The sequence below is a fragment of the Oryx dammah genome, unplaced genomic scaffold, assembly GCF_014754425.2.
Source record: "Oryx dammah isolate SB20612 unplaced genomic scaffold, SCBI_Odam_1.1 HiC_scaffold_4, whole genome shotgun sequence".
In the NCBI taxonomy this organism is placed as follows: Eukaryota; Metazoa; Chordata; class Mammalia; order Artiodactyla; family Bovidae; genus Oryx; species Oryx dammah.
In genome coordinates this window covers 68495458-68639636 of record NW_024070188.1, presented here as the reverse complement: position 1 = coordinate 68639636, position 144179 = coordinate 68495458, and the positions used below count along the sequence as shown (strand labels likewise).

General features: G+C 40.8%; 2 protein-coding genes, 1 long non-coding RNA gene and 1 other non-coding gene across 8 annotated transcripts; 2 read left to right on the top strand and 2 right to left on the bottom strand.

Annotated features, from left to right (window-relative positions):
- Positions 1–26565: 26565 nt before the first annotated feature.
- Positions 26566–26648, bottom strand: TRNAL-UAA. The gene has a single exon. It is a non-coding gene; the product is annotated as a tRNA-Leu (tRNA).
- A 9606-nt stretch (positions 26649–36254) lies between these two features.
- LOC120862573 lies at positions 36255–74592 on the top strand. 4 transcript variants are annotated; one of them, XR_005720803.1, is made up of 5 exons: positions 36255–36461; positions 37076–37155; positions 48993–49048; positions 49980–50057; positions 67617–68922. It is a non-coding gene; the product is annotated as an uncharacterized LOC120862573 (long non-coding RNA). The 4 variants fall into 4 exon arrangements; XR_005720805.1 differs by lacking the exon at positions 36255–36461 and adding an exon at positions 74027–74592 and having other exon boundaries at positions 36942–37155; positions 67617–67793; XR_005720802.1 differs by lacking the exon at positions 36255–36461 and having other exon boundaries at positions 36942–37155.
- STX11 (syntaxin 11) lies at positions 44027–81870 on the bottom strand. Its single transcript, XM_040238617.1, has 2 exons — positions 81704–81870; positions 44027–45958 (listed from the first exon to the last, which is right to left on the bottom strand). The coding sequence occupies exons 1-2, from the start codon at positions 81858–81860 to the stop codon at positions 45090–45092; spliced, it is 1026 nt and encodes a 341-aa protein (XP_040094551.1). The 5' UTR covers positions 81861–81870; the 3' UTR covers positions 44027–45089.
- A 53760-nt stretch (positions 81871–135630) lies between these two features.
- Positions 135631–136486, top strand: SF3B5 (splicing factor 3b subunit 5). 2 transcript variants are annotated; one of them, XM_040238615.1, is made up of 2 exons: positions 135631–136163; positions 136270–136486. In XM_040238615.1, the coding sequence occupies exon 1, from the start codon at positions 135883–135885 to the stop codon at positions 136141–136143; it is 261 nt and encodes an 86-aa protein (XP_040094549.1). In that variant the 5' UTR covers positions 135631–135882; the 3' UTR covers positions 136144–136163; positions 136270–136486. The 2 variants fall into 2 exon arrangements, with proteins under 2 accessions (XP_040094549.1, XP_040094550.1); XM_040238616.1 differs by having other exon boundaries at positions 135747–136167.
- The last annotated feature ends 7693 nt before the right edge of the window (positions 136487–144179 follow it).

Here is a 144179-nt window from a genome sequence, read left to right as displayed (position 1 = left end):
ATTTAGATTCTTACCTCACATTATACTCCAGAAAAATTGAAAACAGATCATAGAGCAAGGTGCAAATCATGCTGTTAGACTTTGTCAAAATTAAAACATTTTGTGCTTCAAAGGATATCATCAAGAAAATGAAAAGATAAGTTGTATAAAATGAAAAAAAAATTGCAAATTGTATATCTGATAAATTACTAGTATCTAGAACATATATGGGTTTTCCTTGTGGCTCAGACAGCAAAGAATCTGCCTACAATGCAGGAGACCCAGGTTCAATCCCCGAGTCGGGACGATCCTCTGGAGAAGAGAATGGTAACTCACTCCAGTATTCCTGCCTGGAAAATCTCATGGAAGACTTCTTTCAAATCAATAGTAAAGACATCATATTAGGAAAATGCAAGTTGAAACCATAATGAGATACTGCTTCACACCTATTGGAATACAATAAAAAAAATCAGGCAATACCAAGTGCAGGCAATAATATGAAAAAATTGGAAATGTTGTACATGGCTGGTGGGAATTTTAAATGGTGCAACCACTTTAAAAAGAGTTTGACAGTTTCTTAAAATGTTAAACATAAATTTACCACGTGGTGCAGCAGTTTCACTTCTAGGTATCTACTCAAGAGGAAGGGAAACATATGTCCACACAAAGATATGCACATACATGTTCACAGGATCATTATTGATTAACAGTCAAAAAGTGGAAACCATCCAAACTTCTCTCAAGTAGTGAATGGTTAAGTTAGGTGTGGTATATCCATAATGGAAGACTATTCTACAATAAAAAGGAACAATACATGGTACAACATAGATGAGCCTCAAAAACTTTACACTAAGTGAAAGAAGACAGTAACAAAAACTTGAATATTACATGATCCATTTCTAGGAAATGTCCAGAAAGGCAAATCTCTGGACACAGGTGGATTAGTGGTTGACAGAGGTGGAGGTAGGAATGGGCTCCAGCCAATGGGCGTGAGGGATTGATTTGAACTGATGTAAATGTTCTAAAATTGGATTGTGATGATGGTTACACAGTTCCATATTTTTACTAACAATCATTGAAATGGGTGAATTTTACATGTAAATTTTACATCAATAGAATTGTTTTTAAAAAGCAGTTCTATTGATAGAACATTCACAGTAATGCAGAAACAAACTCTGTAATTAAAAAATATGTTTCAACCAGATGGTAAAATTACGAATTATCTTGATATTTTTCTGAATTTTCCAATAGAAAGTGCATTTTTAGAGGAGATCAGGTGCATTCAGGGTGCTATGACTAGACACTGAAAAGTGTACTTTTAAATCAAAAGAAAACAATAATTTTAAAGGCTATTGTATGAAAATCAAATATAAACTCACCATATGACAGACCAGAGGAGAGTTATGTAAAGTCACCTTGATAAACAGACAGAATGGCTTTCAGACCTGAAAGATTTGATAGTAACCTGATTAAAGTTAACAACACATTTGAAAAAAGAAGAAGTGATCAACAGAGAACACTGATCAATAAAGAAAGCAAAGCAAAGGGGCAGAGGGCAAGGCAAGTGTGGCAGGCCTTACTTGTGCCAGGCAGAGAGTCTGAAGGCTGAGGAAAGCAGATGTGCGCAGTCCCAAGGTAGAGACGGAGGCCGTACTTCTCACAGAGCTTCAGGCCATTAGGCATTCTAAATATACCACATGCTCACCACCAAGTATTTTCTAACATTTTTTTCCCCCAAGTAGTCTTCTGTAATAGAGAAACCCTAGTCATATTGATATATTGTGAATTAACACATATTTGGGTTTACATATGGTCAGGCTCCTGATGTTTACGCAGCGTGAGTTGGTTTGTCCAAATTGAATTGACTCTAGAGTGATGGCAAGCTGGAAATTATGCGTCTGGAAAACTGTGATAGTCATTAAGATAAATGCCACCTTGTGAGACCTCTTGGAAGCCAGCCCATCAGTCCAGCTTTCTCAGTGACAACCCAACCTTGACGAGAGTTTCTCATTCAGACTTCAATATCAAGAAATCCAAGACACCAAGACATACTGAAATAATCATATGTTCAGCCTATGTTTTTAAGAAGCCACTTATGGGAAGGATTTAAATTATATAAATTTTGTACTTGCCGACTCCAGATCCATCCAGTCCCAACAATGAGAACTCTAACACCCACTGGTTCAATTGTACCCTAGTCATAAAATGAGTCCTGGTTAAATAGAGAGCTTCCTTTCAATACAGGATCTTGGTTTCCTAACCAGGGATCAAACCTGTGCCCTCTGCACTGGGAGTGTGGAGTCTTAACCCCTGGATGATCAGGGAAGTCCCTATCAGCTTTCACTTTTAATTTTGAATGTAAAACTGTCTAAAATAAATCAGAAATTATCTAAAACAATCTTATATATTAAGAAAAAAGTAAGAGCTGAAAGATTTCACATGAAATGCTAACATTTTGTTAAATCAAACATTTTGCAAAAGAAAATAATGAATTTTGTAAATTCATAAAAATATGACATATTAGCCTACAGATTAGCTTTCCAAAAAACTGGCCTTCAATGAATTGGAACCTGCATGTTATTTTCTTGGCTTTTGCTTATTACTAGCTTCCATCATCTAAAATGAAGGGGCAAAGAGGTTGGATGGCATCACCAACTCAATGGACATGAGTTTGAGCAAACTCCGGAAGATGGGGAAGGACAGGAAAGCCTGACGTGCTGCAGTCTATGGGGTCACAGAGAGTTGGACACGACTTAGCAACTGAACAACAAATCATATTAAAATTTTTGCTTATGTTAAAATGATTGATAAAGAAGATGGGTTAAACCCCAATATTTTCCACTAATATTTCTTAAGAGATAACATTTTTAAAGTGTTTAAAATTAAAAGGCAGGAGTAGGGAGAAGGAAAATATGAGCCACTTCTGATCCGCCCAGGTTTTTCCCACAGGCCTGGGAGGTACTCTTCAACAATGAACCAAGATATTTTTGCCGTAGAAAATAAACATTTTTAAAGCAGAACTTGGCAACTGTGTTGGGGTAAGAGCTCATATTTGACATTAAGGCCCTGACACTGGTATATTTCCTGAAGAAAACAGTGATTGTTTTTGTGCACATTATCCTTGCAAAGCCAGTTCAAGGTACGTATGTGGGCCATTTTTTGGTCTATCCATCTAAAGAAAAAAATCTCCAGAAAATTTCTCTTTCTACCTCAGACTGGAATAGGAAATATATTTTTAAAAAAATTATTTACTTATGACTGCATCGGGTCTTAGCTGTGGTGTGCAGGCTTAGTTGCCCCATGGCATGTAGGATCTTAGTTCCCCAACCAGAGATCAAACCCAAGTTCCCTGCATTGCAAGACAGATTCTTAACCACTGGACCGTCAGGGAAGTCCAGGAAATAATTTTTTTAAAAACTTCTTTTTCTGCCACTGTGAAGGGAAGGGAATTTGTGAATAGGATCGCATTTTAAGTTATCTAAGAAAAATGTTGATGCTGAAGCTGAAGCTCCAATACTTTGGCCACCTGATGGGAATACTTGGGCCACTGACTCATTGGAAAAGACCCTGATGCTGGGAAAGATTGGGGGCAGGAGGAGAAGGGGGTGACAGAGGATGAAATGGTTGGACGGCATTACCAACTTGATGGACAAGAGTTTCAGCAAGCTCTGGGAGATAGTGAAGGACAGGGAAGCCTGGCAGGCTGCAGTCCAAGGGGTCACAAAGAGTCGGACATGACTTAGCGACTAAACAGCAACAAAGAAGAATGTTACTGAGAAAAAAAATTGCCTTCTAGAAAGAAACCATAGCAACTGAATTAAAACTTCGCTAGTCCTAGCACTGAAAGCTCATCCTGAATTCCAAACCTCTAGTTGTCAGTTTATCTTTGAGTTTTTGATGAATTTACCAGCCCTGAGAGCCGACATTGTAGGGCTCATAAAAATCCTAATAAATAGGGACAGGCTTGGTAGTCCAGCAGGTAAGACTCCAGACTCTCACTGCAGGGGCTGGTTCCATCCCAGGGACACTAAGACCCCACGTGCTGCTTGGTGTGGCCCAAAAAAATAAATCCTAATAAATAGGTAGCTATGGTTGGTAGTCTTCGAAAGATAAGTAAAATTTCCCAACTTGTTTTATGAACCTCAATTATCTCAGACTATTAGAGGATCTGGAAATAGGGAGCCAAAAGTTAAGAGTTCAGAGCGATCAGAGCAGTCAGCTTCCAAAGTGTCATTTGGGTGGGCTAAAAGGTGCATATTAGTTTGGCTTTTACACCTCCCGCTCCTTTTCAGGAGAATGAATAATTACAGTGATTTATCTTTGAAATGTGCGGCTTCGAGTTGGATGTGGAAAAGCCACATAATGGTGTCAGCGCTTCAGCCCGAAGTAAATAAAATGGCGAAGTATATTTAGCACACGATAAGGCGAGGCACTGAGAAACAGAGATAAAAAGAAGAAACTGTCTCTACATGATTAGAGAACTTTACCAAATACTCAGCATTTGCAGAAAGAACATGATTTTTAAAAATACAATCACTGGGAAAAAACAGTTCAAGTTCCAGATTTCCATCCTAATTCTAGCTCCCAAAAGGCAGGGCAGTTTCTCAGGCACTTCTCCTGGTTCCTTCTCTCCCAGTTTTCAGCCTACCTCCCCATAGTAAGTGCCTGATTTTGGATACAGGGGAGCAGTTGTTTAGATAGCTAATGCTTTTCAAGGCTGATGTGAAGATTCAACCTAGCAGCGGCCGTTAGGGTTTCCCTGCCTTTTCCACATGCTCCAACCAGGCACTTTGGCAGCACTGTGGTGCCTGCCACTAGCTTCCCTGGTGGCTCAGACAGTAAAGAATCTGCCTGCATTGCAGGGGATACAGGTTCTATCTCTGGATCAGGAAGATCCTGTGGAGAAGGGAATGGCTACCCACTCCGGTATTCTTGCCTGGAGAAATTCTATGGACAGAGAAGCCTGCCAGGCTATAGTCCATGGGGTCACAAAGGGTAGGACAGGACTGAGCGATTAACACATGTAACCATAGGGTGCCTGCCAACCATAAAGATTTTACCCTCCAACAAAAGCTGCTTTCCAGTTGTTCTCCTTCCTCTAACAGAGGTTGGGTTTGCACACAAATGCTAAGATGCATCAGAGGACTTGAAAAGTCCAGTCAACTGACTTTTAAACTGATTTTGCCATTGAATGCAACAAAGGAAAAAAAAGCAGTCCAGTAGTTTGGGTGTTGGATGTAGCCTTGGATATATCTATACACAAAATCTCACCCTTCTCCCGCCTGAACCTCTCCCCATCCCCAATCCTGCCACCTGAAACTGCTCGTTGCATCAGTCCTCACTGATGACCTCCTAGTTGCAAGATCCAAAGAACCATCCATCAATTCGTATCTTATTTCCCAGGTCACAAGAAGTTGATACTGTTCACCAATTAATCAACAAAAGACACAGTAATGTCCTTTTCTTTTGCCAGCCAGGGATCTTAGCTTCCCAGCCAGGGATGGAACACACACACCCTGCGTGGAAGCAGGGGGTTCTAACCACTGGACCTCCAGGGAAGTACCAGATAATGTCTTTTTTTGTTTTTCTACCTCTGACCACTTCTTCATGTCTTCATTGTGCTACTGATGCCCTTTCTGTATCATTACTTAGATGTGAACTTTCTGCAGAACTTCATCTGACACTGATCTCTTTATTCTTGAACAATTGGATTCAGCCCTTTGCTTTCATTGTCATCTATAGCTTGGCAACTCTCATCTAATATCTCTAACCTGCCTCTCCTGAGTTTTTATATCATATATCTGAAGGTCCTTGGGCAAGCAGAGAACGGGAGGATCCAGAGGGGAGGGACACAATCAGGAGGCCAGAAGCAAAAAAAAATTTAAGTATGTGAGTATTTCTCTAAGTCAATATTCAGGTACAAAAATTGAAATTTTTACAATTTTTTTTTAGATTCTATAGCATTATTTCAGAGATGGATTGAGAGGACATGTGATAAAAAAAAGAAAAAGCTAGAGTATTCTGGGGAGATGGTTAGTGACTTCTTTCTTGTATTTCTTATACTAATAGTTACACTTATTTGTGCTATTATCAGGTAGGTCTAGCATTGGCTGCCGATGAAAGAAATATTCTCCAAATAACAGCTTATTTTAGTCTTCATAAAAGTCTGAAGATTGGTAGTCCAGAATTGGGATAAAGACTGGACTAAGGCATCAGAAAAAAACAACTCACTTCTCTCCCAATTCTGGGCTGTGACCTCCATCTTTATGGTCCAATACAATGGCTTGAAGTATCAGTCATCAAATTGGTGTTCCCAGGAGCAAAGGGCACACTGACACAATCTTTTAAGTATGTTTTCCTGGAAGCTTTCCAGTACCACTTATAAGTCACTGGCCAATTATTCACATTGCAGCTTGCAGTTAAAAGAAAACTGGACAATGTGGTCTTTATTCAAGGCAGCTCTGTGTGCCCTGGAACACAGCTTCAATTACTACCAATGACGTGAAGACTACATGTGGTGAAGAGCACAACATACAGTCTAGCGATACTGTTTTCTGAACAATGGATAAAACCTTGAGAAAATACCTAGATATTTGATCGTGAAAGTGAATGCTACTTTTTTTTTTTTTTTGGCCACGTGGCATGTGGGATCTTGGTTTCCCAATCAGGGATCAGAGCCATGATGCCCGCACTGGAAGTTCAGAGTGGACCACCAGGGAACATGCCAGAAATGTTACTTTTGTATTTGTAGAGAAAAATAAAGATATTCCTATGGATAAAGTCAATGAGCTCATAAGATGTTTTTCAAGGAGCCTCCTGCTTGTTCAGTTCCAGGTGCAATCCAGCATGGTGGGAATCACTTTAGCCAGGACTTAAAGGCCTGCAAGCCATTTTCCTGAGAGGCTGTAGGCAAGGAATTCTTCCACAGAAACTGAGAGAGCCCTAGAGCCATCATCGACTCTGGTCCTAGTGGGTGGACTTGTCTGAGCAACTGCCAGCTTGGGCTGCTTTCCCACAGAAGGGCCTCTAGTATTTTATGCAGTTCATCTCCGAGTATTCCAGCGGGAACTCCCACCACTGCTTTTGAATTTACAGACTCCTCTGTGGGGATCTTTCTCCCTGCCAGTCAACTTAAATCTTCCTTTGTTCAGACTCTTTCCTTGTCCTCTGTTCTTACCCCTTCAGCACGACCACAACCTCAAGAATGTGATCTTTGCACAAAACATTCTAACAAATCCAGCAAAAAGCCTCAGTCGACCACTTCTAGTACTTGAGGAGATTTTTGTTTGTTCCTCTGTTTTTTTTTTTTTGGCTAGCAATGCCACCTTCATCAGGTTCTTGGATATGGGTATGTCTCCCGTGGCTTCTGTGTCATTTCTAAGTTGTAGATTTAGATTTAAAGGTGTTATAAAAGATTTGTAACTTTCTTGAACTAAAAAGCTGCATAGAAATCCATATTTGAAATATTGATGTTCTGAGAGATAAAACAATGTTGACTAAATATTTCACATGTATAAATAATTCAATTTCATATTTGTGTTTTAGAAATGCTTGGCTTTTGAAGAAACACACATGTTTTTCTATGTTAGGTTTCTATCTGTATATGTCCATGGAATTCTCCAAGCAAGAATACTGGAGTGGGTTTCCATGTCCTCCTCCAGGGGATCTTCCAGACCCAGAGATCAAACCCATGTCTCTTATGTCTTCTAAACGGGCAGAAGGGTTCTTTTCCAGTAGCACCACCTGGGAAGCCCCAGGGTACCCAATGGCAAAACAAAGGTTAATCTGGTAAGACTCAGGAGTTACCACTATCTCAGGTCCCTGAGGGTGGGGGTCGGGGGAGGAGAGGTGGGGAGGGGAGCGGTGGTATACAGGAAACTGTTATTTACAGATTTTGAGCCCTTTCCCAAGATATCCTTGGCTGCAGATGGGGAAAGAGGAGATCCTTTCCCCATCTCCATGTAAACTGATGGAGGTGTTGTAAAAAGAGCAAGGCTTTGGAGACACACCAGCCTGAATTCAAATTCCAGGACTTCATTTAGTAGCAATACTTTGAGCAAGTTACTTAACCTCTCTGATAAGAAAGCCATGAGCAGTAGAAGCCAGTGTAGATTCATTAATAACATCTTAGGTCAAACTAACATAATTCTAATCTTTTACAAGGTCACTACCATGCATAGACAGAGTGCATTTTAACTTTGGCACACCAGAGGGAAAAATACCTTAAGTTATTCTTGTGGTCACAATAAATAAAAGTAAACTAGATAACTATTAAAAGTAAGTCTGGAAATAGTTGAACAATGACATACACAGATGTGTATTAATGTATCAATTCTCCTAGAAAGAATATCTCTAATCGCAGGAAAGTCTCGCTCTGTTATGTTCAAGATTTTATCAGCAACTTGAATATAAAATGTATTAAATGCTTGGGTGGTTCAACAGTAGGAGAGACAGTGGATGACAGAATCAAAATTCAAAATGATCTCAATAACCTAAAAAAAAAATAGCTTAAAAAAAAAAAGGCTATTAAAAGGCCTCTGTCAGGTTCAGGATTTAGATTCATAACTGCCTGGGATATGGGTATGGCCCAGAATTGGGAAGGGTGTCAGGTCAACATGACCACAGCAAGTGAACTGGGTCCACTGGTTGGCAAGTGTGGAGAGAGTCAGGCAGAGGACCAACTTGAAGGGGCTCCCACAGACCAAATCTTAAAGAAATCTGAGCAGTGAAATTTTATTTGTTGATTGTATAGATTATAATTTAACTGAATAAAATAGGAATCCATGAGCCTACATTGATAATAAATAAGTAAACAAATTAATATGTAAGGGAGAAAAGTCTGTCTTTATAGAAAAAGGCCAACTAAGAAATACAGAAAGAATGATGGACGTAGAAAAAAAAATCATAGTAATTTTTTTAAACAAAATCAAGAGGCTAGTACTAGAGGATGAAAGTATAAAACAGTAATTTTATAGTGGAGAACCTGTCCAATACCATCTTATTGAAATTATAAGACCAGAGAGGCCTTTTTTATTTTTTAAATTTTTATTATTTTATTAATTGTTATATATTTTTAATTCTTATTTTAAAATGTATTTATCTTTAATTGGAAGATGATTGCTTTACCATGTTGCATTAGTTTCTGCCATACATCAACATGAATCAGCCATAGGTATATATATGTCCCCTCCCTCTTGAACGTCCCTCCCACTTCCCACTCTATCCCGCCCCTCTAGGTTGTCACAGAGCACCAATCTGAGTTCCCTGAATCGTAACAGCAAATCCCCACTGGCTATCATTTTACATATGGTAATGTATATGTTTCAAGCTACCCCCTCCATTCGTCCCACCCTCTTCTTCCCCCACTGTGTCCACAAGTCTGTTCTGTATGTCTGTGTCTCTATTGCGCACTATGTTGCTTCAGTCATGTCTGACCCTTTGCAACCCATGGACTGTAGCCTGCCAGACTCCTCTGTCCTTGGGATTCTCCAGGCAAGAATACTGGAGTGAGTTACCATGCCCTCTTCCAGGAGATCTTCCCGCCCCAGGGATTGAACCCATGTCTCTTACATCTCCTGCACTGGCAGGCATGTTCTTTACCACTAGCACCACCTGGGAAGCCCCCCCCCCCACCAACCCCGTGTCTCTATTGCTTCCCTGCAAATAGGTTCATCGGTATCATTTTTCTAGATTCCATATATACACATTAGTATACAGTATTTGTTTTTCTATTTCTGACTTATGTCACTCTGTATAACAGGCTCTAGGTTCATCCATCTCACTAGAATGGATTCAAATCCATTCCTTTTTATGGCAGAGTAATATTCCATCACATATATGTACCATAGCTTCTTTTATCCATTCATCTGTTGATGTTCATTGCAGCACTATTTACAATAGCTGGGACACAGAAAGGCCTATCTTGATGAGTGAGAAGGTTGAAGACTTCTGGCTCTAAATTATATCTCAATATGTAAGCGTTAGAGCATGACTATAGAAGACAGCCAGTTGAACCAGGAGGAATACAACAGCTATGAACACATGCTGAAGCAGGTGTGTTGAATCAATGACTCAAATGCCACCAGTGCTTTTGCTGTGAGTGAAGTGAGTTTTCCAACATGGAAACAAACTCTTGATGAAATTCTATATAAAACAAAATACAGTGTTCCCTTGATTTACATGGTAGAGGTGTACTTTGAAAATCCACTGCATATTGAAAGCTTGCAAACACTTTTTATGTTTAATATGAAAAGTCAATTTAGTTTGTAGTTTCAGGCAAATGGGCTTTTAACCTACAGGGATACCCTGCTGGACATTCCAAAATCTTGCAGGATGAAGGGTGATTCTTTAATGTGTGGGATACCCATACATTGCAGTATGCTCAACATCCCTGCTCTCTCCCTAATGGCAGTAGACTCCAAAAATTATGAGGACAAGCCCAAAGTGCCCTACTTTCTTCTAGAATGTCTCCCAGGACCAGGGTTAAGGACCACTGATTTAGAAACAAGTTTACATCTGGCAGGAGTCGTTGGTGGATTATTTCTGCCTTATTGGAAGCTTTGTCTAAGTAAATCCCTTCAAACTCTAATCTTCAGTAAGCCCACAATTACATCTCATAAAGCCATTACTTGTTTGCCTTCTGAAATACTATATTTTTTTACTTCTTTGATATTCAAAAAGATACTCAATTTATATGAATATTAGTTATTTTAGTCAGAACTCCTAGCTTCAAATAACAAGAAACCAACACAAACTTGTGTCCATCCACATACAAAAGAAGACTTTACTGTCTTAACGGCTCAGTGGGTCAAGAATCTGCCTGTAATGCAGGAGATGCAGGCAACACGGGGTCCATCTCTTGGTTGGGAAGATCCCCTGGAGGAGGAAATGGCGACCCACTCCAGTATTCTTGCCTGAAAAAGTCCACAGACAGAGGAGACTGGCGGACAATAGTCCAGGGGATTGCAAAGAGTCAGACACAACTGAGTGTGTGTACGTACACCCACATACACACACACAAACTTAGAACCAAGAGTGTGCAACTGGTTCTGAAATAACTGGATTCAGGAAGTCAAATGAGGAACTTCCCTGGTGGCAGTGGATAAGAATTCACATGCCAGAGCAGGGGACGTGGGTTCGATCCCTGGTTCCGGAAGATTCCACATGTGGCAGATCAACTAAGTCCACTCGCCACAATTACTTAGCCCATGCACCTTAACTACTGAAAGCCCAGGGCCCCTAAAGCCCACGCTCTGCACAAGAGGAGCCACCACAATGAGAAGCTCACACACCTCAACGAAGAGCAGCCCCTGCTCACCACAGATGAAGAAAGCTGGCACAAAGCAGTGAAGACCCAGTCCACCCAAAAGCAAATACAATTACTTAAAAAAAAATTTTTTTTAAAGAAGTCAAGTGAAGTCATGCGCTTATCTTCCTTCCTCCTTTCCTTCCTCTCTCTCTCTCTGTTTCTCTCTCCCTTTCTATCCTTCCTCCCCTCCTCTGTCCCTCTTTCTTTCCCCCCCGCCTCTCTCTTTTCCTCTTTCTTTCTGCAGGCTGAATCCAGGCTGTCTCCCGGTGACGATGCACAGATGGTTGTGGGCATCACTCACATTCTATCTGCTCTCTGAAAGGTCTCTGCTTCTCTTCTCCTACTCTGAACTGTGTCCCGTGGTTCAAGAAAGACATTGTGACGATGAAAAAGTTAATGCTGCAGATAGTTGCTTAACACTTGCGTTCCCTAATAAAATGTAAGCTCTATTGATAGGACTTTATCTTTCTTATTCATTGCTGTATCTCAGCAGCCAGCATAGCATCGCTCATTCCAATCATTTAAAAAAACACTCACAGAGGACCTCCTTGGTGGCACAATGGTAAAGAATCCACCTGCCAATGCAGGAGACACGGGTTCGATCCCTGATTCGGGAAGATCCCACAGGGAGCAACTAAGCCTGTGCACCACAGCTACTGAGCTTGTGTTCTAGAGCCTTCGAGAGCTGAATCCTAGAGCATGTGATCCACCACAAGAGAAGCCACCATAGTGAGGAGCTTGGGCACCACAACAAGAGAGTAGCCCCCACTCACCCCAACTAGAGAAAAACCTGTGCAGCAACAAAGACCCAGCACAGCCAAAAATAAACAGATAAAATTATTTTAAAAATACTTACTGAACGAATGACTTACCCTGTTGAAACTAAAGGTTGCCCACTTCTGATATTTTGCCACAAGAGTTTCCTAATTTGAAAATATGGGCAAAAGGCAGCAGTACCTGTGTGTTCTATAAGCAGGCAGTGGGCTACTCATGGTACTGAGATGTAGAAACCAAATAGAGAAATCCAATGGGAGGGATTCTCTTCATCCCAGATTCACCTAGGGGGCTTCTCCATCCAGAATTATCCAAATTCACCCCCATTTCACTTTAGTCTGAGAATTACTCATGCTGCTGCTGCTGCTGCTAAATCGCTTCAGTCGTGGCCGACTCTGTGCGACCCCATAGACGGCAGCTCACCAGGCTCCCCCGTCCCTGGGATTCTCCAGGCAAGAACACTGGAGTGGGTTGCCATTTCCTTCTCCAATGCGTGAAAGTGAAGTCACTCAGTCATGTCTGACTCGTAGTGACCCCATGGACTGCAGCCCACAAGGCTCCTCCATCCATGAGATTTTTCAGGCAAGAGGACTGGAGTGGGGTGCCATTGCCTTCTCCAAGAATTACTCATAGGAGACCAAAATCAGCATGAAAGAAATTGACTAACTGATTCAATTAGTATATTGCTGTGGTAATTTCAGTTTTTTAGGCCACTGTAAAATTTCATTCTATGTATACTTATCCAAATTGGGAAAGGAGTATGTCAAGGCTGTATATTGTCACCCTGCTTATTTAACTTACCTGCAGAGTACATCATGTGAAATGCCGGGCTGGAAGAAGCACAAGCTGGAATCAAGATTGCAGGGAGAAATATCAATAACCTCAGACATGCAGATGAAACCACCCTTATGGCAGAAAGAGAAGAACTAAAGAGCTTCTTGATGAGACTGAAAAAGTTGGCTTAAAACTCAAAATTCAAAAAACTAAGATCATGGCATCCAGTCCCACCTCTTCATGGCAAACAGATGGGGAAACAATAGAAACAGGGACAGACTTTATTTGGGGGGGGTCCAAAATCACTGCAGAGGTTGACTGCAGCCATGAAATTAAAAGACACTTACTCCTTGGAAGAAAAGCTATGACCAACTTAGACAGCATATTGAAAAGCAGAGATATTACTTTGCCCAAAAAAAGTCTATCTAGTCAAGGCTATGGTTTTTCCAGTGGTCATGTATGGATGTGACAGTTGGACTATAAAGAAAGCTGAGAGCCAAAGAATTGATGCTTTTGAACTGTGGTGTTGGAGAAGACTCTTGAAAGTTCCTTGGACTACAAGGAAATCAAACCAGTCACTCCTAAGGGAAATCAATCCTGAATATTCATTGAAAGGACTGATACTGAAGCGCCAATACTTTGGACACCTGATGCTAAAAACTGACTCATTGGAAAAGACCCTGATGCTGGGAAAGACTGAAGGCAAGAGGAGAAGGGGACGATAGAGGATGAGGTGGTTGGATGGCATCACCAACTCGATGGACATGAGTTTGAGCAAGCTCCAGGAGCTGGTGATGGACAGGGAAGCCTGGTGTGCTGCAGTCCATGGGGTCGCAAAGAAACGGACACGACTGAGCGACTGAACTGAACGGTATACTTAACCAGGGCTTCCCAGTGGCTCAGCAGTAAAGAATCTGCTTGCACCGCAGGAGACTTGGGAGACAGAGGTTCAATCCCTAGGTGGAGAAGATGCCCTGGAGGAAGGCATGGCAACCCGTTCTTGCCTGGAGAATACCCATGAGGAGCCTGACGGGCTACAGTCCACAGGGTCACAAAGAGTCAGATCCAAAGGATTGAAGGGACTTAGCGCATACATGCACATACTTTTCCCCGTTCTTTGTAATGCACTAATAAAATCAGGCATTCCCCTGAGTCGCTATAAAAGAGTTCTCCTGCATAATAATAGACTTCAGTGCCAGTTTATAGTGTAAGAAGCCCTTTTCCATACTTAAAAGCATTACATTATGATTTTGCATATGTTCCAGTGACAGGCGTTTCTTATTTTTCTTACGTGAAATTAAAAAACAATTGTCAGGTTGCTCTTAAAATTGAAGCTAAACTGGGTGGGTCAGAATTGCTAGTGTTTAAAAAAATGTGAACAACATCCTTAATATAGCTATTTGTGACTAACCCAGTGGGTGTAACACCCAAAGGAAAACAATAAGTTCACTTATAAAGAATCTGAAAACTTAGAGTTTAGAATTCTGTGCTATTTTTTAAGATACAAATTATTAAAGGACTTATAGAAGTTTTTTTTATAAAGAGAATGTTGATTATGGAATATTAACATTTAAAGACTTTTAAATGGAAAAATAAAGTTTAATGAACAAATCAGAAGAATGAAATCTAAGTCCTTCTTCTGAATATTCATGTCTTTAAAAACTGCGTCTTTTGTTGCAGTTTCTATGGCAAATATAATGTATCTCCTACAGCAGAATCAATTCCATGAACAACTTTTACCATTTTAACAAATCTGGTCTCATACTGGATTTTGTAAATGTACCTTACAAAATAGGTACATTTTATAAGAATCACAAAGTATCAGTCAGTTCAGTCATTCAGTCATGTCTGACTCTTTGTCACCCCATGGACTGCAGTATGCCAGGCTTCCCTGTCCATCACCAGCTCCTGGAGCTTACTCAAACTCTCCATTGAGTCAGTGATGCCATTCAACCATCTTATCCTCTGTTGTCCCCTTCTCATCCTGCCTTCAATCTTTCCCAGCATCAGGGTTTTTTCCAGTGAGTCAGTTCTTCACATCAGATGGCCAAGGTATTGGAGCTTCAGCTTCAGCATCAGTCCTTCCAATGAATATTCAGGACTGGTCTCCTCTAGGAGTGACTGGTTTGATCTCCTTGCACTCCAAGGGACCCTCAAGAGTCTTCTCCAACACCACAGTTCAAAAGCATCAATTCTTCATTGCTCAGCTTTCTTTATAGTCCAACTCTCACATCCATACATGACTACTGGGAAAACCATAGCTTCGACTATACAGACCTTTGTCACAAAGTATAACAATGGATTAATCTCTTGGTCATTCTACATGCCACTACTTTCTAAGCACTTTATCAACATTGACTTAATTCTCACAAGAAGCTGTTTGATAGGTACCTTTGTTATCACCCATTTTACTTGTGAGAAATCAAAGTCTTGGAAATGTTAAATAATTAGTCTAAAGTCACACGTGCTAAGTTGCTTTAGTTATCTGATTCTTTGTGACACCATGGACTACAGCCCACCAGGCTCCTCTGTCTGTGGGATTCTCCAGGCAAGAATACTGGAGTGGGTTGCCATGTCCTCCTCCAGGGGATCTTCTTGACCCAGAAATCGAGCTTGCATCTCCTAAAGTCACACAGCTATTAATAATAAAATGTGGAGATGGGATTAAAACTTGGAATGGCCACGGCCAGGCCCTGCAGCCAGTCCACGTCCAGTCCAGCCCACCAGTAGCCACAACCTTGACACAACAAGAAAGTGTATGTAAGCCCATATTAAGGACACCCCTTGAGCTCCTGCTTTTGTGGCTAGGCAGAATTTTGACTCTGAGCCCCACAGAACATCTCCTTCAAGACCAGGAGAGCTGATTTGCTTAATATAGAAAAACAAATACAAAAAATTAGGCAAAATAAGGAGACAAAAGAATATATTCCAATCAAAAGAACAAGACAAAAAACTCAGAAAAAAGAACTAAATGAAACAGGGATAAGCAAACTAACTGATTTTTCTTGCAATGGCGATGGCCAGGGATGACAGAGAATGAGATGGTTGGAGGGCATCACTGACTTCATGGACATGATTTTGAGCAAGCTCTGGGAGTTGGTGATGGCCAGGGAAGCCTGGCGCGCTGCAGTCTATGGGGTCGCAAACAGCTGGACACGACTGAACGACTAAACTGAAACTAACTAATAAAGAGTTCAAAGTAGTGGTCATAAAAATGATCATTGAACTCAGGATGGATGAACACAGTGAGAACTACAACAAAGAGATAAAAACATAAGCAAGTTCAAAACAAAAGTTATAATTGAATTGAAAAATACATTAAAGAGGTTCAATAGCAGACCGGATAAGGCAGAAGAACAAATCATTGAGATGGAAGACAAAGCAAAAGAACTCACTCAAACAGAGCAGCAAAATTTAAAAAGAATTAAGAAAAGCAAATGTACTTTAACAGACCTTTGGGACAACAAGAAGAGCAACATTCACATTACAGAGGGTGAAAAGATAAAGCTTTGGAAAGTATTCAAATTAAAGTTGTTACCAACTTAAACAGGCCACTGTTGATATAGTATGTTACGTGTGAACCTCATAGTAACCACAAGTAAAAAACCTATATAGCAAATAACCGAAAGAAAATGAGAAAGGAATCAAAACATAACACTAAAGGAAAGCATCAAAACACAAGGGAAGAGAGAAGGAGAAGAAAGGACAGAGAGGAAATACAAAAACAGTCAGAAAACAACAAAATTAACAAATGTATCAATAAGACCTTTATGAAAATGGACCATATTTGACAATCAAAATATATAATGGCTGAATGGACTGAAAGACCAAGACCCATTCATGTGCTGTGTATAACAGACTCACTTCAGAAGTGAGTGAGAGATGACTGAAAGTGAAGGAATGGAAAAATATACTCAAGTGTATGAAGATACAAAGAAAGCTGAAGTAGCTATAACTCATATCAGACAAAATAAATTTTAAAATAGAGACTGTAATAAAAGATGAATAAGGGCATTACATCATAATAAACAGGTCAATCTAGCAAAGAGATATAATATTTATAACTGTACATGAACCCAACAGAGGAGCCCAACATACATAAAGTAAATATTAATGGGCTTAAAGGGGAAAAAAATGAAAGCAATACAACAGTAGCATGGAACCTTAACACCCCACTTACATCAACAGAAAGTTCAACTAGACAGAAAATCAATACGGAAAGCTCAGAAATAAATTAAGTAGAGACTAAGAAAGCAAAAGAAAAGATCAATGAAACTAAGAGGTGATTCTTTGAAAAGATAAACAAAATCAACAAATCTTAAGCTAGACTCACCAAGAAAATGAGAGAGGACTCAAATAAATAAAATCAGAAATGAAAAAGAAGTTACAAACTGAAACGGAAGAAACACAAAGGATCATAAGAGACCATTATGAACAATTCTATGTCATCAAATTGAACAATCTAGAAGACATGGATAAATTCCTAGAAATATACAATCTAATACTGAATTGTAAAGAAATAGAAAATCTGAACAGACCAATTACAAGTAAGCAGAATGAAACAGTAATAAAAAACTTGGATCTGATTACCCAGGCAAGGGAAACAAAAGCAAAAATAAATAAATGGGACTACATCAAATTAAAATGTTTCTGCATAGCAAAGGAAACCATTATCAAAATGAAAAGGCAAACGACTGAATGGGAGAAAATATTTGCAAATCATATATCTAATAAGGGTTTAATATCCAAATTATACAAAGACCTTGCATAACTCAACAGCAACAACAAACCCCAAACAACTTGATTTTAAAAGGGGAGAGGATCTGAATAAACATTTTTCTAAAGAAGACATAGACAAGAAAAGATGCTCAACATCACTAATTGTTAGGGAAGTTAAAATCAAAATCAAATGAGAAATCACCTCACACCTGTTAGAATGGCTATTATAGAAAAGACCAGAAACAGCAAATCCTGGAGAGGATGTGGAGAAAAGGGAGCCCTCGAACACTATTGGTGGAACTGTAAACTGCTGTGGACATGATAGAAAATAGCATGGAGATACATCAAAAAATTAAAAATAGAATTGTTGTTGTTGTTGTTCAGTCACCAAGTCTGACTCTTCACAACCCCATGGACTGCAGCACAGCAGGCTTCCCTGTCCCTCACCGTCTCCTGGAGTTTGCCCTAACTTCATGTCCATTGAATCAGTGATGCCATCCAACCATCTCATCCTCTGTTACCCTTTTCTCCTCTGCCTTCAATCTTTCCCAGCATCAGGGCTTTTTCCAATGAGTCAGCTATTCACATCAGGTGGCCAAAGTTTTGGAGCTTCAGCCTCAGTACTTTCCAGGAGTATTCAGCATTGATTTGCTTTAAGATTGACTGGTTTGATCTCCTTGCTTTTCAAGGGACTCTCAAGAGTCTTCTCCAGCACCACAGTTCGAAAGCATCAGTTCTTCAGTGCTCTGCCTTTACTGTCTAGCTCTCACATCTGTACATGACTACTGGAAAGACCATAGTCTTGACTATATGGATCTTTGTCAGCAAAGTGATCTCTTTGCCTTTTAACACACTGTCTAGGTTTGTCATAGTTTTCCTGCCAAGAAGCAATTATCTTCTTATTTCATGGCTGAGTTATCATCCACAGATATTTGAGAGCCCAAGAAGAGGAAATTTGTCACTGCTTTCATCTTTTCCCCTTCTGTGTGCTATGAAGTGATGGAGCCGGATGCCATGATCTTAGTTCTTTAAATGTTTAAGCCGTCTCTTTCACTCTCTTCCTTCACCCTCATCAAGAGGCTCTTTAGTTTCTCTTCGCTTTCTGCCATTAGAGCGGTATCATCTGCATATCTAAGGTTCTTGATATTTCTCCCTGCAATTTTGATTCTAGCTTGTAACTCAGTTCAGTCCGGCATTTCACATGATGTGCTCTGCTTATAAGTTAAAGAAACAGGGTGACAATAAACAGCCTTGTCATACTCCTTTCTCAATCCTGAACCAGTCAGTTGTTCCATACAGAGTTCTAACTGTTGCTTCTTGACCCACATACAGGTTTCACGATTCCATACTGGGTATTTATCCAAAGAACACAAAAACACTAATTAAAAATGATGTATGCAACTGTATATTCATTGCAGCAATTTTTACAACAGCCAAAATATGGAAACAACTTAATTTTCCATGACGGATGGATAAAGAAGCTTTGGTATCCATATCTATATATACAATGGACTATTTTCAGCCATTTAAAAAAAAGAACAAAATTCTACCCTTTGCAACAAGATGGATGAACTTTGGAGATATTATGCTAAGTGAAATGTCAGAAGAAAGACAAATACTGTATGATTTCACATATATGTTGAGTCAAAGAACAAACAAACAGGCAAATTCAGATGCAGAGATCAGCTTAGGGTTATCAGCGTGGAGGCGGGAAGGGGGATGGGTGAAACGAATAAGGAGGTCAACTGTATGTCAATCAATGGTAACTACACTTGTGATGGAGATAACTTCCTAGTGAATACATATGTCTAAGTTTAATGGTATACACACCTGAAACTAAACGGGCCATCTTCCTCCTAATCACAGTTCTATGTAGCCACTTAGGACCTATGTTGCATATTTCACAAATATATATATTCCTACATTTATATATAAAGACGACTGTGGAATTGAGACAAATATGCAACACTCCTTTTAGTAATCCATCTTTCCAATGCTATTTTAAAAGTTAACTTATTCAGTAACTGCTAGGCTCATTATTCTATAGTAATGAAGAAAATGACTGAAAACACACTCTAAACCCAACAATACATCTGAGACTTGAATTGCACAGATGTTCAAGCTGGTTTTAGAAAAGGCAGAGGAACCAGAGATCAAATTGCCAACATCCGCTGGATCACTGAAAAAGCAAGAGAGTTCCAGAAAAACATCTATTTCTGCTTTATTGACTATGCCAAAGCCGTTGACTGTGTGGATCACAATAAACTGTGGAAAATTCTGAGAGAGATGGGAATACCACACCACCTGACCTGCCTCTTGAGAAACCTATATGCAGGTCAGGAAGCAACAGTTAGAACTGGACATGGAACAACAGACTGGTTCTAAGTAGGAAAAGGAGTATGTCAAGGCTGTATACTATCACTCTGATTATTTAACTTATATGCAGAGTACATCATGAGAAACGCTGGGCTGGAAGAAGTACAAGCTGGAATCAAGATTCCTGGGAGAAATATCAATAACCTCAGAAATGCAGATGATACCACCCTTATGGCAGAAAGTGAGGAGGAACTAAAAAGCCTCTTGAAAGTGAAAGAGGAGAGTGAAAAGTTGGCTTAAAGCTCAACAGTCAGAAAACTAAGATCATGGCATCTGGTCCCATCACTTCATGGGAAATAGATGGGGAAACAGTGGGAACAGTGTCAGACTTTATTTTTTTGGGCTCCAAAATCACTGCAGATGGTGACTGCAGCCATGAAATTAAAAGACGCTTACTCCTTGGAAGGAAAGTTATGACCAACCTAGATAGCATATTAAAAAGCAGAGACATTACTTTGGCAACAAAGGTCCATCTAGTCAAGGCTATGGTTTTTCCTGTGGTCATGTATGGATGTGAGAGTTGGACTGTGAAGAAAGCTGAGCACTGAAGAATTAATGCTTTTGAAATGTGGTGTTGGAGAAGACTCTTGAGAGTCCCTTGGCCTTGGACTGCAAAGAGATCCAACCAGTCCATTCTAAAGGAGATCAGCCCTGGGATTTCTTTGGAAGGAATGATGCTAACGCTGAAACTCCAGTACTTTGGCCACCTCATGCAAAGAGTTGATTCATTGGAAAAGACTGATGCTGGGAGGGATTGGGGTCAGGAGGAGAAGGGCACGACAGAGGATGAGATGGCTGGATGGCATCACTGACTCAATGGACGTGAGTCTGAGTGAACTCCGGGAGTTGGTGATGGACAGGGAGGCCTGGCGTGCTGCGATTCATGGGGCCACAAAGAGTCGGACACAACTGAGCGACTGAACTGAACTGAACTGAACTGACTGTATAGCTGATCCAGATAGAAATGATTTTTAAAACTCCCAATATTTAAGTACTTGTCTGTTTGGGCTTCTGAATCTTGATTCTCCTAATAAGTAGGGTCTACCCTAGATGAAGATGGAGAAGGAAGAAGGGGAAAAAAGTGTGAGAATGTCTGACCTTTTATACTAACTCTACTTTCTTACTTTTGTATTCTTGATGTGCTGGCGTCTGGGGCCTTGCTGACCAGGGAGGGACTGCTCCTCCAGGGGTTAGGTAATTCCTAGAACTATCAGAAAACTCAGGGCAACTCCAACACTCCAGAGCCTGCTGAAATTATTCAAACTAGCCAATCCTCAGCCTGTTTACTCTGCCTTGCTCATTCCTTCCTGTAAAAACTGAAATGAAAGTTTTCCCAGGTGACTCAGTGGTAAAGAATCTACCTGCCAAGGAGACACGGGTTTAATTCCTGGGTTGGGAAGATCCCCTGGAGAAGGAAATGGCAACTCACTCCAGTATTCTTGCCTGGAGAATCCCATGGACAAAGGGCTTGGCTGGCTATAGTCCATGGGGTGGCAAAGAGTAGGACTCTTAGTGACTAAACAACAACAACAAAACCACAATATAAGTTCTTGCCCTTGCTTTCCCCTTGTTCCCTCTGCCTCCTGATCCTGATTCTTTCCTAGGTGGCCCTGTGTGGTGTGCCGTGGCTCTTGCTTCTAGGGATCTGTGAATGTAAAAAATTCTTCTTCATGACAGTCATTTCCGTGTCTTAACATGCCTGACTGAAGAAAATCCTGGGGACATTTTAAAACACATATCCTAAATGAAAATTAGTGTGTGTACAATAAATAGAATAAACTGTGAAATATACTCAGCAGACTTCAAGGTTGTTCATTTATTCAACAAGCTTTTATACAGTGCATACCACGTATAGAAGAGATACTCTGCTAAGCAGTTTCCATCTCACTTTACTAAGGACCCAATGCAATCACTGCTTCTTTGCCAAGCACTGATAAGTGGTTCAGAAACATCAAAACCTATATGAATAAAAATGAAACCAAGTGGTTCACAAATGAACCAGGTGGTTCACGATGGCCCTCTCTTCAATAGTAGGGTGGATGCAAAGGACCTAGGATTATGTTTCTGATTCCTACATGGCATCTTCATAATTAGACACATTCCTTAAAACTTGGAGCATTACCATTTACATCATTTGAACAATTAGCAAACAAAAGTTAGTCAGTCCGTCATGTCTGACTCTTTGTGACCCCATGGACTATGGCCCACCAGGCTCCTTTGTCCATGGGATTTTCCAGGCAAGAATAGCAGAGTGTTTCCTCCTCTTGGGGATCTTCTTGACATAGTGATTGAATCCATGTCTTCAGCATTGGCAGGTGGATTCTTTACCGCTGAGCCCACCAGGGAAGCCCAATGTGTTCATGAAATAGCTGCAATTGTATTTAAAAGCAAAATGTAAAAGAAAGGGCATAATTAAGCTCTCCAGGGAAAACTTCTTGTTCAGGATTTCTCAAATTGGATATGATTTCTGTAAAGCACAGGACTAATCCAAATCTCTATTTTCCTTCAACTTCATAGTGAGTTTTGGAAGAAAAATATTGTATTGGAAGAAACAAAGATGATGAATATGATGAGATAAAAGCCCTATTCATACAATTAAAATAATAGCTTATGTGAGTGGTGTCAGTGATTTGAGATTCTCTTCAATGGCAGCTTTATCTTTAATAATAGCAAGAGAGAGAGAAAAAGTTCAATTTACTGGTTGGATTACACATAGCCTTAATGTACTCCTAAACACAGTAACTGTGGAGTAACTATAAGGATTTTACAGTCAGAGTAAAGCAGACAGAATTTAGCAAACATTTTTACCTCAAATGAACCAGTAGATGTCACTATTTAAATACATTGGCAACACTTCTCCTGGGCTCTATGTAAAGTCCCATAGAAAAAGATCAATTTTTTAATAACTTAAAGTATGGCATCACCGACTCAATGGACATGAGTTTGAGCAAGCTCTAGGAGCTGGTGATGGACCAGAAAGCCTGGTGTGCTGCAGTCCATGGGGTCACAGTCGGACACAATTGAGCAACTGAACTGAACTGAACTGAACTAAAAATATGCTCATAAATCTACACTCATATTTATAGTTCAATTTAATGACTTAATTTCTTATTGTTAAAATAATCATTGGAAAATCATCCTAAATTTAGGTGTAGTATACCTACAAATGATTCAAACTTAAGTTCAAAATATTTTAAGAATTTTTAAAAATAGTCAAATATAACAGGTCTGCTTCTCAAGGAAAAGTAAAAATTCTGCTACGTTTTAGGAAAGAGTTTCCATTTTTTAAAAACTAATGCTACCCCCTAGCTCTATCTATGTCATTTTGAGTGAAAGAAAACATTATTCTTTACATTTATTAAGGGAAATTGTGTCTAATCGTATCCACCACCTAAGTATAATTAGTCTACGTATATGATATTGTCTATCAAAGGAGGATATGAATGCAAAAGTGTTTGGGAAAACTGCAAAGTGGTCTATACAGGCAAGGAAAGCTTCCTTCCTACTTGCACAGTATGGGTTCTACTGTACTTTCCACGAAAGATTGCTCCAGAAAAGGGAAGTGAACTCAGTTACAAGACACCCACTTTTATGAGAAGAATATTACAGCCTCACAACCACTTTATGTGAGTAAAATATTATTTTCCTATTTGCAAATGAAGAAAGAAGTCTGATAACCTGGGAAAGTTGGTACGTTCTGTCTGTCCCCAAAGCCTGGATTCTTCCTACTGAGTCACTTTGTGATATGTACTTCCTAAACTGAATCATAGTCTTAGAGTTTGCCACACTAAATTGAAATTCACTTAGAGAATTCGTCTAATCAGAGGAAATCAATGATAGAACATTTCATAGAGAAGGATATAGTAAAGCAGAAAATTCCATGTGAAGATTGCGGTTAAATGGGCCAACTATATTGATCAGTCACACTGCCCTAGGATTCATCTAATAAATTCTCTTGTTTCCAGACCAGCAGCTTTCAGACATCATTTCACTCCTTTTTGTGGCATCTCAGGGATCTGTCAGAGTTTTAACAAGCACAAGAAAGAATACTAGCTGTCTTTTACCATCTTTGCTATAGCACAGTAGCTGGTTACTACTGACTAGAAGCTTGATACACAACATACTTTTAAAGGAACAAAGTACAATTCTACACTACTCTGCCTGTTCTTGGAAGTTTTGTTCCATTTTTGCACGTGAACATATTAATAAAAACAAATCAGCAAGAACCCCTGGGTTCAGACTGGGAAGGCTTCAAGTTAATATTGTTTCTCTCCTTGCTCAGTTTTTAAGGAGAAAGAGAGGCATAGAGCTCAGTCTAACTGGCTACTGACTGCATTAAACAATCTTTCCCTAAGAAATATTTTCTGCCAATTCAACAAGCTCCCTGTCCTGAGCATAAAGAGACCCATTGAGTTTGTACATCAAGAGTTTGCACATCGATAGACAAGAGATACTTTCAAATGCAACACTGATCAGGTTGCTTCTTGTTTTGGATCCTTCAGTGGACTTCAGGCACCATATTTAGTATGGTTTCAAGATGTTTTCCCGGACGTGTACCCCTCTTCCTCCCTGCCCTTCTCTACTTCTACCCTCCTCCTCTTCCTTCAGTTCTCATCTAAAGCTGACTCTCTGGGAAAGAGGGCTTTCAGCACTGCTCCTTTAGCATCTTGGGTATAATTTGTATTTTCTCATCATAAATGTGGTTTATTAAAATCTGTCTCTCACTATCTAAGCTCACTGAAGGAAAGGCTGGCTTATTTATCGGTAAATCTGAAAGGTCCAAGGGTGACTGGTTCATAGCCAGTTCTAGCTGCTGGCAGAATGCTTATTTCTAACCTGTTTAGACCCTCTTTCTTTTCTTCCTCCCTTCTTCTTGAACAATTCAATTCTAAATCCATTAGATGGGCCCCAAAAAGGTAGATGGTACACTGGGGCAGGGGACCAAGGGGCAATTTTGGGAATTACAAATAAGGATAGAAAAACTAGAACAAAATTTATTGTGTTGTATCAGAATTAGAGTATTGGTATGAACCCCTAAATATAAATAGATATATAGGTGTGTACACACACATATCTATTTCTGTCCACTGAGAGGGACTGGGAACAGTAACACGTCAAAACCAAGGAGCACATCTACTATTGAGATCTTGGTTTCTGATTACCATTCTCCGCTGAAGGAAACCGAGCTTCTTTTCAAAATGTCTGACCCTGCATTGTCTCCATCAAGAACAATACAAGGTAAGCATGGACCATCTTGGACTAGGAAGTAAGAATGTGCTAAAAAATGAAGGCATGTCAAAAGTCAGTTTGAATTAGACTCCCACTGGGGCCAAATCTGGCACACTTTCAGCATCAAAAGGAACAAAATAGATTGTAACCATTAATTAAAAATAGGACACCATGAATGCATACTTGCCCAACTTGTGATTCTATAATAATTGAATAAAACAGAAAGTTTAATGAGTAATGGGATATTTACATAGCTTCAATGCACTTCACATCAAAATACGCGTCAATCACAAAGGGTTAAGTATAGTCGGGGAAACTGGCAGAAAAGCCTAATCAGGTGAATTCAGATCAGTAACAGGACACACCAAAATCATGCCACCTGAGAGGCCACAAAGCAAACACAACGTCAATTCTGGGATAGCCCTGGGCTTTATAAGCATAACCTGAATCGAATCACGAGAAAACATCAGACAAACAAAGAGAGATATTCTGCAAAATGACGAGCTTGTCATCTTCAGAAGTTTCAAGATCATGAAAGTCAGGAAACAGTGAGGAATTATTTCAGATTGCAGAAGCCTAAGGCAATGTGACCAGTAAATGCAACGCATTATTCAGAACAGGAGCCCTTTTACTTTAAAGGACGACTGGTGATTAAATGGGGCCTGGGGATTAGATGGTAGTCAATTATCAGTTAATTTACTGATTTTAACGGTTGTACTGAAGCATCTATTTGGTATCTTACTCTCAAATGATTTTGTGGTGGGGGGGAAGTAATTTTCACTGTACTTGCAACTCCGCCCCTCTAGATTTTAGATTACTTCCACTTTTTAAAAGTATTTTAAAAACAACAAAGACAAAAAATAAAAAACCTAGACTGTGTATTTTATTTTAAAATTCTTAGCCGATTACCGATTAGAGTCCATTTTGTAGCTGTGATGTATACTGTATCCGCCTTCATGGATTTAACGAAAGAATTCTGGGCACACAATTAATTTTGGCGAAAAATGAGGAAACGGCAGGGAGGCATTCTTGACTTTTCTGCACTTTTCTAACGACGCTGCCTGCCGTATCACAGGCGGCCTTCCTGCCCAGCTAGCGAGGGAAGTGAGCCCCGCGGCGCGGCTGCCTCCCGAGTCCCGACCCCGCCTGGACCCCCGAAGCAGTTGAGCGGGTGCGACGCCCACCCCACCCGACCCCGCCGCCCCGACCCGGGGTCAGCGCCCGCGCCCGAGCCCCGCGCCCGGCCCACTCGCTGGGTTGCCTCTGGCCTGTGGGAAGCGGAGCCGCGTGTTGTGGGACTTAACTAGGAGACAGAATTCCTGCGTCTAAGTCGTAGTGTGCTTAGTGAAAATGTATATATATTTTTAAAAAAAAATTTTTTTTTTTTAGTGTGAGAAAAACGTAACTACCAGGAGTGGGGTTCGAACCCACGCGGACATACGTCCATTGGATCTTAAGTCCAACGCCTTAACCACTCGGCCATCCTGGTGTCTCACTCGCTCACCCTACAAGCAGTACTACACCGTCGCCAACTTCGCCGCCGCTCCTTTTTTTTTTTTTTTTTTTTTCCTCCCAGCCGGAGCCGCAGTTGCCCGCCAGCCGGAGCCTGCTTTTTCTGCCGCCGCAACTCACTGTTGCTGTCGGCCGGCCGCGGCCGCCAAGGCAACTGCAGCCGGGCGCCCGGCGGCGGCGGGCCAGGCCGCTCGCTCGGGCGGGCTTCGGGCCCAGGCACTCTGCTTTCGGTTTCGAGGTGCGCGGGCGCGGGAAACAAACACCCCAGGGGACCTCTGGATTCCGCCGACCGCGTCGCTGCGACGCCGCCCAGAGAGTGGTGGTTGGTTTGTTTTATACCAGGTGGGATAAACTTGAAGGATTGAGTTGCACGGGCAACAGCAGAGTTCGGGGACCCCACCTCCCCCCGCCCTGTCCCTGTAGGCCGCTTTTCTCCTCGACAGGTCACACGGGCAGGGAATGTTGTAGCAACGTGGGTCGACACAGAGCCGACAAGTGCAGGGAGCGCGGCACGATTCACCCGCCCGGCTGGCTGCGGACACGGCCTCCGTGCAGTGCGGGGACCTCCTCTCTCTTCCTGACCCGCCCGTGCACCTAGATGTTTACGTTCTTATCTTAACTGTTCTGCAATGCTTTCCTTCCTTCCTGTGCCCCAGAGATTGCAGATGGTCCTTTCACTTCGCTTCCTTTTCCAGGGCTTTCGCCCCATTCTCCACCACCCAGGACCTGGAATCCAGCACAGAGCCGAGGCTTCTGCGTTCTGGAGCGTCAGGGAGCCACCATCTGGCAGCCAGGCACTTGTCCAGACTGTGCAGGCTGGCTGTCTTTGACCGAGAGCTTCCATTGTCCTGGAGACTGCACACACTCACATCACCAACTGGCTCCTCACCCAGTGGGTCACACGGAGAAGCCCATTGCCTTGCCACCTCCTGGATGCCAGTGATCCCCGGGAACATTGCCATGATCCCGGGAGGCCTTGGCCCAGCCCGTTGCCCTGGTTCTCTGAGTACCAGTCAATAATACGAACCACCCCTGAGAGAGCTCCCTGGGAGAGGAATGGATGGAATTGCCCCCTACCCACTTGGCCACGGAACATCGTGGGGGATCCGTGGCCTGCATGTACATTCCAGCCTGAACACTGTCCCACCCGCTGGCCATCAGGCCTGGCCCTCCCAGAGCCTGCAGAGGAGAACAGAGCCAGAACATCCCTCAGGCCCGCCCTGCCCTGCTGAGAGGAGATGGACTTGGACTCTTGCCAGGGTCTCCAGGCACCTATGTGGTGCCGACACACCACCCACAGCTCACCACCTCCATCTTGGAGGCCGAGTGCTGGCTTGTAGGAAGCCGGCCTCAAAATGGAGGAGAGTCCTCAAATGTCAGAAGGTGTTCAAAACTGCTGGCAACTGCAGGACATGACAGATACCCACCTGAAAGCTAGAACAAAATATGAAAAGCACCATGCAATAACATTTGTTATAACTGACACTACTAGAGCGCAAAAGACAGTATTAAAATGGATTTTTTAAGGTTGAAATGACCTCATGTTCAGGAAATTGCATTTGACATAATTCCCGTGGGGAAATGTTTTACTCTATTTAAACTGCTTTTCACTGTGTATGTGTTTATTTAAGACGTGACATTCTTTATGCACTCTATAGTGGTTTAAAAAATATGTTCATAACTGCTTTGATACTCCTCCCTTTAAGACTGTGCTCAATAGCTTCAGTCACGTTTGACTCTTTGCCACCGCATGGATCATAGCCCACCAGCCTCCGCTGTCCATGGGATTCTCCAGGCAAGAGTTCTGGAGTGGGTTGCCATGCTGTCCTCCAAGGAATCTTCACCTGCACTGGCAGGTGGGTTCTTTAGCATTAGGACTGTCTGGGAAGTCCCCCTCCCTTTAAGATATGGAGGCTAATTACCTTCTCCTTCAGTGTAAGCTAGATCCTGTTTCTTTAGTTTTTAAAGTCTTATTTATTTATTTATTTGGCTGCTTGGGGTCCTAGCTATGGTGTATGGGATCCAATTCCCTGGCCAGGGATCAAACCCTGGGTACCCAGCATTGGGAGTGTGGATGGAGCTTGTTTCTAACGAGAAGAATAAAACAGAAGAGACAGTATGCAGCCTGGGAAACTAGGTGATCAAAGGCACTGCTGTAGCAGCTTGGTTTCTCTCTGTTGGATGATTCCCTCTGGAGGAAACCAGCTGCCACCTCCTGAGAAGCTTTTTGGAGGCCCATGTGGTAAAGCGCAGCCCGCAAGGAACTGAGGCCTCAGTCTAGTCAAGCCTTTGAATGACTGTAGCCTTGGCCAGTATCTCGACTACAACCTCTTGAGAGATCCTGAATCAGAACCACCCAGAGAAACCCTGATATCCTGACCCTCAGAAAGAATGTAAGATAATAAATATTTCTGTGATTATTTTTATGCAGCTATAGATAACTAATAGACACACTTAGTGAAAGTGAAGTCACTCAGTCGTGTCTGACTCTTTGCGACCCCATGGATTGTAGCCTACCAGGCTTCTTCGTCCATGGGATTTTCCTGGCAAGGGTACTGGAATGGGTTGCCATCTCTAGCTTTGACAGTGTATTCACAGGCATATATTTTGTTTCTATACATAATCTTTTAAAAAAATTTTTATTGGAGTATAGTTGCTGTACAATGTTGTGTTAGTTTCTACTGTACGCCGAAGTGAATCAGCTACATGTACACATATATCCCCTCTTTGTTGTGTTTCCTTCCCATTTAGGTCACCACAGAGCGTTGAGTAGAGGTCCCTGTGCTATGCAGTAGATTTTCATTAGTTATCTATTCTATACATAGTATTGATAGTGTGTATATGTTAACACCAACCTCCCATTCATCCCACACCCCGTTTCCCCCCTGGGTATCTGTATGTTTGTTCTCCACATCTGTCCATACATACATCTTAAAAGAATAGTCCAGCTGACTCTTTTGCTAAAATTGAGCTTTCCCCTCTTCCATTTCTTTTCAAACTCTTATATGGAGTTGCCCACACTTCCCAAGTCCTCTCATGTACTTTCACTTTTCTCCAGAATCCTCTACTGTGGGGCTTCTACCCTTGCTTTTCTCTCTATCTTTTCAGAATGAAAACATCTTTACTAAAACAGATTCAAACTGAAAAAGTTGTATGTATGACGTTCAAACAATGTAGAAATGAATGAAGTAGAGTGCATAACCTTTTCCGTAAGCCCTGTCATTCCAGTCATACTGAATCGGGACCCTTGTCCCTTAGAAATGCTGAGCCATTTTCTGTCTCTCTCCTCCTGCTTCTTTCTGCCCAACTCTCCTCCAAGGCTCAGCATAAACCCTACCTCCCCACTACACATTGAATTGTAAAGTGAAATGAGTAAGTGTCAGTTACATTTACCTGCAAATATTAGTGTACAAAACTTAGGAAGTTCCAAATTAGACTTTAGAAGCATCCATATCACTCTGCTTGATCTTGTTTATTATAGTAATTAAGGTCTGTGGTAACATTAGTGTGTCTGTGATAACAATGTGTGATAACATATTATTGTTAGTAACATAATTTTCTGAGGTATAGAGTTTGTCTCAAAACTCATAAAATGTAAAATACACATTTCCTATATATTAAGCAGCATATAAATTACCCTTTTTGTCTAAGGGTTGTTGTTATGACAGCAGTGATTTTTCTACAGATGAAACACGAGGAAGCAGGACGTCATAATATAAAGACATTATTTAGTCTGAGGAGTCAATAGATCTAGTTCAAATTCTGATTTTCCCCAAGCAGTGTGGACAATATACTTAATGTCTTCAAATCTCAATTTCCTCATCTATAAAGTGGGACTGATAATACCTGTCTCGAGAAATGTTGTGAGAATTGAGTGAAAAACCACATGGAGAGCATCTAGCAGGCTGCTTGGCTGGAAGGGGACTCCTGGATAGTCACTGTTTGTTGCTTTTCAAACGGTCACACCCAGTTTGATTTCAAGGAAGGAAGATTCCCCTCCCCCCACCATGAGGTAAATTATTGTTGGTCTCTTGCCAATAATTGGCCTGGGGCAAGGGAATCAGGGGGTGAGTGGACCAGTGATCCAGTTCTGGCTAGTAGGAGATAAGGAAAGTTGGCTAGAGCTTGTGAGAAAGGTATTCTTTCCCAGTGATCCAGTTCTGGCTAGTAGGAGATAAGGAAAGTTGGCTAGAGCTTCTGAGAAAGGTATTCTTTCAGAATTTTTTTTTTTTTTTTTTAAAGGAGTCTTGGGAAAGTGAAAGCTTGTGCTATTGTGCTATGCCTTCCCCTATTCTTCCTGCCTTCAGTGACATGGTGTGAGATGAAATTCTTGGAACTGTGTTAACATCCTGTGGCCACAAGATGACGAGCCTGTGGCTGAGGAGCTAACGCCCAATGATGTCAGAAAGGTGTCTGAAAGAAACTTTGCCCTTAAAGACCTTTCAGAGCCACTGCTAGCCAGAAACTACCTACCTCCAATCTGTCTGCGATAGGGATAATTAGCATGTCTTGAAATACATGCCAGTGAGTCTCAGAACACCAGGATCATCAGGGAGCTTGTTGGAAACACCAATTCTCAGGCCCCAGCCCAACTTCCTGAATCTGTGTCTCAGAACTGGGGCATGCTCAGGGTTTTTTTAATTTTATTTATTTAATTTTTAAAATTTAATTTAAAATATTTTTAATTTAAAATGTATAAAATTTTTTAATTTATTCAATTTTTTAAAATTTATTTATTTTTAATTGGAGGATAATTGCTTTATAATGTTGTGTTGGTTTCTGCCATACATCAACATGAATCACACATAGGTATAGATATGTTCCCTCCCTCTTGAATCCCCTCCCACCTTCCACCCCATCCCACCCCTCTAGGTTGTCACAGAGCCCAGGTTTGAGCTCCCTGGGTCTCACAGCAAATTCCTACTGGCTATCTATTTTACATATGGTAATGTATGAGTTTGCATGCTACTCTCTCAGTTCTCCCCATCTGCCCTATCCCCCACTGTGTCCATAAGTTTGTTCTCTATGTCTCCACTGCTGCCCTGTAGAGAGGTTAATCAGTACCATCTTCCTAGATTCCACGTATATGCATTCATATAGTAGCACTGTTTTCACCATAGAGTTTCTGCCAAAACGTTCCTAAGGGCTCAGACAGTACATGTAGAGGACATGAAGGGTTCTGCAGTGTTCCCCCAAGGTCAAGAATCCATCCTTGACTGATTCCCCATTACTGAGATGACGTCTTATCATTTATCTTTTTTCCCCTAAGTCTCCTGAGAATGCACTTGCTATCTTTCTGTTATTTAAATAAATGTATAAATTACTGTGTAGAGCCCCGAAGCTGCCTTCTCTCTAGCTGTGTCTTGCCTTTGATAGAATCTTCACTTTCACCTTCCCCGAAATCTCTCATTTCCTGACTTCATTCTAACACCCTTTTATTTCAACATCAGTTAAACACTTCAACTTCCAGCTTCCTTTAAACCCCTTCTTTATCTCTATAATGAAGAAATATGACCATATCATAGATTTTTAGAATATTATCGTGACAGGCTGGCACCTGGGACCTGGGACCCTTTGCTGCAGTGCTTGTGCCTGGACAGACATCTCCTCGAGTAACAGGATACAAAGAAACTGTAAGGGACTAAAAATAACTGTGTATACAGACAGTTGGTTTGATAAGATCAAAAACCCAACTGCCACTTCTGAGGTGTCAGGAGCTAAAGCAGGTTACTTCCCATGATCCCTGCACACAGCACCACAAGGGGGTGGGTAGACCACCTAAGCCACCCCTCTCCCAATGCCTAAACCTGGCCCTACCCTTACCCCATTTAAGGGACAACCTCACACTGCCAAGGGAGCAAGCAACAGAATCTATTATTTGCTTTCACTCCCTTGAGCTGCAGCCCAAGTCCCAATAAAACTTTGCATGAATTTCTTGTCTGGCCTGTTACCTAATTTCTATTGATCAAAGAGACCAAGAACCAGACTGAATAACATTATCACTAAACAGCATTAACACCAGGACATATTTTTTCATCTGAAGGTGAGAAAGAGAAACATTCTGTTTGCTTACGGTGGGGATTACCAAATACTTCCCAGGCACTTTCAGCTACCTCGGTGTGCTTTTCTTCTGGGTTCCAAAGAACACTGTTGGTGACTGAGCAAGTGTGAGGTCAACCAGCTCTGACTCTGATGAAATTGTGATGAGGTTCTTTCAGAAAGCTAAGGGCTAGAGGTATCACCAAGGGATGCAAGGTTGCTGGGACATGAGACAAGGGATGGAGAGGGGAGGGAGGTTTGTGTTGCCTGGTGCCCTCTGCCTCCCAGCAATTCAAGACTCAACTACAGAGAAGGCCACTGGGAATTTTGCAAAGGACTTTTAGCTTGCTTTCAACAGGGCTGTTTATTCCCTTCTCTCCTTCTTTCCCCCTCATCTTTTGTTTTCCAGTTTTATCAAAGACAAATTTTGTTTTTTGGAGCAGTGTCTTCAGATCACTTTACTGTGAAAAACACTTTACACTATTTACTTATTTATTTGACTGTGCTGGGTCTTAGTTGTGGCACACAGGATCTTTGGTTGTAGCATGCTGGAGCTAGTGCTTTGACCAGGGGTCGAAACTGAATCCCCTGTATTGGGAGCTCAGAGTCTTAACCACCAGACCACCAGGAATGTATCCCATTTATATTTTAGTTCTTTATTATTTAAGTGTTATGCCTCTATCTTGGTTTCCTTACTTTTACCTTTATTTGCATTTCCTTTAAAAGTATTATTACTTTTATATCTGATTGAAGTTATATTTAGTCTTAGTTTAGATTTTTTTCTTAATCTATATTTATGCTTTTATTTTATTTTATTTAGCTTTTAATTTTTATTTTATAGTTAAATCTATTTTATCTTGCTATAGTTCACTTTTCATGATATTTCTATTTTAACCTGTATTTGGATTTTAACATTTTCATTTCAGTTCAGTTCAGTTGCTCAGTCGTGTCCCACTCTTTGCTACCCCATGAATCGCAGCACGCTAGGCCTCCCTGTCCATCACCAACTCCCAGAGTTCACCCAAACCCATGTCCATCGAGTCGGTGATGCCATCCAGCCATCTCATCCTCTGTCGTCCCCTTCTCCTCCTGCCCCCAATCCCTCCCAGCATCAGAGTCTTTTCCAATGAGTCAACTCTTTGCGTGAGGTGGCCAAAGTATTGGAGTTTCAGCTTTAGCATCAGTCCTGCCAATGAACACCCAGGACTGATCTCCTTCAGAATGGACTGGTTGGATCTCCTTGTAGTCCAAGGGACTTTCAAGAGTCTTCTCCAGCACCACAGTTCAAAAGCATCAATCCTTCAGCACTCAGCTTTCTTCATAGTCCAACTCTTACATCCATACATGACTACTGGAAAAACCATAGCCTTGACTAGACAGACCTTTGTTGGCAAAGTAATGTCTCTGCTTATTAATATGCTGTCTAGGTTCGTCATAACTTTGCCTCCAAGGATTAAGTGTCTTTGAATTTCATGGCTGCAATCACCAACTGCAGTTATTTTGGAACCCCCCCAAAATAAAGTCTGACACTGTTTTCACTGTTTCCCCATCTATTTGCCATGAAGTGATGGGACCAGATGCCATGACCTTAGTTTTCTGAATGCTGAACTTAACATTTTAGTTTTTCTTAATTTCCTCTCTTCTTTGCATTATTATACTTGATTTTTTTAGGGGTTTTTATTTTACTTTCTGTTTTTAGCAAGTAGGAAACACAGCCTCAGGAAGTGGCAGTGAGAAAGGCCGTATCCTCTGTCCCCATGGTCTTACAACAAGGAGAGGGAAAATTTAACAAAGAGTAGAGTCTTCCTGCAGCTACTCACAATGGGGACTCAGACTATATTGGCTAGATATTAAAGGGCACAGTGAACTAAGAAAATGTCATACAAAGGGACACCCAAATTATATATCAGATATATGTTGGGTGACCATACAATTTATCATACACACTCAGACACTTGTAAAAGTGAAAGGAAAAGCTATGAAAAGTTATGCTGGGATGACAGATCTGCAAGAAGCTGGTGCTAGGCAACTTATGTATTTGAAAGAAATAGGTATGCAAGTTTAGACCAGAATTAAGTAATATCAGCTCTGCACTTAATAGACAGTTATTGAGTGAACAACCACATTGATGGTTATATAAACTTAAAGTGTTAGTCAATCAGTCTTGTGTAACTCTTTGTGACCCCAGAGACTGTAGCCCACCAGACTCCTTTGTCCATGGAATTCTCCAGACAAGAATATTGGAGTGGGTTGCTATCCCCTTCTCCAGGGGATTCCTCAACCCAGGAGTGGAACCTGGGGTCTCCTGCATTACAGGCAGATTCTTTACTTTCTAAGCAGCCAGGGAAGCCTCTATATAAACTTAAATGTAAATCAAAACACAATTCCTGAAATGTGAAACTTTCTTGTTGGGTCACTTGGAAAAATCCAGACAGAAAATTGTAGCTGCTTTTACAGTTCAAGTATCTCGTGTACATTTTGGATTAAATTAGCCATGTGTGTGTGTGGTTAGTCGCTCAGTCGTGTCCAACTCTTTGTGACCCTATGGAATGCAGCCCGCCAGGCTCCTCTGGCCATGGGGATTCTCCAGGCAAGAATACTGGAGTGGTTTGCCATGCCCTCTTCCAGGAGATCTTCCCAACCCAGGGATCAAACATTGGGATCAAATGTCTTCCACATTGTAGGCAGATTCTTTACTGACTGAGGCACCAGGGAAGCCCACATTAACCACATAATAACCCACAAATATTCATCTGTTTTCAAAAAGTATAAACAGCAATTCTTTAATTTCTTTTTTGGTTGTGGACAGAGGGGACAGAATTGAATGAAAGCAATTCTGATGTTTTGCCTCTAGATATCTGGAAGGGTGATGATTCCATTAACTGAAGGAGGTCCATTGGAGGAGGAAGAAAGAGCTGAGTTTGAGGAATCTGTGGGACATTCAGGAAGGGGATTCAAGTAGACAGTAGGATATAAAAGTCTGCAGTTCAGGTGACAAGTCCAGGCTTAAGATACAGATTATTGAGTGAACGGCTCAGGCAAACGTCTGAGTGTCCCACGGTGCAGGCAGAACCACAGGCTGGCGGGAGGGAGATGCCATGGTGTCATGTCTAGTGATCCTAGGATATCTTTGGGCAGGACCCAGTGCAGTCATTATGAGCTCACCCTTGCTACTCAAAAGCAGTATTTTCCAAAGGTGAGCATAAGAGCAGTCTTGCAACTAGAAGAAAAAGAGTCCAACTTAGGGGCCATCTGCTCAGGGAGGGGCCCACTCATGCTGATGGCACCAGGACACCTTGAGTCCACTTAAAACTGTATGTTTCCTCCTTGTCAGGCAAACTTGAGACAGACGCTGGGGTCATCAGTGAGCAGTCTTCTCTCCACAAAGGTTTGAGAATTATCACCATAAAGCAGTGAAGCCATGGGATGGATGAGGTCATCTACAAAGAAGGTACAGAGAGGAGAGAGTCAAGGGTACACTCCTTTGGCCATTTCCCATGACAGTGTGTAGGCAAACTCATTTGACCCACTACTCTGAAAAATAAATGTGGTACCTCTGTGTTTTTATGCTGCCAAGCACGGGGAGCAGTCACTTCCCTCCCCCTTTATTCTTAGTTGCCTTACTCATTTGATAATTTAGTTGTGTAGTGTAGCTATGGAGAAGGCAAACACTGTCAACTAAGCCCACAAGAGCATGTGGACATTGGCAGATCACAGCCTCTTTTTCCAGTCAAATAAATCAGATGAAATGGTAATATATATCTGAATGTGTGAATATTTCCTTTTGTTTTGTTTTATTTTAGCAATATTTTTAAAGAAGGTAATTCAGTTGTTCAGTTGCTACATGATGTACCTTTAATCCCAGGAGTTACTGTTTAAGGTGTAAACTGTAGTATCTATTTTGTTTTTAAATGTTGCAAAAATTTTGAAAAGGGAAATATATATATATGTATATATTATACATTTTATTACATATATACATACATATAAATTTTCTTCTGAATAAAGCAGACCAGGTGAAGAAACAATAGACTAAATGGAATTAATAGCATCAGCCTCTCCCAGTTTTATTTATTGTTAAAGAAAAATGTAATGGTAGGATGAAGAGAGTAGTGACAATCATATTTTATCAAACTTTGAGGCACAGTTTTTTCATTTTTGTTTTATAAAAAATGTGAAAGGAAAAGAAATGAATATGCAAGTGAGTATAAAGACTGAGTTATCAGAAATTTATACAAGCCTTTAGGTGTTAAGAAAAATTTCCAAAATTTTCAACCCACTTACTACACTGAATTTAGGTTAGGTCCAAACAAAATTATATTCTAGAATGTTATAGTACATAATTTAACCAAATTATACTCACAGGGCATACACAGAGGAAAAAAAAAGAAAACAACCTACCAACTTCTAGTTGAAACCATTGTCACTGTTGACACATCAGCCAAGTAAGTCGTTTGCTCACAATTTCTAGTTCTTAGCACACAGATGAAAATCAATCAGGTTAATTCACTGAAAAGTCTACGTTTGTATTTTCATCTTCCCCTTTCAACTTCTTTCCACTTCATGTCCCCTGATCCTCCTCCCTATGGGGTGTCCAGGATTATCTTGCTTTCTGATTTTAAGAACAGGTCATTCTTCCTTCTTCCTATTTTAAATATCAAATTCATTCACACCATTCCTTCCAAACATATTGATTTTAAGCCTCTTGTCTCTTATCAAGAAGGAAAGGATTTCTCGTTACCGTTTTTATATTCCCCAGTGTGCTCTGCCAGCCATATTTAATATAACACTGAAATTCTTATCAGTGAGAAGGGATGCAACTTTTGCTAATAAAGCTGTGGTTTCTTTTTGGAAATGAACACTTGTTGCAAAGTTATTCACATATTGATAAGACCCAAGGCAGAGTGCCAAACCTAAGAAGCTCCCCTACTGAGGAGTCCCAGCATTGAGAGAACAGGCACTTTGTTTCATTTCGGAGAGGGTGTTACTTTCTCCTGCCTTGGTGCCTGTTTTAACATCTTGCCACCCAGTAATATTTCTTGTTTGACAGGTTTCTTCCATGAACCGGCTTACCAAGTGCGATGAAAATCGCGAAAGAGAGGCTCTGTAACCTCATCTGTTCCCTTTTAAGGGTGCTTTTAGACAGGGTAAACCACAGGGCAGGGTGAAAGAATGAACTAGTTAAACATGCCTCACTGCAAGAGAAATTCCTGTTTTGTCACGAGCAGGCTTTTTATCTAGGGGTGACATTCCTCCTATATCCTCTCTACCCGCTGGAGATTCTTTCCTTGATTTGGTCCCAAACCGTCTTTTGAAAGTGTTGGAGCACCAGCTGCTGGCAGCTGGGAGAACATTAACAGAAGTTCTGCCAGGATGGTTTCCAAAGGCGGAGAGTGAGGCCTCATAGCCCAGAAAAGCTCACAGCTCAAAGGATGGGCATTTTGGGGTCCTCCGATCTCTCCTTGATCTTCAACTCCTGCAGAAGGAGTGGCCTTGCCAGTTATTTCTCTGCTCAATTCGCCTGCAGTTGAACAGTTTTGTACTGGATAAGTATTATGGATCCCTAAGGAATCTGTATTGGGATGTGGATGTAGCCTGACATACTTAGGAAAATGGACTGACACATCTCAGGGCAGCCTCATAAAAAGACCTCAGTGACTGCGGACAGTCTAGGACTGAGGCCCAAAGCCACTGCCCTGAAACACAGCCTTTATGACCAGATTTTTACAGTAGTATCTTGTGTAAATGACCCCACTAGATGCCATATGAGTGAGGAATGTGGAGAGCTGAAACCTGAGCCCACATATTTTGTCCACAATTTAAAAATATTTTTTATGTATTTTACTTACTTTTGGCTGTGCTAGGTCTTTGTTGCTGTGCAGGCTTTTCTCTAGTTGCAGCGAGCAGGAGCTACTCTCTAATTGTGGTGCGTGGGCTTCTCATTGAGTGGCTCCTCTTTTGGGGGAGCTTGGGCCCCAGCGTGCAGGCTTCAGCAGTTGCAGCATCTGGGCTCAGTAGTTGTGGCAAGTGAACTTAGTGGCTCCGCAGCACATGGAATCTTCCTGGACAGGGAGTGAATCCATGTCCCTGCATTGGCAAGCGGATTTTTAATCCCTGGACCACCAGGGAAGCCCTTGTACACAATTTTGAAAATAATCTTTGTTTGGCTGAAAGAATAAAAAAGAAAAAAAAATCCCTTCTTAGAACTGAAATTTAAAACAGTTTTATGGCTTTCTTTGCAGCCCACCTTATTAAAGGTACAGAGTCTTCCTGGTCCCAATTTGACCCCAATTCTGCCAACTTCAGTCCCTGAGACAGACTTTCATTCTCTCTCCATGAAGTCTTTTGGACTGACCATTCTCTTGGATGATCTGCTTCTCCCCAAGTAGCTTTTTCTCCAGTCTTGTCTGTCTTCCTCTCACCAAGACCTACCCCTGCTCCCAGGACACTGCCTCTACTCTGGGCCCAGCACCCAGCACAGGACTGCTTCTTAGTTTCCACTTAAAAAAAAAAAAAATGAGAAGGTAATATTACTTCACAGAATTGTCATGAAAATAATGAAAGCAAAGCATTTTATAGGGGAGTTTCCTGGTGGCCTAGTGGTTAAGATTCTGGGCTTTCACTGCTAGGGCCTGTGTTTGATCCCTGATTGGGAAATTGATAACCCCCCCAAGGTGCGCAGCCAAAAAAAAAGTGTTATGCCAACAGATATTGTTATGAGCTTTCCTGATGGCTCAGATGGTAAAGAATCCACCTGCAATGTGGGAGACCTGGATTTGATCCCTGGGTTGGGAAGATCCCCTGGAGGGGGTATAGAAACCCACTCCAGTATTCTTGTCTGGAGAATCCCATGAACAGAGGAGCCTGGTGGGCTACAGCCCATGGGGTCCCAAAGAGTTGGACATGACTGAGCGACTACACACAGCACATTGTTATGTGTATAAAGACATCTTGTTCATTCTTCATAACACATGTTGCTAATGAAGATGCTCAATTTTTATGATAGTGCAGTTACATTCTAGATCCTATTTATCTTCCATTTCTAATAGTCCTATTTTATTAATTCCAATGATTTTAATTCTGCTATCAAAAGTAAGTCAACTGTTATTCTGATTATAAATGCATGTTTCAAACTATCACCTTGATTACAAATGAGAGACTTGCATGCTGCAGTTTGAGATACCTTACATATTTTTTTAAATTGGAGTAGAGTTGCTTACGGCAACACTGCTGTGTTAGTTTTTGCTGTACAGCAAAGTGGATCAGTCAAACATATACATATATCCCCCTTTTTTTGGATTTCCTTTCCATTTAGGGCACCACAGATCACTGAGTAGTTTCCTCTGCTATGCATTAGGTTCTCATTTTATCGATTAATATTTACCTTTCATATTTTGAAGAAAGAGTTCTGATAGTATTAATAGAAAGTAGAATGGCAGAATTTATACAGAGAAACCAAGACTACTGGTACCCTATTTTATTATTTTTAAGCTATGCACAATATTTGGCAGTTGCCTGTCAAGATAGCAAGTTTATACTGTAGAGCCTGAAAAATCTTTGCATGTGACATTTAACTACAAAGCACTGGAACTGTTTTTAAGAATATATAAAGCATTGACACAAGAACCCTATTCTCTTTCCAAGTTGTTATCTTGAAAGACTATAAACTAACTCTTGTGATGTCACAGTTCAAACATTTTAATGTTATTGATCAGCTTTTTTAAAATTCTAACTCTTTTTTATCCTGGATACTGATGCATCCAAGGTGAGCATCTTTCCTATTATTTACATTTCTGGAGTTGTCACCACCTAAAGTCTGTGGCTTTTGGCTAGTTAGGAGTCATTTCATATGTTAAAATAGCTTTAAGCTGGCAAGGGTGGGGCATGGTGGGGGGAAGAAGGTGGGATGATATGAGAGAATAGCACTGAAACCTATACATTACCATATGTAAAACTGATAGCCAGTGGAAGTCCAGTATATGTTGCAGGGAACCCAAAGCCCGCGCTGTGACAACCTAGAGGGGTGGAATGGGAAGGGCAATGGAAAGGAAGTTCAAGAGGGAGGGGCCACATGTATACCTATGACTGATTCATGTTGATGTATGACAAAAACCACCATAATATTGTAATTAGCCTCTAATTTTAAAAAGTAAAATATAAAAGTTAAAAAAAAATAGCTTTAAGGGACTTCCCTGGTGGTCCAGTGGCTAACACTTTGCACTCCAAATGCAGGGGGCCCGGGTTCAATCCCTGGTCAGGGAATTAGATCCTGTGTGCTGCCGCTAAAGATCCTGTGTGCTGCAACTAAGGCCTGGTGCAGCCAAATGTTTTAAAGGAAAAGGGTTTTTAAAAATAGCTTTAAAAGATTTTGCCCTCAGCCCCTGAAGGATCTATTGTTCTTTGTGATTGGTTCTTTCATTTTGTACCTAAGTGACCTCGTGCATGAAGTTTCCAGGTTTGCCTCAAAGTCTGCTTCTTACCCATGGGCAACTTTCAGAGGTTATCAAGTGAGCATCACAGGATGAGGTAAACCCCACTCTCAGCACCCGTTCGTGGCACTGGAGCCCCAGTTCTTAAGGAAAAAGCCAGCATTTCACCCACCCCAAGGCAGGGCAGTCAGAGCCAGGAAGGGCTTTGAGAAAATAGGGTGGGATATGGGAAGAGTCTTTGGTCTATTGTGACCTGGCCTCCACAGCTGAACTTCAGGGACTTTCTGACTTATAGCTTGGAAGGATCAGGGGAAAGCACTTGTCACATAGAGCAGAACAGCTGCTTCCTGCTTAACTTTTTTTGAGTGGAACATCTTATTTCATCTTCCTAACATACTTGAATATAAGAAGGCATGAAATGCCACTGTGAGAACAGCTCTTTCATTGTAAAAAAAAAAATTTAAACCCTAATATTCAAAAAGGATAAGGTCTTGGTTTCTTCTATTTTATTAAAGATTATTAACAGAAGAATGGAAGTTTAAGTGTTATTTGCTCAGTCGTGTCCAACTCTTCATGACCCCATGGTTTGTAGTCCACCAGGCTCCTCTGTACATGGAATTCTCCAGGCAAGAATATTGGAGTGGGTAGCCATTCCTTTATCCAGGGGATCTTCCCAACCCAGGGATTGAACTCAGGTCTCCTGTATTGCAGGCAGATTCTTTACCATCTGAGCTACCAGGGAAGCCCTTACAAGCATGTATTTTTCCTCAGAAGTAAATCAGTTCAGTTCAGTCACTCAGTCGTGTCCGACTCTTTGTGACCCCATGAATTGCAGCACGCCAGGCCTCCCTGTCCATCACCAACTCCCGGAGTTCACTCAGACTCACGTCCATCGAGTCAGTGATGCCATCCAGCCATCTCATCCTCTGTCGTCCCCTTCTCCTCCTGCCCCCAATTCCTCCCAGCATCAGAGTCTTTTCCAATGAGTCAACTCTTTGCATGAGGTGGCCAAAGTACTGGAGTTTCAGCTTTAACATCATTCCTTTCAAAGAAATCCCAGGGCTGATCTCCTTCAGAATGGACTAATTGGATCTCCTTGCAGTCCAAGTGACTCTCAAGAGTCTTCTCCAACACCATAGTTCAAAAGCATCAATTCTTCGGTGCTCAGCCTTCTTCACAGTCCAACTCTCACATCCATGACCACAGGAAAAACCATAGCCTTGACTAGACGGACCTTAGTTGGCAAAGTAATGTCTCTGCTTTTGAATATGCTATCTAGGTTGGTCATAACTTTTCTTCCAAGGAGCAAGCGTCTTTTAATTTCATGGCTGCAATCACCATCTGCAGTGATTTTGGAGCCCCCCAAAATAAAGTCTGACACTGTTTCCACTGTTTCCCCATCTATTTCCCATGAAGTGATGATAGCTATTAATTAAGAGCAGCTCTATCAGTCTACAAGAAAGTTATGCAATAACAATAATGAATATAGTACTTAGCATGTGCCAGGCACTATCCTAAGTACCCTTACATATTTAGTCATTTACTTCTTCCAACAACTTTAGGAGGTGGGTTCTATCATATCCTTTTTACAGATGAGCAAACAGGCACAAGTCATATGGCTGGTATGTGGCAAAGTCATGATTTAAACCCAGAGAGTGTGGTCCTGAATCTGTGTTCTTTTCTGCTATGCCATAGTTGGATAGTTACTGAAGAGCAAGAAGAGAAATTCTTGCCTTTTCAATGAGCAACAGTTCACAAATCTCTGAGTATATTAAAGTGAAATTTTTACCTAACTTTACATGTGAAAAATTTAAAAATACACAGAACCAGCAAACTCCTTGACTTTCATGAATGGTTCCAAACAAAGAAAATGCATTATGGGGTAAATTCAGGAAGTGTTCTCTCTTATGGAAACTAGTAATAGCCCATGTCCTGTGTTCCCAGTATCTCTTCACTATCATGGAAGACTTAGTAATGGAGCTGTGTGAACTTTTTTTTTTGAGAAAGGGAATTAGGTCAAAGGTGAAACATATCATCCCTGGAATTAGCTGAGAAAGAATTAGGAGAAGTCTAAGAAGAATCCAGTGGGACTTGGTTTCCACAATTCTTATATTAACCATGAAATTAAAATTAGGAGCAGGGCTAGATTTCATGGTCATAAGCAGATTAGTTACTGAGTTCCAAAGAGTTCAGATATTCTTTCTATTCCTTTTAAAATTTCACTGTCTGAAGCACCTGAGAATAATGACCACTGAATAAACCCTCTCATCTATTAAACAATAAGTAGAAAGAGTTCAGAGTTGATTCATAAAAAAGACAGGAAACATGGTGAGTGTAGGTAAGGATATTACAAAGTTTGCAAATGAAACCAAATCTCTAAAACATGATGATTTTGCTAAACTATTACTAACAACTCAGGAGAGAAAGCAACACATCCCTGTGTGAATTCTTTTTCATTCCCCCTACCCCATTCAGAGGTCCATTCACCAGTTGCAGCCTCAAACAAAGTGGTAGAAGAATTTTTAGAACAATAATTGAAAGACAAAGATTTAAATGGTCAGGACACAAATACATAAAAAGCATGCTTATAATGTAATGTTTATTTAACTCGAAAAACAAGACTATTCGCTCAGTCGTATCTGACTCTTTGCGACCCCGTGGACTGTAGCCCACCAGGCTCCTCCATCCATGGGATTCTCCAGGCAAGAATACTGGAGTGGGTTGCCATTTCCTTCTCCAGGGGATCTTCCCGACCCAGGGACAGAACACAGGTCTCCCACATTGCAGGCAGACCAGGGAATCCCTGTTTTAAATTACTACATTTCAATGCATGAAAGGAATGGGTCACAGTAAAACAAAAGTAATTATTTCTCAGACCTTTTTAAAAAATATTTCTAACTCTATGCATTTTCAGCATTTGATATCTGTTCTTTACCACCATAACCAACCAACTCAAAATAAACTTGGGTGGTTTTGATCCAAACTGAACTATGGAGATGCAGACAAGCACAAGATAAACTCAAAACAAGCAAACCAACATCAATACAGTAAAAATTTTTTTTTTATATTTATATATCATATTTACAAAGGTAAAGCTAAACCAACTGGTCATTATGTACATACATTAGTAAATATTGGTACTTTACATTTACATATAAGTGTATTCATAATTATCAAGTAAAAAGAAATTTTAAATTATTTTTATTTATGAAAAATATATAAAATGTGATATACATACTTCAATTTGAGTGCTTGTTCAATATTGAGTGCTCAAAAAACTTTGGGGAAAAAAAAAAATCCCATAATGTATTCTGATGGAACATACTGAAAGTAAAGAGGTGAGGAAATAATAAATGTTAAATGTGATTTTAGTAAGTAGAGGACGTGAGCAGAAGATATACATTCAGATGGGGATTGCATAGCATAAACCAGAGGAAGACTCAGAAATGGAAGATGTGCAGGTTTTCCCAAGGTCAGTTTCACTCGAAAAGGAACAGAACCGATAAGGTAAACGATAAGGTAAATGAACTGGAATTTTGATGACAAGTTCATACTGTGAGCCGATCCAGAATTGACTTCCGGCTAGAGGTTCTTGTACAAACATGCCTTGGACATCTACTGTAGAGTTAAGTCACAATGTCAGTTCCTTATTTGGCTTCCTTTAAGAAGCAAGGGTGCTATGTGCCCTTTAAAAGACCCCAGAAAACTTCAGCTGGCGTCTGTCGTGACTGAAGAATCAGCGGGTGGGATCCAACCTTGTTCCAAGTACGAGATGGGCTGGAATTCTTGCACCTCGTGGTTTTCTTTTTTTTTCTTTCTTTCTCTAAGGGCTCAGGTCCATAGTGATTAGCACAATTCACCCCAGGACAGATGGCCTCAAAATCTACCCCTAGAGCGTTTCCCCGTCCATCCCGCTCGGGGATGGAGGTGTGGCGGCCGAGGGTCACTTGCTAGTTGAGGCAGGGGCAGCAGAAACAGCAGATCGTCCGGCAGGGATTCTTCTTCTTGTACTGCACAGCCTTGCGCACCTGCACCTTGGCCTGCCCGGTGTATTCGACGGCCTTCTGCACGTTGAACTCGATGACGTCCAGGGTGTCCGCCTGCTGCTCCACAAGCAGGGCCATCTGCAGAAAGAGGTCGTGCAGGTCACGGATGCGGCCCTCCAGCTGCAGCAGCTCCCGGTGGCGGCTCTCTATCTCGTTGAGAGCCGCCCGCGCGCCCTTCACGTCGGCCAGCCGGTCCTCAGAGAACACGTCCCACTTGCCCTGTTCGACCATGTCCTCGATCTCGTCGCCCGACACGTCCTTACCCATGATCTCCAGCTGGCGCTGGATGCGGATCTTGCAGTTCTCGCGTTGCTTCATCTCGGCGCAGTTGTACTCGTGCATGGCGGCCTGGAAGGTGCGGGCGAGCGCGCTGTAATGCGCACGCGCGATGCGCGCCACGGCCGAGTGCGCGCCGTGCTGGACTTCTGCCTGCTCGCTCAGCGCCTTCATGGCGCCCAGCTTGCGGTTAATGCTCTCGCCCCGGGCCTTGATGTCCTTGCCGATCGAGTTGGTGTCCCGCTTGATGCTGCTGAGGCGCCGCATGGACGTGAGGAAGCGGGTGTTCTGCTTTCCCAGCCGCCTCACGTCGGCAATCAGCTGCTGGTTTTCCTCCTGAAGGTCTTGGATGTCTCGGTACAAGGATTCCAGGATGTGGTCGGTCTCGAACACGATGTCCTCGTGAGGCGAGTCAAAATCATCGCCGTCGTCTGGGAACTGCTGGTCAAACTGCTTGGTTAACTCCACGAGTTCTCCTAGTCGGTCCTTCATTTTGCCTGCAAATGGAAACATGGAGGTTAAATTCCTCTAGCGAGAGTCAAAATATTTGCATTGAGAGAATTAAAGATTAAAATAGAGAAATGTTCTGCTCACTGCTCATCACTCTCAATTCTTTACTCCTGGGTGTAGGTAAATGCGCTACAGGAGCTATATGGTTCACGACATTTGGCTCATGAGTGAAGGGCTGATGGGACTGGGAGTCACAACACCTTTGTGTTTTATAGCTTGTAGGTATCTGCAGTTCTTACGCAACGTTCTTCTTTACAGCATGGGACTTTACTTTCACCACCAGACACATCCACAGCTGAGGGTCTTTCCCCTTTGGCCCAGCCACTTCATTCTTCCCTGTTTTAGCCCCTAAGTCATTGCCTGCCAGGCTGCTCTGTCCATGGGATCTCCCAGGCAAGAATACTAGAGTGGGTTGCTATTTCCTCCTCCAGGGCATTCTCCCCACACAGGGAGATAGGAACCGGCATCTCCTGCATTGGCAGGTGGAATCTTTACCACTGAGCCACTAGGGAAGCCCTATCTATATGTATGCGTGCGAGCATGCGTGCTAATTCACTCGAATCCTGTGGGACTCTGCGACCCTATGGACTGTGGCCCACCAGCCTCCTCTGTCCATAGGATTCTCCAGGCAAGCATACTGGAGTGGGTTGCCATGTCCTTTTCCAGGCGATCTTCCTGACCCATGGATTGAGCTCACATCTCATGTCTCCTGCATTGACGGGTGGGTTCTTTACCACCAGTGCCACCTGAGATGCCCTTAGCAAAGATAAAGATTGTTAAATAAAATACATATTTATAAAAAATACACTGACACATTAATGACGAATTTCTTCCTTGACTTTCAGAATATTTTTTGGATATTTTTATGCATTTTTTTTATTTTTAAGAATAATTTCTGTATTTTACTATTTACTGTTGAGACATCAAACAGTTTTTATTTAACACTATTTATTATCTCTTGATTTAAACTTATAGCATATGTAGTATCCATCATCTGAAAATGTTGCTTTACATATCAAAGTTCAAGCACTCAGATAGCCTCAGTCTAACTGCAGAATAATAAAGGCCAATAAGAAGCAAAAAAAGAAAAGATTGTTAAATAAGGATAGTCAATTTATAAGCTCTGAGACCAACTCTAAGTGTTGTCTATTCTGTGTCTATTTCAGCACTGGTGAGCATCTTCAGTCTTGTATATCATAACAATTTTTTAATGATATAAATCATGGTGTAATTTTTTATCTTAAAAAACAAAAATTGAACCTGCTTAAAGTAAAACAACAAAATGAACAACGATGAAAATCTAATAAGGAAGTATAAAATTTGGAAGTTGAAATTTCCTTGCTCTTATGCCCAGTATCACCAATACATACTTTAATTTGAGTGTTTGTTTGAGACTCAGTGCTTAAAAATATTTTTTGGGAAAATCCCAAAGTACAAGCTAATGAACGATATTGAGTAAAAGAGATCAGGAAATAGTTAAGTGTGGCTCAGCTGGTAACGAATCTGTCTGCAATGTGGGAGAACTGGTTCCATCCGGGGTTGAGAAGATCCTCTGGAGAAGGGAAAAGATACCCACTCCAGTACTCTGGCCTGGAGAGTTCAGTCCGTGGAACAAAGAGTCAGACATGACTGAGCAAATTTCACTGACTGACTGATGTGATTTTAATAAGTAGGAGGGGTGAGCAGAAAGAAGATATTTATTTATGCGGGAATCACATGGCAAAAGCCAGAGGAAGAATCAGAAGTAAAAGACGTTCAATTTTTCCCTATATCTCTAGTGGTAAATGTTGTTAACAAAACTACTTTAAAAAATAAGTTTTATATGGAAAATTTCAATCGTACGCAAGCCTACTAGCAATAATATAACACACTCCCATATACCCATCACACAGCAGCAATATTTGCCCATTTTTAATAGCTTTTTGAAATAAGTTGGCAGCTCAAGCAGAATTTCCATGCTTTTATAAGGGTGGTTCTGATCAATTCCCTGTTTAGCAAGGCAAAATAATGTTCTCTGTGTCCATATTTTTTCCAGTGAAGTGAAAAACTTTCATTATTAATACTGTATATATGCCGAAATAATGAACATTTTTCCCTTTTATACAAGATTTTGTGGCTGGAAAGATTTCTTTCTATTATATAATTTGCAGGAAACAGGAGAAAAGTAGTAGCATTTAATGGCTACTCAATCTATCAGGGATCTTGATCTCAAAAGCTTCCCTCAAGTTGAAGTAATTAATTTCACAACACCACTAATGGAATGCTGACAACTTGGATTGAGTGATAAATGGAAAATGGTGAAATATTAACCATGGATTCCCATCTGCCATGACTATTAGTTACATAAATTAAGCAAAGTTTTATTCCATAGTGGTGATTTTTAATACAACAAGTTATCCTGCTTAAAATGCCATTTCTGCTTTCTGATGACAAAGATCAATACCAGACCTTCTCACTGAGGGGAAAGTGACTCCAAGAAGCACTCCAAGAAGTTGAGAGGCAGAAAAAAGAACCAGGCTGGACCAAAACTATGCCTTCCCTGGCCTGAATTGCCTGATACCTAAATATTTCCTCATTTTGAATAAAAGTTAAAGACAAAGCACAAATTGGTGGGGGTGAGGGGATTGCAATATATAGTAGATAATGAGTTAACATACTTACTATATTAAAAACTCTTGCCCATCCAAACCAAAAAAAAAAAAAAAACCAAACCAGAAAAACCACTTGCCCTAGCAAAGACAATGAAAAGGCAATTCATATAAGAAGAAATATAGGTGCCAGAGAACATGGAGATAGTTAGTAGGTATCAGGTACTTATTGTAATGCCAGTAAGCATGTTCTAGGCACTTCTTATGTGATACTGTCTTTAATCTTCATACGGACTTCATGAAGTAGGTATTGTCATTATCAGAGTTGGTAAGTGAGTTTAGGGAGATGAAGGAATATACCCAAGGTCACCAGTAAGTGACTAGTCCAGCTCTAGAGTGGCCCTGCTTAATCACTACTTTCAGTTATTTCCAGCAGGTGTAAAACAGTGAGGCATGAGGGACTTCACCATCAAAACAAGGAAATGCAAGGTAAGCCACTGAAATTTTTTTTGGTCACCAAACTGGCAAGAATTTTAAAAAATAATAATTTAGGGACTTCCCTGGCAATCCAGTGGTTGAGATTTGAACTCCCAGTGCAGGGGGCTTGGGTTCAATCTTTGGTTGGAGAACTAAGATCCTGCATGCCACAGGCTGTGGCCAAAATAATAATAATAATTTAAAAGAGAATTCTGGGAACTCTGAAAAAAAATGCTTGTAGGAGGGCAAATGGATAAAAACCGTTGTAGAAGGGCAGGTGAATAATATGTATTAAAAGCTTTTAAAATGTGTATTTGTTTTAGGTACATTTATTCTAAGCATATATTCAGAGTTATATGAAGCTCATCGTTGTAAATATTTTCATCACCATAGTTTTCATAGGAATTCAAAAATAATTTAAAGGTGCAAAAATGAGATAGTCACGGCTACATAATCACAGTTTAGAAGGCTATCTAATGGGATGAAAAGCATAAATATCATTTTAGGTAGAAAAAAATCTGTAAAGGGAAGAGAATGAGCAGAGCTGTCATGTAAATATCTTGAAATAAAGACTTGAATAATACACATAAAAATGTAGTTTTCTTCAAATTGTGGAATTATAAATCACTTTAATTACTTCCTTGTGCTCTTCTCTATTTTCCAACATTCTTATAATGTCCTGTAGATTCATCAATTAGATAAAACTCCACAAAACCATAAGTATTTGTTTAAAAGACTAACTCCTTTAAGATGTATGCATTACAATCAGGTTACCACCTTATGTGACACGAGGAAAGTACATGAGTTGGCTAGTATGGAGTTGAGTTTTATTTATCTGCTTAAGTTATCAGCCAACATATGCTACTCTGCAAATGTAGAATTAATAATTTTTGAAGATAGATACAGATAGAATAAAATATAAATAATTTTTTTACATAAATAGAACAGAGAATGAATAATTTTTGAAGGACAAGAAATGGTGATGGATGCAAGGAAGGCTTGGGAAGCACTACCACAGAAGGTAAGGGGGTAGTTAAAGGACAGCATCACACACCAGACATTAGGGACCTGCTTGTTGGTCTCTGCTAGTCATAGACAGGTCCCAAGCCCAGTACTGCTCTCCTGAAGCCCTGAAAAAGCTATCATTTCATTCACAATAGGACGAGCAAAGTGCACTGCAATTATAATAGAAAGTGGCCTTTGAAGAAGATGTTCAGAGATAGTCATTCCTTCCCAAGACCTACCAACATGAAGCCATGGATTCTGAATGAGATGAAGGTCTAAGTTCACTTGAAGGCTCAAGTCTACAAACTGGTCAGGAGAGAGGCAGGACGTGGAAGCTGGAGATTCTCTAGGAGGTGTACACAAGGAAGTAGCCTTCACTGCCTTCCTGCTCACCTTTCTTGACCCAGCTCAGCCCCAAATGAGCTGGTCCCACCGATCTAGAAGGTTTCCTGGTTGCCAAGGTACAAACATTAGGAAAAGTACAACAGAAAGTCAACCAAGAGGCTACTGCTTCCAACAATTTTCCCTAAACTGTTTAAATGTACTCCTTACTGTAGTTATACCAAAATACAGAAGCATGCACAGAAAGAAAATCAATATAAGCCACATACCCAATAGCTTGGTTCTATACTGTGACAGCTGAAAAAGGGAACCACAGTAAATGAGAAAGAAAAGTCAAACAATTCTATTGACCCTCCCATCTCATTATGATAAAGGATAATGTAATAAACTTTGGTAAACTATTCATAGTTAGTTCAGTCGCTCAGTCGTGTCCAACTCTGCGACCCATGAATCGCAGCACGCCAGGCAAAGTTGTTCAAATCAGTTCAGTTCAGTTCGGTCACTCAGTTGTGTCTGACTCTGTGACCCCACAGACTGCAGCACACCAGGTTTCCCTGTCCATCACCAACTCCTGGAGCTTACTCAAACTCATGTCCATCAAGTCAGTGATGTCATCTAACCATCTCATCCTCTGTCATCCCCTTTGCCTCCTGCCTTCAATCTTTCCCAGCTTCAGGGTCTTTTCCAGTGAGTCAGTTCTTTGCATCAGGTGGTCAAAGTGTTGGAACTTCAGCTTTAGCATCAGTCCTTCCAATGAATATTGAGGACTGATTTCCTTTAGGATTGACTGGTTTGATCTCCCTGCATTTTTTTTTTTTTTTAAGGCACAGCGAGGTTTATTTGGCTCAGGAATTGAAAAGCAGAAGCAGTAGTAAAACACATCTCTGGAAACACTTAGCTGTGCCGTGCTGATCATCACAGCTTTGCTTTTTTGGACAAGAAGTTCACGATGGCAATCACGCACTTGTCTGACAGCCACCTCTCCCTCAGGACACTGCTTTCTTCACGTTAACTGCATGTAACTTTTCTTTCTCCTTGTGTCTGATGATCTGCTTGGAAATTCTCATGTCATTTGGGGGGAGCTTTGAATATGCTTTCAGCCTGGCCCAAACTTCTGAAAAGTGCTGTCAGGAAAAACTTCAGTAACAAGTCCTTTGTTACTTCGGTAACAAGTCCAAGGAACTCTCAAGAGTTTTCTCCAACACCGTAGTTCAAAAGCATCAGTTCTCTGGTGCTCAGCTCTCTTTATGGTCCAGCTCTCACATCCATACATGACTACTGGAGAAACAATAGCTTTGACTAGATGGACCTTTGTTGGCAAAGTAATGTCTCTGCTTTTTAATATGCTGTCTTAGTTGGTCATAGCTTTTCTTCCAAGGAGCAAGCATCTTTTAATAAATCCTGCTTCTTTGATTCTCATGGAGATGAAGAATTCAAAAGAAAATTTACAACCAGCTGCCAGAAATCTGCTTCTGTTGTCTAATGTTCTTTTCAGGCATGCAGGTCATCTGTTCTGAGACCTGGATTCAACAGGGAAGTTCTGGAAAATTCTGTCAGCCTCCTTTCATGGGGCAATGTGATTTGATGTAAGAGAAAATAGATGATGGTAGCTCAGTGATTCTCAGACTTTAGGAGGCAACAGCATCTTCTGAAAAGCTGAAAACATGGAGTACTGATGCTTGGGACCCTGGAGGTTCTGACTCAGAGGGTCTAGGATTCCCTCTGGGTGATTTTAATGCACACTCAAATTTCGGACCTATTCCACAGGTACTTATGGCAGCTTTTTATTCATGCCGTCCTGGACAACTTATAATAGCTCCCAGGTTGGGGCATCTTGATAAACAAGCAACTGCTAGGAAAGGATTCAGAAAGATGGGGAAAGGAATATTCAGAAAGTAGGCTTCTACGTAGCTCAGAAGATCAATGAGTGGGGGTGATAACTGCGTAAGTAACGCAATATGCAGGATGCTACAGAGAATAACCTAGGCTTCCCTGGTGGCTCAGTGGTAAAGAATCTGCCTACCAATGCAGGAGATGTGGGTTTGATCCCTGGGTCAGGAAGATTCCTTGGAGAAGGAAATGGCAACCCATTCCAGTACTTTTGCCTGGGAAATCCCACGGACAGCAGAGCCTGGCAGGCTACATTCCGTGGGATTGCAAAAGAGTCAGACAGACTCACTGACTAACAAAACAACCAACCAACAAAGAATACCTGTGAAAGCATTATTCCCTGGTTGCTTCTAAGGGAATCAGTTATAAACACAATACATAGTCATAGCTCTGATCATAAGAGATGTTATCTTTCATGTGCCTGCTTACTCTAGTTCAGTTCAGTTCAGTTCAGTCGCTCAGTCATGTCCGACTCTTTGCGACCCCATGAATCGCAGCACACCAGGCCTCCCTGTCCATCACCAACTCCCGGAGTTCACTCAGACTCACATCCATCGAGTCCGTGATGCCATCCAGCCATCTCATCCTCTGTCATCCCCTTCTCCTCCTGCCCCCAATCCCTCCCAGCATCAAAGTCTTTTCCAATGAGTCACCTCTTCGCATGAGGTGGCCAAAGTACTGGAGCTTCAGCTTCAGCATCATTCCTTCCAAAGAAATCCCAGGGTTGATCTCCTTCAGAATGGACTGGTTGGATCTCCTTGCAGTCCAAGGGACTCTCAAGAGTCTTCTCCAACACCACAGTAAAAAAGCATCAATTCTTCGGCACTCAGCCTTCTTCACAGTCCAACTCTCACATCCATACATGACCACTGGGAAAACCATAGCCTTGACTAGACGGACCTTAGTCGGCAAAGTAATGTCTCTGCTTTTGAATATACTATCTAGGTTGGTCACAACTTTCCTTTTAAGGAGCAAGCGTCTCTTAATTTCATGGCTGCAAGCACCATCTGCAGTGATTTTGGAGCCCCCCAAAATAACATCTGACACTGTTTCCACTGTTTCCCCATCTATTTCCCATGAAGTGATGGGACTGGATGCCATGATCTTTGTTTTCTGAATGTTGAGCTTTAAGCCAACTTTTTCACTCTCCTCTTTCACTTCCATCAAGAGGTTCTTTAGCTCCTCTTCACTTTCTGCCATAAGGGTGGTGTCATCTGCATATCTGAGGTTATTGGTATTTCTCCTGGAAATCTTGATTCCAGCTTGTGTTTCTTCCAGTCCAGCGTTTCTCATGATGTACTCTGCATAGAAGTTAAATAAGCAGGGTGACAATATACAGCCTTGACATACTCCTTTTCCTATTTGGAACCAGTCTGTTGTTCCATGTCCAGTTCTAACTGTTGCTTCCTGACCTGCATACAGATTTCTCAAGAGGCAGGTTAGGTGGTCTGGTATTCCCATCTCTTTCAGAATTTTCCACAGTTTATTGTGATCCACACAGTCAAAGGCTTTGGCATAGTCAATAAAGCAGAAATAGATGTTTTTCTGGAACAAAACCTACAAAGTTATGGGCTGAATTGTCTCACCTCCTCCGAGCCCTCTTGCAAATTCATATGTTGAAGCGCTAACCCCAGTACTCCAGAATATAATTCTACTTGGAGATAAAACCTTTAAAGAGAGAATTAGGTTTAAAAGAGATCTTTATATAATACATTAAGCAATACATATACTAAGTACATTTTGCCTACTACCCAGGGGAAAAAAACCTTTCCCTGCTTCGTAGCACTATGTGAGAAACTCGGACACAGGAAGATACAATGGAGAGCAGCAGGGCAACACACAAATCATGTGAGGCTTTTTATGGAGATTAACTTGTAGATTACAGGAGGAGAACCAATCCAAAACATGAAGAGCCTTCCTTTCGGTATTTACCCAAAGAGATGCTTTAGAGACTATGTTTATGTGATGTGAGTTCAGAAAATTTAGGATTCTTGTTTCAACAGGAACTGAAGTACACATTTAGACACACACACAGGGCTTGGTTATTAATAAAACTAAAAAGATCTTGCAGATATATACTCCAAATGAGCACTTTTGAGTAGGACCTTGAAATGTAGCACCCATGTTCTGCTTTTCAGATTTTATAATCTGTATCTCTTAAATCCTAACTTTATACCAATTTTTAAAATCCTGTTAAAAAAAGATGATTCCAGATCTTTATGTTGAGGTCCACCACTGGTCCAGACAGTGCCTGGATGAGCCATACGGTAGGAACCATATGACATCTGACGTCTCTGGGTGGACGCAGCCCTGCGCCAGGGCACAGGGACTGATGAACTGGGTGTGGGATGGGATTCCAGCCCTCCTCATGCTGGTGGTGAATACAAGTTGCACAGCCCTATGTGATCCTCCTGAAGACACCTTTCTCGACCACCCCACCCTGTCCTTCCTGCCCATCATCACCACAGACATGCAGTAAGAACCAGGAAACCCCACAGGCCTCTGTCATAGGGATTTGGCAGTTACTTTTAGGACACTCCATAGTAACACTGGGCTTCCCTGGTGGTTCACCTGGTAAAGAATCATGCAGGCAGAGACCTGGGTTAAATCCCTGTGTTGGGAAGATCCCCTGGAGAAGGGAAAGGCTACCCACTCCAGTATTCTGACCTGGAGAATGCCATGGGGCAGCAAAGACTCGGACACGACTGAGCAACTTTCATTTTCATTTTCACTAGTAACACCACCCTTAAAGAGCAAGGAGTGTACTTTCCCAGCACATTGATTCAGATCCATAAATAATCATTTTATTCCAATGACTAAAACCTGGTGTTTTAAGCAATTTGCCTAAAGCCATATAAGTTAATAAATATGAAACTGAGATCTGAATCCAGAAAAATATAACTTGAGAGCCCTTCTGTAAACCACAAAGCTATGCTAGCTTCTTTTTCCTGAGCCTCACCCTAAAGGGTTTCTGAAATCTTTAATCTTATAGGGAACTTACTCCATCTTAGTCCATCTGAGCTGCTATAACAATATAGTGGATGGCTTATAAACAACAGAAATTTGCTTGTAAGTACTGGAAATGTAATTCTCACAGTTCTGGAGGCTGGAAATCAGATCAGACTGCCAGCATGGTCAGGTTCTGTGTCTGGTAAAAGCCTGCTTCCTCATTCATAAATGGCCTTCTCACTGTAACCACACATGGCAGAGGGGCAAGCAAGCTCTCTGTGGTCTTTTGATGGGGGCACCTTTCCAGTTCACAAGGGCTCCACACTCACTACCTAGTCACCTCCCAAAGACCCCACCTCCCAATACCATCACCCTGGGGGCTAGGATTTTAACCTATCAATTTAGGCGGAAAACAAGCATCCAGACCGTAGCATTCCCTAAGTGAGGTTTTTTATTTAGAGCAACTGTTAGCTTCTAATAACCCAGCTCTCAGTGAACACATGAAAAGATTTTCACTGTTACAACCATTACCTTCTTTTCCACAATAATGTCTTCATATCAGAGTTTTCCCAATGTAGTAATGTTTCAATTATTAGAGCACTCAGTCAGGTAGTCACTCATCATAACTGTTCAAAGCCCACAAAATTATTAACAAGCACAGATAATTCTAACAAAGATCCACTGTGGTTATGACTCAAGATTGTTGAAAGACCTTGGAGGGAGATTTACAGTTGGGGGTGTAGAAGTGACAAGTGAGGAAATGCTAGTAGACGACCTTGTAAAGGAGAAAGTAAAGGGAGGAGAACTCCAGATTCTAGGGTCGAATCATCCATACAAGTTCTTCCCATTATCTGTATCAGCACCTACAAACACACACAGTTGTTGTTGCTGTATCTTACATCTGATCTGGTTTGGCCCTGGAATGTGAAGCAAACCTTTGTCTGGAAAATACAGCAGAAATCTATGTAGAAAGAAAAAGTGATGGGGAATAAATCATCGAGTCCAGTTTGTTTAAACTTCATATTTCATACTTATTCCATGGAGCATTTTTTAAAAACAAGAGAAATCAGGACCATTCTTGGTGGTCCAGTGGTTAATGTTTCCAATGCAAGGGATGTAGGCTCAATCCTACAGGAACTAAGATCCTACATACTACATGTGGTGTAGCTAAAATTTATTTAAATTTTTTTACAAAAGAGACATCAATAGTGTTTCCAGAATTATTAATGATCTTTTCTATTCCAATTCACAGGGCTTCCCTGATAGCTCAGTTGGTAAAGAATCCACCTGTAATGCAGGAGACCCCAGTTCAATTCTTGGGTTGGGAAGATCCCCTGGAGAAGGGATAGGCTACCCACTCCAATATTCTTGGGCTTTTCTTGTGGCTCAGCTGGTAATCCATCAACAATGTGGGAGACCTGGGTTTGATCCCTGGGTTGGGAAAATACCCTAGAGAAGGGAAAGGCTACCCACTCCAGTATTCTGGCCTGGAGAATTCCATGGACTGTATAGTCCATGGGGTCACAAAGAGTCGGACATGACTGAGCAGCTTTCACTTATCCCACTTATTTTAATTCATAATACTAGCTAAGGACAAGCCCACAAAACCTTTACATTTCTTTTTCTGTCCCTCTTCCTCTTAAAGCCCTATAAACCATTGATCCTAATACTGTTGGCAGGTTCTTCCTCTTTAATTCTCCAAAGAAACAAATTATTATTTTGGCTGACTTTTTTGGGGGAGGAGCCCACAAAACAGGGATTGAACCCGTGCTCCCTGCAAGTGGAAGCAAGGAAGTCCCTTGGCTGACATTTTTCACCCAAATGCAGAAAAATCTCAGTTATTCAACATCATCAGTGCATGAGGTTTTTTGTGTAAGCGACTTTTACCTAACTGAAGTTTGTTCCTTCAAATGTGAAAAATATCACTCCTTTTTTGTTGGAAGTTCAGTTCAGTCACTCAGTCATGTCTGATTCTTTGCTACCCCATGGACTACAGCACGCCAGGCTTCCTTGATCATCCCAACTACCAGAGTTACTCAAACTCATGTCCATCAAGTCAGTGATGCTCTTCTAAACTGCACTGATATATTTCACTGCTTCCTTAAAGAGAGAGAACTGAATACAATTTATTGGTGACTCAGATTATCATTACTAAAATCCCTGAATTGTGTAATGATGCACTTTTGTTTTAAAACGTTTCTCTTTCTGTACGGTTACAATGTCAGACTTCATCTCAGTTACTTCCCTATACTGCTACTGACATTCCTCTCACTTCCCACACAAGTTGTATCAGGCCAAGAAATTACGTAAAAATCAAGCATTTAACAATGTAAGCTATGAGTGGGTCAGCAGCCCTCTAGGGTCAAACCTAAGCACAGCAAGGAAGGAAAAGCTAGTGCCTGTGGCAAACTGAGTGTCCAGTGTGAGCTTGCCTTTGTACTGGACAACTGATATATAACCCATCAACAAGATTCATAATAATTATGAAAGCATCAAATTGTTAGGTTATTGCCATGACGTGATTGACCATCGATTCATAATCTACTTTCTTGACCTGACTTCCTATAGGGCCTATTTTCCCCTCCCAAATATGGACATACTCTTGTGGAAGGTTGAAAAAATTTTACTACACATTCTTTGCATGTTCTCTAATCAAGAAGTATAGACTACTTCTCAACTCCTTGAATTTGGAGTGTGGCCATGAGACTGGAACTTGCTCTGGCTAATGAGACAGTAGTAAACACAATGCAAGCAGAGGCTTGAAAAGCACATCTGCAAAACAGCTTGTTACTGGGGACCCTGATATCAAACATATGAAAAAGCCTTGACTCACCTACATAATAAGACCCAGGAGTCTTAGTAATCCTGGCTGAACCTAGCCCCCAGCTAATCCAAAAACTGACTGCAGCTACACAAATGAGCCAGTAGACAACCAATAGAAAACCGATGAGCCAACTGATAGAACTGTAAGAAATAATTAATTGTTACAGCTTAAAAGTGAAAGTGAAGTCGCTCAGTCGTGTCCAGCTCTTTGCGACCCATGGACTATAGCCTACCAGGCTTCTCTGTCCATGGGATTTTCCAGGCAAGAGTACCAGAGTGGGTGGCCATTTCCTTCCCCAGGGGATCTTCCTAACCCAGGGATGGAACCCGGGGGCTCCTGCATTGCAGGCAGACACTTTACCCTCTGAGCCACCAGGGAAGCCCATTGTTGCTTAAGCCATTAAGATTTGTAGCAGTTTCTTAAGCCACAAAAACTAACTGATAGAGAAATTGTTACCTACAAGCAGCACGTTGCCATGACATGCTTAAAACATTCAGCATCAGCTTTGGGAGCAAATAGTAGGTGAAAAGCATAGAGGTAGCTATTAGCAAAAACCAGGAAAATGGCAGGCAAACTCTTACTGGAGGCTGGGTAGTGATGAGGACACTGTATAGTTCAGTTCAGTTCAGTTCAGTCACTCAGTCATGTCCGACCCTTTGCAACCCCATGAACTGCAGCACGCCAGGCCTCCCTGTCCTTCACCAACTCTGGGAGTCCACCCAAACCCATGTCCATTGAGTCAGTGATGCCATCCAGCCATCTCATCCTGTCATCCCCTTCTCCTCCTGCCCCTAATCCCTCCCAGCATCAGGGTCTTTTCCAGTGAGTCAGCTCTTTGCATCAGGTGGCCAAAGTATTGGAGTTTCAGCTTCAACATCAGTCCTTCCAATGAACACCCAGGACTGATCTCCTTTAGGATGGACTGGTTGGATCTCCTTGCAATCCAAGGAACTCTCAAGAGTCTTCTCCAACACCACAGTTCAAAAGCATCAATTCTTCGGTGCTCAGCTTTCTTCACAGTCCAACTCTCACATCCATACATGACCACTGGAAAAACCATAGCCTTGACTAGACGCACATTTGTTGGCAAAGTAATGTCTCTGCCTTTGAATATGCTGTCTAGGTTGGTCACAACTTTCCTTTTAAGGAGCAAGTGTCTCTTAATTTCATGGCTGCAAGCACCATCTGCAGTGATTTTGGAGCCCCCAAAAATAAAGTCTGACACTGTTTCCACTGTTTCCCCATCTATTTGCCATGCAGTGATGGGACCAGGTGTCATGATCTTAGTGGTCTGAATGTTGAGCTTTAAGCCAACTTTTTCACTCTCTTCTTTCACTTGCATCAAGAGACTCTTTAGTTCCTCTTCACTTTCTGCCATAAGGGTGGTGTCATCTGCATATCTGAGGTTATTGATATTTCTCCCGGCAGTCTTGATTCCAGCTTGTTCTTCTTCCAGCCCAGTGTTTCTCATGATATACTCTGCATATAAGTTAAATAAGCAGGGTGACAATATACAGCCTTGACATACTCCTTTTCCTATTTGGAACCAGTCTGTTGTTCCATGTCCAGTTCTAGCTGTAAGGCAAAAAGGCAACCCACATTCTTTAGCAGCAAAACAACTGGTAAAAGTGAGGCCTGCAGCAGCATAAAGGACAGAAAATGTACACAATGAATTTTGAATCTAGCGGCCAAGTTCTCCTGGCAGAAGCTTGGAAGCATTCATTGAGCGTTTATAGCTGCATATAAAGTTCTGCAAAGGATGGATGGGCTGCAAAATGATTTATCCAGTTAATAAGCATGATTTTGAGAAAATAGAGAAGAACCAGAACTCATGATATTGGAAAAGAAAATCTTTTATATCTCCAGTCTCTTCAGCTGGAAGACAAGCTTCTTAGAGCAAGAAATGGCCTCTGAGAGAAGACTTTTGTAAAAGTTAATGTGATGCCTTGTAGCCCTTCTCAGCTGGACAAGAGGGGCTCTGCGACTCCTAGAGGCACTGTCTCATAGCAGTCTGACACTCAGCCCAGAGTCAAGGGAGGTCTGTCTGACTTGGAAAAAAACAAAACAAAACAAAACAAAAACTGTGGCTGTGGATTTTAGGGACTCTCTGGGATTTAAGGAAATCCTCAAAGTTTTTAAGCGAGTTTTACTGACAAGCATGGGCTTCCTAGGTGGCGCTGGTGGTAAAGAACCTGCCGGCCAATGCAGGAAATATAAGAAAAGGTGGGTCAGGAAGATCCCCTGGAGGAGGGCCTGGCAACCCAATCCAGTATTCTTGCCTGGAGAATCCCATGGACAGAGGAGCCTGGCGGGCTATGGGCCATAGCGTCACACAGAGTCGGACACAACTGAAGCAACTTAGCATGCATGCCTGCACTGACAAGCACAAAAATATGATCTAAAGGAGACAGAGATCATTCAAAGGAAAAGAGGCCTCTAGATGCTTGGTGTTTTACAAGAATGAGGCCACAGAAATTATTTAGAAGCAAACAGAAGCCATTTCTTATGGAAAAAGGAAGAATGTTTCAGAGGATAGAGCCGAGGGCAGTAGAGAGACACAAGTGAACCATTCCCGGGGAAGAGAACTGGGTCCTAATCAGGAACCTCCACTGGCCCCGGAGTGCGAGCACCTAACCACGCAGGCGTGCAGAGAGCTGCTGTGGACTGCTGAGTGCTGCCTGTAGTCTGTTTCTGTAGTTTTGAGGGGTTATCTTTTGCCTTTTCACCAATAGTGTTGGGTGTGTATAAGGAGATAATTTGTCCACGATAAGTAAAACCTATGATAACTATTGATAGATAACTAAAATATATGTTATCATATGTACTACGTATGTATCATATCTATATGCAATATAGATACAATATATGATCGTAAAAAGTTATCTAGTTATCGGATCCACATCTAGATCCACAGATCCAGATCTCTTGATCCAACTAGATCAAGAGGATCCATATCTGGTGTGCTGTTATCTGAGGGGGCTCCTCTGTACTCAGAAGTGATGCAGATCACAGATAGGCCTCTGGACTTCAGAGGCTGATGCCTTAATGCGATAAGGCTTCTTCAAGTTCTATGATAAGAGTGAATGTATCTTTCTTATAGCAGAAATGTGAGTAATTTTTACCAAAGGCAGACTATATTTGATTGCACACACACACACAAAGGCCACAAATTCTTAGCAGTACCTCCTGATCAAGAAGAGGTGTTGATGGAAAAGACATACCCTGTTAATAAAAGTTCATCACCCTCGGTATTCTGGGGGAGTGAGGCTGCCTTCTCAGCAGTCACAACTCACAGGGAGGGCAGAGGGCTAGGAAACTCACAGCCCTGACAATAAATGGGGTCTGCATAGAAGAGCAGGTGCAACAGAAGAGCACATGGAACAAGAGGAACCAGCCTGTGCTGAGCAGAGGCCAACACATCAATTGGACCTGTCTGGCAAAGTGTTTTCAACAGTTCTTTAGTGAGGGGGCACCCAAAGCTGGCAATCTATGTACTTGTATGTATACATGCTTATATTATTTGTATTAAAACAGAAAGTTATGATTCTCAAAAAAAAAAACACACAAAAAAACAGTGTCAATTTCCCTACACTTTCAATCTGGGTTTGGCCATGAGACTTTTACAGACAGGACAATAGCAAATGTGATGCAAGGAGATGCTTAAATAGCACTAGCAGACTGGGGCTTGCGCCCTGTTACTACCAAGAACACCAGAGCCTCATGTCAAGAAGCTCAGACTAGCCTCCTAGAAGGTAATGACCACATGCAGAGAGAGAAGCCAGCACCCCCAAGTGACCCACCCCTACATCTGTCTGACTTACCTCAAAGTGAACCCACTGGAAGAACTAATCAGAATTTACTTTCTGCCAGGTACTATTGTCGAAGCTTTACATATTGTAGACTATCTCATTTAAAGTTCACAATGATGAGAAATAACAATGGTAATTTGGGAGTATTTTGTTATACTGACAGAGCTAACTGATACACCCCTCTTTAGGTTTCTCTATACCCCCAAATTTGTGTTCTTCTTAAAGAGGACCTAGGAGGATGATGTGACTCATGGATAAATCATAATTCTTTGAAAGTAAAGGCTGCTGCACTTAAACCAAAGTTCATTGCTACAATTTAAACACACAAACATAAGAAACGTGTCCCAAATCCTTGTCCCGATGATCGTGGCCTAATTGCACACCTGGCTTTTGACAGTCCACATTTACAACTTCCTGTTCATACTGTATACGCACATGAATATAAAGCACACACATAAAAGGAGCATGCGTTTCTTAGCAAGTCTGAGGACAGCCTTCCTTTCCTTTTGAGGATTGTGGTCATAAGCATGGTAAGGAGAAAAAGAATGATGCTAAAAAAAGACTATCTCACACACAAGCAGCCTCCACAAGAAAGACTGCAGAAGCTGTTTGATAATGCAGTATGCTAAATCGAGGTTGTTGAGCAGTGGGGGCAAGACAACACAGAGAGGCTAGGCAGCTTTAACTTTGGCTGAGTTTCAGTCTGATAAGAGGTTCTGAGGACTTGAAAAGCCAGCTTTGAAATGGAGGTAGATTGCTTAAGTGTATCATCAGTCTATTGTCCAGATCAGTAAAGAACACCAGGTAGGCAAAATGCAGCCTCCAAACATGGTTCTCCTGCCATGTTCCAATCCTTCGTCATCCAAGATTGAACCAGAGACATTTCTTGCTGACTAAAAGGAATAAAAATTAGTGTGACATGAACCAGGTTCCTAAGGAGCACTGGATTAAGACCTTACTAGTCTTTCAGAGTGTTTAAGGCAATCAGGATACTGCTTCCCAGTTGTAGAATCTGCTTAGGATGCCATACCCACTCAGGGCAGTGGAAGAGTGTGGCAAAGTGTTCAGCCTGGGGAGAGAACTCTGCTACCATTGGGAGTAGCCTGGGCTTCCTCTCTGGTTTCAGGGTTCCTGGCAGTAAGAGAGGGCAATTCCTAACAGATAAGTGCTTTGCAAATGTCTGCTGATGTCACATTTCCTTATATTCACTGCCTCTCTGTCTTATCTTCCACATGTATAAATACCGACTGCAGAAGGTGAGGAAGAGAATTAAATGAGATAATCCAAGCTGGGTAGGAGAGGGTGGGATGAATTGGAAGAATAGCATTAGTGGCTCAGACGTTAAGGAGTGTGACTGTAACGCGGGAGACCCTGGTTCAATCCCTGGGTCAGGAAGATCCCTGGGTCGGGAAGATCCCCTGGAGAAGGAAATGGCAACCGATTCCAGTATTCTTGCCTGGAAAATCCAAAGGATGGCGGAGCCTGGCAGGCTACAGTCCATGGGGTCACAAAGAGTCAGACACAACTGAGTGACTTCACTTCACTATTGACATATACACACCATCATGTGTAAAATAAACAGCTAGTGGGAAGTTAACACAGGGAGCTCAGCCCGGTACTCTGTGATGACCTAGAGGGGTGGGATGAGGAGGTGGTGAGAGAGAGGCTCTAGGGGCGGGGATATGTATATACTAATGGCTGATTCACTTACTGTATGGCAGAAACCAACACAACGTTGTAAAGTAGTTATCTTCCAATTTTAAAAAAAAGGTCTTAGAAGAGTGTCCGGCAGAGAGTAAGCACTCTGTATATGTGCTCTATTATCATCTATTCTGTGAGTTTAATTCACTCAAAAACTAATGCAGATTCAGTAACTATCAGTATAAATAGTGCATTGCCTGGTATACCACTAACAGTTTATTACTAACATTTTGTTGCTGCTGCTGCTAAGTCACTTCAGTCGTGTCCGACTTTGTGTGACCCCATAGACGGCAGCCCACCAGGCTCCCCCGTCCCTGGGATTCTCCAGGCAAGAACACTGGAGTGGGTTGCCATTTCCTTCTCCAGTGCATGAAAGTGAAAGTGAAAGTGAAGTCGCTCAGTCGTGTCCAACTCTTAGCGACCCCATGGACTGCAGCCTACCAGGCTCCTCCGCCCATGGGATTTTCCAGGCAAGAGTACTGGAGTGGGGTGCCATTTTTGTTACTCATATCATAATCATAAGTGAACTCTAATACCCATGGGTCAGCAGATTATTTAAGGTTTTCTTTGTAAAAGTCTCTCTCCTTTTCTCTGATTATGAAAGCAACCCTTGCTCTTTGAAAAGATGAAGAAGAAATAATCCAATGATACAGAATTGTTTTACATAGAAAGTAAAAAACATCTCATCATTTAATACCACTATATATAATAACTAGGACTTCCCTGGTAGCTCAGCCATAAAGAATCCACCTGCCAGTGCAGGAGACACAGGTTCAATCCCTGGTCCAAGAAGATCCCCTGGAGAAGGAAATGGCAACCCACTTCAGTATTCTTGACTGGAGAACCTCATAGACAGAGAAACCTGGAGGGCTACAGTCCATCGGGTTGCAAAAAGTAGGATACGACTTAGCAAATGAACAACAACAATAACAATATGTAATAACTATAAAATAACCAATGATTAAAACCGAATACATAGTCTTCCTGACTCTTTTCTATTCAAGAAGGCTGTGAATACTAAACAATATCCAGAAGAACTGACCCTGATTACAAACTATGGAACATTTTTCTGCTAAACTGCAAGAATTCTCTAGGGGTTTATTCCTGCCAGGGGACCACTGTACTTTCCACCACCAACATTTTTGTGCAGGTGATATCAGGTAAAAAAGGAACACCAAGGAGCAACCTAGAAAAGGAAAGGATATTCTTTTTAAAAAGAGAGGGGACTTCTTGGCGGTTCAGTGGCTAACACTTCACCTTCCGACACAGCGGTTACAGGTTTGATCCCTGGTGGGGAGGATAAGATCTCACATGCCTCGAGGCAAAAAAACCCAAAACACCATAAAACAGAAGCAGTATTTTAACAAATTCAATAAAGACTTAATTAAAAAAAAAAAAAAAGAATGAGAATCCTTGTGTTTTACTTTCATGTTCAAGAATCCCAAAGCGGGATACTGAGGACTGGTATCTTCAGGATTCAATGTTTATAAAGTCAGTGGCCAGGCTTTCTTTCAGGAACAGATGAACAATTTTAATTCAATAAACATCCTTCAAACACCTCCCTCATAAATGTCTATAAAGATAAGCCCTATTCCCCACCCCACCCCACCAGGTTTTGTTGTTGGTCGGGGAGGGGTTTGTTTTACTTTCCAAGAGCATTCATGGAAGAGTCTAGCTCATCAGCTAAATGCCTTGTCCTGAAAACAAATGAGGTGTGGGAGAATGAATGCTCCCCTAGGTGTCAGAGGCCTTCCTGTTTCTAACTCTAGCTGTATAAAGTGGATGGAGACATGTCAGACCGCTGAGTGTCAGTTTCTCCATTGGTACAATGGTAATGAAACTACCTATAAAGGATTCTTTTTCTGATAATTAAATGAGGTTTAAAATATATATAAAAGCACTCTGTACATTTTAAGTGTTTTACAATCATGATATTGCGTGCTCAGTCGCTTCAGTCATGTCCAACTCTTTGCGACCCTATGCATTGTAGTCCTCCAGGCTCCTCTATCCACAGGGTTCTCCAGGCAAGAATACTGGAGGGGGTTGCCATGCCCTCCTCCAGGGGAATCTTCCCCACCCAGGAATCAAACTCTTGTCTCTTCCGTCTGCAGCACTGCCAGACGGGTTCTTTACCACTAGCAGCACCTGGGAAACCCACAACATGATATTAGGAGTTACGGCTTTGTACATTTTCCATCCATAATCAGTTTATTTCACGAGGTAGTTTATTCAAAATACTTCAAGTACTATTCCCTAAGAAACCCATATAGACCAAGTGATTTTAAATGATCCTATAAAACCAAACAACTATTCTGATATCAGTTTCTATATTATTCCTATAACTCAGGTGACAGAATATTAATGCCCTAGATTCAACATTAAAAAAACTAAGATCATGGCATCTGGCCTCATTACTTCATGGCAAATAGAAGGGGAAAAAATGGAAACAGTGACATACTTTATTTTTTTGGGCTCCAAAATCACTGCAGATGATGACTGTGGCATGAAATTAAGATGCTTGCTCCTTGGAAGGAAAGCTATGACAAACCTAGATAGCGTATTAAAAAGCAGAAACCACTTTGCTGACAAAGGTCGATATAGTCAAAGCTGTGGTTTTTCCAGTAGTCATGTATGGATGTGATAGCTGAACCATAAAGAAGGCTGAGAGCCAAAAAATTGATGCTTTCGAATTGTGGTGCTGGATCTTGAGAGTCCCTTGGACAGCAAGGAGATCAAACCAGTCAATCCAAAAGGAAATCAACCCTGAATATTCACTGGAAGGACTGATGATGAAGCTGAAGCTCCAATACATCGGCCACCTGGGTGAAGAGGTGACTCATTTTAAAAGAGTCACCTCTGGGAAAGACTGAAGGCAAAACAAGAAGGGGAAACAGAGAATGAGATGGTTAGACAGCATCACCGACTCAATGGACATGAAACTGAGCAAACTCCAGGAGATAGTCCACAGGATAGCAGAGAGTTGGATATGACTGAGGGTCTAACACACACACACACAGACACACACACGCGCGCATTTAAAGAAGATCTATATTCTGAGTAAAATGGCAAATTGAACATTACTTTTTCTTTCTTTCAAAATTCCACTAAAGGAACTTTGGAAAAGGCATACACCAACAAGATAAAGAACAAAATAGAAGAAAGCAGCAACAAAATTTCAGAATTTGTAAAGCAAATGGGCCAATGGTAATTAACTCAGCAGATTCAAGAAAGTCGAATCCTAAGCAAAAAGTGGAGAAGACCAAGAAATGATTACACCATAAACAAGTACTCAAAGGCTTAGGAACCAGAACTGAAAGCTGAGGACAGAAAAGGAGGTAGTGGTGGTAGGGTAATAACAAACATGTTTGGTTAGAAGCCTTCTTAAAAAGTGAGTGTAGGAATTCCTCTGGTGGTTCAGTGGGTAAAACATCACATTCCCAATGCAGGAGGCCTGGTCAGGGAACTAGATCCCACATGCCACACTAAGAATTTGCATGCTGCAACTAAAAGATCTCACATGCTGCGACTAAGACCCGGCACAACCAAAGAAATAAAAACATTTATAAAAATATTTTTTAAAAAAGAGGTGATTGTATCCTACTGTGGCAGGAGGGTAGCAAGGGTAGAATCTGAACAGAGACTGGGTTAGAGATGCCCACCTAAAGAGAAAATGTTTAAGTGAATATCTTCTTTCACCTACCGTCCAGCACACTGAGCTGCAGCCTATAGGCAGGAGAATGGAAGACCCTTTTTGATAAAGTAGAAAGAAAGAAAAAGAAGCAAAAAATAACAGAATAGATGGGACTTTAGGGATCCAACCGTTTAAGTTCAAATTCCAAATAACAGGAATTCCAGAGAGAAAGAAATAGATCACCTAAAAAGCATTAAAGGTCAAAACAACTTAAAACTAATGGAACAACACCTTTTAAACTTTTGAGGAAGACGTATTTTTAACCCAGACTTTAGTCAAACCATCAATCAAAGGTGAAGGTAGAATAAAGACATTTTCAGATTGACACTAAGTCTCAAAAAGAAACTTTACCCCCTCTGTTCTCCTCAGGAAGAAGCTGAGGAAGACATTCCAACAAAAGAAAGAAATGAAGCAGAAAAATAACACAGAAGAAAGACTCCTAACAAGTCTGAACAGAGGAGAGAGGCAAAGGCATCCCAGGATGATGGCAAAGAGACAAAGATGACGGCTAGGAACCTGGCTGAAAGGATCCTCTGTTTAGATGAGGTGAGTAGGCGGCCAGAGAGATTTCTTCAGGAAGGTGAAACTGATAGAATTTCTGAGGAGTCAAAACATCTTGAGAGGAGATTTAGACCATGTGGGGTTGAGTAGGTTGTAAGTGTAAATAAAACTAACAGCAACAACAGAAAAACATAATTAACTTCTAGAAAAGCAAAAAGAAATATGTAGTTACGGGAAAGTAATCATGGCTCAGGTGTGACTGGCATTTTCATAATCATAAAAATATAATCATAGAATACTGATCTAACATAGTATAATAGAATTGTGTTAGGAGAATGGGACAGGAAGAGTGTGTGTCTATGGAAAAGAGGTGTGAAAGTGAATTAAAACACCATCTTCCACACAAAGAAGTCAATAGCCCATGCCTAAAACAAAATGGAAAGCAATCAAGAAATAGTAATAGAAGTGTGTTATTTAGAGACATGAATATACATACTAAAAGAAACAGCAAAAATAGTCGAAAGTAGCTGCCTTTGGGAAGGGGAAGTGAAATAGACTTTTTTGTCATTAGACTTTTCTTCTTATTAAATGTTTTATGGAACTAGTTCACTCTAATTATCTGCGTGTAAGTTTGATGAAATTAAAAACGAGAGAGAAAGAGACAGAAAGAAGAAGGAAATGGGGCAGGAAGGGAGGGAGAAGCAGGAAGGAAAAAAGAAGGCTTTCTAGAAATCCACAACACCAATCCAAAGGGCAATGATACGAATTTATGAGTTTGGCTTGGGGTAAACCAGAGCTCTCTAGGAACCCTCTCTCTTGTCTGCTCATTTCCTTCTCATGTCAATATTTCTTTACAGGTTCTGCTATAGCACTGTTGTTTAGTCACAGTTATAAGTACAATCTGAAACTCTCCTCAAGTTAATATTTTGACGGAACTAAATCCAAAATTCCTGACAGAGTTAAAAAATAAATCTGAAAATGAAAGTGATCCTAAAATAAGACTCAACTAATAAATGGTTAATTTTTTTAGAAATGCAAAGAACACAACACTGGTGAAGCAGAGGAAGCCCTGCAGATATGAACGCCTATTATAAGATAACCATTCAAGGTGTGATCCCTGGAGAAGGAAATGGCAACCCACTCCAGTATTCTTGCTTGGAGAATCCCATGGAGAGAGGAGCCTGGTGGGCTACTATTCATGGAGTCACAGAGTCAGACACGACTGAGTGAATAAGCACACAAAGAAGTGATACTTTTGCAAACATGAAAAGTGGATAAATGGACATGAATAAAACAAGGAGAAATAAACCAATTATACATAAAATGTTAGTTTCTGAAGAAGCAGCCACTGAAAAATAATAGGAAAGAATTTAAGCAACTAGAATGATGTAACTGATTGGCAAGAATTTATTAAAAAAAAAAAAGAATTTATTTCTCTCTAATCCTTATCACAGACCCCATAATATACCTCAGAAACATGAGAGAGTTAAAAATGCAAATGTCAATAACAGTAACATTGATAGAAAATAAAATGGAGTATTTATCAGTACTCTGGGATAAGGATAACTTTAAACTGGATTAGAGGTTGTAGGGGAACTTGCAAAGAAAAAGATAACCAAATGTGACTACACAAAATTTGAAAATTCTGTGCAACAAAAATAATAATAAATGTTAAAAATCAAAGCAAGAGACCAGAAGAAAATATTTGCACAAAACATAATAGGCATTAGATAGATATACAATGTTACATGAATACACAATCTTAACCAGAAAGAAAAGAACATGACAAAATATATGGAGGAAAACATATAAAAACACAATCACAGGAAATAAAATATTCTCAATAAAAATATGAAATGACGAGATCTGCTCTTTAGCAAATAAATACAAATTAAAAATAAGATACTACTTTAACAGATAAGAGAGAAAAAACCACAATACAAGTTTTATTGATGCCTTAGCTACCAGATGGAAAGAACAAAATTGAAAATGTTTATTGTGTGTTAACGCTGCTACCAGCGGTAGGTGTAGGGGTCTAGATGTCAACAGGAGAAAATGTCCACGCTCTCAGTTTCAGCAAAGGGCAGTTAATATCTTGAGAAATTAAACAAAAACAAAATAATGCTGACTACATGGAATTTTCTTCCACCAACTGTTAATCTTTTCAGATGGGTTGGTACTACTATCATTTTCACTCTTTCAGGAATAAGCTTCATCCTCTAAAGAGTTCTACATTTTCAAAAGAGGAAAATATTTCAGCTCACCAGCAGGAACTGAAAGAAGTTTTTCTTCTCACAGTATAGTATTCCCTTTTATGTGGAATCCAAAAAGAAACGATACAAATGAACTTGTTTACAAAACAGTAACAGACTCACAGAGAACTAGCTTATGGTTGCCAGGAGGAAGAACAGAAGGAAAAGGATAGTTAGGAAGTGTGGGATGGACATGTACACACTGCTTTATTTAAAATGGATAACCAACAAGGACTTACTGTATATCACAGGGAACTCTGCCCAGTATTATGTGGCAGTCTGGATGGGAGGGGAATTTGGAGGAGGATGGATACACATACATGTATGCCTGAGTCCCTTTGCTGTCCACGTGAAACTATCACAACATTGTCCGTTGGCTATACTGCAATATAAAATAAAAATTAAATATAAGGACTTCCCTTCTGGTCCAGTGATTAAGAAAGTTTCTTGTAATGCAGGGGACATGGGTTCGATCCAAGGTCTGGGAACTAAAATCCCACATGCCTTAGGGCAACTACCTCGAACTCGGGAGCTCACAGGTCACAACGAAAGATCCCTCATGCTGCAACTGAGACCTGACACAGCCATAAATAAATATTTTTTAAGTTAAATATATTTTAAAAATCTCATGGAAATTTCTCATTGAAAAAAACTCTCAATGAAAATATAAAAGCTGAACTAATTTACAAAAGTATTCAATTGGATTCACTGTGGTTAAACTTGTCACCCACCTACACTCAGCAATAAACCAAGCTTGAACTATGAAAAATAGAAAGTATAAGAACTGATGCAATGATTTCCTCATCGTTCATATACTCCCTGTATATCAATACAATATTTATAGTAGAAGCAAGAAAAAAATTAGAACATAAATTACATTTGCAATACTAAGGAATATGCCAAGCATGGTCAGAAAGATAAGAGAAAACATGGCTTATGGTCATCAAAGGACATCACTTGTCCATTCATTTAAAATCACACTTCAAATCTGAGTTATATTTTAACTCTCACTCTAGTCTTTAATTCCACTTTTTTAGTGTCAATGTTGTTTTGAGATGCTAGCTGGTGGACAGTGCAGATATGTTTAAGTTGACTGAAGTGAGACACAGCGCAGCATTCTACACTTCCACCTACATCTAGTAAACATTGTTCTACGATGACTTAACCCTCCCTTCCCTGAAATCAGCCAAACAGATTCTTTTTTTTTTTTTGGTCACACCATGAGGCTTGTGGGATCTTAGTTCCCTGACCAGAGATTGAATCAGGCTTTGTCAGTGAAAGTGCCCAAGTCCTAACCACTGGACCAACAGGGAATTCCCCAATGGATGGTATTCTTAGTAAAGCAGACATTCATAGGTTAAATGTGCACATATTTGCTTTGTGATATCTGGTTAAACGGGAAATAGATTCTTAGTAGAGAAGCAATCTGGTTACTTTCTCAACCCAAGGACTCTTAATTCAAATCTATATTTATTTATTTAGTGTAATCAGTTCTGTTCCGTTCAGTTCAGTCACTCAGTCATGTCCGACTCTTTGCGACCCCGTGGACTGCAGCACACCAGGCTTCCCTGTCTATCACCAACTCCCAGAGCTTACTCACACTTATGTCCATCAAGTCGGTGATGCCATCCAACCAACTCATCCTCTGTCACCCCCTTCTGCTTTCCATCTTTCCCAGTATCATGGTCTTTTCAAATGAGTCAGTTCTTCCCATCAGGTGGCCAAAGTATTGGAGTTTCAGCTTCAGCATCAGTCCTTCCAATGAATATTTAGGACTGATTTCCTTTAGGATTGACTGGTTGGATCTCCCTGCAGTCCAAGGGACCCACAAGAGTCTTCTCCAACACCACAGTTCAAAAGCATCTATTCTTTGGCACTCAGCTTTCTTTATAGTCCAGCTCTCACATCCATACATGATTACTGGAAAAACCATAGCTTTGACTAGACCGACTTTTGTTGGACATAAATAAATTGAAGTAGAAGAGATGTAGGATATTAAAAAATCAAGAAGTCACCATCGCTGCCCTCAACTAAGTTTCAAAATGTATAGTGAGAAATAAGCACGTACAGAAATAATCAAAGAGCAAGAACGGGCCGTAAAAGGAGTAAAAGGACTCAGCATGAGCTGCTGAGCCAGGCAGAGCTACACCGCCAGTGCCAGGCCCTCCCACAGCAGGGCCGAGAAAATGAAGTGGAAAGACGAGAAGCCAGAGCAGACACTGACCTCTGAGCAAAACTGCCTCTACCTTGATCTAAAACAAGATCCAAAGGCAAATCTGTCCAACACCCTCTTACGCTGTAATCATCAGATTCTTAAAGTTAACCCTTAAAAAGCTGTAACATAAGCTCATGATTGTCAGCTTTAAGTTTATATTCTTTACTGTATATTACATATTAAAATATTTATACATTAGCGTCTAGCAATGGCACATTGAAAGAGATGAATAGAAACTTTCTTCTCAGTTCCTTGCTATCTATTTTATTCATTAAATGAAGGAGTTGAGGACTTTCCTGGTGGTCCAGTGGTTAAAACTTCACACTTCCAATGCAGGGGGTGCAGGTTCAATCCCTGGTTAGGGAACTAAGACCCTACATGCCATGCAGCCAAAAAAGGAAAAAAAAAAAATGGAGTCACTTTCTTGTTCTATCTTTGCCAGTGTATGTGTTTACAAACACACATGCATGTGAAGGACTGGTCAATTTTGAACTAGGTAGAACAAAAGATCTCCCTTTATTTAAAAAGAGGTCCTTTGTCTTAGAATCAGAGCCAGGCTCACAGATTCTATTTTTTATATAAACTCTGTTCCATAAGAATGGGAAACTTCCTCTGACCCAAGACTAAGCTGGGTTGCTGGCTCCATAATACTTCCTCTTTCCTGACATTCATCATTTTCTATTGTTAATTGTTTCATTGCTTATCCTGTTTGTTGGCCAATAAACTCAGCAGGGTCAATGGCTGTACTTACTGTGTTTGCCACGTGCCCTCGAGGGTCCAGCTCATAAAAGAGCCTCAGTAAATATCTGTTTAATAACTATGCTTGCCAGACTGGTTATTTCTTTCAACCATTTCTGATGAAGCTAGGTCTCTTGTACACAAAGAGAAAGTGACACTCCTTATCTTTAAGATGAAGAAGACAAGGGACTTTCCTGGTGGTCCAGTGGTTATGACTCGACCCTTCCAATTCAGGGAAGTGGGTTCAATCCCTGGTGGGGGAACTAATATCCCACATGTCATGCTTCAAGTTGCAGCCAAAAAAAAAAAAAAAAAAGAGGACAGGCGGGTAGAAGGATAATAATAAATGTAAGAATGGGGGGATAGATGGGTGTACTTTCTGAACTCACTGGAAGATGGAGAACTCAACTGGATGCTTCCAAATGGCTTATCAGGAGTTTGCTGAGGAAGGAAAAGGGGAGGGGAGCAGGCAGAGACAACCCAGACCATTGAAGGTATAGGAACTAGAGCAATTTGGCGCTGCAAGAGTGAACAAAATATATCAAAATTTGCTAGGAGTTTATCAGACTACTCTTTAGGTGACTAATATTTCCTGCAATAACCTGACTCAAAATCAGTGCTTTTCCCTTTGAAGAAAAATGTGCTGTGCTGTGCTTAGTCACTCAGTTGTGTCCAACTCCTTGCGACCTCATGGACTATAGCGTGCCAGGCTCCTCAGTCCATGGGGATTCTCCAGGCAAGAATACTGGAGAGGGTTGCCATTCCCTCCTCCAGGGGATCTTCCCAACCCAGGGGTCAAACCCAGGTCTCCCACATTGCAGGTGGATTCTTTACCGTCTGAGCCACCAGGGAAATAATTATTCCCTATTTCAATGAATCAGGTAATATATTTTCCTATCATAGTAATCTGTCTCATTCTATTAGATGGTCGTTTAAAGTTTTAAGACAGCACCTCAAAGTTTCATCTGGCATAAGATTTTCTGGAACCTCCTTATTCTCCTAGAAATTACTGATTCCTATAAATTGACTGATTCTCTCCCGACTGCCAACCTTTTTATCCACAACTATTCCAGGAATTTGGTATCTCTCCCCCAGTTATCAAGACAGTAAAAGGCCAAGCCAGAAACTCCTCTCTCAAGCAATCCCAGCTGGAAGCCAGCCAGGAAATTTGGGCCAGGCTCTCCGGTGACCAAGCCAGGAATATGCTATAAAGGACAAAGAGCGAATATCACTAAATCCATCCTGCTGGGATTAAGGCTCAGGTGCTCCTCTGCTCCACAGTTCCTGTGACTTTTCGCTAATCTGAAAAATCCCAATAGACTCGGTCACCATCAAGAGCATAAGAGTTCCAGGCAGTGGTACTTGAACTATAGTACAGATCAAAACCATCTGTGGAAAATGGGTTGAAAATGTTAATTCATGGTTTCCACTATTAAAGATCCTACTCTAGTAGATCTTGAATGTAAACCTGGACTTCCTTTTCTGTTTTCTTTTTGTTGCTTGTTTGTGGGGCATGTTTTAAAATATCCCAGGCAATTCTGATCTTATAATCTACAGGCTACACACTGAGATTCACTGGACTAATTTGGGGCCTTTCAAAGGCTTTTAAAAAAGGGAGAGGGGAGGACGGAAAGAAGAGAGAGAAAATGTAGCCTAATGTAGCCTAATAAATGTACTGTGCTTAGTCACTCAGTCGTGTCCACCTCTTTGCGACCCCATGGACTGTAGCCCACCAAGCAGCCTAATAAATAGAACCTAATAAAACTGCTTACCATTTAACAATGGTAAAACCTTGTTGCTGTCATTGTTCAGTTGCTAACTGGTATCTGACTCTTTGGGATCTCATGGACAGCAGCATACCACTCCCTTCTCCTTCACCATCTCTGGAGTTTGCTCAAACTCATGTCCATTGAATCAGTGATGCCTTCCAACCACCTCATCCTCTGTTGTCTCCCTTCTCCTGCCTTCAATCTTTCCCACCTTCAGGGTCTTTTCCAGTGAGTCAGCTCTTCACATCAGGTGGCCAATACTTGAATTAGTAAGTACTAATTCAAATACAGTAAAGTCTTGAATTACAGGAAAGACCAGCTCTTCTGCCCGTTGTCTGAACAGCCTGCGTGTTTGGTTAGCCTTCTCTGTGATGCACCCTTCTCCACTCATCCTGGTCGATCCTCACCTGGCTCTTCTGCTCATAATCTTTCCAAGATTAAGACTACTATCTTCTTGATCTCTGATCAGCTCTTCTATATCCTCCAGGATCTTGGACAAACCCCAGCTTTCTGCGCGCCACTTGGCAGGGCAAGTCTGACTCAGAAGGACATGGCAAAGCCCTCATGGAGGAGAACGCTGCCTTTCAGAGAAATGCAGTGGTTGATGGGATACTCATATCCCCTTCAGGACCAAGGCCCTTGCTCCTCCGGCTGCCAGGAATGTTGATGTAGAAGGTTCATAGCTCCAGCAACTGCCTTTGACTAAATAAAGGGAGTTGCTTGGCCCAAGATTACACACTTCTGCCTGGATACAGCCCACATCCAATGACGAGTTGATGCCAGGGATACAATGACCAGCCCCCATGCTTCAAGATGGCATAGCAATTTGAAGGGCCATCCCACCTCCAAGTTTCCCCACTGTGAAGACCACCCTTGTACCTGCACTGCAGTTCTTTCTTCCATCTGCACATTCCTGCTCTCCTCTCTGCCTGCCAAGTCCTGTCTCAGAGTACCTCCCAATAAGTTTTTCATTTGTAAACCTCAGAGTCTGTTCCCAGGAAACTTGCCTCTTTTAGTCGAGTAATGACAGCATGGTGCACTGGGCCTGCACCTTACTTCTCAGGTAATGCTGGGAGGTCATTTAATCTCTCCCATGGTCTCCTTCCTCATCTACATAATTAAAATACAGAAAATAATAATACTTGTCATATCTGTCTTGCCAGAGTTTTATGAGAATTAAAAGAGAAAATGTCTATGAGATTACTTTGTAAGGAACAAAGAACTGTATAATCCTGTCAACTGACATCACTGTATGTTATTTTGAAGTGAAGTGAAGTGAAGTCGCTCAGTTGTGTCCGACTCTTCGTGACCCCGTGGACTATAGCATACTACATTCCTCCATCCATGGGATTTTCCAGGCAAGTGTACTGGAGTGGGTTGCCATTTCCTTCTCCAGAGGATCTTCCTGACCCAGGGATTGAACCCAGGTCTCCTGCATTGTAGGCAGATGCTTTAGCATCTGAGCCACCAGGGAAGTCCATATGTTGGTTTAGCCATGTAATACTCAGGGAAGAGGGGAAAAAGAAGGAGGATATCTACTAATATTATAGAATTCCGCTTACACACTGTGCTTGACTTTATCTCAAATCAACAGATTTGTGTCACCAATCTGTGTTATGTCACCCAGGCACATAACAGAAATTAAAAGCAAAACCAGGAATAAGACATGCATTGATGCAACTCTGAAACAAAACTGAGAACAATCCTTATTCCCTTTTTTTCCATGTGAAGATAGCAATTGAGCCATTTCCACTACTCTAAAAAGTCAGAATTTACACTATTACCCAACAAGTTATGCAATAGCACGAAATGTCATGTATCTTTGAATAGAGAAATAAGTGAAACAATTGGGTATACAAAATGGGGAACACTTTACTAAGCAACTTTGTACTTTCTAAATTACTTGATACTGTATCCACCAGAAAGAAAAAAAGTATATAAACTAACTGAAAACATTCAATTAGCTCAAGAAAGATAAATGAAACTTACCAATCCTAAAACTTCTTCCTACTAAAAATAATCAAATTATTGAGTTTTACAAAGAACTTGAGTGAGATACACAAATAGTTTCTGGTATTCACAAACTCAGAAGGAAGTGACCAGCAAACTTACTCTGACAGATGGTTTCACAGTCAGCAAAAGTCACAGAATAGTTAGAACTCAGAGGAGGCTGAGAGACCTACAAGAGCCCTTAACTCTGGCAATTCTCTGCACTCAGGGAAACCACAGTGGAACTGAGGAGGCCAGACAAACTCACATGAAATATTAACCAAAACCCTTCCCTTTCTTGTTCTCTGAACACTGAATGAGTAACAGGCAGACATATAGGAATTTAGACCAAGGGGTAAACACATGGACTAGATTATCTCAGAAGGCTTTATGTCAGTTTCATATAATGGAAAACTATAAATATCGAGATTTCCTGGTAAATCTAAAGAAATGCTGAATGAAACATTTTGTTCATGTGTGGAGAAAACATTTCAAAACTTCAAGTGTTAGATATTTGAGCATTTTATAATTTCAAACTTAAGTGAGTTTGTTGATTCATTTAGGTACTACATTAATTCAGTGTCTATAACCTTTATATGGTCCAAAGGAGAGGCTGCTGAGGGAAAAAAGAATTAGACCTTGCTTGCTGGACAAAAATCAGAGAATTGTTTCAAGCCAAAAGAGAGTGAATCATGAGCTGATGAGAACAGTGAAGAGTTGGGGTCAGATTTTGGGGTTTGACAGTGAAAAATATATTTATCAGGACCAAAGGAATGGACCTGTAAATAAAAATGACAGTCCAAACCCAGGAAACCTGAATCATTTTGCCCAGCTTAAATCAAGAAAATGGGAAACACGGGCACCAGCCTCAACTTACCAAGATTCTGAAAGTTAGAAGCAGGAGAGGTTGGTAATTAACTGGTTTGGGGTAAAACCAAAGCAAAATAGCAGAATACAGATGATAAACCAAGACTGTAAGATCTGGAGCTGTTATGGACCTGCCTGCATCTGTTAGTAAATCTTCTACTATCAGACCCTGCTCAGTAGATGTACATCCCCTGGCCAGCCTTTCTGCTTCCGCATAGGAGGCATACTACAGATCTTAGCTATAAAACACTGAGCATCTAAGAAACACAAGCAGCTTCCCAGGTGGCTCTGTGGCAAGAATCTGCCTGCCAGTGCAGGAGCCATAGGAGATGCGAGCTTGATCCCTGGGTCAGGAAGACCCCCGGGAGGAGGAAATGGAAACCCCCTTCAGTATTGCCTAGAGAATTCTGTGGGCAGAGGAGCCTGGTGGGCTATGGTCCCTGGGGCTGCAAAGAGTCAGATACGACCAAAGTGACTTAGCAGGCACACTCAATCAGGAAACACAAAGCATTGTGCATCTAGTGCTTTGGGAAGGGTAGTAACTGAGGCACCTCTGAGGACACAGCTGTGGAAGCTCTGGGAACCTTCAGACATGTTAAATCTCCATTAAAATATTTTAAATTCCCAGGAGAAATGCTCTGATTAAGCTAAGCTTATTCTTAGACCAACCAGGTACTTCTTGGGGTGAGGGGAAGGGCAGAGGTGCAGCAGCACAGTGAGACCGCTGGGAGCCATCTCCTGTACTGGGCTATTCCTCGCTGTGGGAGGATTGTCAGAATCAGGAGAATGACTCCAATCTGAGTTTACCACAGTGTCTAAAACATCACTCATTCATTCATAGAGACAGCCTATCAGAGCAGAGTGGTAAGAACACAAGCAAGTAAAACAAAACAAAACAAAACCCAAACAAACAAAAAGTACACAAGCAAGCTCTGTGTTTTGATGTAGAGCTTTCTAAACTGCTTCATAAATGTACATGTACATATGAACATTTTTTTAGAGTTAAGAGCATGCTATTCATACAGTTTATAACTCAGTAATAGACTGTTAATATTTAGTTATGTCAGTAAACATTCTAAACATAAAAAGCAAAAAAAGAATACAAGCAAGTTCTGGAGTCAAAGACGCTCAGGATCAATTCCTGGCTCTGACAATTACTAACATTGCACTTTCTGCACCAGTCAAAAGTAGTTAACAACAGTACCTATCTCAGAGGACTGCAGTAAGGAGTGAAAGACTTGGTTCACATAATGAGCCTAGAATAGTGCCTAGAACGTAATATGTACTCAATAAACGTTAGCTGTTATTAGTATTCCTTCAAAAGTGTTTTATGAGTACTGACTGTATGCCAAACCCTGTACGTGGTCCTCATTATCCTTGAAACCAAGCCTACTCTTCTATTTATCTTCCTATCTTAGTCATTAACTAGAAATGTGGGAGTCATCCCAACCCGCTCCCTCTCTTTCACTGCCACTTCTGGGTTCTGGGCCAGATTCCACCTACTAAACACTTCTCAGCTCCTTCCCTCTTTTCTGTTCCTCACTGTCACTGCTTGACTCAAGGCTTCTTTAATTTCTCATCTTGAATATTACAACAATGTCCTCCATGTCACCCAAAGGCCAGTACCATGCTCATCCAACCTATTCTCTATCTTGAGTCAAAGTTGGCTTTTCCAAACACAGATGAATCTGATAATATCATTCACATGATTAAAGTCCTTTATAGGATAAACTCAAACCTCTTACATAACATATGGGCCTATGTGATCCGACCCAGTCTGTCTCTCCAGCCCTCTCCCCAGCCAGTGGTGATCCTTCTGCTGGGTCATCTATCCCTACATTGGATGACTAATCCTCCTCTTACATTAAGCTTCATTATTTAATTGATGCCTACTCCCTAAAACTTATCATGACAAAGCCTATGCCAAATTCAAGGAGTACAATGATGAAGATCACACTCAACATTTTCTCACAGAAAAAGTAATTTTGAGGCTCTTGAAAGAGAAATAAGGTATGGAAATTAAGAAAAATTTGTGTCAAATTTAGCACTGTTTCCCTTACTTGGTGGATATCTTACGGAATTGGAAAAACTGGATCTATTTTGGTATTAGGTCCAAAAAAGCACTTCAGCAGATTTCAGTCCCAACAATGGATTTACGCATGTTGAGTTATACAGCTATAACATGTTAGAAAAGACTGATCTGAACTGTAAAAACAATGATCAGAAAGTTGTTTCAATATGGTGTTGTAATGTTGCTGCTGCTAAGTCGCTTCAGTAGTGTCCGACTCTGTGCGACCCCATAGATGGCAGCCCACCAGGCTCCCCCGTCCCTGGGATTCACCAGGCAAGAACACTGGAGTGGATTGTCATTTCCTTCTCCAATGCATGAAAGTGAAAAGTGAAAGTGAAAGTGAAGTTATGTCTGACTCTTAGTGACCCCACGGACTGCAGCCCACCAGGCTCCTCTGTCCATGGGATTTTCCAGGCAAGAGTACTGGAGTAGGGTGCCATTGCCATTAATTAGTCACTTTAAAATGTCTGCAGTTATCTAGGGGTAAGAACAGGTTGGGCTTATTTTTACATGGTTACTAGATAATTTGAAATGTGGTTAATTTTTTAAAATCTCTAAAAACCATGCCTTTCTAATTAATATATTTTAAAATCACTTATTGAATGAAACACTGACCGAATGAGCTCAACAGGCTGCCTACAAAGACAAGTAGATGATTAAGCTCAAACCCTCATCATTCTTCCAGCAATGATGATCCACTTCATTCAGATTCCCAGAGCTGCAGGAACTTCAGTCATATTGGGACAGAGGCTCAACTGTGGGCATAGATCTGTCATTGCACTCATCTCCTTCTACTGGATTTTCTAGGGGATTTGCCAGTCTTCTACACTGGTCTTTAGGGTTCTTGTCAGCAAGATCCTGTCTTATTATCAATTATATAACCAGAGCTCGATAAAGAGACTGGCACAGAGAAGGCACCCAATAACTGTTTGCTGGTCTGAATTCAACTCAATTCCAACAGTGATGCTATCCACATCTCTACTGTGTCTCTATCCAGCTGCAATAGGACTTATCAGCTTGAACATTTTAATTTCTCAGCTCCAAGGGGTATCCACCATCTTCACAATTTTTTACATGGCACTAATTTATAAAGACAAATTAAATTTCTCTTGGGGCCTCTGTGGCAAAGCACATGATTTTAATGGTTATCTTATATCAGCCTGGTGAGTCTAGCTGGTATACACCCAGGCGCTCTTGGAAACAGAACTTTAAACTATTACTTCCTATACAACCAGTTCCAGTTTATCAGCGCCTGCATTTCACATCTTAATCTTATTTTAAATACAGCCAGAGCAAACCCTACTTTTCAAAATTTCATTAACAAAGTCTCACATGTAAGAGAGCAGCTCTGTGACTCATTTTTGGATACCCGAAATAACAACTCCTCCCTTTGCTGAGAAACGGCTTCAACAAACGCGTGAGAACCACCGGAAGTAACACAGATCGTGAGCACTGCGAGCCAAGCCTAGAATTCCCTCTCTGGACGGCGTGGAGCACCTAGGCGCTGCAACCATCTCTTGTCTCCATTCTACTAAGAAGAAGAAGAAGAAGAAGAAGAAAGTCTTCTGTGGGCTGGGAAGGAACTATTTCAAGGCGGTACGACTTCTCTGTATTTCTTGGCTCCTGAGTCATACTGCCTAGCTGGTCAGAAAGTGCTACCTAATAGGAAGTGAAGAGGTGATCGAAATCATGGCCCTTCTAATTCAAAAAACAAACACAATCCCCCCAAACTTCAGACTTTCGACTGAAAAGACAAAAGCAGTCTTGGGTGGGTGCCGTATAAAGTACCAACAGGTGTCAGTGAAATAATTTCTAAGAAGCCCTAAATGCGCAGACCTTGTCCATTAGGTGGAAAAAACAATCACTCCTCTCAGAATTAGAGACCCAAAGGCCGCGTCCCCCGATGTGAACAGGAGGCGAGGGACCCGAGGTGCCCCCTCCCCGAAGGCATCCCTCGCGTCCCCGAGCGAGCGAGTACCCCTGCGGCCGCACGCCGACAGCGCTCAGCCTCTCCTGAAAGAGAGAAAAAGAGCCCCAAGGAGGGAAACACGAACCAGGAACGGGACCGCGCGGGCGACCCAAGGAGCGGTCTCCAGTGGGCGCGCGCTCCAGTGGGGGTGGAAACCTGCGGCTCGCCTCCCGGTGGATGGGCTCCGGCGCCTCCCGCGGCTCCTCCCGGGCCGCCCGAGCTCCGCGCCGCCGCCGCAGCATCTGGGCGCCCGCCCGGCCCCCCGGGAGTCGGAAGCACCCACAGCTGGGGACCAGGCCCCGCCCCCGGGCGACGGCGCCGGCTCCCCGCCCCGCCCCTCCCCGCCTGGAGCCTGTGCGTTCCCGACCCCGGGCAGCCGGGCCGACCCGCTCCAGCCTCCTCTCACTCGCGTGCGCCCCGGATGCTCTGCGCGGGGGCGACGAGGACCGGCCTCGAAGTGTGCCGCCCGGGGCACTTTGCCGCGTTCCCTAGCCTCCTCTTCCCTGGAGGCCCCCCTGGAAGCCGAGGGGCGGGGGTGGCTCAAAGGCGCTGGACTTCCCCCGGGGATCCCCTTGCGCTGGTGACGTTTGCAGGCCGTGCCGGTGTGTTTCCCGCGCGGTTCTCAGTGCGGGGGTGACTGTCGCCGACCCTGCACCTGTCCCTACCCTGTAGGCGGCCGGCAGGGAGGCTGCGAGTCACCCGGAGGCTGAGTATCTTCTTCCCAGAACTCACTCGAATTCACCCCTTTCCAGTGAGCTTTTAAACACCGGTCCGGTTCGTTCATTCGTTCATTCATTCAGCACCAACCCAGCGTCCACACAGGCGGTGAGGACGCTATGTGGGCTAGCGCACCGCCAAGACTTTACCCGCAAAGACTTGGAATTCCAGTGAGGAAAGATGCACAGATAAAGTGCTTGTCATGGGAGGTTAGTGGTATATTGAATAAGCTTGAGGCTTAAGAGTTAGAAAATGCTCAAGAAGGGGGATGAAAAAGAGCTTCGTTGATGGGGAATGTCAAAGAAATGCAGTCAACCGAAAGAGCTTCCACAGCCAGAGGGGGACCAATTTGAACAGCAAGATAAAGTAATATTAGATTACAAACTATGCTGAAGCTGAAACTCCAATACTTTGGCCAACTGATGTGGAGAACTGACTCATTTGAAAAGACCTTGATGCTGGGAAAGATGGAAGGCACAAGAAGAAGGGGATTACAGAGGATGAGATGGTTGGATGGCATTACCAACTGGATGGACATGAGTTTGATTAAGCTCTGGGAGTTGGTGATGGACAGGGAAGCCTGGTGTGTTGCAGTCCATGGGGTCACAAAGAGTCAGACACGACTGAGTGACTGAACTTAACTGAACTGAATATTTCTAAAAGCTGTGAATATCATAAAAAACAAAGAAAGTGTGAAAAACTGCTACAGCCTAGAGCGTCCTAAGGAAATCTGACAACTAAGTGTATGTGGGATCCTGGATGGGATCCTGGGACAGGAAAAGGCTTTTCAGTAAAAACTAAGGAAATATGAATAAAGTATGGACTTCTGTTACAATATAAAGATTAGTACATGAGTTATGATGATGTACAATACTTAATTGTACAATGATAATAATAGGGGAAAATGGGAACAAGATTTATGGAAACTCTCTTATTATCTTTGTATTTTTTTTTCTGTAAATCTAAAACCATTTGAAAAAAATTACGTTTAGGGACTTCCCTGGTGGTCCAGTGGTTAAGAATGTGCCTTCTGCTGTTTACAATAGATAGGACATGGAAGCAACCTAGATGTCCATCAGCACACAAATGGATAAGAAAGCTGTGGTACATAGACACAATGGAATATTACTCAGCTATTAAAAAGAACATATTTGAGTCAGTTCTAATGAGGTGGATGAAACTGGAGCCTATTATACAGAGTGAAGTAAGTCAGAAAGGAAGGCACCAATATAGTATATTAACGCATACGTATGGAATTTTAGAAGATGGTAACAAGGACCCTATATGCAAGACAGCAAAAGAGACACAGATGTAAAGAACAGACTTTTGGACTCTGTGGCCGAAGGTGAGGGTGGGATGATTTGAGAGAATAGCATTGAAACATGTATATTATCATATGTGAAATAAATGACCAATCCAGGTTCCATGCATGAAACAGGACACTCAAAAGCTGGTGCACTGGGACAACCTGGAGGGATGGGATGGGGAGGGAGAAGGGGAGAAGGTTTGGGACAGGGGGACACATCTACACCCATGGCAGATTCATGTCAACGTATGGCAAAAACCAACACAATATTGTAATTAGTCTCCAATTAAAATTAATAAATAAATTAAAAAAAAAAAAGAATGTGCCTGCCAATGCAGGGAGACAGGTTCAATCCCTGCTCTGGGAAGATACCACATGCTGTGGAGCAACTAAGCCTACTCACCACAGCTACACAGTCCATGCATTCTGGAACTCATGAGCCATAGCTAGAGAGAAGTCCAGGCACCACAGTGAAAAAATCCTGGGTGCTGCAACTAAGACCGGATGTAGCCATAAACAAATAAAATAATAAAGTTCATTTTAAAGGTGAAGCAAAGTAAGAGACATGACGGGTGCTATAAGAACTGAAAAAAATGGGTTTAATGCAAAGGCATCTAAGATAAAACAGTTCAGGGAGGAAGCAATGTAGGTATTTTGACCATTTCTTTTTTGTTGTTGTTGTTTGTTTTTTGTTTTTGTTGGTTTTTTTGTTTGTTTCTATGGAAAACTTTATTATTTTTTCTTTTTTAAAAATAAATTTATTCATTTTAATTGGAAGCTAAATACTTTACAGTATTGTGGTTTTGCCATACATTGCCATGAATCCGCCACGGGTGTACATGTGTTCCCCATCCTGAACCTCCCTCCCACCTCCCTCCCTATCCCATCCCTCTGGGTCCTTCCAGTGCACCAGCCCTGAGCACTCTGTCCCATGCATTGAACCTGGACTGGTGATCCGTTTCACATATGATAATATACATGTTTCAGTGCCATTCTCCCAAATCATCCCACCCTTGCCTTCTCCCACAGAGTCCAAAAGACTGTTCTATACATCTGTGCCTCTTTTGCTGTCTCACATATAGGGTTATCGTTACTATCTTTCTAAATTCCGAATATATGCCTTAGTATACTGTATTGATGTTTTTCTTTTTGACTTACTTCACTCTATATAAGAGGCTCCAGTTTCATCCACCTCATTAGAACTGATTCAAATGTATTCTTTTTAATGGCTGAGTAAATATTCTGTTGTGTCTATGTACCACAGCTTTCTTATCCGTTTGTCTGCTGATGGACATCTAGGTTGCTTCCATGTCCTGGCTATTATAAACAGTGCTGTGATGAACATTGGGGTACACGTGTCTCTTTCAATTCTGGTTTCCTTGGTGTGTATGCCAGCAGTGGGTTTACTGGGTCATGAAAGTGAAAGAAAGTGAAGTCGCTCAGTCGTGTCCGACTCTTTGCGACCCCATGAACTGAAGCCCACCAGGCTCCTCCATCCTTGGGATTCTCCAGGCAAGAATACTGGAGTGGGTTGTCATTTCCTTCTCCAGGGGAGCTTCCCAACCCAGGGATCGAACCCAGGTCTCCCGCATTGCAGGCAGATGCTTTAACCTCTGAGCCACCAGGGAATATGGTCATATGGCCATACTGGGTCATATGGCGGTTCTATTTTCAGTTTTTTAAGGACTGGTCTACATAGTGGCTGTACTAGTTTGCATTCCCACCAACAGTGTAAGAGGGTTCCCTTTTCTCCACATCCTCTCCAGCATTTATTGTTTGTACACTTTTGGATAGCACCCATTCTGACTGGCATGAAATGGTACCTCATTGTGGTTTTGATTTGCATTTCTCTGATAATGAGTGATGTTGAGCATCTTTTCACATGTTTGTGAGCCATCTGTATGTCTTCTTTGGAGAAATGTCTGTTTAGTTCTTTGGCCTATTTTTTGATTGGGTCGTTTATTTTTTTGGAATTGAGCTGCAGGAGTTGCTTGTATATTTTTGAGATTAATTTTTTGTCAGTTGCTTCATGTGCTATTATTTTCTCCCATTCTGAAGGCTGTCTTTTCACCTTGCTTATAGTTTCCTTTGTTGTGCAGAAGGTTTTAATTTTGATTAGGTCCCATTTGTTTATTTTTGCTTTTATTTCTAATATTCTGGGATGTGGGTCATAGAGGATCCTGCTGTGATTTATGTCGGAGTGTGTTTTGCCTATGTTCTCCTCTAGGGGTTATTATAGTTTCTGGTCTTACATTTAGATCTTTAATCCATTTTGAGTTTATTTTTGTGTATGGTGTTAGAAAGTGTTCTAGTTTCATTCTTTTACAAGTGGTTGACCAGTTTTCCCAGCACCACTTGATAAAAAGCTTGTCTTTTCTCCATTGTATATTCTTGCCTCCTTTGTCAAAGATAAGGTGTCCATAGGTGCGTGGATTTATCTCTGGGCTTTCTATTTTGTTCCATTGATTTATATTTCTGTCTTTGTGCCAGTACCATACTGTCATGATGACTGTGGCTTTGTAGTAGAGCCTGAAGTCAGGCAGGTTGATTCCTCCAGTTCCATTCTTCTTTCTCAAGATTGCTTTGGCTATTCGAGTTTTTTTGTATTTCCACACAAATTGTGAAATTATTTGTTCTAGCTCTGTGAGATACCTCTGGTAGCTTGATAGGGATTGCTTTGAATCTATAGATTGCTTTGGGTAGTATACTCATTTTCAGTATATTGATTCTTCCAATCCATGAACATGGTATATTTCTCCATCTATTAGTGTCCTCTTTGATTTCTTTCACCAGTGTTTTATAGTTTTCTATATATAAGTCTATAGTTTCTTTAGGTAGATATATTCCTAAGTATTTTATTCTTTTCATTGCAATGGTGAATGGAGTTGTTTCCTTAATTTCTCTTTCTATTTTCTCATTATTAGTGTATAGGAATGCAAGGGATTTCTGTGTGTTGATTTTATATCCTGCAACTTTACTATATTCATTGATTAGCTCTAGTAATTTTCTGGTGGAGTCTTTAGGGTTTTCTATGTAGAGGATCAGGTCATCTGCAAACACTGAGAGTTTTACTTCTTCTTTTCCAATTTGGATTCCTTTTATTTCTTTTTCTGCTCTGATTGCTGTGGCCAAAACTTCCAGAACTATGTTGAATAGTAGTGGTGAAAGTGGGCACCCTTGTCTTGTTCCTGACTTTAGGGGAAATGCTTTCAATTTTCACCACTGAGGATAATGTTTGCTGTGGGTTTGTCATATATAGCTTTTATTATGTTGAGGTATATTCTTTCTATTCCTGCTTTCTGGAGGGTTTTTATCATAAATTGATGCTGAATTTGGTCAAAGGCTTTCTCTGCATCTATTGAGATAATCATATGGTTTTTATCTTTCAATTTGTTAATGTGGTGTATTACATTGATTGATTTGCAGATATTGAAGAATCCTTGCATCCCTGGGATAAAGCCCACTTGGTCATGATGCATTATCTTTTTAATATGCTGTTGGATTCTGTTTGCTAGAATTTTGTTGAGGATTTTTGCATCTATGTTCATCAGTGATATTGGCCTGTAGTTTTCTTTTTTTTGTGGCATCTTTGTCTGATGTTGCTATTAGGGTGATGGTGGCCTCATAGAATGAGTTTGGAAATTTACCTTCCTCTGCAATTCTGGAGGAGTTTCAGTAATATAGGTGTTAGCTCTTCTCTAAATTTTTGGTAGAATTCAGCTGTGAAGCCATCTGGTCCTGGGCTTTTGTTTGTTGGAAGATTTCTGATTACAGTTTCAATTTCCATGCTTGGGATGGGTCTGTTAAGATTGTCTATTTCTTCCTGATTCAGTTTTGGAAAGTTATACTTTCTAAGAATTTGTCCATTTCTTCCACGTTGTCCATTTTATTGGCATATAATTGCTGATAGTAGTCTCTTATGATCCTTTGTATTTCTGTGTTGTCTGTTGTTATTTCTCCATTTTCATTTCTAATTTTGTTGATTTGATTTTTCTCCCTTTGTTTCCTGATGAGTCTGGCTAATTGATTGTCAATTTTATTTATCTTCTCAAAGAACCAGATTTTAGCTTTGTTGATTTTTGCTATTGTATCTTTTGTTTCTTGTGCATTTATTTCTGCCCTAATTTTAAAGATTTCTTTCCTTCTGCTAACCCTGGGGTTCTTCATTTCTTCATTTTCTAGCTGCTTTAGGTGTAGAGTTAGGTTATTTAGTTGACTTGTTTCTTGTTTCTTGAGATAAGCCTGGAAGATGAACCTTCCCCTTAGCACTGCTTTTACAGTGTCCCATAGGTTTTGGGTTGTTGTGTTTTCATTTTCACTTGTTTCTATGCATATTTTTATTTCTTTTTTGATTTCTTCTGTGATTTGTTGGTTATTCAGCAGCGTGTTGTTCAGCCTCCATATGTTGGAATTTTTAATAGTTTTTCTCCTGTAATTGATGTCTAATCTTACTGTATTGTGGTCAGAGAAAATGCTTGAAATGATTTCAGTTTTTTTAACTTACCAAGGCTAGATTTATGGCCCAGGATGTGATCTATCCTGGAGAAGGTTCCATGTGCACTTGAGAAAAAGGTGAAATTTATTGTTTTGGGGTGAAATGTCCTATAGATATCAATTAGGTCTAACTGGTCTATTGTATCATTTAAAGTTTGTGTTTCCTTGTTCATTTTCTGTTTAGTTGATCTATCCATAGGTGTGAGTGGGGTATTAAAGTCTCCCACTATTATTGTGTTATTGCTAATTTCCCCTTTCCTACTTGTTACATATTGCAGTGCTCCTATGTTGGGTGCACATATATTTATAATCATTATATCTTCTTCTTGGATTGATCCTTTGATCATTATGTAGTGTCCTTCTTTGTCTCTTTTCACAGCCTTTATTTTAAAGTCTATTTTATTGGATATGAGTATTGCTACTCCTGCTTTCTTTTGGTCTCTATTTGTGTGGAATATCTTTTTCCAGCCCTTCACTTTCAGTCCCCTGTTTTGAGGTGGGTCTCTTGTAGACAACGTATATGGGGGTCTTGTTTTTGTATCCATTCAGCCAGTCTTTGTCTTTGTGTTGGGGCATTCAACTCATTTATATTTAAGGTAATTATTCATAAGTATGACTGAAAGAGATGGGAATACCAGACCACTGGACCTGCCTCTTGAGAAACCTATATGCAGGTCAGGAAGCAACAGTTAGAACTGGACATGGAACAACAGACTGGTTCAAAATAGGAAAAGGAGTACGTCAAGGCTGTATATTGTCACCCTGCTTATTTAACTTCTATGCAGAGTATATCATGAGAAACGCTGGGCTGGAAGAAGCACAAGCTGGAAGAAAGATTGCTGGGAGAAATACCAATAACCTCAGACACGCAGATGACACCACCCTTATGGCAGAAAGTGAAGAGGAACTAAAAAGCCTCTTGATACAAGTGAAAGAGGAGAGTGAAAAAGTTGGCTTAAAGCTCAACATTCAGACCACTAAGGTCATGGCATCTGGTCCCATCACTTCATGGGAAATAGATGGGGAAACAGTGAAAACAGTGTCAGACCTTATTTTTCTGGGCTCCAAAATCATTGCAGATGGTGATTGCAGCCATGGAATTAAAAGACGCTTACTCCTTGGAAGGAAATATGGTGTTGGAGAAGACTCTTGAGAGACCTTGGACTGCAAGGAGATCCAACCAGTCCATCCTAAAGAAGATCAGTCCTGGGTGTTCTTTGGAAGGACTGATGCTAAAGCTGAAACTTCAATACTTTGGCCACCTCATGTGAAGAGTCGACTCATTGGAAAAGACTCTGATGCTGGGAGGGATTTGGGGCAGGAGAAAAAGGGGATGACAGAGGATGAGATGGCTGGATGGCATCACTGACTCAATGGATGCAAGTCTGAGTGAACTCCGGGAGTTGGTGATGGACAGGGAGGCCTGGTGTGCTGCGATTCATGGGGTCCGCAAAGAGTCAGACACGACTGAGTGACTGGACTGAACTGAGCTAAACTGAACGGATGATCCTGTTGCCATTTACTTTGTTGTTTTGGGTTCGAGTTTATACACTCTTTCTGTGTTTCCAGTCTAGAGATGATCCTTTAGCATTTGTTGGAGGGCTGGTTTGGTGATGCTGAATTCTCTCAGCTTTTGCTTGTCTGTAAAGCTTTTGATTTCTCCTTCATATTTGAATGAGATCCTTGCTGGGTACAATAATCTGGGTTGTGGGTTTTACTCTTTCATCACTTTAAGTATGTCCTGCCATTCCCTTTTGGCCTGAAGAGTTTCTGTTAAAAGATCACCTGTTATCCTTATGAGAATCCCCTGTGTGTTATTGTTGTTTTTCCCTTGCTGCTTTTAATATTTATTCTTTGTGCTTGATTTTTGTTAATTTGATTAATATGTGTCTTGGGGTGTTTTGCCTTGGGTTTATCCTGTTTGGGACTCTCTGGGTTTCTTGGACTTGAGTGACTATTTCCTTCCCCATTTTAGGGAAAGTGAAGTTGCTCCGTCGTGTCTGACTCTTTGCGACCCCGTGGACTGTAGCCCACCAGGCTCCTCCGTCCGTGGGATTCTCCAGGTAAGAATACTGGAGTGGGTTACTGTAGCTTTCAACTATTATCTCCTCAAGTATTTTCTCATGGTCTTTCTTTTTGTCTTCTTCTTCTGGGACGCCTATGATTCGACCATTGGTGCATTTAACATTGTCCCAGAGGTCTCTGAGGTTGCCCTCATTTCTTTTAATTCTCTTTTCTTTTTTCCTCTCTGCTTCATTTGTTTCTACCAGTCTATTTTCTACCTCACTTATCCTATCTTCTGCCTCTGTTATTCTACTGTTGGTTCTTTCCAGAGTGTTTTTTATTTTTTATCTCATTTATTGCATTATTCATTATATATTGACTCTTTTTTATTTCTTCTAGGTCCTTGTTAAACATTTCTTGCATCTTCTCAATCCTTGTCTCCAAGCTGTTTGTCTGTAACTCCATTTTGTTTTCAAGATTTTGGATCATTTTCACTATCATTATCCTGAATTCTTTTTTATGTAGATTTCCTATCTCTTCCTCTTTGGTTTGGTGGGCATTCCTTTACCTGCTGAGTATTTCTCTGCCTTTTTCATCTTGTTTAGATTGCTGTGTTTGGGGTGGCCTTTCCGTATTCTGACAGTTTGTGGTTCCTCTTTAAGTGGAGGTTCCTCACTGTGAGTGGGGTTGGATGGGTGGCTTGTCAAGGTTTCCTGGTTAGGGAAGCTTGTGTTGGTGTTCTGGTAGGTGGAGCTGGATTTCTTCACTCTGGAGTGCAATGAAGTGTCCAGTAGTGAGTTTTGAGATGTCTATCGATTTGGTGTGACTCTGGGCAGCCTGTATATTGAAGCTCAGGGCTATGTTCCTGTGTTGCTGGAGAATTTGCATGCTATGTCTTGCTCTGGAACTTGTTGGCTCTTGGGTGGTGCTTCGATTCAGTGTAGGTATGGAGGCTTTTGGATGAGCTCTTATCGATTAATGTTCCCTGGAGTCAGGAGTTCTCTGGTGTTCTCAGGTTTTGAACTTAAGCCTCCTGCCTCTGGTTTTCAGTCTTATTCTTATAGTAGCCTCAAGACTTCTCCATCTCTTTTTGAAGACAATGGGCTGCCTTTCTGGGTGCCTGAAGTCCTCTGCCGACATTCAGAAGTTGTTTTGTGGAATTTGCTCAGCATTCAAATGTTCTTTCCATGAATTTGTGGGGGAGAAAGTGGTCTACCTGTGGTAGAGAGTGGTCTCTGCCATCTTAGGACTGCCCACCTATTTTGACCATTTCAAGCTGAGGAATCTGCAGATGTAAAGGCTCTCAGATGTCAAGCATGTAGGAGCATGCTTGACTTCCTGGAGCAATACCAGTGTGGTAGGGAAAGAATGAATGGGGAAGAGTGATAACTGGTGACAGTGGGTGGGGAGCAGAGCATGTAGAGCCTTGGTGGGCTTGATAGTTTTTAAATCTTACTTTGATTAAGAGGGGAAGACATTGGAAATTTTTTAACATAGGAGTGGCTTAAAGCTCAGCACGCAGAAAACAAAGATCATGGCATCTGGTCCCATCACTTCATGGGAAATAGATGGGGAAACAGTGGAAACAGTGTCAGACTTTATTTTTTTTGGCTCCAAAATCACTGCAGATGGTGATTGAAGCCATGAAATTAAAAGATGCTTACTCCTTGGAAGAAAAGTTATGACCAACCTAGATAGCATATTCAAAATCAGAGACATTACTTTACCAACTAAGGTCCATCTAGTCAAGACTATGGTTTTTCCAGTAGTCATGTATGGATGTGACAGTTGGACTGTGAAGAAGGCTGAGCGCCGAAGAATTGATGTGTTTGAACTGTGGTGTTGGAGAAGACTCTTGAGAGTCCCTTGGACTGAAAGGAGATCCAACCAGTCCATTCTGAAGGAGATCAACCCTGGGATTTCTTTGGAAGGAATGATGTTAAAGCTGAAACTTCAGTACTTTGGCCACCGCATGTGAAGAGGTGACTCATTGGAAAAGACTTTGATGCTGGGAGGGATTGGGGGCAGGAGAAGAAGGGGATGACAGAGGATGAGATGGCTGGATGGCATCACTGACTCAATGGATGCGAGTCTGAGTGAACTCCAGGAGTTGGTGATGGACAGGGAGGCCTGGCATGCTCCAGTTCATGGGATCACAAAGAGTTGGACACAACTGAGCGACTGAACTGAACTGAACTGAACCTGATGTGGCTTTTTTTTGTTTGTTTGTTTAGTCTACTGTTGTATTGAGACTAGATTAAGGGACAAGAATGGAAGTAGGCCAGCCAATTAGGAAGCCGTGATGATTAATTTTATGTGTCAACTTGACTGGGCCAGGGTTGCTCAGGTATTTGGTTAAACATTATTCTGTTTAACCTTCTGTACATCTGTGAGGGTGTTTCTAGATGAGATTAACATCTGAATTCATGGACTGAGCAAAGCAGATTGCACTCAGTGTTGGTGGGCCTCATCCAAGCTGTTGAAGGCCTGAACAGAACAAAAGGCAGGGTAAGACAGCATTTGTTCCCCCTAGGCCTGCCTGTCTTTGAGCTAGGACATCAGTTTTCTCCTGACTTCAGACTTGACCTCAAACTGAAACTTAGGCCATTTGCTTTCCTCCTTATCAGGGCCTTGGACTCAGACTAGAATTATATCACCAACTTTTCTGGGCTCCCGCTTGTCATCTGCAGATCTTGAGACTGTTCAGCCTCCATAAACACGTGGGCCAATTCCTTCTATCTCAGTCTCTGGATATAGATGTAGCTTCTATTGCTTCTGTTTCTTCAGAAAACCCGGCCTGACACAAAGCCATGACGGTGGAACTGGAGAGAAGTCGGCAGGTTCTGGATTTATACCCAAGGAAGGGCTGAGAGGACTGACTGATTAATTGGATGTGGGGTGAGAGAGAGAGAGAGAGGAGTCAAGGATGAGTCAAGGGTTTTCTTTGGAGCAATGAGAGGAAAGAGGTTCCTTAGACTGAGATGAGGAGACTGCCTGGGAAGCAAATTGTGGGAGTTGAGGGAGGGGAGGGGAGGTTTCTGGGGACTAACAGCTCCATTTTGGACACTTGAAGTTTGGAGTCTTAAGTTGTCAAGAATATCAGTTGGACTGGTGAGTCTGGGATGATGGTTTCAATCCGGAAGTCTTCAGCACACAGAATTTAGATGTCTGAAGTCTGAGTCAGAGGGTACTCCAAAGTTTAGAGGTCAGGAAGATGAAGAACAAGAAAGGAGGATGAGAAGGTGGAATCAGTGAGATAGGAGGTAAGCTGATGAAGAATGTTCCAGAAGCCAAATGAAAAAAATTTTTCAAGAGTGGTCAATTCTATCAAAGGCTGCTAAAGTGGGTAAGATTAAGATTGAAAACTCAGCAATGGGCTTAGCCATATGGAGGTCGATGGTGAAACTGATAAGGGTTCAGTGGTGTGTGATGACCAATGCTTCTGTGGAGCCCAGAGAGAGGAGGCAATAGCTGGAAGGAAATGTATGGTCAAGGGAGAATTTTTTTTAGTTAGAAAATGTACATATTTGTGTGCTCACAGGCATGAGCCAGAAGACAAGTAAAAGGTGACAACACAGAAGAGAAAAGGGATAATTGCCAAAGCAGTGCTCTTGAGTAGATGAGCAGAGATGGAATCCAGTGCACAGATGGAAAGCTGGGATTAAAAAAGAGAAGATAGGTTTCTCCCCTCATGGCAGTTGGGGGGCGGTGATGGGGGAGAGGCAGGTACGGGCACAGATGCTACTGAATGTGGAAACAGGAACATGTATTCTCAATGAAGAAGGAAAGTCATCAGCTGAGAGTGAGGAGTAAGAGGAGGTTTGAGAAGAGAGGAGAAAGTAGGAAATAGCATCTTGGGACAGGGAGAGAGCAAATGGACTTTGAAAATATAGTCAGATGGTTAAATGGTACTAAGAATTCATTGGAAGTTGGGGATCATGAATGTAAAGGGAGACCAGTTGGTATAGTTGTGTTTTCATGAACCTCAGGTGTCTACTTGGGCACCAATAAAATTAGGCAGAGGTTCAGAGATAATCAGAGTTTGGAGCTGCCAGATGAATATGGTAGAGGTGACAGAGACCAGAGTACTGAGGTCTATGCAAGGGAATAACCATAGTTCAGGACCATGGCATCTAAACCAAGTAAGGAGAGAAGAGAGGACATGAATGATAGTGATGAGGCCATGTGATAAGATATTAGGTCTATGGATCAGAAGATCCAGGGTATCAAGAAATTGCTGCAGTTGGGAGGGGGGTGGTTAGAGAGATTCCGTTGAAAAAAAAAAGTTGGTTGTCAGAGAGCAGACTATGAAGAGATACAGATATTGATAATGGCTAGACTGACCTGGTTCTCTGCACTTGGCCTGACCACCCTGGCTAAGCTCCCAGATAGGTCTTCTATATTTATAGACATGTTTCTGGAGATGTTGGCTCTCACCTCCAGTCTGGATTTTTTTTATTCTTCTTTATCTTTTGGCTGTACTGAACCACAAGGGAATATCTTAATTCCCCGACCAAGGATTCCCTGACCAGGGAACCCGAGTCCCCTGCCTTGACAGCATGGCGTCTTAACCACTGGATCACCAGGGAAGTCTCCCTCCAGTCTGGATTCTTGGAGCCATTAGTACTTTAGGGTAAAGCTCAGATAAAGCAGGGCAAGCACTTGAAGAAGGGCACAACTGCCACAGAAAGGCTCACCCTCTGGCTCCTGAGTACATCATCCTGTGTACCACTGCCATCCCTCACTAGAAGGGCTCATAAACCCATTCAGTCTCAGTGTTAGAAGATCATCTATAAGCAGTCATTTCATTTTACTTTTTTAAGTTAAAGCATAGTTGATTTATGACATTCTGCCAATCTCTGCTATAGAGCAATCTCTCCTTTCATACAATATTATAAATAGCCATTTTATATCGCTATACCATGTAGCAATCACCAGCTCCCGTTTCTCTTTTCTATGCTAATTTTCAAATTACTTGAGGACAGATGTTTAACCTATCTTTTTAAAACTGCGATAAAATATATGTGACATAACATGTACCATTGTGGCAATTTAAAAAATGAGAAGTTCGGTTACATTCAGTACATTCACGTTGTTATGCAACCACCACCATCCATTTCCAGCACTTTTTCATTTTCCCTAACTGACAGCTCTGTAGCCATTAAACACTAACTCCTCATTCCCCCTCTCGCTAGTCCCTGGCACCCACCACTTCACTTTCTGTCTCTGACTACTCTAGAGACCACACATAAGTAAAACCGTGCAATATTTGCCCTTTTATAACTGGCTTATTTCAGTCTGTGTAATAGCTTCAAGGTTTATGCATGTTATAACATGTGTCAAAATCTTCCTTTTAAAGACTGAATAATTTTTTTCAGTCTCTGCCTTCATTTTACTGGGATAGAGACCCAGAAGTGGAGTTGCTGGATCGTATGGTAATTCTCCCCTTCATGGATCACAGCCTTGTCATGGCAAAAGGGGCTTGCATAGCTCAATGAAGCTATAAGCCATGCTGTGTAGGGCCACCCAAGATGGATGGGGCCTAGTTCTGACAAAACGTGGTCCACTGGAGGAGGGAATGGCAAACCACTGCAGCATTCTTACCATGAGAACCCCATGAGCAGCATGAAAAGGCAAAATGATATAATGTAGGAAGATGAGCCCCCAGGTCGGAAGCTATCCAATATGCAAGGAGGGAAGAGCGAAGGGCAATTACTAAGAACTCCAGAAAGAATGAAGCTGCTGGGCCAAAGCAGAAATGATGCTCAGTTGTGGATATGTCAATGGACATGAATCTGAGCAAACTCCGGGAGATATCAGCAGCCTGGCATGCTGCAGTCCACAGGATCTCAAAGAGCTGGACACAACTTAGTAACTGAACAACAACAAAATGGTAATTCTATTTCTTCTGGGATCATTATACTGTTTTCCATAACAGCTGCACTACTTTACATTCACACAGCAACGCATAAGTGTTCCAAATTTTCCACTTCTTTGTTAACACTTGTTATTTTCATATAATCTATCTTTAATTTCCTCTCTATTTGACATCCTGCTGGGCCCATGATGTTGCATGAGTAAATAAATAACTGTTATTACCTCTGTAGAAAAGGGAAATGAGATTAAATGAATCAACTTGTATTCAGCAAGCCCCACCTCATACATCTTGTTCTTACTGTAGCCACATGTGGCTCCTTAAATTTAAATTAATTAAAATTAAGCAGATTTTAAAATTCAGTTCATCAGTCTCATTACTGACATGTCACCATAATAACTAGTGCTTATTAGTATCTAATGTATCAGTCAGTACAGAATAGAACATTTCCATTATTGCAGATAGCTCTTTAGCTACTGTGATGGACAGCACTTTCTAGATCCTGCTGCTGCTGCTGCTAGTGCTGCTAAGTCACTTCAGTCGTGTCCAACTCTGTGCGACCCCATAGACGGCAGCCCACCAGGCTCCCCCATCCCTGGGATGCTCCAGGCAAGAACACTGGAGTGGGTTGCCGTTTCCTTCTCCAGTGCATGAAAGTGAAAAGTGAAAGTGAAGTCGCTCAGTCGTGTCCGACTCTTAGCGACCTCATGGACTGCAACCCACCAGGCTCCTCCATCCATGGGATTTTCCAGGCAAGAGTACTGGAGTGGGGTGCCATTGCCTTCTGTAGCCACTTATTCTTTGTCTCACTAATTGTAATTGGATAAGTTTTCCCAGAACTGGATAACTAACATTTAAGATAAAAATCTTTCTTAAATAAGAGAGGAAGTTATTGTTGTTGCTGTTGTTCAGTTGCCCAGCCATGTCCAACTCTTTGCAACCCAATGGACTGCAGAACTCCAGGCTTCCCTGTCCCTCACCATCTCCCGAAATTTGCCCAAGATCAGGTCCATTGCATCGGTGATGCCATCCAGCCATCTCATCCTCTGACTCCTTCTTTTCCTCTGCCCTCAGTCTTTCCCAGCATCAGGGACTTTTCCAATGAGTCAGATTTCACATCAGATGAACAAAATACTGGAGCTTCAGCTTCAGCCTCAGTCCTTCCAAGGAATATTGAGGATTGATTTCCCTCAAGGCTAACTGGTTGGTATTCTTTGGAGAGGGGAAAGTACACTGCCTAAAATGTCTGTGGCTTTTTAGTACATAAATGGCTACTCTGTGAATTCTCCCAAATTTTGTGCTTACATATTAATTTGGACTTTTGGTGAGCATGTGGTTCTGTTATTCTGGATGATTACCTTTATGAACACAGACTTATAAATTATTTTAGTTAAAAAAAAATTTTTTTTTTTTTGGCCACACCATGCAGCATACAGGATCTTAGTTTGCTGACCAGGGATCGAACCAGTGTACCCTGCATTGGAAGGCAGACTCTTAACCACTGGACCACCAGGAAAATCCCTATAAACTATTTAAATCTTTCTTTACATCCTTTAAACTACTTACCTACTAAACCATAAATTTTGAAAGACAGTCTCAGATTCACAGTGGAGATTGTGTCCATTCTACTTATTACTATTTACCCAAAGTCTAGCAAAATACCTCAGATATTGGAGACTCTCAATAAATATCTGTTAAATAATGAATGAATAAATGACCAGCGTAAGCCCCAAGTGGAACTTGGGGGAGCTCAGGGCACGGAGAGAACATTTTAGAGGGTGACCCCAGGTATAACAAGATTTTGGAATTTGTCTCTAGCACTGATGTAGCTTTAAAAGACTTTTTTTAAAAAGAGAACATGGAATTTAAGCTTTGTTCTTTTATCCTACTGTTGAAAAAGTTGCTTTAAAATTCCTGTAAGGATTCTATTGCATGTTTATAAAGCTTTAACTCTGTTTTATGAATAGTGCTAGTTGCTCAGTTATGTCTGACTCTTTGTGACTCCATGGACTGTAGCCCGCCAGGCCACTCTTTCCAGAATTCTCTAGACAAGAATACTGGAGTGGGTAGCCAACTCCTTCTCCAGGGGATCTTCCTGACCCAGGGATCAAACCCAGGTCTCCTGCATTACAGGCAGAGTAAGTCTTTCCCATCTGAGCCACCAGAGAAACACTTGCCACCAATGAATATAACAATAAAAAATGAATTCTAGATTTTATAATGTCAGCATGTGTGTAGTTATCTTCTGTTTGCTCCTTAAGATCCACTTTCTGTCACCCTCTGTTCTGCTCTCAACCCTGGGAGGTTGATCTGAATGGACTATTCTTTTTTCTATTTATTCATTTTAATAGGAGGCTAAGAATGGACTATTCTAACAGGCTCCTGTGCCCTTTGGCTTTCCTTGGGTTTGGCCAGAAGGGAAGTCCTGCAGGAGAGCAGAAGTAGGGGATGAGGTGAGGGAGTTTATTCTTGACAGAAGGGCTATCTGAGTCTGTGTCCCTCAGCATAAGCTCATTCTTCCTCTAAGGTGGTCTGTTCTACGTGATTCCCTCTCCCTTGGTTCCAGGTACCTCTCTCTACTCATGGTTCTCAGGCCTGGGATATGACAGCCCAGAGGTCCCTTTTAGTTCCCTCTCTGCTCACACCTTTACAATAGTACCCTTATTCATAAATCTTCCTTGAATTATTTTAATTTGATTGTGCCATTTTTTTCACATTGTGACTCTAACTGACACAGCATCCTTAAATGGTAGCTAGAGCATAGGTATTGTTTAGTTGCTAAGTAGTGTCCAACCATTTTTGACCCCATGGATTGTAGCCTGCCAGGCTCCTCTGTTCATGGGATTTCCCAAACAAGAACACTGGAGTGGATTGCCATTTGCTTTTCTAAGAGATCTTCCTGACCCAGTGATTGAATCAAGGTTTCTTGAATTGGCAGACAGGTTCTTTACCACTGAGCCACCAGAGCATAGAACCTGAATCTGCTCTGAAATGTTTATACCCACAGTCTATGAAAAATGTTCCCTGATGATATTTTCATCTTATTTAGATCCACTGGTCAGCTCTTCAAAGAAACAATGTTGTGTGTCATATGATATAAATTTTTCTCTAGTACACTCAGACTAGAAAAATATTCTCAGATTCACAGCCAAATGTTTTTGCATATAGCTTATCTATATAAAATGTAATTTATGGAAATACAGAAATAAGATTTTATAAAGTAAATAGGTAAATTTTAAGGTTTCATTTATCCAGTATCTACTAAGCTTTTCTTTAAACATATTTATTTATTTTTCCCAAATAATTGCTTTTTAAAGGTATATGAGGAAATTAGTACATCAGTACTTCAAACAAGCCATTGGTATTCAACATACACAGCATATAGGAGAACAGAGTTTCTAACCATTTCCTATACTCTGAATGTTTCTGTCCCTCTAAAATTTATATGTTTAAACCCAAACCCTGTGTGATGGTATTGGGAGGTGGAACCTTGGGAGGTGGTGAAGTCATGAATATAGAAACCTTAAAAACATGATTAGTACCTTTATAAAAGAAGCCCCAGGAAACTCTCTTGCCCCTTCTGCTGTGAGAGGATATAGCAATAAGATAACCATCTATGAACCAGGAAGCAAGCTCTCATCAAACACCAAATTCATCACTACCATGATATAATACTTCACAGCCTCCAAAACTGTGAGAAATAAATTTCTGTTGTTTATAAGAGACTCAGTCTGAGTATTTTTGTGTGCCATTTAGCCCAGACACATTAAGACACCTTGGAAACTTAAGATTTAAACACACAAATATTAGCAAACAACAGATCATTTAAAAAAAAAATACCCCATAATGCTAATATATCAAAGTCACTCAGTCATGTCCAACTCTTTGTAACCCCATGGACTATATGCAGCCCCTCAGGCTCTTCTGCCCATGGAATTCTCCAGGCAAGAATAATGGAGTGGTTAACCATTCCTTTTCTCAGGGGATCTCCCTGACCCAGGGATTGAACCTGGGTCTCCCACATTGAGAGCAGGTTCATATCAAAGATAACCAACACTTATCATCTGCATCACAAAGTATGAAGTATGCACAACTCAACCCCATCTGACCGAGGAGGAAAAGAGCCTTCAAATCTCCTGTCCACTGTCTCAGGACCAGCAAGCAAAGGAACCTGGATCCAAATCTTAGTGTCCAACACAAAAGTTTATGTTCCTAACTACAAAAAAGTGTCCCAGAGCAACTCAAAGGCCACAGAAAAAAGAAAAATTTTCCAAAGCAAATGATTTATTTCATCCTGTTGTATCAAACTCAAAGTAAGCTTAGAAAAACTACTAAAAAAAGAAGAGAAACAAGAATGCAGATATACACACTACTATATATAAAATAGATAACTAATAAGGAAAACTCTTTTCAATACTCTGTAACGGCCCACATGGGAAAAGAATCTAAAAAAGAGTGGCCGTATGTACAACTGACTCACTCTGCTGTACACCTGAAACTAGCAGAACACTGTATTAATAAATCAACTCTACTCCAATAAAAATTATAAAAATTAAAAAATAAATACAAATATTCAAAAAATAAAACATGCAGCAGACATCTCTCTTAGAAAAGCAATCTCTTTTTAAATAAGCTTATTTTTCTGTGCATGGTACACAAGAAGGGGTAGCAAGTGAGGTTGCAAATTGTACTATTTTGGTATCCGTTAAATGTTATCTTTGCTTATAGTTCCTGAAATGACACCATTGTATTTTCAATTTAACAGAAATTGCAAATAAGTGAAAACTTTCTTCTGATATACTGGCATACTTGTTGTAAGAGGCCTGAAGTTTAGCATGTATTGGCTACTCTATGTATACAAACAGAACATTCTCTGTGAAAGAGAACGGGCTAAAAAAATCTGGACTAGAGATAGCATAATTGATCTGTTTAATACCTCAATTTTTCTGCAACTGTGATTTTGCATAACAACTTGCAAAAGTATTTTAAGATGAGACTGTTGATCAGTTCTCACTTCTGGTAAATCCCTTTTGCACCATAGCCCTATCCTGAGGAACTGATAAAAGTGAAACAAAAAAAATCACCAACAGAAGGTAACTAATAAGCTATGCCTCTTACAAATGTTTAGCAAATGCTGGTTTCAAATTTGAATAATTAAATTAGTTCTCAAAGGTGTAGTGTTCACAAATAGACTAAACATTTTTACATCTATAGTTTATTCATTTAGAAGAATTTGTGCCATCCATTTAGAAACTATAAGCTTCTACAGCAAAAAGCCTTACTTTGTGGTTGAGATGTGGTCTTCTTGTTTTGCTCGTCATCCATTTCATCCCCTTGAGGCAGCTCCATGTCTTTATTTGTCTTATTTTTCCCTTTAACACACACTTCAAATGGATGGATTCCTTCATCAAAGGTGGTTTATAATTTCTGTGAGTTCACAGACCACAACCAGCATTCCTTTGTGATTCTAAAGAAAATGTAAAAGTACAGTATTGGCACCACAAAAAACAGTGTGTTTTAAATAATGCCTGTTTTAAAGATGAGCTTAGTACAAAAAAGTGAGGCAATGAAAACAGACTGAAGTCCAAGCAGAGAAGTCACAGATTCAGCGGACAGTCTTTCCTTGAGGATACCTGCTCTTGGAATGATGAGCTTGTTGAGGAGACCATGGAGAAGCTAACAGATGTTCCTCTCAAGTCCACAGCTCCTCACCTCCCTTATGTGTTCCAGTGTGAGCAGGAATCCTTTCTAGCAGCTGACATGGTCTGTGTCACCAGTACTGGGTGTTGAAAGCAAGCCACCCATCTGATTTCTTAAAACCCTATTTTCTATAGGCTGACGATGGTAAAGGTCAATTATGAAACAGGAACTTTTGACACAACTCAACATCCCTAGTCACAAAGAAACATTTACAAAACAAATGCCCCCATGCAAATTGAAATTCCTAATTGATTACAATGTAGATATGAGCGTTGGCCATAAGCCATTCACTCCTTATTTCTTTTATGGTCCTACTACATCATCTTTCCAGCTTAAGTAAGGATTACACTGCTCTTCAAGGAAAAAGAATAAATGGCACCTAGTGCCTGGAAAACTCCATGGACGGAGGGGCCTGGTAGGCTGCAGTCCATGGGGTCGAGAAGAGTCGGACACGACTGAGCGACTTCACTTTCACTTTCACGCATTGGAGAAGGAAATGGCAACCCACTCCAGTGTTCTTGCCTGGAGAATCCCAGGGACAGGGGAGCCTGGTGGGCTGCCGTCTATGGAGTCGCACAGAGTCGGACGTGACTGAAGCAACTTAGCAGCAGCAGCAGCAGCAGCAGTATTGACAAATTACTTGAATATAATATGAATACAATGTAGCTTATATAAATATGGCATAAATTCTGTATGACTACAAGTTCTTTAAAAAACTATAAAATTTAAGCCAATCTACACGTTACAAGTATAAAATTAATAATGTTAAAATAAACAACATTGATTTAATGTGTTTTTGATGAAGCAAAACCACAAATGTCTATTGCAAAAGTGCTTTGGGGTAATTTGTATTTCATTTATCTATATGAGTCTCTTTATTTTGAAGATAACACTCATTTGAATGATTCTCCTTATTATTGCTATGATTTTTCCTTTTAAATTATACATTCATCTTGAATCATCAAGCCATGATTTTTTTTCAGTTTTACTGAGATGTAATTGACAAATAGAAATGAAAGGAACAAAATATACGTGGCGGTGATTTGATATATGTATGCATTGTGAAAAGACTCCCAGCACCTAATTAATTAACATATATATCACCTCACATCATGATCTTTCTTTTTTTTTTTTTTTTTGGTGAGAACATTAAAGTTCTATTCTCTTAGCAAATTTCAATTATATAGTACAGTTGACCCTTGAACAATATGGTAGTTAGAGGCATCAATCTCCCACACAATAGAAAATCAAAGTATAATTTTAATAGGCTACTGTATCTGCAGTTTCACAGCCAAGTAGTCAACCAACCACAGATTGTGTAATATGTATTCAATTAAAAAAAAATGTATGTATGTGGACCCATGCAGTTCAAACCTGTGTTGTACAAGGATCAACTGTACAGTGCTATCAACTGTAGTCACCATGTTTTACACCATGTTTACACGTGTTTTAGTGTAAACTTATTCATCTCAGAGCTGAAAGTTTGTAGCCTTTTACCAACCTTTCCTTGTTTCCCCCAACCTGCAGGTTCTGACAACCACTTTTCTAATCTCTGTTTCTATGAGATTTCACACGTAAGTGGACTCTTTTTCTTCACTTAAGATTCCACATATAAGTGACACAGTATGTAGTTGCCTTTCCGTGTCCTGCTTGCTTCACTTAATATAATGCCCTCAGGGTCCATCCATGTTGTTGCAAATGGCAGGATTTCCTTCTTTCTCATGGCTAAATCATATTACCAATTTGTTTTATATATTATTTATATTTATTATGTTTGCTCAGTCATGTCTTACTCTTTGAAATCCATTGGACTGTAGCCCTCCAGGCTCCTCTGTCCATGGGATTTTTCAGGCAAGAATACCGGAGAGGGTTGCCATTTCAGAAAAAATATGTCCTTAGGTATAACATATATCCCTTATTCATTTATCTGTTGATGGGCACTTAGGTTGTTTCCATAGTCTGGATATTGTGAATAGTACTGCAATAAACATGGGGGTGCAGATATATCTTCAGTAACTTAAAAAAAAATCTTCAGTATCTTGTTTTTTCATTTCTTTTGGATTGTTGGATCATATAATTGTTCTATTTAATTTGGAGGGAAACTTCCATACTCTCTTCCATAGTGGCTGCACCAATTTATATTCCCACCAACAGGGTATGAGGGTTCTCTTTTCTCCACATTCTCACGAACAGTTTTTATCTCTTGTCCCTCTGATGCTAGCCATTCTAACAGATATGAGCAGATAACTCATAACTCATTGATCCCAGATGATTAGTCACATTGAGCACTTTTTCTTGTACCGATGGCCATTTGCATGTCCTATTTTGGAAAAATGTCTACACAGTTCCTCTGTCCATTTTAAAATCCAATTGCTTGGTTTTTTGCTTTTGACTTGTATGAGACCTTCACACATTTTGGACATTAACCCCTTATCAAGATATATGATTTGCAAACACATTCTCTCATTCAGGAAACTAACTTTTCATCTTGTTGATGGTTTCCTTTGCTATGTAGAAGCTTTTTATTGATGTAGTCCCATTTCTTTATTTTTGCCTTTGTTTCCTTTGCTGTGGTGTCCAGTCCAAAAACATCACTGCCAATGTCAAGGAGCTTATCCCTATGTTTCCTTCTAGGAGTTTTATAGTTTCAGGTCTTATGCTCAAGTATTTAATCCATTTTGAGTTGATTGTGGGGTAGGGTATAGGAGAGAAGTCCAGTTTCATTCTTTTGCATTTGGCTGCCCTGTTTTCCTAACACCATTTATTGAAAATATTGTCCTTTTCCCATTATATTCTTGTCGCCTTTGTGGAAAATTAATTGACCATATATGCATGAGTTTATTTCTGGGCTCTTTATTCTAATCCATTGATCTATATGCCTATATTTACATCAACTACCATACTTTGTCTATGAAAATGACATTGGAACTTTGATAGAGATTGCATTAAATACCTATCAAAATGTTTTGGGTAGTATGGATATTTTAACAACATTAATCCTACTAGTTCACGAGCACAGATTACCTTTTTATTTATTTTTGTCTTCTTCAATTTCTTTCACTTCTATCTTATAGTTTTTACTGTATAGATCTTTCATCTATTTGGTTAAATTTATTTGTAGGTATATTATTCTTTTTGATGCAATTGTAAATAAGATTGTTTTCCTAACTTCTCTTTCTGATAGTTCATTGTTAGTGTGTAGAAACACAACTGATTTCTGTGTATTAAATTTGTATCCTCCACCTTTACTAAATTCATTTGTTAGCTCTAACAGTATTTTTGGTGGTGTATTTATAGTTTTCTATTTATAAAATACAATCCACAAATAGAGAAATTTTACTTCTTCCTTTCTGATTTGGATATCTTTTACTTCTTTTCCTTGCCTAGTTTCTCTGCCTAGGACTTGCAGAAGTATATCAAAAGTGACAAGGGTATCTTCATCTTGTGCCTGATCTTAGAGGAAGTTTTCAACTTTTCACCTCTGAGCATGATGTCCACTGTGGGCTTGTTTTAAGTGGCTTTTATTATGTGGAGGTATATTTTCTCTATACTCAGTTTGCTGAAAGATTTTATCATGAATGGATGTTAAAGTGAAAAGTGAAAGTCATACAGTCATGTCCGACTCTTTGTGACCCCAAGGACTATACAGTCCATGGAATTCTCCAAGCCAGAATACTGGAGTGGGTATCCGTTCCATTCTCCAGTGGATCTGTTGAATTTTGTCAAATGCTTTTTCTGCATATATTGAGATAATTATATGATTTTTATCCTCCATTATGTTATTGTGATGTATTGCATTGACTGATTTGCAGATGTTGAACCATCCTTACATCACTGCAATAAATCCCACTTAACTGTGTATGATCCTTTTACTGTATTATTGAATTTGGTTTGCTAGTATTTTGTCTAGGATTTCTGTATTTATGCTTATCAGAAAAATTGGCCTGTAATTTCCTTTTCTTGTAGTGTCCTTGCCTGGATTTCACATTAGGGTAATGCTGGCCTCATAAGATGAGTTCAGAAGTGTTCCCTCCTCTTCCACTTTTTGGAAGAGTTAGACAAGGATTGGTATTAATTCTTCTTTATTAAATGTTTGGTAGCACACATCAGTTAAGCCATCTGATCCTGGACTATTGTTTGTTGGGAGGTTTTAAAATTACTAATTCAATCTTTTTATCAGTAATGGAACTGTTCAGATTTTCTGTTTCTTAATGTGGTGACCTGAATGGGAAGGAAATCTAAAAGAGTGGATATATGTATACATATAACTGATTCATTTTGTTATACAGCACAAACTAACACATTTTAAAGCAACTATACTCCAATTTAAAAAAGTTAATGAAAGTGTTATATTGTGAATGGAGGGTAAGTAGTGAGTAAGAGTAGATTTTTCTGAAAATATGAGCTGAGAAACCCTACCCTGCATTCTCCAATGCTTGTTGGAGAAGATTAACTAGACAGATTCTTAGCAAACCTTCTCTTTTAAGTTGATTTAGGAGCTGATTATATATGCGTCAGGTGCATTTGATGACTTCTGGCCCTATAGCCAATTTATTATCTCTTGACCTGGAGTGGCTTTTAATTATTATTTTTTTTATTTTTAATTTTTTAAAAATGTGACTTCCCTGGCAGTCCAGTAATTAAGACTTTGCCTTCCAATGCAGGGGGTGCGAGTTAAATCCCTGGTCAGGGAACTAAGATCCACATGCCTTATGGCCAAAAACCCCATAAAACAGAAGCAATATTGTAACAAATTTAATAAAGAATTTTAAATGGTCTACACCAAAAAAAAAATCTTTAAAAAAATTTGGGGGGCAGCACTGCATGCGGCATGTGGGATCCTAGTTCCCCAGCCAGGGATGGAACCCACACCCCCTGCATTAGGAGTGTGAAGTCTTAACCACTGGACCACCAGAGAAGTGCCCTACTTTTAAAGGTCACTACTACACTTGAATTTTTTTTTTAAAGTCACTGTGGAATTGATAAGTTTACCAAGAAGTTAAAAAAAAAATTTTTTAGCTCTTTTGTTAGGCTATATTAACACAGCCCTCTAGCAAGGCAGGGTAATCATAGAAGGGAAGTTAGAAGACTGATTTTTAAGATGATAGTTCACAGAAAGTATCAGTTATAGAGTCAGCAGGCAGGACAACAGCCTTTTAAAATATTAGAAAGTGTTTTAATTGAAGTAGGGAGTTTCAGTTTGAGGTTGTACTTTTCCTAGCTGGATACTATTCAAAGTTCCTGGGCCTTGGTTTCATCATCTACATTATGGGATAATATCTCTATTCAGAATTAAATAAGACAGGGCACATAAAAGTGCTTGAAAATAGAGACAGAAAGGAGGGAGGGAAGGAGGGAAGATGGAAAGAAGGGAGAAAGGAAGAAAGAGAATACCAACTGTATTCCAAAGAAAGAGCCAGAGATTTACACTTGACTTTTTAAATTTAAACTTAAGGTAAGAGTGTACTTGAGAAGTTTTGTTGTAACACTGACTTCAATCCACCAGTTTTTGAACTAAGTGCACTGAGTGCTGTGACTTTGTTGAGCTGCTTGCTTTCTTGTATTATTACTCGAATGACATATTAACCCATCATACATTTCACCTTTGGAACAGTTGAATTGCATTTCAGTGCCTGACCATGAGTTATTCTGGCTCAGAATACTTAAGAAAGTTGACCACATGCATAAAATTTATGAGTAGCAGAGTGAGAACATGGCAGAATCCCATAAATCACTTTTATTGAGAGCTGAGTTGCTCTTTGCTATGAAAATAATTTATAGGGCAATGTTCCATTTGAGGGAAAATGAAAATTAATGGCATTTGTCAAGATAATGATGAATAAAGTTTCAACACCAATGGAAAAGAACCAGTTTCACAGAAAATGTAAACTTTCTACTATATTATTTATCATTATAAATATTTCAGGCTCTTTGGTAAAACGTTAGGAAGTTTGGCTGAATTGGATATTGTTCACAGTGCTAGCTGGTCTCTGTGTGTTCTCCCAGATCCATCTTCAGCCCTTCTATCTGCTGCTCTGAGCCCCAAGAGTTCCTAAGGCAGAATGACAATCGGCAGAATATTTCTTTTTCACTCCCTTCCAGGCTTGACACCGAGATCCTGGCAGTAGCTGTGTCCCTGACCACAGCAGCTGCCGTGGAGCTCTGGTCTGCTTATAAATCTGGGGAAGGAAAGCCTTCTGTTGGCACTTGTTCTGGATCATTCCAGAACATACTATATCATATGAAACATACGGTTTCATATGGAACATTCATACCATATGAAACCTGCCTCAGATTTTCTTCTTGGTTCCTTTCACCTGTCCTCACCTGTGTAAACTTAATTAGTGCTAAGTCACTTCAGTTGTATCTGACTTTTTGCCACTCAAGGGGCTGTAGCCCGCCAGGCTTCTCTGTCCATAGGATTCTCCAGGTAAGAATACTGGAGTGGATTGCCATTTCCTCCTCCGGGGAGTCTTCGCAACCAAGGGAGCAAACCAACATCTCTATGTCTCCTGCTTTGGCAGATGGGTTCTTTACCACCAGCGCCATCTGGGAAGCTGATTCTTATCCAAATCCTGCCTGGAGGGACTTTTTTCCCACTGGGGCCTAACCAGATATACAGAGAAGGCAATGGCACCCCACTCCAGTAGTCTTGCTGGGAAAATCCCATGGACAGAGGAGCCTAGTAGGCTGCAGTCCATGGGGTCACTAACAGTCGGACACGACTGAGCAACTCACTTTCACTTTTCACTTTCCTGCATTGGAGAAGGAAATGGCAACCCACTCCAGTGTTCTTGCCTGGAGAATCCCAGGGACAGGGGAGCCTGGTGGGCTGCCGTCTCTGAGGTCACACAGAGTCGGACATGACTGAAGTGACTTAGCAGCAGCAGCAGCAGCAGCAACTGGATATAGTCTCCATAAACAAAGTATTTGAAACCCTTCTGGGGCATGTTCTGGGGTGCCCATTCTTGGTCTCCCCCATTTTCTGCCCATCTTCCTTTCCTGCTGTCTGTTCTGGACTTCAAGCTCCAGTATCAGTCTTGCAGAGTCTGCTGAACAAGCAATCCAGTTGTGTAAGGTCAACTGCCTGTATGTATATGAGTACAGACACATTCATATATGTATTCACAAAATTAAAATATCAATAATTTCCTTTGTACCTTTTCTTTCAGCACTTTAAATTCTATATTTAATGTACCTTTTTTCTTAGTTTCTTTTAAGGTTTTTCTCCATATTGCTGACTTTCAGTAGGTGGATTACTTTTTTTTCTTTTTGTATATTTTTGGAACAGGGATAGGCAAGTTCTTAGACATGACACCAAAAGTATAATCACTGAGGACATTAATAAATTTCCATAATTAAAAACTTTTGTTCTATGAACAATCTTGCAAAAAAGATGAAAAGACAAACTACAGAATTGGGGTGGATTTGCAAGCTATATACAATATCTGACAAAGGCCTTATATCTTGAATATCTAAAAAACCTCCAAAACTCTAGAGTAAACAATTTAGTTATAGTGTAAGCAAAAGGCATGAAGAAATTTTCACCAAAAAGAAATAAGGATGGCATATAAGCATGTGAAAACTTCTTCAGCATGATTAGCCATTAAGGAAATAAAAATTAAAACTGCAATGAGATATCGCTACATATCTATTAGACCTACTAAAATTAAAATTTCTGTTAACACAAAAGACATATAATATGATTACATCTATATGAAACGTCTAGAATAGGCAAGTCTATAGAAATGCAAAGTAGACTGGTGGTTGCCAGGGCCTGGGAGGAGGAGTGGGGAGTGAGGAGTAACTGCTAATGTGTGCAGGGTTTCTTTAGGGTATGATTAAAATGTTCTGCTTTTATGTAGCGGTGATGGCACCTATGCTAAAACCCACTGAATCATATGCTTTAAAAGGGTGAATTTTATGGTCTTTGAACTGTATCACAATTAAGAAAATGGAAAAAATAGTGATAATACTAAATGCTGGTAAGGATACAGAGAAACTGCATTACTCATACATTGCTGGTGGAAATGTAAAATGGTATAAGTACTCTGGAAAATAATTTGGCAATTTTTTACAAAACAAAATATGCATTTACCATATAATTGAGCAGCCATATTCTTTAGTCTCAGAGAAATGAAAACTTATAGTCACACAAAAAAATCTCTACATGGATGTTCACAGCAGCTTTATTCATAACAAAATACTACAAACAGCCCAAATGTTCCTTTATGGGTGAATGGTTTAAAAAAATGTACATCCATACCATGTAATACTACTCAGTAATGAAAAGAAGTTAACTGTTGATATAATTATCTACCTGGTTAGACCTCAAGAGCGTTATACTCAGTGAAAAACGGCCCTCCCAAAAGATTACCCACAGTGAGATTCCCTTTATAAAGCATTCTCAAAATGATACCATAATAGTGATGGAGTCAGAATAGTGCTACAGGGATGAGAGTCAAGGAGCGGAGGAGGTGAGAGGTGGGTACAAATACAAAGAGGTAAATAATGGAATCATTCTGTATCAGTTACTCTGGTGGTAACATGAATCTATCCTTGGAATAAAATTGCACAGAATTACACACACACACAGGATTCCCTGGTGGCTCAGTGATTAAAAAAAAAAAAATCCACCTGCCAATGCAGGAGAAATGGGTTCAGTCCCTGGGTTGAGAAGATCCCCTGGAGAATGGAATGACTACCCACTCCAGTATACAGTCCATGGGATCACTAAGAGTCGCAGACGACTGAGTGACTTTCACTGTCACTTTGCCTATGTAGGATAGTTAGGAGAGAAAGGCTGCTTTGCTGAGAGTGGTGGCATGTTCTTAGAGACAATCTGCTCTGTTCATAGAAATGTATTGAGAATTACCTAAGATCATGCATATAAAGGGTTTAATACACTGCCTGGCACATAGTAAGCACTCCACGATTGCTATCTCCTCAAAAGCCTTGTCTGCAAGGCTAAGGAGTTGCAACAAGAAACCGTCAGGTTTATGTATGTGTTTGAAAGAGTGCTATTAGCATGAACTAAATGAATGTGCGAACTTTTATGGAAAAGTGAAACACTGACAATGTGGAATACAATGTCATGGGACTAGGGCTTAAAGGGGAAGTCTTTCTAATGAGAAGGCATAGCAAGAGCCAAAATGTGGGACTTGTGAGAGGGCTGTGGGTATCTTCACAGAATAACTTCACATAGCCTTTCACTCCCGCTAACCCACTGCTGCTCAGGACCATCTCAAACCAGACTGGCTGCCGTATCATTCCAAGTTGTGTCTTTGCCTATTAATTTTCGTCTCTCCAGTTCTTTCAAGATACAGTGAGTGAGCTTCTACAATTGATTATATTCATAATTCCATTCCTCTGCTTAAAACTTTTTGTGGCTCTTCACAGCTCACAGATAGGGTCAGTTATGAATGACAGAAAGCCCCAACAACAATGGCTAAAACCAGACCAAAGTTCATTTCTCTCAGATAAAGTTGCAGAGATAAGTATTCCAGGTCTCATATGTACAGCCAGATGTTAAGGACTTGGCGTGCTTCTAACTTGTTGCTCTACCGTGAGTGACTACCATGTTTGAGCTTACCTCACGGTCCAAGAGCATGGCTGCTCCATTTCTAGTCGTTTTGTCCCTATTTCTTAGTCCGTCCAGGCTGCTGTAACAAAAGCACCACAGACTGGGTGGCTTATAAACAACAGAAATCTATTTCTCATGGTTCTGGAGGCCAGGAAATGCATAATTAAGGTGCTGGTAAATTTGGTGTCTGGTGAAAGTCTGATTTCTGACTCATAGATGTTTGTCTTTTTTGTGTGTCTTTACATAGGAAAAGGGTCAAGAGATCTCTTTTATAAGGGCGTTAATCCATACTCTGAAGCTGCACCTTCATGATCTAAGCACCTCATTAGGCTCCTCCTCCAAATACCATCACACTGGAATTACGATTTGACTTGCCACTTTGAAGGTAGGGGGCAGGGACAAAGGTTTAGTTTATATTCTAACCATCAGGAAGGAGAAAAGTTGAATATAATACCTATTCTTTAATACCACTCCACAGAAGTTACACAGGCTATTTCCACTTACACTCATTTACCAGACCTTAGACACATGGCCCATGTAACTGCAAGGGAGGCAGGCATGAATCTCTATTCCAAATGAACATATGTTTGACTAAAATGGGGTGATTTGTAAGTAGAGGAAGAATAGGAAAATCGATCTTGGAGACAACAAGATGTCCTCGTCTTAGGTGCCTCAAATTCAAGGCTCTCCAAAATGTGACTTTGTTTCCCACCTAGAGTATAGTCACACCACCTCACTAGTCTATCTGCCTCCACTTTCAGATTCTTCTAGGTCACCGTCATTGTCCATCAATTCAAAGTACAGGTTTATGTGTGTAAAATATTAATAGTTACCTAGTGGGAAGTTGCTGTATATCACAGGGAACTCAGCCCAGTGCTCTGTGATGACCTAGGGGGTGGGATGGAGGTGGGGGTGGGAGGGAGGTTCAAGAGGAAAGGGCTATATGTATACTTATCGCTGATTTATATTGTTGTACGGCAGAAACCAACACAACATTTTAAAGCAATTATCCTCCAATTAAAAATAATTAAATTTTTAAAGTACAGTAAGTTATTCCCTTGTCCCATAATCTTCAATCGGTCCCTATTACTTACATAGAAGTTTAAACACTGCTGAATACATTATTAAAATCCTCCATAAGATCATCTCAATACTTGGTCACCCTTTTCTTTCCTACCCTTCTTTATTCCTCTCAACTAGCCATTCTCTGAATACACCAAGATTTTTCTCATGACAGACCTACCAGGATGCTCTAAAAGCCCATCACCAACTTTTGTGCGGCACAGATGTCCAAGCCTCTCCCAGATGACATTTCTTTTGTAAAGTCATTTTCCATCACTTCCATTAAAAATAGCCTACCTGTTCTCTGAATAGTTGCTGTTTTTATACTGTATTCCTTTATAGCAAATTGGAAAATATTCATATTCATAACACACAACATTATATTGTAAATTACATAGTACTATATCTTACCTCTGTAGGACTGGGAGCACCTAATCTCTGAATTTTTACTTAAGAGCTGCATAATACATGTTTATTAAATGAAATTGGTATATAAGTGCTAAATTTATACAAGGCAAGAGAAAAATCTCAAGCCAGCTCGCTTTGTATGAGGCACTCATTTAAATTGGATTAAAGACTTTATCAACAATCTAGTATTACTTACTGCATAATTCTCTCTCAGTCTATATGTGCTCGTTTGGAATTGTTTTGAGTGATTTGTATTTGTAATACAAAGCTTAATATGGATTTGCATCAGGAAGAACAATTGGTAAGAGCTATTTTCAGCTTTAACAAGGAAGTGACAGTTTTTCAATTTTTAGCACAAGTGTTATAACTTATCTCTGTCAAACACTTGCTAGGTCATTTAGTGTGTCACGTATGGTACTTCACTTTCTATTTTACCCTTTCAGGCCTATTCAGAAACACGAAGAAAAGAAAATGATCGTTTTGACTGCTACTAAATTTTTTGTGACAGAGAGTAGAAATGAAAATAGTTGCAGTGTTAAATTGTGTGTTATAATAGGACTACAGTTTCTACTTCATATGAATCATTTGTCCATGTTGGCCAATTTCATTAGCTCTTTGTTAGAATGAGACAGGAAAAATACGGCTATATTTGTTGAAATAAACAAACTCTAAGTTTAAAGTGAATAAATTATTTGAAAGCAGACCCCATATTGGCCTTATAAGGACACCTCTTCCTAAGAAATAGGATTTCATATTAACCCTTTTGTAATTTCATGTTACTGGCCTCTCTGTCTATTCTACATATGACCTCTTTTTTGACCCATAGTTCTTGTTTCTGATCTGATTTAAACTATATCATGCACTTTTTATTAATCCTGATTGTATGGGAAGAACTGGAACATCCGTCAGAGCTCAGGACCACACGTCACTCGAGCAGAATCCTAAGCTAGAAGAAAACAGATAAGTATATGGTAGGATGAAAATAAACCGTAAGATTAACACTTCTAGTTCTAACTCTATGTCAAATGTTGAGTCAGTTTTGATATAAGGAAAATCAATTACCTTTCCAGGGCAGGGAAAAACAAAAGAAAAGACATGTCATTTAGTCAGTGACTCATGGAATCATCTAGGTACAAAGCAAAGCATAACAAAAACAACAAACCAGTGTGTATGCCAGTCGCTAAGTCATGTCTGACTCTTTGCAACCCCTGCCAGGCTTCCCTGTCCATGGGATTTTTCCAGGCAAGAATACTGGAGTGGGTTGCCATTTCCTCCTCCAGGGAAACTTCCTGACCCAAGGATCAAACCCAGGTATCTTGTGTCTCCTGAATGGGCAGGCAGATTCTTTACCACTGTGCCACCTGAGAAAAAAAAACGGTATCTTTTTGTAAAGGTTAATTTTGAGCACTAGATATTCTAGGTTACTGGTTCCTTCTACCCACTTTGAACAAATAGTTGTTATTTTGGAATTTAATAAAAATATTTTAACAAAGACTTTATCATTAAATGAAAGAATTTGGGAGGGTGTGTCTGGGAGCTAGAATGTTCCTTAAACTGACAGTAATTAAAATATGTATTTAGGGTGCCTGCTTGGTGACCTAAGGGCAGCAAGGTCAAGGCACTGAACTGAGGAATGGAATAATGGAATAATGGGTTGAGTAAGGCAAGGACAACCCACTCCAGTACTCTTGCCTTGAAAATGCCATGGACAGAGGAGCCTGGTAGACTGCAGTCCATGAGGTCACTGAGAGTCAGACACGACTGAGCAACTTCACTTTCACTTTTCACTTTTATGCTTTGGAGAAGGAAATGGCAACCCACTCCAGTGTTCTTGCCTGGAGAATCCCAGGGACAGTGGAGCCTGGTGGGCTGCCGTCTATGGGGTCGCAGAGTCAGACACGACTGAAGCGACTTAGCAGCAGCAGCAGCAATGACAGTAAAGCTTTGCACACCCTGCTGAGTGTTCTAGACAGGCTAGAGCTGGAAGCAAGCTTCCTTAGGCTTCATCAGCCAGACGCTGAGGAGGGCCTGGGGAGTTTCTGACAGTGCCCAGAGGGCTCACACATGTACTCATGTACTCACAGATGTCCGCGTCTGTCTCCGACTGCTACAGTCCTGCAGAGTCACCGTGCTCTCTGTTGACAAGTCTTCCCAGCAGCGATCTCCCATCTCAGTCTCAGTGAACCCCTGATGACAGAGCTCTTGATGTCCTGCTGTGAAGTGGGAAGTAGTTGCCCCACTCCCTACCCCCATTCATGAGCAGGACTTTGTCAGATGAGTTCCTAAGCTGTGCTCCTTGTTTCCACTACAGCAGAGATTTTAGTAAAATATCCTTTTTGTTTTTCCTTATTGCCCTCAGTCTTCCCAGGTCTCAGGCTCAGTCAGGCTCATCACGCCTGATTCATGTTTCAATGTGTCTCAGCTCCAAGACAGAGAGGAAAGGACTTCTGATGGATCACCTCCCCAACTTCCACACATTGAAACCAGTCAAACATTCACAGCCTGATAGAGGGCAGACACATGAATGAAGAGCGCTAAGCATTTGCCAGGGAGTGAAGGAATGAATCAATCTTAACTATCACAGTTTGAATCTTCTCCCACAGTGCTTCTCACTCCGCATCCAAACAGGCTCTTGGCAGGCTTAGTCAAGACTTTCCCACAGACATCCTATCCTGGCTTGTCCAAATTCCACTTAGATTCAAGCCACCTATAATTTAATTTCCTTTACTTCCAAATAAATCTGTGAACTAAATATTGATAGCCATATTTTATAGATAAAGGAAATTAATGCACAGAAGTTTCAGGATCTGCCCCACCCAAAACACTTTTATCACATTCTTGAATCCATCCCCAACTGCTCTAGACACTGGCTGCTATCAACTTTTGAAGAAGTACCTTCTTCTCCAAGGAACTGTCCCCGATTGAATAGGAGCCACCTTACCCTTGGTGCAGACCACAGTTAGTGATGAACACTGGGAAATTAAAATACTGAGCCCCTTGTCTCAGTAGCACCAAGTCTGAGATGCAATTAATGCTCCTGAACACTCACTGAATCAATATCTTTCAGAAGCTCAGTGGTGGCTCTCCTCTGTAGGTTAGAATTGATAAAATAATTCTGTTACAGAACTAGGATCCCTGATAGCCATGGAAATGATGGGATCTCAGAAGAGCAGAAGCCATATGGTTCTGTTACAGAACTAGGATCCCTAATAGCCATGGAAATGATGGGATCTCAGAAGAGCAGAAGCCATATGGTTCTGTTACAGAACTAGGATCCCTAATAGCCATGGAAATGATGGGATCTCAGAAGAGCAGAAGCCATATGGTTGCACAAAATCAACATGGGTATAGTTTTTAATGGGCAACATATTTGGAATGCAGTGAATAGGGGGCTGATCTTTAGGAATCTATGAAGATATTTAATAGAATGAGGTTTCTAAGGAATAAGATGGGTGTGCATCCACCAAGGATATAGCTTAATATATCTAATAAAAAGAGATCAAGAACAGATGAGCAGAAGACTGTGAATCAGCTTCAAAGGAAAGTCATGATCCCTTGCATATTTTTCAAACCTAAGCCAGTTTTCAAACTCACCGCAGGACATCTCCTTTGACTGAAAAAGAGACTTGGTCCACATAGAGAAGACCCTGCAGTACCGTGGGAGGTGTATATGGTACTTATTCCTCTGGTTCTTCCCCAAAGGGTCTTATGGCTGTGTACTCGAGAAGCCATGAACTGGAGATAGGGGAATACATGGCTCCTTTAAGGACTACTAGATACAGAGTCTGAGTTGATGTTAATATCCAGAGACCCAAAGCACCTTCTGACACCCTTGTTAGAGTAGGAGCATGTGAGGGTCACCGTATTAATGGAGATCTAGCCAGGTATACGTGACCACTCATCCACAGATCCAAACAGATCATTCCCTCAGTTTTTTAAAGTATAATTGGAACAGACATTAGAATTTTACAGAACATTCACACTAGTTCCTTGACTTGTAGACTAAAAGGTATTGTAGTAGGAAAGGCAAGTAGAAGTCCCCAAAACTACACCCTCACCTCTCAGCAAAGATTGTAAATCAAAAATAGAATTACATCCCAGGAAAGGAAGGGCAGAGTTTAATGTCATCGTCAAGAATTTAAAGTATGCAGGGACGATGGGTCTCATTTTATCCTCCACTTAATTTACCCCTCTGGCCAAACTAAACTGGGTGAATCGCCTTTTTTGTCTGCATATGCAGAGAAAAAATATATCTTGATTCCTAATAATAAAGAAAATAAAGGCTTTCATGCATGAATAAACTTTAAATTCTCCTATTCTACCCCCTCAATAAAATTTTTGCATTCCTTCTCTGGTCTTCAACAAAGGGGCGCCTCTTTTTTCCTCAATTAACACCCCTACTTAGATCTTATCATCTTCAACATATTCCATCAAATTATTCTCTTCTCTTTTAACTTTAGGCTTTTGCCTTGACTTGTTCTCAACCCTCAGTATATAAAGATGCTTCAGTTAGCCGCTAGTTAAAAATGAATTTATCATTCTACTAGCAGTGGGCATTTGGGTTCTTTCCATTTGGGAATCTGCTATAAACTTTCTTGTTTACATGTTGTTCTGTCTGCATGAACAGAATAATCTGTCAGTGGTTCTCAACTTTAGTTTTCATCAGAATCACCTAGAGGACTTGTTAAAACAGATTTCTGGGCCCCATTTCCCAAGTTTTTGATTGAGTAGATCTGATGTAGGGGCCAAGAATCTGCATTGCTCACATGTTGCCAGGTGATACTAATGCTGTTAATCCAGGGAACCTACTTTGAAAACCACCTCGGAACATCCAGGAGGGGCACTGTTTGGACATAGAATATGGATATCATCAATTTAGATAATACCAAACGGTTTTCCAAAGTGCCTGTTTTTCCACCCAAAGTTAGATTTCCTCACCAATATGTGATGTTATAAAACTTTTGAAAGTTTGCTAATAATAGTGGGCATATCTTCTTTACTAACTATGTTAAAAACACTTTTTAATGTTTATTAGCTGTTTGGATTTCCTCTATTGTGTTCTGCATAATCAAGTCACTTATTTTTCTATTGGATTTTCTGCCTTTTTTAAGACTCAAACTGTAAAAATTCTTTATATATTTAAAAACAAAATATTTATTGTTGTTATTGACTGGTTACATAGGCTGCAAATACCTTCTCCCAATCTGTGGTTTGTATTTTTTACTTTTAAAGTAAATTTTTGATAAACAGAGTGCGTTTCTTTAATATAATTGATGTACTAATCTTTGCTTTAAAAAAATACATGATTGCTACTTTAATTCAATTGCTATACCAAATCCTGCCTGATGAAAATAGCAAAATGTTCCTGTCAAAATTACATTGCAATGTTAGTACAGGTTTATGTTTTGCTTTTGATACAACTCTAGAAAAACATTTGGCATCAAATGTACTTTTAGAAAGCTTTTAGGCTTAATAGAGTCAACAATTTCTCAACGTAGGCTAGAAGTTGAGAAAAAGAATGCTAAGAATTTTTGAATCTTCCAAGTACAGGCAGTCCTTAATACACAGAATTTCTTCCTAATATGAATGACCACCCCAGTCAGGCACAGAAACCCGTCTTGTGCTTCTTACAGTGACCACACTACCCAGGCACTATAAACCCACGCTCACAGCCTCATGGAGGAAAAGAAATGATGAGAAGAAAGTTAGGAGAGTTCTGTCACCACCACCAGAGGCTTATGCTATAGTTCAAGTTTTTCTCTTTCCTCCAGGCCTGTATTCCCATCTCTGGCTTCCCCTCTCTCCACTCCCCAAATCCCTGCCTTTGGTGGACCTGGAGAGCTTTTCCTCTCATTTGGCCGACAGCAGCAAGTGGTGGGAGTGGGGTGGACCACAAGGCCAGCACTACAATGGTAGGTTTCTTCTTGGCAATCCAATTTTGAATTCACAAATCATTTTCTTCTCTATTAAAACAAAAACAAACCATGGACAAAAATGGTAGCTCATTTCTACAACTAGACTGTCACACTGTAAGTTAAACAAGTTAGCATGTTTGGACCTAAAAAGCTAACCACCATTTATGACATTTCTTAATGGGAGAAAAATGCTCTGAATTCCAATCAACTTTGTTATAATCACTTTGGAGCTGCAAACCATTTAAAGGATGGAGATAGGAAGTGCTTGACAGAGTCATGTGGGGTGAGTGTTTCTTGGCTCCAAAGTCAGCAGGGCAATTGAAAGAGGGAAAACTGGTCGACAAAGCCGTGAACAGATCCTCTTGATGTGCCAAGTATGTGAAGCGGAGCTTGGCAGGTCGCTCTTGCAGGCACTTAACCAGTGAGGCCGAAGAGAGTGTAGTGACTAAACACACCCTGGGCTTTTACAATGATGAAGATATTTCTGGCACTTGGTGTCAGCTTTGTAGACACTCATACGAGTAGCTCCACTACCCGGACTCTCTCCTCTGGTGACAGTTGGTCCAACAAGAGTGAAGGGTGGGCACAGACTGTAGCCCTACACGAACTGACTGGGAGAAACTTTCATCTGACAGATTACAGCAACGTGACTCGTATGCGTGTGTGCGCTCTGTCTTGTCTGACTCTTTGCAACCCCATGGACTATAGCCCTCACAGCTCCTCTGTCCATGGGATTCTCCAGACAAGACTACTGGCGTGGGTTGCCATTTTCTTCTCCAGAGGATCTTCCCTACCCAGGGATCGAACATGGTTCTCTTGTGTCTCCTGCATTGGCAGGGGGATTCTTTAATTACCACTGCACCACCTGGGAAGCCAACATGTCTCTTGCCAGCCCATAATCTTTGGGCAAATACCATGAATTTAGCCAGCTGACACTTCTCTGCTAAACAGCTTAAACTCCTGGCCTAAGGTCTCCAAGTCCTTTCTGGAAATTGTTTGTAAATATGATTGAGAGCTTCTGGAAAGCTTTATAAAGTAGCCTAATTGAAATTTTCTTCCTCATTGGTGGACCTGAACAACTGACTTTTTCCTGGAAAGGTATCAGAAACAGGCCAGAATCAGTATTCATTTATGGGAAGAAGAATTTTTAAATCTCTTTTTAGTTATTACTAAATAATTCAAACTTCAGGGCCTGTGGTTCTTGAGCATCTCTTCTTCTCACAATTAACAGGAATAAAGAACTATTAAGGTTTTAAATAACCCCATTACCTAAATACACCTGAATAGATTAAAGTCTTGCAGAAGTCAGTGGGCCCACAGAAAGGAAGAGTGGTAGCTTGTGAAGGAAATTGTCCATGACATTGATGAAGGATAAAGATTGACCTTTAAGGCTGGTGAGAGAACAAAAGAACAATTAATTCATAAGCAAAATCACCTGTGAAGAGGCCAAAGCCAGTCCCTCCTGAAGGAAGAGCAACGTTTTGGTTTTTGTTGACAGCTAGAGAAGAAAAGAAATAAAGATCATTCAAGAAAAGACTGCAGAACAATAGTTAGGGATAAAATAAAATGTATGCATTGGGATTTAGCAGCAGGAGTTTCTCAGAACAGGAAACAGAATCCCCAAAGGGTAAATGGCATTGGGATCTAAACAAGATTGTAACCAGAGACTCCCCACAACCTTTAATGTCCCTGCTTATGCCTTCCTTCTCTATCCCACAGCAGTGAAGAGGTTAGCTGTACAGTGGCTTTAAACTGCTACTATTTTAGTCATTTCAAGATTCTCAATTAGTTGGCAGAATCGCTGACACAACAAGGACTCAGATAATCCCACTTCATCAAGCCTCATTGTGGCCTTGCATCTTATAAACTGCACCTTGGGGGAGCTGTCATCCTTTTAGATGTGTGCTGAGGTTCTTCCATGGATCAAATATTTTAGGTGCCAGCCTATGGGGAGGAACAGCTTCTTCTGGACTTACAAAAGGACTGCTCAATCCTCCTCCTGGAGGCATCATGATTTGGAACTGGCCAGTCACCCTCCCTGGACTTTAAACCTGTTGTCTCCAGCTCGGAGTTTCCTTTAGCCCTCCTAATCTCTACATTAGGGTTAGTGCATTTGTGTCTCATTTAAGAAACCCTTCACTACCCCCAAGGTCGTGAAGATACTCTACTGTACTAATCATTGAACAACTTTATAATTTGTCTCATATTATATCTCATATCCACCTGAGGTTAATTTTATGTATAGTGTGAATTAGGAGTCCAATTTTATTTTTCTCTCACATGGTACACAACTGTCCAACCTCCACTTATTGGAAAGATAGTCTTTTTTTCTTACTTCCCTGTAATATACCACTGTCATTTATCAAGAATCCTTTTTTTATAGTGGCTGTTTCTTTATCTTTTCTTTTTTTTTGCTGCTGGAATATGGAAATACTATTACTTTTTTATATTGATTTTTATATCCAGCAATGTCACTTAAATATTTTAAACTATATTAATGAGTTTAATGTGTTCAAATTACTTTTAAGCATTTCAAATGCCTGACCAATCTAGTACATGATCCTTGTAAGAGAAACCATCCAAAGCATTTCAGACTGTTGTAAATCTTATTTACCTTACAAATTTAGTAAGCCTATTTCTCTTAAATATTAGAATACAACTTAGAAAAAAATTGCTCACATTCTTTTCATTGGAAATTATAAGTCAATTACATGTTTTAAATAAATAGTCATATTTTTCTATCAGATAGTCTACAATGCCAAAGTCTCTTAAGTATTACAAATACTTTAAATAACATACATAAACAGATCATTTCTAAACCTAACATGAAAATATTGAAGAAAAGCTATGTCAAACCTAGACAGCATATTAAAAGGCAGAGAGATTACTTTGCTGACAAAGTTTCGTCTGGTCAGAGCTATGGTTTTTGCAGTAGTCATGTATGGATGTGAGAGTTGGACCATAAAGAAAGCTGAGCACAGAATAATTGATGCTTTTGAACTGTGGTGTTGGAGAAGACTTTTAAGAGTCCCTCAGACTGCAAAGAGACCCAACCAGTCCATCCTAAAGGAAATCAGTCCTGAATATTCATTTGAAGGATTGATGCTGAAGTTGAAGCTCCAACACTTTGGCCACCTGATATGAACTGACTCACTGGAAAAGATCCTGATGTTGGGAAAGATTGAAGACAGGAGAAGAAGGGGATGACAGAGGATGAGAAGGTTGTATGGCATCACTGACTCGATGGACATGAGTTTGAGCAAGCTCCGGGAGATGGTGATGGACAGGGAAGCCTGGAGTGCTGTAGTCCATGGGGTCTCAAAGAGTTGGACAGGATCAAGAGACTGAACTGATAAATTCTCCTCTGGTTAAAAAGTCATTTACCTACTTAATGAAGCAACAGCTTTAACACTAAAGATGATCTTTAGAAGTTCCATTTTAGGAGAACTGAGGTTACCACTTAGCACAAGTCACTGTTACTTATTCTACAATACAAAACCAAAAGATTACTTACCTATAAGAAATTTGAGACTGGGAAGGGAAACTGGAGGAAGTTTAGGTTCAGGGTAATCTTTTCTGAGGCCTTCTCAGGTGGCTCAGTGGTAAAGAATCGCCTGCCAATGCAGGAGATACAAGTTCAGTCCCTGGGTGGGGAAGATACCCTGGAAAAGGAAATGGCAACCCACTACAATACTCTTGCCTGGAAAATCCCATGGATAGAGGAGCCTGGTGGGCTACAGGCCAGGGGGTCACGAAAGAGTCAGCCATGACTTAGCAACTAAACAACAACAACCTTTTCTGAATTATGGGTAGAACTGTGAGTCCTTAAAGTCATCTCTAAGAGAGGCCTCCATGCCAACCCCTTCAAGTGAAATTCCTCAATTTGCCTCTTTGAGTTCATAAAGTAAACACCCCAGCCAATAGCCATTCTTTGGGCCCTTTGCAGGCCAAGGGGTGTACACACCAGCAGTAAGGTTAGCCTTTAGGAGGATAGAGCAGGGAGGAAGCCTGCACAAGTTCTGTAGTTCTTGGAATTTGTGTTTCAAAACTTGATCTGTGTGTGTGTGAGAGCCAGGGGTTAAAGGGAGTATCAACAGGGATAGGTACGTCCCTTGATCCAAGGACTTTTCAGCTCGTGGGAGAGTGCAGCTAGAGGGGAGCCTTGGCAGGACCCTCTAAACTGAGGGGGGCCCAGTTCAAGGCCCACTCTTGTCTTGATCTAGGGCCAGAACTGCACCTAGACTAGGACAAAACTTCAGGCGCTTTTCTGACTTTTTAAAGCTAAACTATTAAGCCGAATATAAAGATTATCCTAACAAATCAGGGGACATAAAAGTAGAGACAAAAGCCTAAACCAACAGCATTTTGCTCTCTCGAGGGCCCCATAAAAGAGGCGGTAACTGGAGATATGTCTATATTTCTATAGAGCAAACCAGTTCCTAACTCAACAGTTTTACTCCCTAAAACTTATTATTAGAGCAGTCCTCAGTAGCTGTAATGCTAGAATTCCTTTGTAAGAGAGGCTTAGAGGCAGAGATCTAGTTGGAAGTGGGGAGACTTGAAACTGCATTTGTAGAGTGGTTTACATAAGCTGAAAAAAATGCAAAAGGAACAGGTGGGGAAAGGGCACCGTTGGTACTTTGCCATGACTGTGTGTGCCAATCTCTGCCATCCTCCAAATTCCTTTTTGGCCTTAAGCTACCATAAATAAATCAACAGCATTAAAAGTATTAGGCCTGCTTCTGTGTCATTTTCTTTCTAGGCCACTGTACACAGCTTATTAACATAGAACTTTCGGGAATGCTGTTAGAAAACACTCATAGGTGACATGTGAAGAAGAAATAATACAAAAGAATAAAGATCACAAAAGCACATATGCAGACTTTGAAACAGTTTTTTGTTTTATGAAATCAAGTGCAACTTGTGAAGAGTGAAAAACACCATACCTTGATAAGCCCAAAGTCTTCTCTGCTGCACATACACTTGTTCTAAAAATTCAAGATGAAACAACTGCCCATGTTGATTCAAAACTGCAGGCATTAAACCTCCACTAGTGGGCCTTCCCTGGTGGCTCAGTGGTAAAGAATCCACTTACCAACGCAGGAGACACGGTTTTGATCCCTGGACTGGGAAGATCCCACATGCTGCAGAGTAACTAAGCCCAGGGGCCACAAGTACTGAGCCCAGAAATTGCAGCTACTGAAGCCTGCACACTCCAGAGCCTGTGCTCCACGAGAAGAGAAGCTATCACAATGAGAATCCCGTGCATTGCAACTAGAGAGCAGCCCCTGTTCACTGCAACTAGAGAAAAAGCCCACGCAGCAGGGAAGACCCAGCACAGCCATAAATTAATTAAAATTAAAACAGACCCCAAAACTTACACTTGCTCAAATGCAAATCAGAAGAAAGGTATAAACTCAACTCCTTTCCTCCAGGTTCATCCTTGACTTTTACTGCACGTAGACAAGAATGAATTTTATGTTTAATTGGATAGCTGAAATGTTGCATACATCAGTCCCATCCATTTCATTTCTTGTTCTTAGATTCTGTATCCTAATTTCTGATTACAGATGTTCACGGACCTCACTTGAATTGGCTCAGCTATGAAAAACTATTCCTTGCAATCTTTTTAGATAACTGAAGCAATTCTAAAACAGTTAAAATGTAGTATATTCATAATTTTGTAAAGCCTTGTCATGGGTCTTTTTCTCTGACATTAACTCCATAAGAAAAATTATTTCCCCAAAATCTATGTCTCTTATAAAGTAAAGGATGGTTGTGATTTTGAGGTGGACAGTCCCAGTTCCTGGGGGATGCTTTGCGATTTAGGGCTACTCATGCTTAACCCAGTTCAGTTCAGTTCAGTCGCTCAGTCATGTCCGACTCTTTGCAACCCCATGAATCGCAGCACACCAGGCCTCCCTGTCCATCACCATCTCCCGGAGTTCACCCAGACTCACGTCCATCGAGTCCGTGATGCCATCCAGCCATCTCATCCTCTGTCGTCCCCTTCTCCTCCTGCCCCTAATCCCTCCCAGCATCAGAGTCTTTTCCAATGAATCAACTCTTCGCATGAGGTGGCCAAAGTACTGGAGCTTCAGCTTTAGCATCAGTCCTTCCAAAGATATCCCAGGGTTGATCTCCTTCAGAATGGACTGGTTGGATCTCCTTGCAGTCCAAGGGACTCTCAAGAGTCTTCTCCAACACCACAGTTCAAAAGCATCACTTCTTCGGCGCTCAGCCTTCTTCACAGTCCAACTCTCACATCCATACATAACCACTGGAAAAACCATAGCCTTGACTGGACGGACCTTAGTCAGCAAAGTAATGTCTCTGCTTTTGAATATACTATCTAGGTTGGTCATAACTTCTTCCAAGGAGTAAGCGTCTTTTAATTTCATGGCTGCAGTCACCATCTGCAGTGATTTTGGAGCCTAGAAAAATAAAGTCTGACACTTTCCACTGTTTCCCCATCTATTTCCCATGAAGTGATGGGACTGGATGCCATGATCTTCGTTTTCTGAATGTTGAGCTTTAAGCCAACTTTTTCACTCTCCTCTTTCACTTTCATCAAGAGGCTTTTTAGCTCCTCTTCACTTTCTGCCATAAGGGTGGTGTCATCTGCATATCTGAGGTTATTGATGTTTCTCCCAGCAATCTTGATTCCAGCTTGTGTTTCTTCCAGCCCAGCATTTCTCATGATGTACTCTGCATAGAAGTTAAATAAGCAGGGTGACAATATACAGCCTTGACGTACTCCTTTTCCTATTTGGAACCAGTCTGTTGTTTCATGTCCAGTTCTAACTGTTGCTTCCTGACCTGCATATCGGTTTCTCAAGAGGCAGGTCAGATGGTCTGGGATTCCCATCTCTTTCAGAATTTTCCAGAATTTATTGTGATCCACACAGTCAAAGGCTTTGGCATAGTCAATAAAGCAGAAATAGATGTTTTCCTGGAATTCTCTTGCTTTTTCCATGATCCAGAGGATGTTGGCAATTTGATCTCTGGTTCCTCTGCCTTTTCTAAAACCAGCTTGAACATCAGGAAGTTCACGGTTCACGTATTGCTGAAGCCTGGCTTGGAGAATTTTGAGCATTACTTTACTAGCATGTGAGATGAGTGCAATTGTGTGGTAGTTTGAGCATTCTTTGGCATTGCCTTTCTTTGGGATTGGAATGAAAATTGACATTTTCCAGTCCTGTGGCCACTGCTGAGTTTTCCAAATTTGCTGGCATATTGAGTGCAGCACTTTCACAGCATCATCTTTCAGGATTTGAAACAGCTCAACTAGAATTCCATCACCTCCACTAGCTTTGTTCGTAGTGATGCTTTCTAAGGCCCACTTGACTTCACTTTCCAAGATGTCTGGCTCTAGATTAGTTATCACATCATCATGATTATCTGGGTCGTGAAGATCTTTTTTGTATAGTTCTTCTGTGTATTCTTGCCACCTCTTCTTAATAACTTCTGCTTCTGTTAGGTCCAGACCATTTCTGTCCTTTATGGAGCCCATCTTTGCATGAAATGTTCCCTTGGTATCTCTAATTTTTTTGAAGAGATCTCTAGTCTTTCCCATTCTGTTGTTTTCCTCTATTTCTTTGCATTGATCGCTGAGGAAGGCTTTCTTATGTCTTCTTGCTATTCTTTGGAACTCTGCATTCAGATGCTTATATCTTTCCTTTTCTCCTTTGCTTTTCGCCTCTCTTCTTTTCACAGCTATTTGTAAGGCCTCCTCAGACAGCCATTTTGCTTTTTTGCATTTCTTTTCCATGGGGATGGTCTTGATCCCTGTCTCCTGTACAATGTCACGAACCTCATTCCATAGTTCATCAGGCACTCTATCAGATCTAGGCCCTTAAATCTATTTCTCACTTCCAGTGTATAATCATAAGGGATTTGATTTAGGTCATACCTGAATGGTCTAGTGGTTTTTCCTACTTTCTTCAATTTAAGTCTGAATTTGGCAATAACGAGTTCATGATCTGAGCCACAGTCAGCTCCTGGTCTTATTTTTGTTGACTGTATAGAGCTTCTCCATCTTTGGCTGCATAGAATATAATCAATCTGATTTCGGTGTTGACCCTCTGGTGATGTCCATGTGTAGAGTCGTCTCTTGTGTTGTTGGAAGAGGGTGTTTGCTATTCTAATTCAATGAATATTTATTGAGCACTGACAATGGGTAAATCACCATGCTAATATGATGGAGAAAAAAGTCACACATTTCAAAGGAACTTATATTCAAATAAGATATGCCACGTATACTCAGTTTACAGCATAATTTATGTAATTATTCCTGTATTGTTGGCACCAAGCTTGTTTCCAATCTTTCCTTGTCACTTAAGATGCTGTCATGAACATTCAGTCACTGATCTATTCATTGATTATTGATTCAGCACCTATGATATATAAATCATTAATCCTAATGCTGCAAGATTTCAAATTACTGCAACAAATGGAAAATATGCATAATACTTCAAAGTTCCTTTGTGAAACTTTTCCTATGAGAAATTTTTGTTCAAAAATTATACCAGAATGTCATTGACTATTATTACTAAACAGAGAAGGACCAGCCTATAAAATCTCAAATGAAAAGTTATTGACTACAAACCCATGGCAATCATATCTGCCCAAGGAGAACTCTTAAAGTACAGAACATTTTACACTTTTGAAGTATGTGCCCAATTAGAAGTAAAACCCTACAAAAATTAAGAGTTCTAGATCTGCTCCAATATATGAAACCTGTGGTAGCTGGAAGAATAAAAGCTGGAGTTAAAGACATTTTTAACCTCAGCAAAGTAAGATCATGTCCAGCAAACTTCTTTTTAAAAGTTCCATAAATTCCATATTACCTAAATTCCACATCATCGCTTATTCCAACTAAATGTAAAACCCTAAAAGAAAATCTTTATGATGATAAAGATAACTTAGTTTTCTCCTATGTTATAAAAGTCTTGCTGCTGCTGCTGCTAAGTCGCTTTAGTCATGTCTGACTCTGTGGGACCCCATAAATGGCAGCCCACCAGGCTCCCCCGTCCCTGGGATTCTCCAGGCAAGAACACTGGAGTGGGTTGCCATTTCCTTCTCCAATGCATGAAAATGAAAAGTGAAAGTGAAGTTGCTCAGTCATGTCAGACTCCTAATGACCCCGTGGACTGCAGCCTACCAGGCTCCTCTGTCCATGGGATTTGCCAGGCAAGAGTACTGGAGTGGGCTACCATTGCCTTCTCTGTATAAAAGTCTTAGTTGCCTTTGAAAATACAGCAAACCAAGGTTTTGTCTTCAGCATTTCAGTCATAATGTACTTTTCCTGCTTACCATAGTTGAGATACTCAAGGTGCCTAATAATAAAATGTTCTCAACTACAGGATTATATCTGATAGATAGAGTCCCTGAAGAACTATGGACAGAGGTTCATGACATTGTACAGGAGGCAGTGATCGACACCATCCCCAAGAAAAGAAATGCAGAAAGGCAAAATGGTTGTCTGAGGAGGCCTTATAGAGAAAAGAAGAGAAGCTAAAGGCAAAGGAGAAAAGGAAAGATATACCCATTTGAATGCAGAGTTCCAAAGAACAGCAAGGAGAGATAAGAAAGCCTTCCTCAGCAATCAATGCAAAGAAATAGAGGAAAACAATAGAATGGGAAAGACTAGAGATCTCTTCAAGAAAATTAGAGATACCAAGGGAATATTTCATGCAAAGATGGGCACAACAAGGACAGAAATGATATGGACCTAACAGAAGCAGAAGATATTAAGAAGAGGTGGCAAGAATACACAGAAGAACTATAAAAACATCTTCATGACCCAGATAATCACAATGGTGTGATCACCCACCAAGAGCCAGACATCCTAGAATGCGAAGTCAGGTGGGCCTTAGGAAGCATCACTGTGAACAAAGCTAGTGGAGGTGATGGAATTCCAGTTGCGCTATTTCAAATCCTAAAAGATGATGCTGTGAAAGTGCTGCACTCAGTATGCCAGCAAATGTGGAAATCTCAGCAATGGCCACAGGACTGGAAAAGGTCAGTTTTCATTCCAGTCCCAAAGAAATGCCAAAGAATGTTTCATTCCTATGCCAAAGAATGTTCAAACTACTGCACAATTTCACTCTCTCACACACTAGCAAAGTAATGGTTAAAATTCTCTAAGCCAGGCTTCAACAGTACATGAACTGTGAACCTCCAGATGTTCAAGCTGGATTTAGAAGACGCAGAGGAACCAGAGATCAAGATGCCAGCATCTGTTGGATCATCAAAAAAGCGAGAGAGTTCCAGAAAAGTATCTACTTCTGCTTTATTGACTATGCCAAAGCCTTTGACTATGTGGATGACAACAAACTGTGGAAAATTCTGAAAGAGATGCGAATACCAGACCATCTGACCTGCCTCCTGAGAAATCTGTATGCAGGTCAAGAAGCAACAGTTAGAATCAGACATGGAACAATAGACTGGTTCCAAATTGGGAAAGGAGTACATCAAGGCTGTATATTGTCATCCTGCTTGTTTAACTTATATGCAGAGTACATCATGTGAAATGCCGGGGTGGATGAAGCACAAGCTGAAATCAAGATTGCCAGGAGAAATATCAATGACCTCAGATATGCAGATGGCACCACCCTTATAGCAGAAAGAGAAAAAGAACTAAAGAGCCTCTGATGAAAGTGAAAGAGGAGAGTGAAAAGTTTGGCTTAAACCTCAACATTCAGAAAACCAAGATCATGGCATCCGATGGAGATCACTTCATGGCAAATAGATGGAGAAACAGTGGAAACAGTGACAGACTTTATATTCTTCTGCTCCAAAATCACTGCAGATGATGCTTGCAGCCATGAAATTAAAAGACGCTTGCTCCTTGGAGAAGAAGTTACGACCAACCTAGACAGCATATTAAAAAGCAGACATCACTTTGCCAACAAAGGTCCTTCTAGTCAAGGCTATGGTTTTTCCAGTGGTCATGTATGGGATGTGAGAGTTGGACTGTGAAGAAAGCTGAGCACCGAAGAATTGATGCTTCGGTGTTGGAGAAGACTCTTGAGAATCCCTTGGACAGCAAGGAGATCCAACCAGTCCATCCTAAGTGAAATCAGTCCTGAATATTCATTGGAAGGACTGATGCTGAAACTGCAACTCCAATACTTTGACCAGCCAATGGGAAAAACTGACTCATTGGAAAAGACCCGGATGCTGGGAAAGCTTGAAGGCGGGAGGAGAAGGGGACGACAGAGGATGAGATGGTTGGATGGCATCACCAACTCGATGGACATGAGTTTGAGCAAGCTCCGGAAGTTAGTGATGGACAGGGAGGCCTGGCGTGCAGTAGTCCATGGGGTCGCAAAGAGTCAGACACAACTGAGCGACTGAACTGAGCTACTGGCTTGTTTGTTGGCTTTAAATACTATTTTGGCGACCCCTAGTGTGAAACATGATATCAACACCTGGACATACAGAAAATCCTTTTGATATTTTAAAATTTCCTTAGAGAAAAAGGATATCTAAAATAATTATTTCACCAAAGGAGATATGATTTTAATTCATTTCAATTTGAACTTTGTATTTTTCTGCAATAGTAATAAAACTTAAATATAATTTCTGGATACACAAGACATTTGATAATAAGAGGGTGTTTATTTATAATAATACACCCATAAATGGACTATTATGCAGGTTTTTAAACAAGACCAAGAATCAAAAAGGATGAGGAAGTTTTTTATGTATTCAGATGAGATGATCACCACCATACGTCCAAGAAAATAAAACAAAAAGCAAACATAAAAGTCGAAGTAGAGAACTATAGTGAGCATTTTGCTACCATCTAAATTTTAAGAAGGGTTAAATATCAAATATATCTGTAGGCACTTAAATAAGTATATCATATACATTTGTGCTTTCATTTTTAAAGTCTCTGGAAGGATAAACAAGATACCCATAGCAATCGTTACTTACTGAAGATGGGAAATGGGTAGATGATGAAAAATGCATTCTTAAAAAAAAAAAAGAAAGAAAAATGCATTCTTTTGTATAGTTTTTTGGTCTTGAATGAAACCTTGACCATTCAAAATATTAAATGACTTAAAAAAATTTTAAGCCAGCAGCTATAAAGATAGACCAAGAAAAGATGAAAAGAGAAAAATGTTGCCTTGCATTACTGGACTTAAAAAATGGATTAAAGTATAATTTTCCACCTAAAACAGATATCTTTTCCTTAAAAATCCTTTATTCTATATCCTTTCCATTGGAAACTTGTCTTGCTTATTTTCTTTAAATGCCAAAATATAAGATGGCATTTGATAGTTATATTGAAGTAACCTAACAGGCTTAAGGTAATATCTTGGGACAGGAAATAGTAACAGTTCTCCTCACATATCTCACCGACAAGACCACTGGTTCCAGACCAAGAAATGTAAGAAAATGTGATACTCTTTACAAGATGACAATTTAAGACTCATAAGGAACATCTTTAAATATATATATAGCATATACCCAGGGATAAATCTGATAGAAGACATAAAAGATCCATTTGGAGAAAATTACATAAGCTTTATTTGAAGTCAAAAAATTAGACTTAAATAAATGGAAATATTTACTATGCACCAAATGAGAATATTCAATATAGTTAAGATGACAATTCCCCAAATAAATCTATAAATTCAGTGTAACTACAATTAAAAGTGAAGCAGGGTTTTTGTGTTATCTATATGCTGATGTTGATACATGGAAGGCTTTCTTGGTGACTTTGAGGATCTTTTGTACAAAACAATATTCAGAGGTTCATTTAGATTTTTAAAGCTAATGTTCAACTTATTAAAGACATAAATCGAAGAACTGCCTCTTTCCTTAAACTTTTTTTTTTGGTTGGCTGGGCCGGATCTTCATTGTTCGTGCTTGTCTCTAGTTGTAGCAAGCAGGGCATACTCTCAAGTTGTGGAGAGTGGACGTCTCTCGGCAGCGGTTTCTCTTGTTGCAGAGCATGGACTCTGGGGAGCGTGGGCATCAGTAGGTGCGGCTCCAGAACGCAGGCTCAGTAGTTGTGGCGCATGGGCTTAGTTGCCCCACAGCACGTGGGATCCTCTCAGATCAGAGACTGAACCCATGTCTCCTACACTGGCAGAAGGATTCTTCACTACTGAGCCACCAAGGAAGCCCTCCTTAAACTTTCACGCTCAGCAAAAAATTCTAAACTATTTATTTTCAGCAAATGTTCACAGTCCTTTTTAACAGGATTTTCGATAAAATTTAGTGTCATTCCAAATTTTTACTCTCAAATATTTTATGTCATAACTTTCAATGTAATTCTTCAGTTTTCCTTTTAAGTATTGCAATTGTCTGACAACAAATACAAGACTTCATGTACTTACATTATTTTCACAAATTATAAATGTTTTCAAAAGTTCTCATATATTCCACATCACTGTATAAAACAGTGATGAACCTCCCTACCCCTACCCTAGTTCAAACAAACACTGGAGTCCTCACCCCTCGTAACTTACAAGGTGACTGCATTTAGAGATAGGGCCTTTACGTGAAATGAGGTGATATGGGCCGGCTCTAATTCAGGATGACTTGTGCCTTTCTAAGAAGAGGAGATTAGGACTCAGAAACACGCAGAAAAACCATATGAAGACAGAGAGAAGATGGCCATGTGTGAGACAATCAGAGAGTCCTCATAGTGAAACCAATCCTGCCAACGTGTTGATCTTGGGACTTCTGGCCTATAGAACTGGAAGGAAATACATTTCTATTGTTTAAGTCATTCAGTTTGTGGCATTTTGTTTTGGCAGCCCTAGCAAACTAATACACCTTGGGTCTTAATTAATACATATAAATATTTTCTACCTAGCTCCAAAGGTCTTCAAATTTGAGGTTTTTCTCTTATATCCTTAGAATCATTCTTAATGATATGGAAATAATATTGACTTTCAAGGCTTTATTTAAACGACTCAATCACAGTTTCCGTGAGGATTTTACTGACAGTCTAAATTCAGTAGAGCAAAGGATCAAGAATTATGAAGACATTTATGAAAGAAGGAAATTCTACAGACTTTCACGTTGTCAGATATCAGGACTTATTATAAAGATACAATAATTAAGATCTGGTGTTACTGGTATGGGCACAGCAAAGAGACTAATAGAACATAATGCCCAGAAACAGACCTACATGTACAACAGAAGCATTAAAGATGGGTAGAGAAAGGATGTACTATTGAGTGAGTGACTGGTTACCACTGTTAGCCATATAGAAACATATTTAACTAGTTAGCCATGTGAGTTGAGTTGAGTTTATGTGCTCAGTCGTGTCCTACTCTTTGTGACCCCATGAACTGTATAGCCTGCCAGGCTCCTCTGTCTATAGGATTTTCCAAGCAAGAATACTGGAGTCGATTGACATTTCCTTCTCATTAGATCCCGAAAGAAACAAAACCTTCCAGGTGAATTAAGTGTCTAAATATGAAAAAGCAAAATCCTAAAACTTTTATAAGAAAATGAAGAAAACTATTTTTTATGTTCCCAGAGTAGAAAAGAGGTGTTTTTGTTTTTGTTTTTGGTTTTTGTTTTTATTTCATTTTTCAAACCAAATGCAAAAAGGATAAACCATAAAGGAAGGTTAGGACATCTGACTACTTTAAAATTAACTTCTGTATAACAAAACATACCATAAAGGGTAAAGATGAACCTTAGACTGGAAAAAAAATTTTTCATTGCATGTAAGTGGCAAGCCTAGTATCCAGAATATTTAAAGATCTCCTTAAAAATTAGTAAGAAGAAGACAAACATCCCTATAAGAAAATGGGCAAAGATAAGAATATGCAATTCACAGAAGCAGGAATACAATAGGTTAATAAACACATTTTTTAAAATGCTAAATAAAACACATAGCTATAGCTATATATATCAACAAGGATGCTGAAAAGGAAAAAAAAACAATTTTCATAACAGTACACGCATTTATCTGTGTCGTTTTTTGTCATTGTTTAGTTGCTAAGTGGTGTCCGACTCTTTGCAACCCCATGGACTGCCTCCTCTGTCCATGAGCTTTATGAAGCTTTAAAACATGCATAACAAAGACATCTATTGTTTATGGATATACAAACTTGCAGCAGTCAAAAACACAGGCTCTGGAATGATTAATTCTAAATTCAAGATAGGATCCTAAAGTAAGTTAGGGACAGCAATACAGAGAACTTTTCGAGTTTATTTGTATGGTTTTCTTTAAAAAACAAAGCCAAAACAAAATAATGAAGTTGGAAACAAAAATGGCAAAAGGCCAAGTTTGATACATCTGGATGGTAAATCCACAAGCATGCCTTATATTAGTTTCTAGGTTTTAGGAAGGAAACATTTGTTGTAACAAACTTTGAACTGAAGGGGTAACTTTTTTTTTTTTCATTTTTGATACACTTATTTGATCCTTTAAGATATTTGTCATTTTGTTTTTTCAATCTTTCTTTAAAAAAAAATAAAAACTACGTGTATCTAAGGGGTGCAAAAAGATTTCATATACATATATACAGTATTTACTACTGTCAAACTAATTAACATATGCATCACCTCCCATTATAGTCGCTCAGTTCTGTCCGACTCTTTGCAACGCCACGGGCAGCACGCCAGGCTTCCCTGTCCATCACCATCTCATGTGCTTACTCAAACTCCTGAGAGCACCTGAAATTTACTATCTGGAAAATTTCAGCATTCAATATAGCATTAACTATAATCATCACGCTGTACCTCTCTAGAGTTACTGGTACTACATAACTGCCACTCTGTACCAGAATAAAAGTATTTTAAAGTTGTCTTTCACCCCGTAAAAATTTCTTTCTATGTGGCTACCATACAGTTTACCCATTCATCAAAAGTTTTTAGAGAAACAATCTCTGCCAGGCTCTGAGGCTATCATAAAAAAAACAGATGATACATCAACAGAAGCAAACAATTTTTCTTAAGTAGTTTGTATTCGTGTGAGGAAGTTCTTTAAACCAAAAATTGGATTTAAAGTGACAATAACCGAGGTAAAGAGGAAGAATTTCCATTTGTCTGGAGTAGCCAAAGTCAATTTCAAGGAGATACTTTCGAGGTGACTTAAAGGGAAAAGTGTTTGCGGGGGGAACAAAACATTCCAAGCAGCAGGAACAGTATGAACGGAGAACTCGGGAGGCGAGCAGCATGGAACGTTGAGAAAGATTTATAGGCTGAGGGCGTGTAGGGCGTGGTGAGAAGTTGAAGGGAGAATATCAAAATTAGAAGCTCAAGAGGAAGGAGCGGCTCGATGCAGGCGCCGGAACGTGTCGGAACTGGTGCTGTACTTTGGTGACCAGGCAGGAAACGGCAGCCCTGCAAGCGACGAAATAACTTTCCACACAACTTGTATGTAAAACGTGGCTGGGACCAGAACTTGCGTCTCCTGACTTCAAGGTGACCCACCCACGGTTGTGAACGGGCAACTACTGTGCTTCGTTAGCTCCGAAAGCGGTGTCATACCAAGAGTTCATATTCCCAATCCCTGCCCTGTCCTGTAGAGTTTCTCATGTCCATTTAGCCCCAAACCACCTGAGGATGCCTCTTGCCTCCCAGACACCTCCCTCTATTAAGCCGCCAACATCCTTTTAAACATCTCTCCATTTCTTGTTGTTGTTTAGTCGCTAACTTGTGTCTGACTCTTTTTGCGACCCCATAGATTGTAGCCTGCCAGGCTTCTCTGTCCATGGATTTCCCAGGCAAGAATACTGGAGTGGGTTGCCATTTTCTTCTTCAAGGGATCTTCCCGACCCAAGGCTAGAACCCAAGTCTCCTGAATTGGCAGGCGGTTTCTTTACCACTGAGCCACCAAGGAAACCCTTTAAACATTTCTCAGGGTTCCTAAAAAGCCTGTTACCAGCCCTCAGAGACCACAAGTCCCAGCATGCAAAGCTCCTTTTAGGAAAGGGCTACTAAAAGGACCAGCATGCAACGCTCTGCGAAGTGGGCGGGACTCTCTACAGGGGCAGCCCACTTGTAGCGTTGCCAAGGCAACTCCAATCCGGTGACAGACTACACTTCTGCTTCCGCCTCTGAGACCTGGGACCGCGAATCTGCGCGGCTTCCTTGCTGTGACGCCATCCGCCTGCGACCGCGTGGGTTCCGAGGTTCCGCAGTCCCGCTTGAAGTCCCAGAGCGCCTTCCTGTAGTCGGCTGCCTCTCACTTGGGAGCAAAGGGAAAAGCGGTGAGATGACGGACCGCTACACCATTCACAGCCAGCTAGAGCATCTGCAGTCCAAGTACATCGGGACCGGCCACGCGGACACCACGAAGTGGGAATGGCTGGTGAACCAGCACCGCGACTCCTATTGCTCATACATGGGCCACTTCGATCTTCTCAACTACTTCGCCATTGCTGAGAATGAGAGCAAAGCGCGAGTCCGCTTCAACCTGATGGAGAAGATGCTGCAGCCTTGCGGCCCGCCAGCCGACAAGCCGGAAGAGAACTGAGACCCCGCGGTATCGCCGCTGTACGTGAGTACCTGTCCCTGAGTTCCCCGGGTTCGCCTGCATTCTCGCTGGTTCTTAAGTGAACTGATTCTCCATGTCTCTGCTTCTCGTGTTTTCCTTGTACAGAGGTGCTTATCCAGGGCGTCCCGCATGACCTGCCTTCCTGTGGACCCTGTTTTCCTGTGGAACACAGCGTTGGGAGACCGTCAGGACCCCTGAGAACTGTGACTGGACCGTGGAGCAAACTTTAGAGAAGACGGCACTGGAGTGAGACGGAATTTAGAGGCTCGTTTCCGGCTAGTTGATTGTTGCTTTTTACATAAAGTTTAGAAATGTTTCAGTCTCTTGGTGTGGACTACTTGTGTTCTGGTGGAGGGGTCCAGGGAGGGCTTTGGAACTGTGGCTTCGGGAGAGGCGAGAGAATAGGAGGGATGAAGAAGGGGAGGGTTAGGAAGGGGTTGGGCAGGTAGTTCAGGGCCAGACACTTAAATGCACGCTGCCCAACCTTTATAACATTTCCCAACCCAGAGTTTTCCCAAGAGCTTTTTTCAGGCCCATAACGCTTTCAGTATTGAAATTTGTGATCATCGTATCCCTTCGTATCCCTTCTTTTTCTTTCATTCAAAAAAAAAAAAAAAAATCTTTGCTGGCATTGTCCTCTCTCTGCAGATTGCATCCTTTTGGGACTTTGTGGATGTGTTTTGAGACTTGACAAGCTGTCAGATGAATTCTTTCATTCATTCAACATTCAACAAATATTTGTTGAGTCCTATGTGGCAAGCATTTCCCATTCTTTAGGGGCTTATATTAACACTAGTTGGGGGAGCAGCACACTGCATCAGTTGTAGATAATAAGCAAATCTTAGAAGGTTCTATGGAGAATAGAGTAGCACCCCACTCCAGTACTCTTGCCTGGAAAATCCCATGGGCGGAGGAGCCTGGTAGGCTGCAGTCCATGAGGTCGCTAAGAGTCGGACACGACTGAGCAACCTGAGCAACCTCACTTTGACTTTTCACTTTCATGCACTGGAGAAGGAAATGGCAACCCACTCCAGTGTTCTTGCCTGGAAAACCCCAGGGACGGGGGAGCCTGGTGGGCTGCCATCTATGGGTTTGCACAGAGTTGGACACAACTGAAGCAACCTAGCAGCAGCAGCAGCAGCAGCATTGCAGTTTTAAATAGGCTGCCTCATGTTAGAATATTGAGAAGGTGACATTTGTGCAGAGACTTTAAGGAAGTGAGGCAAATAGCCATGCAGAAAACGGAGGAAATTACTTTCCAGGCAGAGAAAACTTCCAATGAAAAGTACCTAAGATGGATTGTGTATGGCTTATTGGACGAAGAGTAAAGAAACAAGTATGGCTAAAGGGAATGAGCCAGGGGAGAGTGGAGGTATAGCTTATTGAGAGGGAACAGATAAGAGTAGAGCCTGGTGGGCCTATGTAAGGACTTGTGGCTTTTATCCTGAGAATATGGGGAGCCATTGGAAGACTATTAGGCGATATGGTCTGACACATTTTAGATCAGTGAGTCTCAAGCATATTGGCCTTGGAATACCATTACATTCTTTAAAATTCTTGAAGACTCCCATAGAGCTTTTGTTTTTGGTTATAGCTGTTGATAGTCACCAAATTAAAAATTAAAACTGAGAAATACTTAAAATACCTGTTAATTCATTTTAAAATAACAATAACAGGACTTCCCTGGTGGGCCAGCAGTTAAGAATCTGCCTGCCAATGCAGGGAACATGGGTTTGATCCCTGGTCCAGGAAGATTCCACATGCCGCAGGGCAACTAAACCTGGGCCCTGCAATTACCGAAGCTCATCTGCTCTAGATCCTGTGCTCCGCTAAAAGAGAAGCCACCACAGTGAGAAACCCACACTCCACAACTAGAGAAAGCCTACACACTGCAACAAAGACCTAGCGCAACCATAAATAAATAACAAAGACCATTACATGTTAATGAGAATATTTTTTTATGAAAAATAACTTTTCCAAAACAATTTAGTGAAAAAGATGGTGTTTTTTTTTTTTTAAAACAACTTTGAATATGACTTCAGTGTTGGTATATAAAGATGTTAATTGATCAGTTATGTCTGACTCTGTGACCCCATGGACTGTACCCTGCCAGGCTTCTCTATTGATGGAATTCTCCAGGCAAGAATACTGGAGTGGGTTGCCATTTCCTCCTCCAGGGGATCTTCCTGACCCAGGGATCAAACCTGCATCTCCTGTGTGGCAGGCAGATTCTTTGCCATCTGAGTCACCAGGGGAGCCCCCTTCTTCAATGTCTGGCTTAATAGCTGTATGCTTTTATCTGCTTCTGCATTCAAACTCCTAGAATATGAAGTTTTGGCTGAAGTATGAAAAAACCCACTTCAGGACTTCCCTGTACAAGGGTTTGATCCCTGGTCTGGGAACATTCCATATGCTGTGGAGCAACTAAGCCTGTGTGCCATAACCTCGGAAGCTTGTGCACCCTAGAACCCGCAGGCGACAACTACTGAGCCCCCATGCTGCAACTACTAAAGCCCATGCACCTAAAGCCCGTGCACCACAGCAAGAGAAGCCACTGTAGTGAGAAATCCATGGGCTGCAACAAAATAGCCCCACTCGCCGCTACTACAGAAAACCCTTGTGCATCAATGAAGACCCAGCACAACCAAAAAACAAATTTTTTTTAAGTCATCTTTAAAAAAAAAACCACTTCACATAAATAGTAAGGGAGAAATATTTTAATAGCCTTTTCAAATATCTTAGAAGTTAGATACAACATAAGATATGATCAACCTTTCATTCTCTATTATATTAAAATTCATTAATCTATGTTGAGCATTGAATGGATCTAATTTTACCCATATATGATTTTGTAATATCTTGAATTGCTCATTTGGAAAGTGTTGGCTCACTGAATTATATAGGCCTTCTAAGTGTTGACACATTTCATTGTATGTACCAAAATACTGTACTTTGTACATATTGTTAGTATCATTGCTGATCTCTTGAGATAAGTCTTACAGTGTTCAGTTCAGTCGCTCAATTGTGTCCAACTCTTTGTGACCCCATGAACTGCAGCATGCCAGGCCTCCCTGTCCATCACCAAATCCTGGAATCCACCCAGACCCACATCCATTGAGTCGGTGATGCCATCCAACCATCTCGTCCTCTGTCATCCCCTTTTCCTCCTGCCCTCAATCTTTCCCAGCATCAGGGTCTTTTCAAATGAGTCAGCTCTTTGCATCAGGTGGCCAAAGTATTGGAGTTTCAGCTTCAACATCAATCCTTCCAATGAACACCCAGGACTGATCTCCTTTAGGATGGACTGGTTGGATTTCCTTGCAGTCCAAGGGACTCTCAAGAGTCTTCTCCAACACCACAGTTCAAAAGCATTAATTCTTTGGCACTCAGCTTTGCTTATAGTCCAACTCTCACATCCATACATGACCACTGGAAAAACCATAGCCTTGGACTAGACGGACCTTTGTTGCCAAAGTAATGTCTCTGCTTTTTAATATGCTATCTAGGTTGGTCATAACTTTCCTTCCAAGGAGTAAGTGTCTTAATTTCATGGCTGCAGTCACCATCTGCAGTGATTTTTGGAGCCCAGAAAAGTAAAGTCTGACACTGTTTCCACTGTTTCCCCATCTATTTGCCATGAGGTGATGGGACCAGATGCCATGATCTTCGTTTTCTGAATGTTGATCTTTAAGCCAACTTTTTCATTCTCCTCTTTCACTTCCATCAAGAGGCTCTTTAGTTCTTCACTTTCTGCCATAAGGGTGGTGTCATCTGCATATCTGAGGTTATTGGTATTTCTCCCAGCAATCTTGATTCCAAATTATGCTTCCTCCAGCCCAGTGTTTCTCATGATGTACTCTGCACATAAGTTAAATAAGCAGGGTGACAATATACAGCCTTGACGTACTCCCTTTCCTATTTGGAACCAGTCTGTTGGTCCCATGTCCAGTTCTAACTGTTGCTTCCTGACCTGCATACAGGTTTCTCAAGAGGTAGGTCAGGTGGTCTGGTATTCCCATCTCTTTCAGAATTTTCCACAGTTTATTGTGATCCACACAGTCAAAGGCTTTGGCATAGTCAATAAAGCAGAATTAGTAACCTGAAAAACTAACAGTGATGGTATAAGTTTCCCACAATTTAAAGTTTTTACTTGATAGCCTAAACTTGGTCACTGGTAGCAAATCTTATCTGTTTTTTTCCTTAAAGTGACAAGCCTACTTGGTTCATTTTCAAGAAAATATCTGTCAAATACCAAATTCTGAATAATTGCAGTTTATCAGTCTTACAAGTAAAGAATGATGTTCCTTGAGAGAGAGAAATTTAAAAAAAAAAGAGTCAATTTAGTCTGCAACTCAAATAATAACAAGTGTGTTTTCTTGAAAAAACCACTGTGCTTTGGTGGCAGCAGAAATGGTTTATGCATATTACCAATTTTGATCATTTGAAAAGATGTGTCCTTGTGGACTAAGAGTTCATAAAATCAGTTTTATTTCATCAAGGACATTCTTTTTAAAAATAATATTATTTTATTTATTTTTGGCTGTGCTGCGTCTTGGTTGCTGCATGGGCTTTTCTCTAGTTGTGGCAAGTGGGGGCTACCCTTTGTTGCGATGCACAGGCTTCTCACTGTGGGCGGGCTCTTCTTGTGGAGCACAGGCTCCAGCGCACGTGGGTTTCGGTAGTTGTGGCATGTGGGCTATGCTGCTCCAAGGCAAGTAGGATCTTCCCAGATCAGGGATTGAACCTGTTTTCCCTGATTTGGCAGGCGGATTCTTTAGCACTGAGCCACCAGGAAAGCCCCAGTCAAGGACATTCTTAAGTGAAATGGAGTTGATTTTTTATTTTGTTTATTTTTGTTGAGAGTATATGGCAGTGAAGAATACAATGACTACTAGTAGTTTGGTGTCACTATCTTGATTGATGCTAAGTGCTAGTAGTTTTATGATTGCTTTTCAGTGAAAATGGCAAGTAAAATCTAAGTATTATTATTAAAATAGTAAAATCTAAGTATTATTTAAATAGTGTCAACTTCACAGATTCTCTGAAATTCCCACCATTTTCACTTGAAAAAAAAAAAACCGATAGACTGATAGATTAAACTATATTATTTAGACTTGGTTGGACAGCATCACCGACTCCATGGACATGAGTTTGAGCAAGCACTAGGAAATGGTGAAGGACAGGGATGCCCGGCATGCTGCAGTCCATGGGGTTGCAAAGAGTCAGACACGACTGAGCAACTGAACAACAACAAGACTTGAGTATTTAGCAGATATTTTCTCCGAAAATGAATGAAATGGGCCATCATTTCCAGGAAAACAACTAACCACTTTTTAAAGGGGTATTTCTGGCTATTATGTTGAGAATAGATATAGGTAATGTAACAGAGAACGGACTGTAATTGTCAGCAGATAAATAAAAGTATCAATACTGATGCTTTTCCCCCTAAAAAGAATAGGAGTCAAGCTGTAAATCCTCATCCTTACAAAACTGGAATGAGAGTGAGCCCTTGTCTGTAATTGGAGCGTGTAGCACTAGACCAGGAGAGATGACAACCCACACTGGAAATAGGAAGAGACTGGATATTTAGTATAGGGTAGTTTATATAAAGAATCAAATGAAAATGTGGACAATAAATAACTGCAGGAGTTTAGAAGGAAGTTAGAAACCTAGAGACATACATGAACTGGCTTGAATTTATACTATCAGGATTCACAGGGACAAGAATTTGGGTTTGTTTTATTATCTGAAAAATCTTAAGTGTCTCAGATGGTGCCAGCATATCACAAGTGTTCAATAAATGTGTTGAATGTGAAAAGATAAGGCTTAATTTAGACAATATACTAATTTATGTTTTAGGCAGTCTTCAAGTTCACCAGAGTAGGTCAGAGCAAAGGAAAGAGATATTTGAAAACATGCTTCTCAGATAGTAATAATAGCTAACATATTGATAGCTTTTATGGTGTACTAAGTGTTTTATCTGATGTGATCTCTGGGAGGTATTATCTTTGTTTTACAGATGAAACAGTTTCAGAAAAACTATTTGCCCAAGGTCACACAGATGCTGTGTGGCTAAGCCAGGATTTGAACCAGGTCTTTCTATTCCAAAGTACAATGTCTTAAACATACTGTTGCTCAAACAGGTAGAAAATCATATTAGAATAATTGGAAATAAGTTACTGTCTCAGATGAAAAATGGGAATATTAAAAGTTTAGTAGGTTATAATGAAGGACTGTCAGACCAATGTGAAAGTTCTTATATAACACTAAAAAAATGTAATTTGAAACGTATTGAATAAAAATAATTTTAATGGGAATAATCACTTATGTAGTAAAAATCCATTCAAGGCTTTGAAAATAAATAAAATGCAGTCCAAATAAATATAATTGAAGCTGTAAGTGTACTGGTATGAAATAATTTTTGAATCAAACACAGGAGGGCAGCAGATGATGCTCTTTGAAGGAGTTTTTGGAAGGAGCTCTAAACTTGTAGATTTCTGCTAATGGGAGAAAACCAGTTCTTTTTATGTTTATTTCAGTGGTGTAATTAGAAAGCCACTTTGTGAACCATAAAGTGATTAAACATGTTTCTCTTTGACAGATATGTAGTGAATACTACAGATCACGGTATCACACTTACAAAGATGGGACAAAATAAGGACGCTACCTTAGAAGGATACTTGTCAGGGAAATAAATACAGTACCATATAAATACCTCTGATCTGTAATGGCATGAGTTGAGTGCTAGAAGAAAGGTATAGGGAAAAAAAAAAAAAGGGTGAGAGAGTTTACAAGAAGAATTTACAAACTGCCTGTGAAGGAATGGAAGAGGGCATTGATGAGAAAGAGGCTTTCAAGAAGGATCTTGAGTGATACAAGTAAGACTTATATGTGTAAAACAAGGGCAAGGCATGACTGTGCTCTGGAGATGTGAACCCTAGGAAGGGCAGGAGAATTCAAACACTTACTCCTATTTAAAACCTTACCATGACTTCCAATAACTTATGGCCCTTCACTCTCTGGTCCTTGTTTTCTTCAGAAGGCTGTAAAAGCAGGTTGAGGCCTAAACCCAAGGATAACAATGTTATCTCAGTTAATCTTCGCAACGGCCCTGAAAAGGTGGTTATCCCATTCTACCAAAAAGCAAACAGAAATGGGAAAAATTAAGTTGTTAGCATAATATCACTCAGCTACTAAGTGGTTGAGCAGGGAGTTACACCCAGGTCTGATTTTAGCATCCAGGCTTTTCATAAGGTCATTCAAGATTTTCAAACTATGTCTCACAGAATTCTAATTCCATGAAAAGTTATAGATGGTTTTTTGGGGGTAGGGGTTTGGGAGGGAATAAGGGCAAGGGAATATTTTGGTTAAATAAGTTTCAGAGTTGCTCTACACCATGCAGTTGCATGCTTCAGATTAATTTTTTAAAGTTCTGCAGTAAGAAATTTTGCTTATCATTTTCTAAACTTATTTGAACTAGGAGTTCCTTTTCTCAAGAAATACCAAGATAATTTTGAGAAATTTTTTTGGGGGGGATATTGCTTTTGTCAGCGAGAGAAATTTGAATAGAGAAATGATGTATTCAGCCCTGAGCTTGAGGAAAATGAATTTGCTGGCAGTGTGTAGGTGGAACTCATAACCACAGATAACTTTCCTTTCCTTCTTAGATTATTCTAATTTCCTCAGCTGAAAATAAGTACATTTGTGAGTGAAGAGTTCTTTGTTCTCAGCCCTGATGCTGTTCGTGGCTCTAAAACTAGCAACTTAAAGGCATTAGAAACAAATTATATTGCACACATTAGTTACGAAGCGACCTTTTTCCATGGCAAGGATGTGAGAAAAGAAACGTTATTGAGGAATTTGGAAGTTTTTGTTTACTAATTTTGTTAGTGTCTGGAAGATGTATCTGACAAAGCATCGGCTTTGAATGATCTGACAGCCAACAGTTGGTCTACTTCAGAGAGATGACAGTTTGTTCTTAATTTAACTGGCTTTTTATCTCACATCCCACATTC

What these genes read in the sequence shown, in the direction of transcription:
- STX11 (XM_040238617.1), bottom strand. Translation starts at nt 81,860, where the DNA reads ATGCTGCGGCGGCGGCGCGGAGCTCGGGCGGCCCGGGAGGAGCCGCGG. An exon ending in CCCGCGCGGTCCCGTTCCTG is followed by an intron (nt 45,959 to 81,703) that starts GTTCGTGTTTCC and finishes TTCCATTTGCAG; the next exon opens with GCAAAATGAAGGACCGACTA.
- SF3B5 (XM_040238615.1), top strand. Translation starts at nt 135,883, where the DNA reads ATGACGGACCGCTACACCATTCACAGCCAGCTAGAGCATCTGCAGTCC.